The sequence below is a fragment of the Nuphar pumila genome, chromosome 4, assembly GCF_984573655.1.
Source record: "Nuphar pumila chromosome 4, dmNupPumi1.hap1.1, whole genome shotgun sequence".
NCBI lineage: Eukaryota > Viridiplantae > Streptophyta > Magnoliopsida > Nymphaeales > Nymphaeaceae > Nuphar > Nuphar pumila.
In genome coordinates this window covers 51655756-51799934 of record NC_143252.1, presented here as the reverse complement: position 1 = coordinate 51799934, position 144179 = coordinate 51655756, and positions in this window count along the sequence as shown.

Here is a 144179-nt window from a genome sequence, read left to right as displayed (position 1 = left end):
TTGAAATGTGAAATGTTATGTCATTTCAAAAATATCTTTTAGAGAAGTTCGAGAATGCCTTTTTCCATAAGAGTGAAATAGAGGGTACACTAGTCGTTGTATTATTTTAGGTAATACATATTTTATGTAAAAAGTCTATTTCTTACAATAGTACATTAAATGTTGGGTTGTAGTTTTGTCTTTATTCTAATTAATGATTTGAGGTACATTAATACTTCTTTGCTTTAAATGAGTGTAAGTACTATGAGTGTTTTGAGATATTTATTTGTACATAGTCATGTCAAGTGTTTTCTTTATGTTGTGTTTTTCAAAGTCTCCAGAGAAAATAAGGACTAAAAGAAGGTCAACATTCTTTGAGAAGGATATTAACAAGGATTTGTTACAGAAGGCATTTAATGCTTTGTAGAGAGAATGATGACTTCAAGTAAGTCGACATTCTATGGTTATGAAAAAAGGTAACTAGAGTTCTTTCAAAAACATATTTTATTTGTTTTTCTTATGTGTAGCCGATTTATGTTTTTGTCTTCTTCTTGTATTAAGAAACATTTCATTAAAGAAGGTAACTAAAGTCTTTTCAAAAAACATATTTTATTTGTTTTTCTTATGTAGTCGATTTTATGTTTTTGTCTTCTTCTTAAAAAATATTTCTTTAAAGAGGGAAACTAAAGTCTTTTCAAAAACATATTATATTTGTTTTCTCCATGTAGTTGATGTTATGTTTTTGTCTTTTTCCTACATTCCTTTTTTCATGTTGTCTTGTATATAGTATAAGGTACAATTATTATATGACAAAATATCTTTTTCATGAAAGGTTGTAAGAAGGTATAATTATTAGTTTTCAAAAAGGAGCTTTTTGAAACTATCGTATACTTTTATGATATAGTGTTTATGAATGAGTATGTAATATGCAATATGCAAGTTCCTGAAGGTTCTGTTACATATGACTCTAAAGAAGAAAAAAGTCTTCATCTTGAGGTAGCCGATCTCTTCATTTGAACTTTAGGAAAGCATGGCTCATCAAGTTTTTCTTCAAGGAGTATGACTGCACCATAGTTGTACTTGAACAGGAAGTCTCCATCCTTATTGGGTGAGATATCCTTGCATCAAATACTCGTTAGATTTATGGCAAAACATATTCAGTCATAATATAACATTATTTCAAGAGAACATATTATCATATCATATAAAATCAAATGAGACAGTGTAACATATTATGTGACATCAAAACCGAATTTCTCAACAAGAACGGCTCACTGGTTTAGAGGCTCAACGTTAGGCATCCTAACATAATAATGTGATACAACAAATCTATTTTGCAGTAGAATGGCTTCAGATAGATTAAAACAGGTACATTCGACTACTCTCACGAACCAGTATTGGTTCTAAAATCGATCCTCCAGATTGGATATCTGAATCGGATAGCCAATGAATCTTGTGCTTTTCAACATATTTGAGGCTATACAACAGGTTCATCAGCAACTCCACTATGACAAATCGGTTAAGTTAGCCGATTACCCACAACACTGTGAGAGGGATCAATAACTCGATTTCTGCAAAAGAGTTATAACTGTATGCTCATTTCCCATAACTTCTTTAGGTACTTTGATAATGAAACGAGATAATTCTACAATAACTTGAGACAAACCTGCAGTATATGTCTAGATATAAGCAAAAATATGCTGATGTACAGTGAGAGTATAGCTATTGACCAACATATCATAGATGAAAGAACCCAATATAGAAAATGGAACTGTAACAGACTAATGCTAAGCTTAAACAGTGTTGTATATAACAGAATCTGCTGATGTCTGCAGTTAGGAATAAAATGCTGATGAGACAAGGCCCTGGATATGAGTTATTGAAAATAGAGAAGCCTAAAACAAATCATAAAATACCACAATAAACAGATGACAACAACAACTACTGCAATGTATAATAAAAAACATTATAACAAATTAAGATGGAAACTTGTGTCAAATCAGATGTTGCGCTTAGATCAAGGGAACTATTTTTTGTACGATAAATCCATAAGGATATCGCTTGGGGTCATGATATGCATGTGCTTTCTTTTCGAAAACTGTATGGGTGGATAAAAGCCAATGAGATACGGAAGAGTTAATGGTTAATGTCAAAGCCGATAAACCTGCAAAAAACAAAAACGTGGAAAAGTGATAGGATTGCAAAACGATTAGAGTGAATGTGAGATCATTTGGGATCTCATTCACTGAGTTTTGCGTTGACTGAAATATTAATGAACTGGATATCTTCTGTAAAATGACTTTCAATAGCATGGATGAAGTCAATGATACACAGGCGCCATTGTCAGATGCGTATGTACCTATGGAGATACATAAGATGCAGAAAAAGGGGACTTAGCACTATGCAGAACGCCTAAGGAAATGATAGTAGACATATGAAAATGGATGGGCTATCGTCAATGATACAGGAAATTATATTCCCTGTGTTTTACAGAAGATGGGAACAATGATATAAAACAAGGTCTTCCTTTTCTTTTCTTTTTGTAAAAGTGAGTGTCTTTAAACAAGAATGTACTCATCGATGCTCAATATGAGAAAGCCTGAACATGAACATGAAAGGGGAAAAAAATAGTGAGTTGAAGTGGAAACATTATTCCAGAAATTTTCATGATGCTGATAAAAATCTGATAAAATCTTAGGGAAAATAATAATTTGATTAAAACATGCTATTCAAATGAATCGACAACACCATTGCGAGGTGTTATCGATTCCTGATGTATTTAAATAAATAGAAATGCAGATCACATCATTAAATGCAATGGATCTGCGGTGTATGATAGCATGAATATAATGCTTGGTTTCTGTAAAAGTAGATGTAAAGGGGAGAGGAGTCTTTACCTTGATTCGGCAGAGGTTGAGGAGAGCCCTTCTCACAGAAATGGATCGAACCTCCAAAGGTTGAAGGGAAAGAGAAGCTCCCACCACGCTCTTCTTGGTTGCCTTTTGAGTGTTCTGCTGAAGGCTGAAAACCCTGGAGGAAACAAAGGTATTCGGGGATAGGGGAAGACGAAATCCCCAAAATCGCACCCTTCCTGGGTGTTATGCTGAAATCACTCCTTTCCTGAGTATTATGCTGGAGGCCAAAATCATTCCTCCCTTCCAAAGTGTTATGCTGAAGGCTGAGAATAATGGAAGAAACAGAGATCTTTAGAGAGAGATAGAAAGTCGAAATACCCAAAATCCCTCCCCTTTTCTCCCAACGGGGTCCCCTTTTAAAAAAATTTCAGCCGGTTTTACAGAAAAATCGGATGTTTTGAAATCATCCGAACTGAATTTTGAAAGCATCTTCAAACAAAATTTTGAAAATTTTTGAAATTCGCCAATCGTTGAGAAGAGGACGACGTTCTTTTCTGAAGGGAAAATTTTGGGTTCAAGGCTTAGGTAAAGTGAGGGTTTTCATGGTGGCTCCTTTTGGGGTTGAAAAAGGTAAAATGGAAGAGGATGGGTAAAACATGTGTCTTTTTTTTTAAGGTGATGCCACCTCAGCCGGTTTAAGAAAATTCTCTTTGAAATAAAAAAAAATTCTTTTGTTTTGATTTTCTTTGCAGAGAATTTTAGTGAGGCGCCACCTATGTGTGGGCCCACTGATTATTTTATTGAAATAAATAGAATTTAAAGAAAGGTTTTCATAAAGTGGTGCCACCTCAGGGTGGGTCCCATGTCATTTATTTGAAATAAAAGAAAAATTAAATTCTTTTTTAGGATTTTATAATAGTAGGCTAGTTAGAAAACACAAAGTAAAAAATCGGTTTGATTTCAAAAATTTAAAAGAAAAACGGTCCTTTAGGGCGAAATAAAAGATGCAGGGATTTTATAAAGAAGTTCAGGGTCCTTTTACAAAAGTTTGAAATAAAGTCCTCTAGATTTAAAATTGTGTCCCCTTCTTTCCAACTGACGAAATTTTAAAATCAATATAAAAAACTATCCAAATTGTTTTCTTAAGAAAACTTTTGTAATTCGAAGTCCTGGGGGTTAAATGGGAAGAATTGGCAATTTTGAAGACCCAGGGTTTTGAAATCAATTTTGAAAAGGGTTAAAACTCGAATCTGGATTGAGGATTTTGAAATCGAGAGTTCTGGACCCCGAAATGATATGTTATGCAGTGCGGTGATATGAAATGCTCATGCAATAATATACAAAGACATGTCCTATGAAATGCCACTCTGAATCAGGAATTGAAAATTCTAGCTTCTTGTCAAGAATAGGATTTTGAAGATTTGCGGTTTGAATATGTTTCTAAGCCTAAATAGAGAGATTTTGAGACTCGGGAATGAAATTCTAGGCTTTCTGCGAGGTTTAATTTCAGAAAATGACCATTTTGCCTATCAGTGATCTCGAAGAACCAAAATGTGATGATTGAGGGAGATGTCAGGGAGGTGAGTGAAAATTTAGGGTGTTTACAGATGCCCCTCTTTGCTACTATGCCGACTCGTGGCCGAGCTTAGTGGAAAAGAAAAACACACCAAATTTGGGCTATATATAAAATGCCCTAGTTAGAAGGATCTGACTGAGTATGAGGAAATTAGCCCGGGGAAGATGGTAGATGTGGAATGAAGAACGAAGAGGGATAGATTCGCTCTGTGAGAGTGAAGTTCAGGTTTTGCCCTTAACCTGGATGAGACAGAAAATGCTTCGCATGGAACGAAGCTCAAGTTTATCCTTTGGCCTGATTGGGGAATGGAATATCTCATCAAAGTGAGACTCAGGTTTGTACCCTTATCCTGATCGGGCGGTAAATGAAATACCTCATCAAATGAGGCTCAGATTTATACCCTTAACCTGATCGGGTAGTAAATGAAATACCTCATCAAAGGAGGCTCAGGTTTATACCCTTAACCTGATTGGGCGGTAAATGAAATACCTCATCAAATGAGGCTCAGGTTTATACCCTTAACCTGATCGGGCAGAAAATAAAATACCTCATCGAATAGGGCTCGGGTTTGTACCCTTAACCTGATCGGGCGGAAAATGAATGGAATCCTCGAAGGAAGAGACCATGATGGAACCTTCGGATTTTGCACAATAAATCCGACAGGGGTTTTGCAAAAGGAAGGAAAATGGGGTCCCTAAAGCTTGAAAAAGGGTTGATCTTGGGTGTCTTATTGCTGAGACTAAATAGTTTTTGAATTTTACCTTTTGCGAGAAAATGATTGGTGGTTCGACCTTGAACCGAAATTGAACTGTCTATGGTGGGACAGTGGGGACACAAGGAAGTGTGCAAATCTGAGAGCTCACGCTCTTGAATTATAAAAGAAGGGAAGGAATCAAGTCCTTAAGAGGGATTGAAAATGGTGTCTGGATGTATTAAAAACAGACATCAAGCTCTCACTTCACGTCAGGATAGCTAGAAAATATTGTCAAAATATTGAGAATTTTGTTGTTGATTCAAAGTATTTGAAATGGTGCACATTGTTGCAAAAATATTCCTTTTTTTCTACCTAAAGTATTACCTCCAAACGAGATTGACTTCGTAGAATCAAGATTCAGAATTCAAATTGCTTGCGATTGACCTTCTTCAAGGAAGCTATAAATTTCCTTGATATGAACAGGAAAGAGAATTTGATATTATGAAAGCAGTTGATGAAAGGATATTGATAATAGAATTTCACGAATTTAAAGAAAATTCTCGATAGATTTGGCAGTTTGATATCCTGAGAGCTTCTCTCATGATAATCTTTATGCACTCTTTTGGCTCCATTGGGTTTCAGTTACATTCTCCTTCATTTTAGAGATGTCTTGACTTTTCTTTCTTTCTTTTTCCTCTCTCTCTCTCTTTTTGAAAGGGTACGTCACAAACTCCTTCAACATGGAGATGTTTCGATCCTTCTTTGCTCCAGGGTTATCTTGATGATATTGGCTCATGGGTTGGAGATCTCTGGATGATAGCGGAAATTAAATATCTTTTAGGGATTGTCGGGAGGTTCATCACATCTGCCTTCATCTCGACAGTGCTTTGGACTTTCTCTGTAAGGATCCGTCACAAACTCCGTCATCTTGGAGATGTTTCAAATCTTCTTTGGCTCCGGGGGTCTGCTCACTTAATTCGCCTTTATCTTGACGACAATTGAGAGATCCCTTTTGCGGATATTTAATTGCGGCTTAGGTGATCTTGAAGAGACAGGGTTTGGATGAATGCACTCTTTTCTAGCACTCAGGATATTTCCACTGCCTCATCTTTACAAGAATATTCTTTAGAGATGTGCCATTGACTGCGATCAATATCAATCATCTACGGCTTTGCAATAACATTGAGTTTTCTTTGCTGGCCATATCAAGGACTTATCCTTTATCCTTTTGGTTGGCCCATGAAAGAATTTGAATTTTGAATGTCTTTTCGCAAAAGCTTCACTCTTTTAAAAGTAATGTTGAAGGTAAACTGAGGTAAAGATTTGTGTAATAAAATTCTTAAATCAACAGGTAATTGATTGACAAATTGATAAAATGTTCTTGAAATCCTTGATGAAAGAGAGCATTTGAGGTCCGGCTCAACACATCCGTGACGAAAATTCTCCTCTCTTTTTTCCCAAAAAGAGAGACTCAGGCTTAGCCCTTACCTGAATGGGAAATGAAAATTACTCCTCTCTTCCCTGAAGAGGAGGTGTTTACAAAACAAACTTTCGAAGAGAAATTAAGCTTTCATCAAAGCTCCCTAATATTAGGCTTCTCTTATGGAAAGGGGGTCGATAATAGTGAGGTCGTAAAATAGGGTCATGAAGGAACGAGTCCATCACACTCTCCCTAAACAGAAGGTCCTCCATGACGAAAATGGCCTAGTAGGAAAATTGGGGGGCCACAAGAAAAGCGAGTCTCCGTCGAGCCTCTCCCCACAAAAGGGTTCCTTGTGTGAAATTGGAAATTGTTTTGCAAACAGTTCACGAAGACGCGAGTCGCTTGTAAACACCCCAAATTTTCACCCTCATCCAGTACTTACATTTCATGTGTCATTGCAGGTCATTGCATGCATCTGACATGTCATTTCATTGCATTGCATAGTATTGCATGTCATTGCATCTCATTATCGAGATCCAGAACTTCTGTTCTCAAAATATTTAATCCAGATTCGAGTTTTAAAACTTTTCTTTCAAAATCAATTTTAAAACCTGGGTTTTTAATCAACATTCTGTCATTTGCCAACCCCTGGGACCTTATATTTTGAAATGTTTTTCTCAGAAAACAATCTGAATTCGTTTTAAACTCAATTTTCAACTGATTTCAATTCTCAGATGAGACCCATTCAGGTGGTGTCGCTTCCGAATTCCTTCATTTATCAAATTCCTTAAAAAATTTAGAGTCCTAGTTGGACCAGGACTCTGTATTTTCATCTGTTTTTATCATTTGTAAACATTTTCAAAACTCCATTTTGATTTTAAACCAGTTATGATCATGTCCCTTGTTCATTTCCTCCATTTTGGCCAAAATCTTAGAGTCCTAGTTGGATCAGGACTCTTTTTCCAGAGTCCCAGTCGGATCAGAACTCTATTTTTTACTACCTTTTCTACCTGTTTTGGAAAAAAACCTTTCAAAATCTTCCGTTTTGGCAAAAATCTCAGAGTCCTAGTTGGATTTGGACTTTGTTTCAAGAATCTCAGTCGGATTAGGACTCTTTTTCAGAGTTTTAGTTAGATTAGGACTCTGTCTTTTGTCACTATTTTTACCTATTTTTAATCAAATCTTTCCAAATCTTTCAAAATGAGTCAAAAACTCAAAGTTTTAGTCAAAACAGGACTCTGTTCAGAGAGTCCTAGTTGGATAAGGACTCTGATCCTGATTTCAATTTTGAGAGAATCTTTCAAAAATCTTTCCATCTATCAAAACTGTTACACTTTTATCAAAGAATTTCAAAATTCTGAGATTTTATTCCAAAGTCCTGATCAAATCAGGACTCTACCCCAGAGTCCTAATCGGATCAGAACTCTATCTCAAGTTTGTTTTCGCACTCCATTTTTACTGATCTTCAAAATTTCTGTTTAAATTTCAGCATTTGCTTATCAGAAAACCAAAAATCTTAGAGTTCTGATCGAATTAGGAGTCTTTCTCAGAGTCCTAATCAGGTCAGGACTTTGAACCAAAACTTCAATTTTATCCTGTTTTTAACTGTTTTTCAAAATTCTCTCATTTGTTTTATTAGAAAATCCAAAAATCTGAGAGTCCTAGTTCAATTAGGACTCTGTCCCCAGAGTCCCAGTTGAATCAAGACTCTGTTTTATTTCAATATTTGTTATTATTTTCACTATTTTTACAAGTTCTTTCATCTGTTTTTTAGAAAATACCAAAAAAATCTAGAGTTTTAATTCGATCAGGACTCTGTCCCAGAGTCCTAATCCAGTTAGAAGTCTACCCTGAAGTTTGTTTTCACTTCTATTTTCATTTATTTCCATTTGTTTTTGAAAATTAGGTCATTTTGTAGAATCCCAGTTGATTTAGAACTCTATTTCAGAGTTTTGGTTGAATTAGAACTCGAACCTTGACTGCATTTTCTTCCTTATTTTACCATTTTTTTGATAAAATCTTTCAAAAACTCCTTCATTTTGCTTTTAAAATCCAAAATCTCAGAGACCTAAAAATTTAGGACTCTAGCCCAGAGTTCCAGTTCGCTTAGAACTCTATTTTCAAAACTTTGAATTTCAACTGTTGATTTTAACCTTTTTTTAAAGCCATTTTTAGTATTTATTTCAAGTTTTTAAAAACTTCGATGTGAGGCCCCCTCAGTTGGCGCCATATCCAGAGGAGTTCAGACTCAGTCAAGACTCTGTACCATTTCAAACATTTCAATCTCAAAGTCTACTTTTGAATATCTTTTGAAAAACCTCTCATTTTCAAGTTTTAAAATCGTTTTTGAAAATTCAAGTGGAGCCCAATCGGGATGATGCCACATTTGAATAAGTAAAGGTTAGACTAGGGTTAGTCATTGTCCTAGTTAGGCTAGGGGTTTAGAGGAGTCAAAAGCAATTTTGAAAATCCATTTTATTTAAGTTTTAAACCGGTTTTTAAAGGTTTTAAATTCAAGTTTTAAAAACCAAATGTGGGTCCATACTAGGTGGTGCCACATTTGGACTTTCTAGGGTTTAATTAGGGATTAATTAGAGTCCATTTAGGTTAGAATTCTTCAAAAAAATCGTCCTCCCCATGTGGTTTATCAAAAATAATTAAAAAGAGTCAAAAAAATCAAAACTCTTCCTAAACAAATCCATAAAAAAAAATCTATAAATAGGGGACCTAAAGAGGGTCAAAAGGAGCTCTTTTCTCTCTCAAATTTTCGTGGCTTCTCTCTCCTCTTCAGCACCTCCACCTTCTTCTATTTCAGCTGCAGCCCCAAGGTGAGTTATTTAATATTATTTTATTATTTTTATTAGTTTTTTATGATTTTATATTAGATTTCACCATTGGTACCTCCCCTTTCATGGATTCAACCTCAAGAAACTCAAGTTCAATTCAAGAAGATGATCTAACCCTATTTTATGCTGTTTTTCATGATTCTAATCCATTAGAATCATTTATTGTATTATTTTTTATATTCTTAACCAAGAAAACATGAGATTTATCCAATTAAATGGATTAAATCTATGGTTTCAAGGGTAAAAGAAATTCCAACCATGAATTACATGTGTTTTATTTATTTTTTTACTTATTCATGTTTATTATCTGTATTTTAGCATAGAAATTAATTTTGTTTTACTGTTTAAGTATTTTTTTATTGTTCTCATTGATTAAATCATGTTTTATTGAGTTTTATTAAATTTCTGTGTGTTTTAAGTTTAGATCAATAAAGAGCATGTTAGTTCGTATTGAAATACTCACTGTAAATTTTTGATGTTTTTATATGTGATACACGGATATGTCAGTGAACTACTATAAAAAAATCAGGTGTTTTATTATTAAAAACCCTGTCAGAAAAATAAAAGATTAAACCATGATTTTAAATCGTTTAGAATCGTTGTTGAAATTCATAGGTAACTTGCAGTTGTGTAATTTCTCTCATCTGATATTTGATTCAAGATCCGTAAAGTGCAGTGGATTCATGTTGATGTGAGCTATTGACTGTGAAATTTTGATAATTTTTAGCCACTGTTTAGTATTTTTTCTTTGTCAGAGAATCAGATTTAAAATTTAAAACTCGTTAGGGTTTACCAAAACCCTAATCTGACTTGTGTTGATCATAGATCTCAGACTGTAGATCCGATTCATGATATGTAAAAAAAGAGTTTCATTATTTTTCTGTCTACTATTTACTGCTGAAATTTGAGAAATTTTTGATTAAGTTTGATATTTATTTCTGTATTTTCAACCAAAAGTACCTATTTTAACCAATGTTAAATTCGTTATATTTTAGTTCAGATTGCCGGAAGGGTTTCTCCCTAACCGAAGATGATTTTTCCAATCTGTAAACAGGGAAATTTCTGTGTTTCTATCTAGATTACCTCTGTAAAATTTCAGAATTTTTTATGGTGAATTGACCCCTGATTTGGGTCTAACGCTGAAACTGGTCTGTGACTAAGGGTAAAAATAGCTTATTTTAGGGTTTTAATGCAATTTTTGAGTTAAAATAATGTCAAAAATATATTTTTATGATTCCAATCTGGTTTTAGGGTGATAATAAGTGCAGGTGTTGATTTGTATCAAATTTGGAATCCATTTGATGCTTGAATGGATCAAATTGCAAAACAGGGTACCTAAAAGATCCAAAAACACTGCCAAAATTGTGATATTTGTGATATTTCTTGATTTTCGTGTATAAGCTCATAATTTTAGGGTTTTTTTATGTTTAGAATCAAGTTAAGATGTTTCATGTTTGATTTTATGCTTATTTCAATCATAAATCCCAAGTTTTTACCAAAATCTATTTCAGAAAAGCCTGATTTCAAGGCCATGGTCTTGCTATCAGGAGTAATTTGGTCATTTGACCTCAATTTCGAAATTTTAAACCCTAATTTTCATGTTTTTAATCATGTCATATCATATTTGGTTTAATTTATCCTCATTTGAATTTCAAAACTTGCATTTTACAAAATATCTTTGTGAAAACCCTGATTTCAAGGCCATAGTCTTGCTATTAGGGGTATTTTGGTCATTTTGACTCTAATTTCGAATTTTCAAATCCCATTTCTATTATTTATTCAACTTTATTTCATATTTCATCATGTTTATCTCAAGAAATCATGGAAAAAGGCTTATATCTAGCAAAATCCAGTAATTTCTAGATATTACTGGATAAATCTAGAAAAGCCAACATATCTTCACTAACAAGTTTTCTAGTTTTGTAGGGATATTGAAGACTTTAATTTCCTGTATTTAAATTCAATTAGTGATGTAAATTAAATGTAAACTTTGGAATAAGAATTTCAATTCCTGCATAGAATAGGACTGCATTGCATATAGTTTCAACTTTGATATATAATTGCTATGTTTGTCATTCATGCATATATTTACAAATTCACCATGGTCTACATGAATGACACATGCACTAGCTCTTATGGAGTTGACAAACTTGGTGGAATTTGTATTTATGGCCATAGTCAAAATACGAATGAGACCCAGATTTGTGATCTTCGTATTAGCCACATTCAGCCTATACTCTTAGGCTAACTTCAAAATGCACTGCATTTCTTAAAAATACAAAAGGATTTTCTCAATTCCTTAAAATCAAGTCTTTCAAATCCATATTCATTCATTTCATTCATTTGGAAATTCCAATTCCAATTCCAAGAAATCGATTTTCTCAAAAAAATTTAAGTTTAATACAGAAATCGATTTTCTCAAAAACATTGAGTTTTCAAAGGATATTTCAAATATTTCTCAAGTTCAAAATTCGATTTTCTAAGTTACATTTTCAATTTCAAAGTTTGAATTCAAAGAAACCAAGTTTTTCCAAAGTTATTTGAAATTCCTCAGAAATCAATTTTCACAAAACCTCTAGATTCTTTAGAAATCGATTTTCACTTTCTCAGAAACATTCTCTCAGTCATGATTCACGATTTTCAAAGGATTTCTTTTCCAAGAATTCTCCAAGTATTCCAAATCTCAAAGCAAACATCATGTTTTCAAATCTGCATTTTTAGAAAATTCATAGCACATGCCTGATTCTTTGTGCATTTAGGAAATAAAATATGATTTTGACAAGTTGAGCAAAGCTAAGCACACTTTTGATTCTTGGTTCAATTACCCTTAGTAAAGGCGCCAGGAACGGTTGAACCTCGTACCGACAAGCGAGTCCCATTTTTCGGAATTATCCCGCATTTTAAAACGGAGGCGTGTTATTTTCAAAAACTTTTTCAAAGGTCAGTTTGACTTGCAAAAGCAAAAATTTTGCGATGATAACAGGTTTGGCGACCGTGATGGGACCTGTCTTCGCCTGATCAATTATGTGCTTAACTTAGTTCAAATTGTCAAAATCGTGTTTCATGGAATGTCAGCTTTTATTTTATGATATCATGTGAACCTAGGAGCCTAGACTTGAACCCAGTTGACATGGATTGCATATAGACTAGGTATGGTTTGGTAGGACCATATTGAGGAGAATTATTCATGCTCACATAGACTTAGGTCTAATACAATACTCCTCAATCTAAGATTTGTATGAAAACAATGTTTGCTTCTTCAAATATTTCAAAATTCTATCTCTTTAGGACTTAGAACCCTCTATTTTTTTTTTTTGCATGTGATCATGTTTTCAAAAACCACCCCACCTATCTTTACCCGGTATTTATGTTGCTGGGCTTTCTTCCAGAGCCATAGTTCGGGACAAAGCCTCACAACTGGGCCACCTATTTGGGTGAAAACCCCCTGCCACATACCAAGGGCCATAGTCCAACGTATATCGACAGGTGCTCAAGGATGTTGGAAAACTTGAACCTAGAACCAGAGAAATTGATTTTATGCCACATACATCGGGCCTTGGCCTAAGTATATTGGCATAGCATGATTGGACACAGATGATCTGAACCGTAAAGTTAGGATGAAGGTCCTACAGCTATTTCAAAACTGGTGCATCTAGAGTCAACTTTTTGAGAATGTTGTATGTGCATACTTGATTGTACATGATGTGATGGAATGCTAGTTTCTTTCATTACATTTTTTTCCATAAGTTTTTCTAAAAACATTGGATGATTTTCAAGAGTCCCTAATTTCTTTCATCTGTTTCCATATACCATCTAAAAGTTCCTATTTTATTCAAACCCTGAACGATTTTCCAAACTCTTCTTTATTTTCCTCAAAACTCCAGGTGATTTTTCATCCTTTCGTTCTTCTGGATCCTGAATTTTCTGCTTCATTTTTATCCTGCCTGCATCTTTTTCAAAATCCTTATATTTTTCTAAGTCTTATTCCAATTTTCTATGTTTTCCAGTCTGATGGCATCCAGTCAACTTGATTCGGTCTTTTCTGAGGGTCACATCTCCTACGAGGTGCGACAAGGTCTTCCTGAACATCGAGTCCTCATCACCAGATCCTTCCTTCCCCGGTGGTATTATTCATGGCTCAAGAACTTCCCTCGTATGTTTCCGGACCATTTGGACGATTGTGGATTGGAGCTGGCATCCGCAGTGGGAAAGCAGACAGTCAACGGTAATTTGATCCACGCACTCGCACTGCGGTGGAACCCAAGTACTAGTACCTTCTGGTTCCCATGGGGGGAAATGACTTTGTTGATGGACAAATTCTCGAAGATTATGGGATTATCTGAACCAGTTGGTCAGCCTGGAGATCCATTGGAGAAACAGTTCTTAATCAATGTCAAGGGTCTGGATCCCCGAGACGCTTTAGCTTGCATGACAAGACACAAGTCTTGGCCATTGATCAAGGAGAATGGAAACGAGTATGTGAACCTGCTCAAAATCTACAGACAGTATGGAGCATTTGTGGAAGTCAGTTCCTTATCTCGAACAGCTCGAGAAAGAATTCAACATGCGATGATCTTATGCACTGTGGGATTAGCTCTCTTTCCAGATGGACGAAATTACATGGATATCAGGATAGTTCAACTTCTGCGAAGGTGGGGAAGTCGACAGACCAGCCGCCTCTCCATAGCCATGGCTGCGCTTGCTTTTCTATATCGAGGGTTGACCCATTTCACACTCGGAGAATCAATTCTAGTCGAAGGGTGCACTTATGCATTGCAATCTTGGTTCCTCTGACATATGCCAGCCCGAGCCAGTTCATTTAGATACAATGGTGAAAAGCTTCTCCCAGTTGCGCGATACCGGTTCTTGATCGATAACCTTCAGAAGGAAGAGGTCATGTGGGACTACTTTGATCATCAGGAATCACCTCCCAGATATACTTATGCATACGACAAGCGGTTCAGGCTACTTGGCCCATTCTTCTGTACATACTACCATCCAGAGCAGTGTGTCAGGCAATTCTCTCAGAGACAGAAGCGCATAGAAATTCACCCACTATCAGGGATCTCGCCAGAGTTCGATCTCACATCAGATCAGTGGTCTGGAGCATACCATTCTGCCAGACATGGTTGAGATTCTTTTGTTACCCTCACTATTTTTCCTGGTCCTCGAGTGTCCTCTGATTATCAGGAGTGGTGGAAAATTGTTCGACCCGCTCCCCTTTATCAAGTTTATTATTAATAAAATCATGTTTTTCCTTCAATAAAATTCCTTTAAATTTCATCCTATCTTGGTTTGACGACCTCGCCTAGGTAACAAGGCATATTTTTTAGTTATTTATTTTTACAAAGGAATGACAACGCAATTGTCGTAATCCCATCGACGACTCAATCCCTAGTAATGGGATACTCTTTCAATTGTCTACCAAAATTCTCAGTAATATTTTCTTCCAATCAATTTTTTTTCCAAAAGCCTAACCATCAATTCTGCCCTGCAGAGAGCGTTAGCAACCTCAAGAGAGCTTTTGTGACATTCAATGGTTCAGACAAGGTCTGGAAAGAAAACCGCATCAGTCAAAGGCATGGCACACTCAACAGCTTCAGAAGAAGAGATGGGCTCCCTGCATTCCGGCAGAAATCAAGGGCAGTAGGTTGAGGACGACATTGATCCTAAAATGTATGCCATGTTCAAGAAAATGATGACCAAAATGCTGACAGAGCAAGCTGAAGCCAGTGCAGAGCAGATCCAAGTTAAGCAAAAGGCAAAAGGCCGAGCAATGAAGGAGGTCTCGAAGGCAACCAAGAAGTCCATTCAGTATGCTGATTCGACCGATGAAGAAGAATCAATGAAAGATTCATAAGAAGAGTTTGAGACTCATCAGGCATTTCAGAAGTCAACTCAAGGGCAGGGGTCAGCCCATAAATTCAAAGATCAGTCTATCAGTGACTCTGACCAGCCATAATTCAAAGATGTGGTCAGAATAGTTTGAGATCTGCAGGCCCGCGTGTGATCATCGCAAAATTTTTCCTCTCTTGTATCTTTCTCTCTCTTCCTTTCTCTTTTTCCTTTTCTAATCCTTATTTCCTCCTTTTTGAAGGGAGAGAAATAAAAGACAAGAAAAGAAGAGAAAAGAGAAGAGAAAAGAAAGAAGAGAGAAGATAAACTCTTTTGCGGGGTCTCACTTTACCTTAATTTTAAAATATTTAGAAAATTTAACTCGCCTCCATTTTGAAATATATTGCGGGAAAATGGAGAGACGGGATTCACTCGTCGGTATGAGGTTCGACCGTTCCTGGCGCCTTTACCAGGGGTAATCGAATCAAGGATCAAATTTATGCCTTTTGCTTTGCCTAAATATTATCTAAGAATTTATTCTAAATCTAAATGCACAAAGAATCATGCTTGTGCAATGCAGAGATGTATGCTCTTTTTAAAAAATCTCCCAAGTGCTTGATAATGGAGTGAAGAAATGGTTTTTGAATGGTAGAATCTAACTTAGAACTTGAGATAGATCAGAGAAGTTCTAAGTCTTTGAAATGATTAGAGTTGGGAAAATAGATCTTTTGAATTGGAAAAAAATGTTTTGAAGACGAGATAAAAAGGAAAAAGAAAAGAAATTCCAAAGTCAGAAAATAGACTTTGAACTTAGATTTAGGAGAAGAGATAAAACTTGTAATGAAATTTGAATCTAAAATTTGAAATCATGATGGTTTTGAGAAATCCAAATGGTATTTAGAAATAGAAACAAATTTAAGAAATCTAGAGGTGATCTGTAAATGGAACTAGATTTGAAATCTGAAAATGAAATGGAATTGGATTTGAAAATTGGAATTGGGAATGGAATTGGATTCTGGATCCTGAATAGAACTGGATCCAAGATCTGGAATCTAAGATAAAGTTGGACTCTGGACCCTAAGATGGATTTTGGATTTTTAAAATGGGCTTAGGATCTAAAATCTAAGATCCAAAAGAGAGTTGGACTCTAGACTCTAAGATGGATTTTTTGGATCTGAAGTCTGAGATCCAAAGTAGAAGTTGAATTCTTAGATCCTAAGATGGATTTGGATCTGAAGCTTGAGATCCAATAATGGAGTTGGGTTCTGGATCCTAAAATAGATTTGAATATGAAGTCTGAGATCCAAGATGAAATTGGATTCTGGATCCTAAGATAGATTTTGGATCTGAAGTCTGAGATCCAAAGTAGAATTGGGTTCTGGATCCTAAAATGGATCTGGATCTGAAGTCTGAGATCCAAGATGATATTGGATTCTGGATCCTAAAATGGAGTTGGATCTGAAGATGGGTTTAGGATCTGAAATCTGAGATCCAAGATAGAGTTGGACTCTGGATCCTAAGATGGATTTTGGATCTGAAGTCTGAGATCCAAAGTAGAATGGAGTTCTAGATCCTAAAGGTGGAACTGGATCCAAGATCTGGAATCCAATGTGAGATTGGGTCCTAATTTTGGATTTGGAATTTCAAAATTTGATTTGAGAACAAATGGATTTCAAAGTCAAATTGGATTTGAATTTTGAGCTTGAATTTGGAATTTAGAAGATGAATCAAGAATCTCAAAGTTAAATTGAACTTTGAATTTGATTGGAGTTTTGAATATAAGATGAATTTTTGGAATTTCAAAGTCAAATTGAACTTTTGAAATCTGATTTGAATTGGAATTTTTTAATATAAAATGAATTTGAAATCTCAAAGTTAATTTGGACTTTGAGATTTAAAATAAAATAGAATTGAAAATGAAAAGATGAATAGGATTTTTCAAGAATTGTAGATTGATTGAAGAAAACATCACTTGGAATTCTGAAAAAGGAATTTTGAAAATATGATGCAGTTCTATCCTAAGTGATGAATGAATTTGAAGAATTAAAAATTGGATTTTGAAAAGCATATTTCATTCTTTACATGAATTGAAATAAGATTGAAAATATAATACATCCTTGACTACTGTCATTGAATGTATTATATAATAATCTATATTTAAATTCAGGTGAAGAATAAAACATATTTTGGTGCTTCTATAGAGTTTAAAATGAAATTAACTCTCAATATACCCTGACTATGGTCATTGGTATATATATTGAGTTAATTTTAAGTTAAACCCTGATAAAAGAGGAAAACATTTAAAGAAAATATGATGAATTTTGAAAATGATCAAGTGCAGATCCAGTGTTATTTTATAAAAGGTAAAAATCCTAAGTTTTGTTTACATCCTGACTATGGCCATTAATGTAAATCATCAACTTAGGATTAATTACCCCTTACAAAATGGTGCATGTGCCATTCGTGTTTCACCATTGTGAGATTTTGAGAAATAAAGGTAAAAAGCATGAAATTAAGCAATTTATGATATTAACAATGCTCATTCATTCTATCTAAAAAGCTGGAAATGTACAAAAACCTAACTTATTACAACACATGAAAATCGCGTTTACAACCCCAAATAATGACATATTCCCTACAAAATAATGGTTAGTATGAAGAATTATACATATCACCTGGATTTCAAAAGATGCCAATGGTAAGAGAAAATGCTCATATATCAAGACATTTATGATGGGAAGATAGGAAATGATGTATATACCTATATACATACTTATATATACGAATATATATATATATATATATATATATATATATATATATATATATATAGGTGGATGAGAGTGGCGATATTGTAAGCACGATGGTGCTTTTGTGAGCAAGAAATACATGTAAGTGTTGTGAGGTAGGTCACAACTGTGTTATTGAAAATACAAGTATGCTGGGGTATAATACAGGAAGGGAGAAAGAAAAGGTGCGGGGTGCAACTATATGAGAGGGGCTGTAGTAGGTGGTGCTACAGTGTAAATGTGCAATTTTGGTGCACAGTGGATGGTAAGGGTGATCTAATAAAGACTTATTCATCAATGAACCAACTCCCACTAGTGGAAGATGATGCTGATTAGTGGCGGTGGTGACAGCAGGGGTTGCGGTATGGGGTACATGTGCCGCAGTAGTGAGAATGCAGCATAACCTAGATGATATGGTGATTGTATATGTGAAGCCACAACAGGGATGTTGTGCATGATACAGGCTTGGATGCAATGTAATAAAGAAGTTAGTGATGCTTAAATGGACATGTAACAGGTAGTGACACCTAAATGAATGTGTAACGGCTGATGATGTGAGCTAAAACTATAAGGGCTGAGTGAGTAAGGGTAAGTGTAAGTAGAGTGCAGCAAGTATTAACAGATAGACATCCATCAGTGTCTGAACTGCATGTGTAAGCTGATGCCAAATCGACTTTGGCATGCCTAAGTAGATATCTAAAACTCGATCTTACATGGCAAATTCATATTCTATTTATCAAATCAAGTGTTACAAAGATTGGATCAATGAGCAAATGAATCGATGGATTAGGCAAGCAACCAATGGATCCAATAAATGGATTAAGCAAATAAATTATATAAGCAGCAAGCAAAACTAAGCGAATGAACTGCTAAAGACCATAGGTGAATCAGTGAGGATGCTAAGTGATGATGCACAATAGTGCAAGGGGAACACACAGGCACCAACTGTAATGTGGGATGTTAACGGGATGTAGACGAAGGCAAATCAAATTATGAATTCCCTTAACCTAAGATTCCCGAATTAACAACTTCTTGTGAAATAGCACCCTTGACTCGAGAGGGGAAAACACAGGTTTTTAGACAAAGAATAGTAACTGGACCTATCGCCCACAGGTAAACTTAATGACAGATCTTAGGATATTTCTCTATTTGACAGGGTCTCGGGAGTTGTCATTGCACCTTACGCTGGTTGTTGTTCTGACACATCCTGCCAGTTGGATCTGGAAATGAGGTGGAGAGGGATAGCTAATGCTGATATTCAAGGGATGTTACACAATGTTATACATGGATGATGCTACAGCGCAACCTGCAATATGTAGTAGCTTACGCAGAAATGGTTGCTAAACTGTAAATGTGATCCAACTCTACACAATATATGATACAAGAATTGACATAACATAGAAGTAAAATAATAAAGAAAAAAAAATTGAAGGAAGATATGGAGATGTATAGACATGCGTGAGAGGGCGAGACACAATGCAGCATAAGATCAACTGAGAATAGGTGATGCCGCAATGAACAAATGGACGGAATGAGCATATCAAAGTGCACAGGTAAACAAAAAGAAGAATAAGAATACCAGGAAATGAGAAAATGCAGATATTCAAACATATGCAAGTAAAATGAATTCAAAATATTCAAGAATTTTTCCTCAATAAACAGAAATGGCATTACTAATTCAAAAGCTACATGAGAGAATCTTACCTTTTGGATCAGACAGAGTATCCTTACCCGACTTTGATTGAGAGAACAACCTCTTCTACGTATCCTGGTGGTTCAAAAAAAAAAAAAATAGCAGGAGATACAAGTGCAGGATTGCACAAAACTTGGGGACATCTCTAAGGTTGATACACAAATACGATTCTGGATGTTATAACTATGCGGTCAATGGAAACCATCAGGACAACCAAAACTCTTTATATAAGTATCATGCATCTTCACTTTTGTGAGGCTTCAGAGAGGAGAAAAAGAAAATTTTGTTAGTAGCCATAATGCTCTGTTCCGAACGCAGTGACTCTCTTGATATCGCCCTACTTGTAGCAGAGAAAGAAAAATATTATTATTCTTGGGGCAGTTCAGGAAATGAAGCAAGATGTAATATACAAGATGATCTAATTACAAAAGAAAAAAAAACAAAAAGAAAATTTCGCAATTACAAGGATGATCTAGAACATGCATAAGATGGAATGCTCAGGAGATGATGCCTAGATATATACAAATCGTCAATAGAGAAATACATAAAAAAAATGCTGTGTGAATGATACCTTCATCGAGGAATGCTTAAGGCATAAGTGGATGCACAATGACGACGGATTATAAATATGCATTCTATAGGGAAGTTAGGGCATCAACATGTGTAAAAAGGTGAGTAGAAATCGGTAGCAAGGAATCACCATGGCGTGGGACTGAGTGTCTTGAGAGTGAATCAAAAGAAAGAAAAATAACTTATTCTCCCCTTTTTTCTTGGCTAAATGGTAAAACCTTGCAATATGGTTCCCTCTGAGAGAACCTGTACCAAATGAATCGTGACAGCATTATCACTTGAAGTCATTGACAGTGCTGATCTCGCACAGATCTGGAATTTCGGCGCAACCCAGCAGGCTTGGATTGTTGATTTGCAGGTAATAGGGTGCGAGGGATATTTGCTACAGAAAACGAGCCGACTGTAAGAGCATCTGACTTATCAGGGGTGTCAAAACCAATATATCGCCATCGAAGATGCTTATCGAGATGACTCCAGCAAAAATTTCATTGTCATCATCGTTTGAACATTGGTGCTAACAGGCGCTTAGAATTGATAAAATAAAAGCATAAGAGGCAATGGATTATATAACAACAACCATGTTATGTCAATCCTGAATGTTCTACCTATTGAAATAAAATAAGAAGTAAACCGAGTGAAACGAGGGGATTGCACACAAGGTGAGTTAAGCGAAGTCATTTGATGAAACAGATCGTTGTGAAAGATCAAAATAAGCACAGGTAATGAAATTCAATGACATGAGGATCAATATAGAAAGGTAGATTGAAATTCAAACAAACCACATACAATCACTGAATCCGATGACATACAGAGAATGAAAAATAAGTAATCATAAAACAAGATGTTGGAACGCATCCGCTCCTTTCGATGTTGTTGATCTGTAATCCGATTTGCTATATGCAAATCGTGACTTACAAAGAGTGCATTGATGGGGCCAAAATATAAAAGAGTTCAAAGAAAGAAAAGAGAAAAAAAAAAGAAGAAAAAAAGGGGGTATCGGACTTACCAGATGGTCTTGCGTTGCGGAGGTAGGAAGGTAACTGGTAGAAGAACGAGAAAAAGGTGTTGAAGACGATGGCGATGGATTGAAAAATGAATGGTCTTCGGTGGTTGTGTATCCGATTTGTTGGGGGTTCTGGATGATCGGAGTAACTGGAACTAAGTGAACCCTCGTAGCTCTGCAGGTGTTCGGACTACTCGGTATTGCAAGGGTAGTCGGTCGACCTTCCTCAATGGATGGAGAGGGTAGCCGGTGAGGCACGATCGGCTGTAGGGATTTCTTCAGAAAAAGGGAGGATGCAATGCTATCCAAGGGAAAAACCGATGCCCCCCCCTTTTTACCTCCCCCTTGTGCCCCTTTTAAGGAAGAAGAAGAAGAAGAAGCCTCCAGAAAGGGGCTTTCGTTAGAGATGAAGGGTGGAAGGCGATGGAGGGTTCGAAGGATGGGGGAAGGCCTGTGAGGCCGTTGGAGATGGGAAGCCTCCAGAAGGAGGGTTTTGCCAAAGGGAGCGAGAGGGAGAGAGAGTTTTCTGGAAGGAGGGCGATGGAGCCAAAATGGAGAGAGAGAAACCCTATATTCGTAAAACCTTTTCAAAAGAGTGGTCCTTTCCAAAAAAATGGTTTTAGTTAAAAAGGTGTTTTTTTTCAAAAGGAGGTTTTTCAAAAACCGATTTTTGTTTTTTTTCTATTATATATATATATAATATTTTTTTCTTTTCTTTTGTATTTTCCAATTTTTTTGGTAATTTTGAAATAAAACTATGAAGCTAAGAAAATAAGGGATTTTAAAAACCTTTTGTAAAAAAAAAAAAAAATCTTGAGAAATATTTGCAAAAAGAAGGGTTTTCTGAGAAATCGGGGTTATTTTGGGGAAATTTCTTCAGAAAATGGGTTTGGACCCAAATTTTCGAGAAAATGTTCGAGTTTTGAAACTCGAATCAAGAAATACAACATGACGGATCCAAACGGATGCCGGATGAACTGTCCGAGCTATTTAAAAACTATTTTTGGTATTTTCTGTAATTTTAATTTAAATATTGGACAACGAGACTCAGATTTGGACCTGGACAATGAATCCAGATCCGAAATCAAGTCAGACATATAAAATAAATTTAATTTCAGTAAAATTTGAGGAATGAACTGGAATTTAGATTTAAAAGTGACTCAATTGCTCGGGAAATGATATCAGGGGCAAAAAGGGGATATTTAAAAGATTTTGAAAAATTTGGAGTGTTCACACCGCGACAAGGGAAAGAAGGTCTTCACCAGCGAAAACTTCTATGATGGTTTGGAGGGAGACGACAATCTGGATAATCTCCCTAAGAAGTTCATCAAATTCGATGGTTCTGGTGATCCCAAGGCACACCTCGCCATGTTCTTCACTGAATGCTCCAGATTCAAGCGAGACAATCAGGCGCTTTTTCTTTGTTTCCCTCGCAGTCTGGAGGGAACATCAGCTAAATGGTACTCGAAGCATGTTAACCCAATTGAACTAAAAAAATTTGACAAGGTGGTAAACATGTTCATTGAGCGTTTTCTCTTTAATGCTGAGGCGCTTCCCACCCTCAGTCATCTCTGCGGCCTCAAGCAGAGAGAAAATGAAAAGGCTAGAGATTTCATTCATCGTTGGAGGTCAGCTTGCAATAAGATGAGAGACCTCATATCAGAGGGGCATGCTTTGTCCTTGATTCTAAGTAATTTCTCACAACCTCTGAAAGGTCTCATCTCTACCGCACCATCTAGAACATTTATTGATTTAACAGAGCGAGCCAAATGGATCGAGTTAAGTATGAAAAACGGTTTCTACGAAGGCTTCACTTTTGCTAAGAACAACAGTCAGAATGAATAAAAGAAGAAGACTCATTTCACCCACTCTGCCAGAAATGATAAATGGAATCATCGCAAGGGGCAAAATGGAGATTTCTGTTATGGGGCCGGAAGTTCAAACAAGAATGATCAGAAAGGGAAGTCGATCCCGCAATTCAACAATTCACTTCAGTTAGAACAGGAACCGAAACCACGGGAGAAAGTAAAACATAAAGACTGGAGCACTGATCGAAAGTTCACTCCTCTGGACTAGAAGCTCAAGAGTGTTCTAGAAAATTTGATCGCAAAAGGCATGAATCATTTATCAAAAGTCGTCGATCCCTCGACAATCATGGGTAGGTTCAAAGAACAGTTTTGCAAGTTTCATCGTGCAATAGGACACGACACAGAAAATTGTTTTATCCTCAAAAACATTGTCCAGGATTGCGTTGATAAGAATATTTTAGGGGAAAACAAAATAGCAGACCAGCCGGCTATCCTGGCCAAATCCCTTCAATCCTACTCCCAGCAGAAGGCAAACACTCAAAAGAAGCCAAAACATGAAGGTTGGAGATGTGATCGCCAATTCACCCCATTAGATCAGACACTCGAGAGCATGCTCGAGTATATGTTAGCCAAAAATATGGTCAGACTTCCAAAGGATGCCGATCCTACTGTCACTTTGGGGAAATGGAAGAATAAATTCTGCAAATATCACCAAGCATGACATAGAACATTGCTTTGACTTCAAGAACATCGTGCAGGATTGCATCGACAAAGGATTGCTTGTAAGGGCTGAGTCAGAAGATCAATCAACTATCTTATCTGAACACAAAGAAGAATGATAATACTAATGCTCTCATCCTTTCCATCTTACTCTTTTCATTTTGAAAAGAAGATGTAGCCCCAATTCTTCTATCAGTTTATTTTTCTAGTACATCAATAAAACATCAATTTGCCTTGTTTCTCTTGTAAGATATCTCTCACAAGGAATAACCTCTTCAAAGTCCATCCAGAATCAATCAAAAGTCAGAAAGCATTCTTCAAATGTCAATTACTTATCCTTTCATCCAACCTCTCACTCCCCAGTTATACTGGGGCATTATTTTGAAAATTGTCTTCAAAACATCTTGTAGGCAGGCAGAATCAAATAAATCTCTCATTTTGCATGCATGTGCATCTGTTTACATCATTTTGCATTCATTTGCATGCATCTGCATTCATTTGTATTCATTTGCATCAATTTACATCAAATTTATTACCCATTCAGGATAAGGGATAAATCCTGAGACTCGTGGCACTTGTCATAGTGAGGGTGAAGATTGAAAATCTCACATCACAATCATCAAGCACTTTCTAAACACCAATCTTTTTCAAACTCGACCTTCGAGTTGAGTCTTTTATCGAAACCACTTTTACCGGTCAACCTTCGGGTGAAGCCCACTTCCTAAATCCAGTTTTTGCTGGTCAAACTTTCTAAATCCAGTTTTCACTGGTCAAACTTTCTAAATCCGGTTTTACTGGTCGAACTTCCTAAATCTGGTTTTTACTGGTCGAACTTTCTAAATCCATTTCTTATTGGTCAGACCCTCTAAATTCGGTATTCACTGGTCAGACTTTTTCAAAACCCAGTGTTCATGCTGGTACTTTTTAAAGTCTAGTGCTCATACTGGTACTCTTTCAAAATCCGATGCTCGTGCTGTTACTTTTCTAAATCCTGTTTTACTGGTTGAAACTCTTAAATCTGATTTTGTTTTCTTCCTTGTCAATGTTTCCAAACCCAAATTATATGGGTCTAATTTTCTTTCCTTCAAATGTCTTGAATTGCTCTAGAAGATCTGAGTTCCGACTCAAATTTTCTTCCAAATTCAATTCAGAATTGGTCTAGAAAATTCGAGTTCTGACTCCAATTTTCTTTCAAATCCAATTCATCTAGTTTTCTTTTCTTCAAATGTCTTGAATGGGTCTAGAGGATCTGAGTTCCGATTCGAATCTTCTTCCAAATCCAATTCAGAATTGGTCTAGAAAATCTGAGTCCCGACTCAAATTTTCTTCCAAATCCAGTTCATCTAATTTTCTTTCCTCTAGATTCTAGAATTGGTCTAGAAGATCCGAGTTTCGATTCGAAGCTTCTTCCAAATCCAATTCAAAATTGGTCTAGAAAAATCAAAGTTCCGACTTGAATTTTCTTCCAAATCCAATTCACTTAATGTTCCTATAAAGGTTTGGACTTCTACTCAAACTATCCTGTAAATTGGTCTAGAAAATCTGAGTTCCGACCCGAATTCTCTTTCAAAATCCAATTCATCTAGTCTTTCCTTGAAGATTTGAATTCTGATTCGAACCTTCAGACCGAACCCAGTCTTACACTGGTCCGGTTAAATCCAATTTTCAAATTGGTCCCTTTTATGAAATCCAACCTCGCCTTGGTTGCCTTACCAAATCTCGTATTGGTAATCTTTTAAAATCCAGTGCTCGTACTGGTAAATCTTTTGAAATTCAATGCTTGTATTAGTAATCTTTCAAAAATCAGTGCTCGTACTAGTAGTCTTTTAAAGCCCAATGCTCAAATTGATACGTTCTCAGTTGAACCAATGTCGTTCTTAGGCTGAATTCCTATTGAACCCATATTGTTCCCAGTAAACCAATTCTCAATTTCGACCTCCGAGCCATCCAATTACCAATTTCAGCCCTTGGGACATCCAATCACCAATGTCGGCCCTCAGGCCATCCAATTACCAATTCGGCCCTCGGGCCACCCAATTTCCAAATCTCTAATTTCGACCTTCGGGTCACTCAATTTTCAATTTGGACCTTTGGGTCACTCAATTCCCAATTTCGACCATCGGGTCAATCAAGTTCCAAATTTCCAATTTCCAATTTCGACCTCCAGGTCAATCAAGTTTCAAATTTCCAATTTCTAATTTCCAATTTCGACCTCCAGGTCAATCAATTTCCAAATTTCCAATTTCGACCTTTGGGTCAATCAAATTCCAATTTCGACTTTCGGGTCATCCAATTTTCAATTTTCAATTTTCAATTTCCAACTTCAAATTTCCAAATTTCCAATCTCCAATTTCCAATTTCGACCTTTTGGTCACTCAATACCAATTTCAATCATTTCTCTTGCGAAAGACTCTTTTCACAGGGAGAGTTCGAGGGAGCTCGTTCTTTTCGCATGCTATCCTTTGTTCACTTAGCCACTTTTTACGGAGAGTTTGAAGGGACTCATGTCTTTGTGAACCGTTTGCAAAATAAATTTCCATTTTATACAAGAAACCCTTAGTTCAGGGAGAGCTTCGACGGAAGTTCACTTTTCTTGTGACCACAATTTCATACTAGGTCATTTCATCATGAAGGACCCTCTTTTCGGGGAGAGTGTGATGGACTCGTTCCTTCATGACCAATTCACTGACCTCACCATTACCGGCCCCCTTTCCATAAGAGAAGCCTAATGTTAGGAAGTTTTGATGAAAGCTTAATTTCGCTTCGAAAATTCGTTTCGCGAACACCTCCTCTTCAAGGAAGAGAGGAGTAATTTCTTTTCCCATTTCTGAATCTTCTCCTTTGGGGAAAGGAGAAGAAAATTTTTGTCATGGATGCGTTGCGTCGTGCTTCAAAAACTCGCTTTCATGAAGGATTTCAAGAAAATTTTGTCAATTTGTCATTAAATATTTGTTGATTTCAAAATCTTTATTACAAAAAAATTATTACTTCGGAATACCTCCATTATTACTTCCGAAAGGACAAAGCTTTCGCGAAAAAGGATTCTGTTATCATTGCAAAATTTTTTAAACTTTTTGCGAGTCAAACTGACCTTTGAAAAAGTTTTTGAAAATAACTCGCCTCCGTTTTTAAAATGCAGGATAATTCCGTAGAATGGGACTCGCCTGTCGGTACGAGGTTCAACCGTTCCTGCCACCTTTAACAGGGATAATCGAACCAAGGATCAATCTACTTCTTTGCTCTATTCAACTTGTCTAAATCATATTCTAATTTCTAAATGCACAAAGAATCAGGCATGTGCTATGAATTTTTGAAAATGCATACTTGAAAACATGATGTTTGCTTTGAATATTGGAATACTTGGAATATAAACTCTTTGAAAATTGTGAATCAAGGTTGAGATACTGTATTTGAGAAAGTGAAAATCGATTTCTGAAGTATTCAAGAGATTTTTGTGAAAATCGATTTTGAGAAATGTGAAATAACTTTGGAAAAACTTGATTTCTTTGAATTCAAACTTTGAAATTGAAAATATAACTTAGAAAAATCGAATTTGGAACTTGGGAAATACTTGAAATATCATTGGCAAATCAATATTTTGAGAAAATCGATTTTGAATAAGACTTAGAGAATTTTGAGAAAATGATTTCCCTGAATTGAAATTTGAATTGGAATTGGCAAATGCATGAAATGAATGAATATGGATTTGAGGAATTGAGAAATACTTTTTATATTTTTGAGAAATGCAGTGCATTTTGAAGTTAGCCTAAGAGTGTAGGCTGAATGTGGCTAATGTGAAGATCATAAATCTGTGTATCATTTATATTCTGACTATGGCCATAAATACGAATTCCACCAAGTTTATAAACTTGATAAAAGCTAGTGTATGTGCCATTCGTGTATACCATAGTGAATTAATAAAATGTGCATGAATTGGCATACATTCATCAGACATTTAATATTGGCAGAATTAAACTATATGCAATGCATCCTATTCTATGCAGGAAATGTAAATTCTTATTCCAAAGTTAATTTAATTTACATTACTATTGAAATTTAAATACATGAAATTAAAATCTTCAATATACCTTCAAAACTAGAAAACTTTGTTAGTAATGATATGTTGGCTTTTCTAGGTTTATCCAGTAATATCTAGAAATTACTGAATTTTGCTAGACATAAGCCTTTTCCATGATTCCCTTAAATAAAAATTGATAAAATATGAAATAAAATTGAATAAATAACAAAGATAAGATATGAAATTTCAAAATTGGGGTCAAAATGACCAAAATGCCCCTGATAACAAGACTATGGCCTTGAAATTAGGGTTTTCAGAAAGATATTTGGTAAAATGCAAGTTTTGGAATACAAATAATGATAAATCAAACTAAATATGATGTGACATGATTAAAAATATGAAAATTAGGGTTAGGGATTTCGAAATTTAGGTCAAATGACCAAATTGCCCCCGATAGCAAGACTATGGCCTTGAAATCAGGGTTTTCTGAAATAGATTTTGGTAAAAACTTAGGTTTTATGCACTAAATGAAATCAAATGAACATCAAATTTAACCTAAAGTATCATAATATGATTATGAACATGATTAAACCCTAAACATATATGATTATGCAAGAAAATCCAAGAATATCACAAATTTTGTGATTTTTGCAGTGTTTTGGAATTCTTCGGGTGCCCTGTTTTGCAATTCAAGCCATTCAAACATCAAACAGATTCTAAAAATCCTCAAAATTGGTACCTGCACTTGTGATAACCCTAATATCAAATTATAATTATAAAAATATTTTTTTGGCATTAAATTAATCCGAAAATAGCATCAAACCCTAAAAATATGCTATTTTTGACCTAGTTCACCAACCAGTCTCAGTCCAAGACCCGAATCAGAGGTCAAACGTCCATGAAAATCTATGAAATTTTACAGAGAACAAATAGACAAGAAAACAGAACTTTTCCTTTTTACAGATCTGAGAAAGCCTTTAAAACCATGGAGATACCCATCCGACAATCCGGACTTGAATATATTGATTTTAACTTTGGTTCTGACTGATACTTTCAATTGAAAATTCCGGGATAAATAACAGTACTCATTAAAAATATCTTATATTTTAACAGTGAACAGTTGACATAAAAATAATAATACTCATTTTTTACAGATCATGAATCGGATCTGTAGTTTGGGATTTATAAACAACACAAGTCTGATTAGGGTTTTGGTAAATCCTAACGAGTTTTAAATTGAAAATCAGAGTTTCTGACAGAAGAAAAATACTAAACAGTGGTAAAAAATTTTGCAAATTTCACAGTAGATAGATCTAATTAACATGAATCCATAGAAATTTACATATCTAAAATCGAATATAGGATGAGAAAAATACCATCACAGCAAGTTACCCTCTTGATTTTAACAACGATTTTAAAGTATTAAAAACCAGACTTGATGTCTGATTTTTCTGACAAAGTTCCCGAAGTCAAAAATCTTTGATTTTTTTACAGTAGTTCAATCACATATGCATGCATCACATATAAAAAATCAGAAATAAACAACAAGGATTTAAATCCGAAATAACATTATCTTTACTGTTCTAAACCTAAAACACACAGAAATCTAAGAAACTATAAAAACTATGCATTAATTAATGTAAAACAATAAAATAAACCATAAAACAGTAAATAAAAATTATTTCTATGCTATAGAACGTAAAACAAACACTAATAAACTATGAAAATAAAATAAAAACAGGGAATCAACGGCTGGAATTCAATATCACCTTTAAAACATAGATTTAACCCATTAAAAGGGTAAATCATGTATTTTATTGGTTAATAATGTAAAGAATCATATTAAAATTAATTCTAATGGATTAAAATCCCTGTAAAATACACCAAACAAGGTTAGATCACCTTCTTGGACCGTTCTTGCTGGTTCTTGAGGTGAAACCATGGTTGAATCCATGAAATAGGAGGTATTAATGGCTAAATTCATGTTTAAATTAACAAAAGTATTAAATAAACTAAAGAATTTAAAAGAAATAAATACCTTGGAGTTGCAGCAATGGAGGAAGGGCTGGAGAGGAGAGAGAAGCTCCAAGAATCCCAAGGAGAGCAAGTTGGGAAAATCGACCCCCCTTATGCTCATTTTTATAATAAAAAATTAGGTTAAAAATTAAAAGAAATTGAAAAATTTTGGACTCTCTAAAGGGGGGGCAATTTTTGGGTGGAAAGACCTAACTACCCCTAACCTAACTTATCTAAACTAATGCCTAATTAACCCCTAGACTTTCCTAAAAAAATCCCCAAATGTAATGCCACTTTGCATTTTCTACATTTGGTTTTTTTTAAAACACCTTTAAAAACCTTTAAAAACACTAGTTTTAAAAACTAACTTTCAAAATGAGTTTTTCAAAATGGTTTTGACTCTTATAAACCTCTAACATTAACCAAGACATCAACTAACCCTAGTCTAGCCCTGACTGACTTGAATATGGCGCCACCCCGAGTGGGCCCTACTTGAGTTTTTTTCTTTTTTTTCTAAAAAGCGATTTTAAACTTGAAATTGAAGGAGTTTTCAAAAGGATTTTCAAAAGCAAACTTGAAATTCAAAGTTTTGAAATGTCATAGGCTTCTAACTGAGTCAGAACTCCTCTGGATATGGTGCCAACTGAGTGGGCCCACATCGAATTTTGGAAATTTTGAAATAAACACTGAAAATGGCTTTGAAAAAGGGTTAAAATCGACATTTGAAATTCAAGATTTTTGAAAATAGGGTCTCAAGCGAACTGGAACTCCGAGTTAGAGTCCTGAACTCTTAAGACTCTGAGATTTTAAATTTTAGAATTCAAATGAAAGAATTTTCGAAAGATTTTATCGAGAAATGATGAAATAAGTCAGAAAACACAATCAGGGTTAGACTCTTAACTCAACCGAACTCTAAAATAGAGTCCTAAACTAACTGGACTCTGTAAAATGACCTAAATTTTGAAAAAAAATGGAAATAAATGAAAATGGAAGTAAACAGACTTCAAAACAGATTTTTGACTGGATTTGGACTCTGGGACAGAGTCTTGATCGGACTGAAACTTTCAAAAATTTGAGAAATTCGATGAATAGAGAAATTCAGAAGCGACCCCATCTCAATGGGTCTCATCTGAGAATTGAAATCGATTGAAATTTGAATTTAACATGAATCCAGATCGTTTTCTAATAAAGTATTTCAAAATATAAGGTCCCGGGGTTGGAAAATGACAAAATGTTGAATAAAAACCCAGGTTTTAAAAATTGTTTTTGAAAGAAAAGTTTTAAAACTCAAATCTGGATTGAATGTTTTGAAAACTAGAGTGCTGGATCTCAAGAATGAGATGCAATGACATGCAATGCAATGAGATGGTATGCCGAATGCATGCAATGATATGCAATGACACATGAAATGTAAGCACTGGATAAGAGTGAAAATTTGGGGTGTTTACAGATGCCCCTCTTTGCTGCTAAGTCGGTTGAAAGCCGAGCTTAGTGGCAAAGAAAACACACCAAATTTGGATTATAAAAATGCCCCAGTTAGATGAATCTGACTGGGTATGAAAGAATTAATTCAAATGATGATATTAGATATGAAATGGAGAATAAGGAGAAAATTTTACTTCAAAAAGAAATGAGATTCAGGTTTTGCCCTTAACCTGGATGGGACAGAAAATACCTCGTATAGAAACGAAGCTCAGGCTTAACCCTTAACCTGACCGGAAAATGAAATACCTCATCACGTGAGGCTCAGGTTTGTACCCTTGACCTGATTGGGTGGAAATGGAATACCTCATCAAAGGAGGCTCAGGTTTGTACCCTTAACCTGATCGGGCAAAAAATGGACGGAATCCTCGAAAGAAGAGACCGTGATGGAACCTTCGGATTTCCGCACAATGAATCCGATAGGGTTTTTGCAAAAGGAAGGAAATTGGGGTCCCTAAAGTTTAAAAAGGGATTTGATTTTGGGCGCCTCATTGTTGAGACTAATTAACTTTTGAAATTGCCTTTTGCTGGAATTGGTGGCTTAACCTCAAGCCAAAATTGGACTGTCTATGGTGGGACAGTGGGGACACAGGAAAGTGTGCAAATCTGAGAGCCCAGGCGCTCAAATTATACCAAAGAAGGGAAGGAATCTTGAAAACTCCCGTAATCAAGTCCTAAAAAGGGATGGTGTCAGGATGCGCCAAAGATGAACCTCAAGCTCTCGCTTCATGCCAGGATAGCTAGAAAATATTGTCAAAATGTTGAAAATTGTTGTTGATTCAAAATAATTGAAAATGATACACATTGTTTTGAAAGTATTCCCTCTTTTCTACCTGAAGTATTACCTTCGACTGGGCTTAACTCTGTAGAATCAAAATTCGAATTCAAATTGATTGCGATTGACTTTCTTTCAAGGAAGCTATCAATTTCCTTGATATGGACGGGAAAGAAAGTATTCTTGATATTGCGAGAGCTATTGGTGAAAGAATATTGATAAAAGAATTTCACAAAATTAAAGAAGATTCTTAATAGATTCGGTAGTCTGATATCCTGGGATTCTTTTCTCATGATGATCTTTCTGCACTCTTTTTGACAGAATTGGAGCTCTCTTGGATTTTTCGGGAATTACATCATCCTTCATTTTGGAGATGTCCTGACTTTTCTCTCTTTTTGGGAAGGGTACGTCACAAACTCCTTCATCTCGGAGATGTTCTGATCCTTCTTTTCTCTCAGGGATTATCTTGACAATTATTGGCTCATTGGTTGAGATTCTCTTGATGATAGCAGAAATTAAATATCTTTTAGGGTTTGTCGGTAGGTCTATCACACTTGCCTTCATCTCGACAGTGATCTGGACTTTCCCTGGAAGGATCCGTCACAAACTCCGTCATCTTGGAGATGATCCAAATCTTCTTTGGCCCTGGGAGTCGACTCACATAATTCGTCTTCATCTTGACGACAATTGAGAGATCCCTTTTGCAGATAGTTAATTGCAGCTTAGGTGATTGAGGAGATATGAAGGTTGAGTGGATTTTTCTGTATCACCAAGGATATTTCGACTGCTTATTTTCCAAGAATGATCTTTAAAAATATGCCACTGACTGCGATCAATATCAATCACTTCTGGCTTTGCAACAACATTGAATTTTCTTTGCTAGCCATATCGCAGATTTATTCTTCATCCTCTTGGTTGACCAATAGAAAGATTTTGAACTTTGAATCCTTTTTCGCGAAAGCTTTGTCCTTTCGGAAGTAATACTGAAGGTATTTCGAGGTACAATTTTATGCAATAAAGATTTTGAGATCAACAACTATTTTTCATGACAAATTGGCAAAATATTCTTGGAATCCTTTTGTGAAAGTGAGCATTTGAAGCACAACGCAACACATCCATGACAAAAATTCTCTTCTCCTTTCCCCAAAGGAGAAGATTCAGAAATTGGAATTTGGGAATTACTCCTCTCTTCTCTGAAGAGGAGGTGTTTGCAAAACAAACTTTCGAAGAGAAATTAAGCTTTCGTCAAAACTTCCTAATATTAGGCTTCTCTTATGGAAAGGGGCCCGGAATTGGTGAGGTTGGTAAATTGGTCATGAAGGAACGAGTTCATCACACTCTCCCTGAAAAGAGGGTCCTTCATGATGAAATGGCCTAGTCTGAAATTATGGTTATAAGGAAAATGAACTTCCGTCGAAGCTCTCCCTGACCTAAGGGTTCCTTGTATGAAATTGGAATTTTGTTTTGCAAACGGTTCACAAAGACACGAGTCCCTTCAAACTCTCCCTGAAAAGGGGCTAAGTGAACGAATTGGATAGCATGCGAAAAGAGCGAGCTCCCTCAAACTCTCCCTATACAAAGGGTCTCTCGCAAGATAAATATTTTTTTTTTTTTGGAATTGGGTATTGGGTGACCAAAAGGTCGAAATTTGGAATTTTGAATTTTGAATTTTGAATTTTTGAGATTGGAATTTTGATATTTGAAATTAGAAATTGGAAGTTTGGAATTTGATATTCGAAAATTGGAAATTAGAAATTGGGAATTTTGGAATTTGGAAATTGGAAATTAGAAATTAGAAATTTGGAATTTTGGAATTTGGAAATTGATATTTGGAAATTGGAAATTAGAAATTTGGGAATTGGATGAGTGATCAGCACGAAGACTGAACTCAAGAGGTCGACTGACATGACCATTCAGTGGAACACTAACACAAGTGCTCGATTTTGAAAGGATACCGGTATGCATACCGGTTTAAAAATGTACCAGTTTGGATACTGGATTTTAGTTCAGTTCTGGTGATTGTCTTTCAATCTTGAATCGTTAAGAATTGTGATGGGATTGATAGTTGAAATCTCAATACTGACCAGATCGTTATTAATGCAAATGAATGCAAATTGATGCACATGAATGCACAAGTGCGTGAAATGAGAGATTTGTTTATCCTGCCTGTATACAGGATACTTGTAGATAAAAAACAAAATTTTAAAATGCCCCAGTGTAACTGGAAAAAAGAATTTTGATCATTATTGAAGAAAATTTGGAAGAATTACAAAGAATAGGAAATTGTTCAAGTATAGAATTTTTTCAAATGTCGAGCATTGATGGGATCTAGTAATTCTATTCCATCAGCATTGATGAGCCGATATGAATTGCGAGGTAGTGCCTCTTTGACAACATAAGGACCCTCCCAATTTGGCGACCATTTGCCACCCGGGCGGTGCCTGAGATAAGTCGTTGATCTGAGCACTAGATCATTGACCCAAAATTTTCTCTCAATGACAGATTTTGCATATTGTCGGGCTATCCTCTGGCGATAGGATTGAGCATGCTCTGCTGCTCTGAGCCTTCTTTCATCGAGCAAATCAAGTTGTACCAGTCGTTGTTGCTGATACTGATCAAGAGGTAATTCTAGAAGTGATGCAAATTTCAGAGCAGGTTTCTGAACATGTAGAGGTAGTACTACTTCAGTTCCGTAGACAAGTTCTGACGGAGTAGCATTCGTTGGAGTTCGAATGGTGCTTCTGTATGCCCATAATGCATCATGAATTTTTTCATGCCAGTCACGGCCCGTTTCTAAAGTTCGCTCCAGGATTCGAACCAGAATCTTGTTGGTGGCCTCTGCCTGACCATTCCCTTGAGAATAATAAGGAGCGGAAAAATGATGATGAATTTTGAACTTTGAGCAGAATGTCCTCATTCTCTCATTCTTGAAATGACTGCCATTATCCGACACAATATCATGCGGTATACCGAAACGGCAAAGGATATTCTTATGGGTGAAAGAAACTACGTGTCGACCTTCTACTGTGCGTAGAGTGACTGCTTCTACCCATTTAGTAAAATATTCTATTGCGGCAAGAAAATATTTATGACCATTGGAGGCTGAAGGAGTGATGGGGCTTACAACATCGAAAGCCCACATGGAAAATGGCCATGGCGAGACGACAAATTGCAAGTATGTCGCTGGCGCATGAATGGAAGGCGCATGCATCTGACATTGGACGCACTTCTTTACAAAATGATAGCAATCTTGTTGCATACTTCTCCAATAATATCCTGCTCGGATGATTTGTTTGACGAGAGTCTGATAGCCAACATGACCACCGCAAATGCCTTCATGTGCTTCTTGCACAACTTCTTCGGCTTCTTCTTCGTCCAAACATCTGGAATACTCAGAACTGAATCCGCGGCGATAAAGGACGTCGGCAAGAATAAAATATCGAGCAGACATGCGTTGAATTGCTCGCTGCTCTCTCTTTGATAATTCTGGAGGAACTTCGCTAGTTTTAGTGAAATTCTTGATATCATGATACCAAGGCTTCTTCTTCTGCTTAGTCTGGTTTATCTGCTCTACTGGGACGAAAGCGGGTTGATCAAGTCTGCAAATTTCAAATGAGCGACAAGATTCTCCACTTCTGAAAGACATGATGGATCCCAGATTAGCTAAACTGTCTGCAACTTGATTGAAATCTCTCTTGATATGAAAAAGTTGGAATTCTTCGAATTTGTTGGCAAGAGCTGAGACAATCTTCTGGTAAGGAAGTAATTTCTGATCTTTCACTTGCCATTCGGCTAGGACTTGATTGACGACGAGCAAGGAGTCGCCATAACATGCACTCTTTTGACATTGAAGTCCTGTAGAATTTTCAGACCTTGTATCAAAGCTTCATACTCGGCCATATTGTGAGTGCATTGAAAATCCAGTTTAAGAGAAAAGGGAATCATCTCTTTTTCTGGTGTGATTAGCAGAATTTCGATTCCTATGCCTGCCATATTCTTGGAACCGTCGAAGAATAAATTCCAAATTGAGGATTGTTGAATATTGCAGATCCGCTCATCGGGGAAATCATCCTCAGCTTTAACATCCTCTGCTAGAGGAAAATCTGCTAATTGGTCTGCAATTGCTTGGCCTTTGATAGATTGCTGAGAGAGATATTCCAAGTCGTATTACATTAATAGGACTTGCCATTTGGCGATTCGTCCGCCGAGAAATGGTTGTTCAAGAACGTACTTGAGAGGATTTAATTTAAATAGAATCTTGACTTCAGACGCCAATAGATAATGTCTCAATTTCTGACACATCCATACCAGAGCTAAACACGTCTTCTCTATCTGAGAGTATTTCTTCTCGTAATCAATAAAGGTCTTGCTCACATAGTAAATGGCATGTTCTATCAAGCTGCTTTCTTTGTATTGCACCAAGAATCCGCCGCAAGCAACTCGATTAACTGAAATGTATAACAATAGGGGTTTCCCTAATTCTGGCGGATTTAAAACAGGAGGATTGAGAAGATATTTCTTGATGTGTTCGAACGTCTGCTGACACTCTGGTCCCCATTCAAACCTCACTCCTTTTCTGAGCAAATGATTGAAAGGCTCACATCTCATGGCCAAATTAGAAATGAATCACCGAATTGATTGCATGCGTCCTTGAAGGCTACGCAATTCTTTGATATTAGTCGGGGGCGGCATGCCAATGATAACTTTGGCCTTAGCGGGATCCATTTCTATCCCCTTCTTGCTGACCAAGAAGCCTAGCAACTTGCCTGATTCGACTCCAAAGACACATTTTTGTGGATTGAGTCTTAGCTTGTAAAGAATGAGTCGCTTGAAAACTTGATTAAGAGCTTCGATGTGATCTTCCTCTTTTTTGGATTTCACCAGAATATCATCGACATATGCATCCATAGTCTTGTGCATCTGATCATGGAAAATAACGGCCATAGCGCGCTGATAAGTGGCTCCAGCATTCTTGAGCCTAAAAGGCATAACCGTGTAACAGAAAGTGCCCCATGGCGTGGTAAAGGATGTTTTGGATTGGTCACGAGCATCCAACTTGATTTGATTATATCTGGAGTATCCGTTCATAAAGGAAAACATAGAATGCCCGGCTGTGCTATCGACTAGGAGATCAATGTTTGAGAGCGGATAGTCATCCTTCGGAGTGGCTTTATTGAGATCACGGAAGTCGATACAGATTCACACTTTACCATTCTTCTTAGGAACTGCTACGATATTCGCCAACCAATCCGGGTAATCAATTGCTCGAATGAATCCTGCTTTAAGCAGATCCTCAAGTCCTTCCTTGACCTGTTGCTCGATTCGAGGATCCATTTTTCTCAACTTCTGCTTGACTGGTTTCGCCTCAGGCTTCAGAACGATGCGATGTTCTACCAATTTCGGATCTAAACCTGGCATATCCTCATAAGTCCATGCGAATGCTTCTTCATGCTGCTTGAGGAAATTAGTGAGCCTTTCTTTCTCTCCTAGACTCAAACCACTACCAATCTTGAGAATTCTAGGATCGTCTTCTGATCCGATATTGATATCTTCAGTCGGATCTTGAACTAAGGATGATGGCTCATCTTGCTTCTGAACCGATGCAAATTCTGGCAGTTCTTGAAGAGCTGAATCGAACTCTGCGGATTCTTCTGACTGCTTTGCAGTCTGACTACATTCTGTTCTTATTCTGACCTGATGAATTATTGCTGATTTCGAACAGGCTTTTGGATTAAAGACGAGCTTCTTGATAGATCGGGAAGACATTCTGAAAATTGGAGGATAAATTGATTTAGGAAAATTGCTCATCATGAAATAAATTGCTTTTATTGAAAATAATTGGAAAGATAAAAGAGCAAAATGATTTCAATTTTGTGAAGATTTAATATTGAGAAGTAAAGAGACAAATGGCACCAAGATAGACAAGGGAAACTTGCAACTTTATTGAAAGATAGAATTAATCAAAATGACAATGATGAGAATGAAATGGGATATCATCCCGACAAAAGAATAGAAAAGGAAAGACAAATGAATTCTTCTAATGCGTTCCCTTAATGAAAACAGTGCCCTTCCGAGATCTTCGGCCATTAAAGCCCAATCCAGTCCTTTTAGGGCAATGCTGAGGAATCACTGGTTCAAGACGATCATCTTCATTTTTGCCTAGGCCTTGAAAAGGCTGGTAGCCGTGCTTCACTAGTAAATCAAATCCCTTTTTAGCTTTTATAAATTGGGAGAATAGAGGATGACCCTTAAGTGCGCTATAATCAATTCGTCCTCCAATCTTGAAGAACTGTGGGCCTCCCCATCGGGTCGCAGCCACTGTATGCTTGGGTTGCTCTGTCGTCTGTATTATTCCTGAATCCTCTTCGAAGCTGACCTCTTCAATACCCCTAATGCTAGGGATATCAGTAGTGAAAGAGGGCCTGGGAACCATGGGCTGTGCTAGCCTCTGTTCCGGATCTTCGCCTAAGACTGGCGTGATCATACCACCTTTTGACCACTTGATGCACTGATGCAGAGTAGACGATACTGCATTTGTGTTGTGGATCCATGGTCTCCCGAGAAGCAGATTATAAGTGGGCGGCACATTGACCACGTGAAAGAGAATTGAATGGACCGAGTAGTCAATGAAGATCTCCAGGAAGATTTTTCCTTTCGCTGTTTGGCCATGATTGTCGAACCCATAAATGGTGATTGGATCTGGAATGTATTCTTCTTTTTTAATGCCCAAAGCTTTGGCGGTCATTTTTGGACATATATTGAGGCTGCTGCCTCCATCGATCAGCACATGAGGAACTGTCATCCCTCTGGTTCGAACCACAACATACAAGGCATTGTTGTGAAATACATGAGGTTTAGGGAGATCCTCCTCGGAGAAAGTAACTGGAGCATTAGTCATGGCCTGATTGACTATGTGGGCCATGTCTTCCGAAGTTATGCTTGGTTTCACCTTGATTTTCTGCAACAAATTATTTAATACTTGCTGATGTTTAGCGGAAGCTTGGGTTAAGTCCAAAATTAAGACATTGGATAATGCTGTAATAGGCTTTAGAGTGGATGTCCCGCTTTTCTTTAGGGTGGACTTAATGAGATGCTTAGGGAGCCATGGCATACTTCTGGCTACCTCGGGAGATACCCCAGCGGGCTTGTCAGATACTTTCATTTTGCCGAAAGCTGAAATAAGGTCCATCTTCTGGGCCTTGGACTAAGCCTGTTGCAATACCAGGACCTGATGCCGAGCTTGCATATCATTTTCAGAGCACGGCCTGATATGCTCCTGTGGTTGAAACGATTGTTCGGTGATGACTACTGTAGAATGACGATGAAATGGCTCTTTTAGAATATTTATATTTTCATCTTCCGCACCTTCTACCAGAAGATTTTTATCAATAAGGTCCTGAACAATGTTCTTCAGAACGAAGCAATTCTCAGTGTTGTGCCCCACTGTTCGATGAAATTTGCAGAATTGGTCTTTGAATTTTCCCATAGGAGCGGAAGGATCGACCAACCTGGGCAATTTGACCATCTCCTTGGTCAACAGGTACTCGAGCACAGTCTCGAGTGATTGATCTAATGGAGTGAACTTCCTCTCATAGCTCCATCCTTCGTGCTTCACTTTCTCTCGGGGTTTTGGTCCCTGCTCTAGCTGAAGCGGCTTGCTGAATTGTGGGATCGACTTTCCTTTCTGGTCATTTTTGTTTGAACCTCCTGCCCCATAACAGAAGTCTCTATTCTGCCCCTTGCGATGATTCTGTTTATCATTTCTGGCAGAGTGGGCGAAATGAGTCTTCTTTTTTGACTCATTCTGATTGTTGTTCTTAGCAAAAGTGAAGCCTTCATAAAAACCGTTTTCCATGCTTAACTCGAGCCATTCGGCCCGCTCTGTTAACTCAATAAATGATCTGGATGGCACAGTAGAGATGAGGCCTTTTAGAGGCTGCGAAAAATTGCTTAGAATCAAGGACAAAGCATGCCCTTCTGATATGGGGTCTCTCATCTTATTGCAAGCTGACCTCCAGCGGTGGATAAAATCTCGGGCCTTTTCATTTTCTCTCTGTTTCAGGCCACAGAGGTGGCTGAGGGTCGGGAGCGCCTCAGCATTGAACAGAAAGCGCTCAATGAACATATTCACCACCTTATCAAATTCTTTCAGCTCTATGGGGTTGATGTGCTCCGAGTACCAATTAGCTGCCGTTCCCTCCAGACTGCGAGGGAAGCAAAGGAAGAGTGCCCGATTGTCACGCTTGAATCGTGAACATTCAGCGAAAAACATGGCGAGGTGAGCTTTAGGGTCGCCAGAACCATCAAACTTGATAAATTTTCTAGGGAGATTATCCAGATTGTCGTCTCCATCTAAACCATCATAGAAGTCTTCGCTGGTGAAGACTTTCTTGCCCTTGTCGCGAACCTGCAAATCTTTGACCATTCTCATCATATCTTTTAATTGTGACTAGGTAGGGTCGTCAACAAACTGATTTTTGGATTTGTAAGCCGACCCCTGACCCTGAGTCAACCTTTTGAATTCATGTTTATTTTCACATTCCTTGTCAGCATCGTCAGCTGATTCTGACTTATCAGATACTTCCTCATGACGACTCTGCTTTTTGCTGATTTTCGCATTTCTGGCTGCATGACCCTTATCTTTCTGCTTTGTTTGAATTTGCTCAGTACTGACTTCAGTTTGCTCTGCCAGCATCTTGCTCATCATTTTCTTGAACATGACGTACATCTGGGGATCTACGTCGTTCTCAACCTGCTGTCCTTGACTACGGGGCGAGTCCATCTCTTCTTCTGAAGCTACTAAGTACGCGATGCCTTCAACTGATGTGGTTTTCTTTCCGGACCTTGTATGAACCATTGAATGTCACGACAATTCTCTGGAGATTGCTAACGCTCTCTGCAGGGCAGAATTGATGGTTAGGCTTTTGAAGGAAATTTGGTTTGGAGGAAAATATTCATTGAGAATTTTGATAGACAATTGAAAGAGCATCCCATTACTAGGGATTGAGTCATCGCTGGGATTACGACAATTGCGTTGCTATTCTTTGCAAAATAAACAACTGGAAATATGCCTTGTTACCTAGGCGAGGTCGTCAAACCAAAGTGAAATGTAAAATAAAGGAATTTTATTGAGGGGAAAAACATGATTTTATCAATAATACACTTGACAGAGGGGAGGGGGACAGACAATTTTCCACCACTCCCGATAATCAGAGGACACTCGAGGACCAGGAAAAATAGTGAGAGTAACAAAGGAATCCCAGCCATGTCTGGCAGAATGGTATGCTCCAGACCACTGATCTGATGAGAGGTCGAATTCTGGCAGAACTTCTGATAGTGGACGAATCTCTACGCGCTTCTACCTCTGAGAGAACTGCCTACGCACCACTCTGGATGATAGTATGCGCAGAAGAACGGGCCAAGTAGTCTGAACCGCTTGCCGTAAGCGTAAGTATATCTGGGAGGTGATTCCTGACGATCAAAGTAGTCCCATACGACTTCTTCCTCCTGAAGGTTGTCGATCAGGAACAGGTATCAGGCAACTGGAAGAAGCTTCTCTCCATTGTATCTGAATGAACTGGCTCGGGCTGGCACATGCCGGAGGAACCAAGATTGCAACGCGTAGGTGCACCCTTCGACTAGAATCGATTCTCCGAGTGCGAAACGAGTCAACCCTCGGTATAGAAAAGCGAGTGCGGCCATGGCTATTGAGAGGTGGCTGGTCTGTCGACTTCCCCATCTCCTCATAAGCTGAACTATTCTGATATCCATGTAATTCCGTCCATCGGGAAAGAAAGCTAATCCCACCGTGCACAGAACCATCGCGTGCTGAATTCTCTCTCGAGCTGTCCTGGACAACGAGCTGACTTCCACAAATGTCCCATACTGTCTGTAGATTTCGAGCAGACTCACGTATTCATTTTCATCTTCTTCGATCAGTGGCCAAGACTTACGCCCTGTCATGCGAGCTAAAGCGTCTCGGGGGTCCAGACCCTTGACATTAATCAAAAGTTGCTTCTCCAATGGATCTCCAGGCTGATCGGCTGGCTTGGGCAATCCCATGATTTCTGAAAATTCATCTATTAGCACTGTCATCTCGCCCCATAGGAACCAGAAAGTAGAAGTGCTCGGATTTCATCGTTCTGCTAGCGCATGGATCAAATTGCCGTTGACTGTCTGCTTTCCCACTGCGGATGCCAGTTCTAACCCACAATCGTCCAAGTGGTCCGGAAACATACGATAGAAGCTTTTGAGCCATGAATAATACCACCGGGGAAAGAAGGATCCGGTGCTGAGGACTCGATGTTCAGGAAGACTTTGTCGCACCTCGTAGGAGATGTGACCCTCAGGGAAGACTGAATCAAGCTGACTGGATGCCATCAGACTGGAAAACATGGAAAATTGGAATAAGACTTGGGAAAATATAGGAAATTTGAGGAAAATGCAGGCAGGATAAAAATAAAGTAGGAAATTCGAGATCCAGAAGACAAGAAAGATGTGAAATCACCTGGAGTTTTGAGGAAAATGGAGGAATTTTATGAAAATCGCCCAGGGTTTAATGAAATATAAGGAAGTACTTCATAAAATGAAGTGTTTTGAAAATCTTTCAGGATTTAAAACATGGACAGTACATGGACATGGATTGGGAAATTTTGAAAAATCGTCCAGTATTTTTAGAAAATTGGGAAAATATGGAAAATACAATGGAAATGACTATAACATATTCAATCACATCCTGCATAAACAAGCATGCACATACAGCATTCCCTAAAAGCTGACTCTAGATGCACAAATTTTGAAATAGCTGTAGGAACTTAATCCTAACTCTAAGGTTCAGATCAACTGTATCCAATCCAATTATGCCTATATACTCAAGCCAAGGCTCGATGTACATGGCATAAAATCAATTTCTCCGGTTCTAGGTTCAAGTTTTCCAACATCCTTGAGCACCTGCCGATATACGTTGGATTATGGCCCTTGGTACGTGGCAGGGGGGTTTTCACCCAAATAGGTGGCCCAGTTGTGAGGCTCTGTCCCGAACTATGGTTCTGGAAGAGAGCCTAGCAACGTGAAGACCAGGACAATATAGGTGGGGGTGGTTTTTGAAAACATGAGCACATGCAAGAAAACAGAGGGCTCTAAGTCCTAAAGAGATAGAATTTTGAAATATTTGAAGAAGCAAACATTGTTTTCAATCAAACCTAGATTGAGGAGGGTTGTATTAGACCTAAGTCTATGTAAGCATGAATAATTCTCCTCAATATGGTCCTACCAAACCATACCTAGTCTATATGCATTCTATGTCAGCTGGGTTCAAGTCTAGGCTCCTAGGTTCACATGATATCATAAAGCAAAGCTGACATTCCATGGAAATCGACTTTGCAATTTGAACTAAGTAGAGCACTAGATTGATCAGGCAAAGACAGGTCCCATCACGGTCGCCAAACCTGTTATCATCGCAAAATTTTTTAAACTTTTTGCGAGTCAAACTGACCTTTGAAAAAGTTTTTGAAAATAACTCGCCTCCGTTTTTAAAATGCGGGATAATTCCGTAGAATGGGACTCGCCTGTCGGTACGAGGTTCAACCGTTCCTGCCACCTTTAACAGGGATAATCGAACCAAGGATCAATCTACTTCTCTGCTCTATTCAACTTGTCTAAATCATATTCTAATTTCTAAATGCACAAAGAATCAGGCATGTGCTATGAATTTTTGAAAATGCATACTTGAAAACATGATGTTTGCTTTGAATATTGGAATACTTGGAATATAAACTCTAAACTCTTTGAAAATCGTGAATCAAGGTTGAGATACTGTATTTGAGAAAGTGAAAATCGATTTCTGAAGTATTCAAGAGATTTTTGTGAAAATCGATTTTGAGAAATGTGAAATAGCTTTGGAAAACTTGATTTCTTTGAATTCAAACTTTGAAATTGAAAATATAACTTAGAAAAATCGAATTTGGAACTTGGGAAATACTTGAAATATCATTGGCAAATCAATATTTTGAGAAAATCGATTTTGAATAAGACTTAGAGAATTTTGAGAAAATGATTTCCCTGAATTGAAATTTGAATTGGAATTGGCAAATGCATGAAATGAATGAATATGGATTTGAGGAATTGAGAAATACTTTTTGTATTTTTGAGAAATGCAGTGCATTTTGAAGTTAGCCTAAGAGTGTAGGCTGAATGTGGCTAATGTGAAGATCATAAATCTGGGTATCATTCATATTCTGACTATGGCCATAAATATGAATTCCACCAAGTTTATAAACTTCATAAAAGATAGTGTATGTGCCATTCGTGTATACCATAGTGAATTAATAAAATGTGCATGAATTGGCATACATTCATCAGACATTTAATATTGGCAGAATTAAACTATATGCAATGCATCCTATTCTATGAAGGAAATGTAAATTCTTATTCCAAAGTTAATTTAATTTACATCACTATTGAAATTTAAATACATGAAATTAAAATCTTCAATATACCTGCAAAACTAGAAAACTTTGTTAGTAATGATATGTTGGCTTTTCTAGGTTTATCCAGTAATATCTAGAAATTACTGGATTTTGCTAGACATAAGCCTTTTCCATGATTCCCTTAAATCAAAATTGATAAAATATGAAATAAAATTGAATAAATAACAAATATAAGATATGAAATTTCGAAATTGGGGTCAAAATGACCAAAATGCCCCTGATAACAAGACTATGGCCTTGAAATTAGGGTTTTCAGAAAGATATTTGGTAAAATGCAAGTTTTGGAATACAAATAATGATAAATCAAACTAAATATGATGTGACATGATTAAAAATATGAAAATTAGGGTTAGGGATTTCGAAATTTAGGTTAAATGACCAAATTGCCCCCAATAGCAAGACTATGGCCTTGAAATCAGGGTTTTCTGAAATAGATTTTGGTAAAAACTTAGGTTTTATGCACTAAATGAAATCAAATGAACATAAAATTTAACCTAAAGTATCATAATATGATTATGAACATGATTAAACCCTAAAAATATATACTTATGCACGAAAATCCAAGAATATCACAAATTTTGTGATTTTTGCAGTGTTTTGGAATTCTTCGGGTGCCCTGTTTTGCAATTCAAGCCATTCAAACATCAAAAAGATTCTAAAAATCCTCAAAATTGGTACCTGCACTTGTGATAACCCTAATATCAAATTATAATTATAAAAATATTTTTTTGGCATTAAATTAATCCGAAAATAGCATCAAACCCTAAAAATATGCTATTTTTGACCTAGTTCACCAACCAGTCTCCGTCCAAGACCCGAACCAGGGGACAAACGTCCATGAAAATCTATGAAATTTTACAGAGAACAAATAGACAGGAAAACAGAACTTTTCTTTTTTACAGATCTGAAAAATCCTTTAAAACCAGGGAGATACCTATCCGACAATCCGGACTTGAATATATTGATTTTAACTTTGGTCCTGACTGATACTTTCAATTGAAAATTCCGGGATAAATAACAGTACTCATTAAAAATATCTTATATTTTAACAGTGACCATTTGACAGAAAAATAACAATACTCATTTTTTACAGATCATGAATCGGATCTGTAGTTTGGGATTTATAAACAACACAAGTCTGATTAGGGTTTTGGTAAATTCTAACGAGTTTTAAATTGAAAATCAGAGTTTCTGACAGAAGAAAAATACTAAACAGTGGTAAAAAATTCTGAAAATTTCACAGTAGATATATCTAATCAACATGAATCCATATCAATTTACAGATCTAAAATCGGATATAGGATGAGAAAAATATCATCATAGCAAGTTACCCTCTTGATTTTAACAACGATTTTAAAGTTTTAAAGACCCGACTTGATGTCTGATTTTTCTGACAGGGTTTCCGAAGTTCAAAATCTCTGATTTTTTTACAGTAGTTCAATCACATATGCATACATCACATATAAACAAATCAGAAATAAACAACAAGGATTTAAATCCGAAATAACATTATCTTTACTGTTCTAAACCTAAAACACACAGAAATCTAAGAAACTATAAAAACTATGCATTAATTAATGTAAAACAATAAAATAAACCATAAAACAGTAAATAAAAATTATTTCTATGCTATAGAACGTAAAACAAACATGAATAAACCATGAAAATAAAATAAAAACAGGGAATCAATGGCTGGAATTCAATATCACCTTTAAAACATAGATTTAACCCATTAAAAGGGTAAATCATGTATTTTATTGGTTAATAATGTAAAGAATCATATTAAAATTAATTCTAATGGATTAAAATCCCTGTAAAATACACCAAACAAGGTTAGATCACCTTCTTGGACCGTTCTTACTGGTTCTTGATGGTTCTTGAGGTGAAACCATGGTTGAATCCATGAAATAGGAGGTATTAATGGCTAAATTCATGTTTAAATTAACAAAAGTATTAAATAAACTAAAAAATTTAAAAGAAATAAATACCTTGGAGTTGCAGCAATGGAGGAAGGGCTGGAGAGGAGAGAGAAGCTCCAAGAATCCCAAGGAGAGCAAGTTGGGAAAATCGACCCCCCTTATGCTCCTTTTTATAATAAAAAATTAGGTTAAAAATTAAAAGAAATTGAAAATTTTTGGACTCTCTAAAGGGGGGGCGATTTTTGGGTGGAAAGACCTAACTACCCCTAACCTAACTTATCTAAACTAATGCCTAATTAACCCCTAGACTTTCCTAAAAAAATCCCCAAATGTAATGCCACTTTGCATTTTCTACATTTGGTTTTTTTTAAAACACCTTTAAAAACACTAGTTTTAAAAACTAACTTTCAAAATGAGTTTTTCAAAATGGTTTTGACTCTTCTAAACCTCTAACATTAACCAAGACATCAACTAACCCTAGTCTAGCCCTGACTGACTTGAATATGGCGCCACCCCGAGTGGGCCCTACTTGAGTTTTTTTCTTTTTTTTCCAAAAAGCGATTTTAAACTTGAAATTGAAGGAGTTTTCAAAAGGATTTTCAAAAGCAAACTTGGAATTCAAAGTTTTGAAATGTCATAGGGTTCTAACTGAGTCAGAACTCCTCTGGATATGGTGCCAACTGAGTCGGCCCACATCGAATTTTGGAAATTTTGAAATAAACACTGAAAATGGCTTTGAAAAAGGGTTAAAATCGACATTTGAAATTCAAGATCTTTGAAAATAGGGTCTCAAGCGAACTGGAACTCCGAGTTAGAGTCCTGAACTCTTAAGACTCTGAGATTTTAAATTTTAGAATTCAAATGAAAGAATTTTCGAAAGATTTTATCGAGAAATGATGAAATAAGTCAGAAAACACAGTCAGGGTTAGACTCCTAACTCAACCGAACTCTAAAATAGAGTCCTGAACTAACTGGACTCTGTAAAATGACCTAAATTTTGAAAACAAATGGAAATAAATGAAAATGGAAGTAAACAGACTTCAAAACAGATTTTTGACTGGATTTGGACTCTGGGACAGAGTCTTGATCGGACTGAAACTTTCAAAAATTTGAGAAATTCGATGAATAGAGAAATTCAGAAGCGACCCCATCTCAATGGGTCTCATCTGAGAATTGAAATCGATTGAAATTTGAATTTAACATGAATCCAGATCGTTTTCTAAGAAAGTATTTCAAAATATAAGGTCCCGGGGTTGGAAAATGACAAAATGTTGAATAAAAACCCAGGTTTTAAAAATTGTTTTTGAAAGAAAAGTTTTAAAACTCAAATCTGGATTGAATGTTTTGAAAACTGGAGTGCTGGATCTCAAGAATGAGATGCAATGCTATGCAATGCAATGAGATGGTATGCCAAATGCATGCAATGATATGCAATGACACATGAAATGTAAGCACTGGATAAGAGTGAAAATTTAGGGTGTTTACAGATTCAAAATTCAAAAATCTTTCTATTGGCCAACCAAAAGGACACAGAATAAATTCTCGATATGGCCAACAAAGGAAATTCAATGTTGTCGCGAAGCCATAAGTGATCGATATTGATCGCAGTCAATGACACATTTTTAAAGATCATTCTTGGAAAATAAAAGCAGTCGAAATATCCTAGGTGACACAGAAAAATCCATACAATCTCCATATCTCCTCAATCACCTAAGCTGCAATTAAATATCTGCAAAGAGGATCTCTCAATTGTCGTCAAGATAAAGACGAATTATGCGAGCTAGACCTTTAGGGCCAAAGACGATTTGGATCATCTCCAAGATGAAGGAGTTTGTGACGGATCCTTCTAGGGAAAGTTCAGATCACCGCCAAGTTGAAGGCGACTGCAATGAGCCTCCCGACAAACCCTAAAGGATATTTAATTTCTGCTATCACCAAGCGATTCCCAACCAAAGAGCCAATAACCATCAATATAATCCCTGAGAGAAAAGAAGGATTAGAGCATCTCCAAGATAAAGGAGTTTGTGACGTACCCTTCCAAAAAAAAAAGAGAGAAAAGTCAGGACATCTCCAAAAGGAAGGATGATGTAATAAATTTCCCTAAAACCCAAGAGAGCTCCAATTCTGTCAAAAAGAGAGTGTAGAAATATCATCATGAGAAAAGAATCTCAGGATATCAAACTGCCAAATCTACCAAGAATCCTCTTTAAATTTTGTGAAATTATATTATCAATATTCTTTCACCAATTGCTTTCATAATATCAAGAATACTCTCTTTTCTGCTCATATCAAAAAAATTGATAGCTTCTTTGAAAGAAAGTCAATCGCAAGTAATTTGAATTCGAATCTTGATTCTACGGAGTTGAGCCCAATCGAAGGTAATACTTCAGGTAGAAAAGAGGGAATATTTTCAAAACAATGTGCATCATTTTCAATTATTTTGAATCAACAATAATTTTCAACATTTTGATAATATTTTCTAGCTATTCTGGCGTGAAGCGAGAGCTTGAGGTTCATCTTTGGCGCATTCTGACATCAGTTGTTATCCCTTTTATGACTTGGTAACGGGAGTTTTCAAGATTCCTTTCCTTCTTTGGTATAATTTGAGCGCCTGGGCTCTCAAATTCGCACACTTCCCTGTGTCCTCACTGTCCCACCATAGACAGTCTAATTTCGGCTTGAGGTTAAGCCACCAATCATTTTCTCGTAAAAGGTCACCAATTTCAAAAGTTATTTAGTCTCAGCAATGAGACACCCAAGATCAATCCATTTTCAAGCTTTAGGGACCCCATTTTCCTTCCTTTTGCAAAACCCCTGTCGGATTTATTGTGCAAAATCCGAAGGTTCCATCACGGTCTCTTCTTTCGAGGATTTCGTTCATTTTCTGCCCAATCATGTTAAGGGTACAAACCTGAGCCTCCTTTGATGAGGTATTTCATTTTCTGCCCGATCAGGTTAAGGGTTAAACCTGAGCCTCATTTTGATGAGGTATTTCATTTTCTTCCCGATCAGGTTAAGGGTACAAACCTGAGCCTCATTTTGATGAGGTATTTCATTTTCCACCCAATCAAGTTAAGGGTACAAACCTGAGCCTCATTTGATGATGTATTTCATTTTCCAGCCAATCAGGTTAAGGATATAAACCTGGGCCTCATTTTATGATGTATTTCATTCCCCGATCAGGTCAAGGGGTTAAACCTGAGCCTCATTTGATGAGGTATTTCATTTCTCGTCCCATCCATGTTAAGGGCTAAGCCTAAGCCCCATTTCGATGAGGTGAATTTTCTTCTTTATTCTCCATTCTATATATACCACCATCAGCTGAACTAATTCTTTCATACCCGGTCAAATTCTCCTAACTGGGGCATTTTTTTGTATACAATCCAAATTTGGTGTGTTTTTCTTTGCCACTAAGCTCGTCTTTCAACCGGCTTAGTAGCAAAGAGGGGCATCTGTAAACACCCCAAATTTTCACCCTCATCTAGTACTTACATTTCATGTGTCATTGCATGCATCTAACATGTCATTTCATTGCATTGCATAGTATTGCATGTCATTGCATCTCATTATCGAGATCCAGAACTCCTGTTCTCAAAATATTTAATCCAGATTCGAGTTTTAAAACTTTTCTTTCAAAATCAATTTTAAAAACTGAGTTTTTAATCAACATTCTATCATTTGCCAACCCCCAGGACCTTATATTTTGAAATGTTTTTCTCAGAAAACAACCTGGATTCATTTTAAACTCAATTTTCAACTGATTTCAATTCTCAGATGAGACCCATTCAGGTGGTGTCGCTTCCGGATTCCTTCATTTATCAAATTTCTCAAAAATTTTAGAGTCCTAGTTGGATCAGGACTCTGTATTTTCATCTATTTTTATCATTTTAAAACATTTTCAAAACTTCATTTTGATTTTAAACCAGTTATGGTCATGTCCCTTGTCCATTTCCTCCATTTTGGCCAAAATCTTAGAGTCCTACTTGGATCAGGACTCTTTTTCCAGAGTCCCAGTCGGATCAGAACTCTACTTTTTACTACCTTTTCTACCTGTTTTGGAAAAAAACCTTTCAAAATCTTTCGTTTTGGCCAAAATATCAGAGTCCTAGTTGGATTAGGACTCTGTTTCAAGAATCCCAGTCGGATTAGGACTCTTCTTTAGAGTTTCAGTCAGATTAGGACTCTGTCTTTTGTCACTATTTTTACCTATTTTTAATCAAATCTTTCCAAATATTTCAAAATGAGTCAAAAACTTAGAGTTTTAGTCAAAATAGGACTCTGTTTAAAGAGTCCTAGTTGGATCAGGACTCTGATCCTGATTTCAATTTTGAGAGAATCTTTCAAAAATCTTTCCATCTATCAAAACTGTTACATTTTTATCAAAGAATTTCAAAATTATGAGGTTTTATCCCAAAATCCTGATCAAATCAGGACTCTACCCCAGAGTCCTGATCGGATCAGGACTCTATCTCAAGTTTGTTTTCTCACTCCATTTTTACTGATCTTCAAAATTTCTGTTTAAATTTCATCATTTGCTTATCAGAAAACCAAAATTCTTAGAGTTCTGATCGAATCAGAACTCTTTCTCAGAGTCCTAATCAGGTCAGGACTCTGAACCAAAACTTTAATTTTATCCTGTTTTTCAAAATTCTCTCATTTGTTTTCTCAGAAAATCCAAAAATCTGAGAGTCCTAGTTCAATTAGGACTCTGTCCCCAGAGTCCCAGTTGAATCAAGACTCTGTTTTATTTCAATATTTGTCATTATTTTCACTGTTTTTACAAGTTCTTTCATCTATTTTTCAGAAAATACCAAAAAAATCTAGAGTTTTAATCCGATCAGGACTCTGTCCCACAGTCCTAATCCAGTTAGGAGTCTACCCTGAAGTTTGTTTTTACTTTTATTTTCATTCATTTCCATTTGTTTTCGAAAATTAGGTCATTTTGTAGAATCCCAGTTGATTTAGAACTCTATTTCAGAGTTTTGGTTGAATTAGGACTCTAACCTTGACTGCATTTTCTTCCTTATTTTACCATTTTTTTTATAAAATCTTTCAAAAACTCCTTTATTTTGCTTTTAAAATCCAAAATCTCAGAGACCTAAAAATTTAGGACTCTAGCCCAGAGTTTCAGTTTGCTTAGAACTCTATTTTCAAAACTTTGAATTTCAATTGTTGATTTTAACCCTTTTTTAAAGCCATTTTTAGTATTTATTTCAAGTTTTTCAAAACTTCGATTTGAGCCCCCCTCAGTTGGCGCCATATACCGAGGAGTTCTGACTCAGTAAAGACTATGTACCATTTCAAACATTTCAATCTCAAAGTCTACTTTTGAATCTCTTTTGAAAAACCTCTCATTTTCAAGTTTTAAAATCGTTTTTAAAAATTCAAGTGGAGCCCACTCGGGATGGCTTCACATTTGAAGAAGTCAAGGTTAGACTAAAGTTAGTCATTGTCCTAGTTAGGCTAAGGGTTTAGAGGAGTCAAAAGCAATTTTGAAAATCCATTTTATTTAAGTTTTAAAACCATTGGTTTTTAAAGGTTTTAAATTCAAGTTTTAAAAACCAAATGTGGGTCCATACTAGGTGGTGCCGCATTTGGACTTTCTAGGGTTTAATTAAGTGTTAATTAGGGATTAATTAGAGTCCATTTAGGTTAGAATTCTTCAAAAAAATCATCCTCCCCATGTGGTTTATCAAAAATAATTAAAAAGAGTCCAAAAAATCAAAACTCTTCCTAAACAAATCAAAAAAAAAATCTATAAATAGGGGACCTAAAGGGGGTCAAAATGAGCTCTTTTCTCTCTCAAATTTTCGTGGCTTCTCTCTCCTTAACAGCACCTCCACCTTTCTCCATTGCAGCTGCAACCCCAAGGTGAGTTATTTAATATTATTTTATTATTTTTTATTAGTTTTTTATGATTTTATATTAGATTTCACCATTGGTACCTCCCCTTTCATGGATTAAACCATGGATTCAACCTCAATAACCTCAAGTTCAATTAAAGAAGATGATCTAACCCTATTTCATGCTGTTTTTCATGATTCTAATCCAGTAGAATCATTTATTGTATTATTTTTTATATTCTTAACCAAGAAAACATGAGATTTATCCGATTAAATGGATTAAATCTATGGTTTCAAGGGTAAAAGCAATTCCAGCCATGGATTACCTGTGTTTTATTTATTTTTTTACTTATTCATGTTTATTACCTGTATTTCAGCATAGAAATTAATTTGGTTTTACTGTTTAAGTATTTTTTTTATTGTTCTCATTGATTAAAGCATGTTTTATTGAGTTTTATTAAATTTCTGTCTGTTTTAAGTTTAGATCAATAAAGAGCATGTTAGTTCGTATTGAAATACTCATTGTAAATTTTTTATGTTTTTATATGTGATACACGGATATGTCAGTGAACTACTGTAAAAAAATTAGGTGTTTTGGGATTCGGGAACCCTGTCAGAAAAATAAAAGATTAAACCATGATTTTAAATCGTTGTTGAAATTCATAGGTAACTTGCAGTTGTGTTATTTCTCTCATCTGATATTTGATTCGAGATCCGTAAAGTGCAGTGGATTCATGTTGATGTGAGCTATTGACTGTGAAATTTTGATAATTTTTAGCCACTGTTTAGTATTTTTTCTCTGTCAGAGAATCAAATTTAAAATTTAAAACTTGTTAGGGTTTACCAAAACCCTAATCTGACTTGTGTTGATCATAGATCTCAGACCGTAGATCCGATTCATGATATGTAAAAAAGAGTTTCATTATTTTTTGTCTACTATTTACTGCTGAAATTTCAGAAATTTTTTATTAAGTTTGATATTTATTTCTGTATTTTCAACCAAAAGTACATGTTTTAACCAATGTTAGATTCGTTATATTTTAGTTCCGATTATCGAATAGATTTCTCCCTAACCGGAGATGATGTTTCCGATCTGTAAAAAGGGAAGTTTTTATTTTTCTGTTTAGTTTACCTCTGTAAAATTTCAGAAATTTTCATGGTGAATTGACCCCTGATTTGGGTCTAACTCTGAAACTGGTCGGTGACCATGGGTAAAAATAGCTTAATTTAGGGTTTTAATGCAATTTTTGAGTTAAAATAATGTCAAAAATATATTTTTATGATTCCAATCTGGTTTTAGGGTGATAATAAGTGCAGGTGTTGATTTTTATCAAATTTGGAATCCATTTGATGCTTGAATGGATCAAATTGCAAAACAGGGTACCTGAAAGATCTAGAAACATTGCCAAAATTGTGATATTTGTAATATTTCTTGATTTTCGTGTATAAGCTCATAATTTTAGGGTTTGTTTATGTTTAGACTCATGTTAGGATGTTTCATGTTTGATTTTATGCTTATTTCAATCATAAATCCTAAGTTTTTACCAAAATCTATTTCAGAAAAGCTTGATTTCAAGGCCATAGTCTTGCTATCAGGGGTAATTTGGTCATTTGACCTCAATTTCGAAAGTCTAAACCATAATTTTCATGTTTTTAATCATGTCATATCATATTTGGTTTAATTTATCCTCATTTGAATTTCAAAACTTGCATTTTACAAAATATCTTTCTGAAAACCCTGATTTCAAGGCCATAGTCTTGCTATCAGGGTATTTTGGTCATTTTGACCCTAATTTTGAATTTTCAAATCCCATTTTTATTATTTATTCAACTTTATTTAATATTTCATCATGTTTATCTCAGGAAATCATGGAAAAAGGCTTATATCTAGCAAAATCTAGTAATTTCTATATATTACTGTATAAATCTAGAAAAGCCAACATATCTTCACTAACAAGTTTTCTAGTTTTGCAGGGATATTGCAGACTTTAATTTCCTGTATTTAAATTAAATTAGTGATGTAAATTAAATGTAAATTTTGGAATAAGAATTTCAATTCCTGCATAGAATAGGACTGCATTGCATATAGTTTCAACTTTGATATATAATTGCTATGTTTGTCATTCATGCATATATTTACAAATTCACCATGGTCTACACGAATGGCACGTGCATTAGCTCTTATGGAGTTGACAAACTTGGTGGAATTTGTATTTATGTCCATAGTCAGAATACGAATGAGACCCGGATTTGTGATCTTCGTATTAGCCACATTCAGCCTACACTCTTAGGCTAACTTCAAAATGCACTGCATTTCTCAAAAATACAAAAGTATTTTCTCAATTCCTCAAAATCAAGTCTTTCAAATCCATATTCATTCATTTCATTCATTTGCAAATTCCAATTCCAATTCCAAGAAATCGATTTTCTCAAAATTTTCTAAGTTTAATACAGAAATCGATTTTCTCAAAAACATTGAGTTTTTAAAGGATATTTCAAATATTTTTCAAGTTCAAAATTCAATTTTCTAAGTTATATTTTCAATTTCAAAGTTTGAATTCAAAGAAATCTAGTTTTTCCAAAGTTATTTGAAATTCCTCAGAAATCAATTTTCACAAAACCTCTAGATTCTTCAGAATCAATTTTCACTTTCTCAGAAACATTCTCTCAATCATGATTCACGATTTTCAAAGGATTTCTTTTCCAAGAATTCTCCAAGTATTTCAAATCTCAAAGCAAACATCATGTTTTCAAATATGCATTTTCAGAAAATTCATAGCACATGCCTGATTCTTTGTGCATTTAGGAAATAGAACATGTTTTTGATAAGTTGAGCAAAGCTAAGCACACTTTTGATCCTTGGTTTAATTACCCCTGGTAAAGGCGCCAGGAACGGTTGAACCTCGTACCGACAGGCGAGTTCCATTCTTCAAAATTATCCCGCATTTTAAAACAGAGGCGAGTTATTTTTGAAAACTTTTTCAAAGGTCAGTTTGACTTGCAAAAGCAAAAATTTTGTGATGATAAATCCCTTCAAACTCTCCCTGAAAAGGGGCTAAGTGAACGAATTGGATAGCATGCGAAAAGAACGAGCTCCGTCAAACTCTCCCTAAAAGGGTCTTTCGCAAGAGAAAATGATTGAAATTTGGATATTGAGCCAATAGGCGTAATGAATACGATCATGATTGGCGAATGTGACCCGTAGGTCAAAAATGATTGAAATAGACTTGGTAACCCGAGGGTTTGAAATTGGATGACCTAACGGTCGAAATTGAGAATTGGTTGACCCAAAGGTCGAACTTGTGTGACCCGGAGGTCAAAATTGAGAATTGAGTGACCCGAAGGTCGAAATTAGAAATTAAAGTTGGGAAATTGGGTGACTCAGAGGTCAAAATAGAAGAATTGAATGATCCGAAGGTTTGAATTGAAAATTGATGGGCAAAATGTCAAATTTGAGAAATTGACTGACCTTGAGGATCAAAATGACTTGGATCAACATAAGAGCATAAATGGCTCGAGTCAGAGCTTGAATAAGGTAAAGAGACCATGAGTCGGAACCCGGATCAACAAAGGAGAAATAATTTAAAAGAAAACCAGAGTCGAAACTCGAATCTTCGAAGAAAAAATAATTTTGACTGAAAACCTGAGTCGGAACTCGGTTTTTCTAAGGAAAATTAATTTGAATGAAAACCCGAGTCGGAACTTGGTTTTTCAAAGAAAAATAATTTAAAAGAAAACCCGAGTCGGAACTCGGTTTTTCAAAGGAAAAATAATTTGAAGGAAAAATCCGAGTCGGAACTCGGTTTTTCAAAGGAAAATAATTTGAAAGAAAACCCGAGTCGGAACTCAGTTTTTTAAAGGAAAATATAGACCAACTTGAAAATTGGATTTTGAAATGTACCAGTTCGAGCACTGGATTTTGAAATAATACCAGTTTGAGCACTAGATTTTGATTCAATACTAACGATTGTTTTTCAATTTTGAATAACAATTAAGAATTGTGACGGGATTGTTTGTTGAAATCCTCATACTGACCAAATTGATGTTAATGCAATTGGATGCAAATGAACGCAAATTGATGCACATGAATGCACAAGTGTGTAAAATGGGGAATTTGTTTATCCTGCCTGCATACAGAACAATTTTTTTTTAAATGCCCCAGTGTAACTGGGGAAAGAAAGTTTGATCATTATTGAAGAGAAAAGGAAGATTACAAAGGAAGAATAAATGCTTCAAGTATAGAACTTTTTCAAGTGTCGAGCATTAATGGGATCTGGTAATTTTATCCCATCGGTATTGATGAGCCGATATGAGTTGCGGGGTAATGCTTCTTTGACAACATAGAGACCTTCCCAATTTGGCGACCATTTCCCGCCGGGATGATGCTTGAGATAGGCTGTGGATGGAAGTACTAGATCATTGACTTTGAATCTCCTTTCGATGATAGACTTCGCGTACTGCCTGACTATTCTCTAACGATAGGATTGAGCATGTTCTGTTGCTTTTAGCCTTCTCTCGTCGAGCAAGTCTAGCTGTACCAGTCACTGCTGTTGGTATTGATCGAGAGGTAATTCTAGAAGTGATGCAAATTTCAAAGCGGGCTTTTGAACATGTAGCGGCAATACTACTTCTGTTCCATAGACCAACTCTGATGGAGTAGCATTTATGGGAGTGCAAATGGTGGTCCAGTAGGCCCGTAGTGCATCGTGGATCTTCTCATGCAAGTCACGGCCTATTTCTACAGTTCGCTCCAAGATACGAATTAAGATCTTGTTGGTAGCTTCTGCCTGACCATTCCCTTGAGGATAGTAGGGAGCAGAAAAATGATGATGGATTTTGAACTTTGAGCAGAAGGTCTTCATTCTTTCATTCTTGAAGTGGCTGCTATTATCCGGCACGATGTCATGTGGTATGCCGAATCGGCAAAGGATGCTCTTGTGAATAAAAGAGACCACGTGTTGGCCTTCTACTGTGCAGAGAGTGATAGCTTCTACCCACTTGGTGAAATATTTTGTTGCGGCAAGAAAGTATTTGTGGCCATTTGAAGCAGAGAGAGTGATGGGACCTACGACATCAAAGGCCCACATAGAGAACGGCCATGGAGAAACAACAGATTGCAAATATGTTGCTGGAGCATGAATAGAGGGTGCATATATCTGACATTGAACACACTTCTTCACAAAATGGTAACAGTCTTGCTGCATAGTCTTCCAATAGTAACCTGCTCTGATGATCTGCTTGACAAGGGTTTGGTAGCCGACGTGGCCACCACAAATGCCTTCGTGTGCTTCTCGTACCACTTCTTTGGCTTCGTCTTCGTCTAAGCATCTGGAATACTCTGAACTGAATCCACGACGATAAAGAACATTAGCCAGAATGAAATATCGGGTAGACATGCGTTGAATTGCTCGTTGCTCTTTCTTTGAGAGTTCTGGAGGAAATTCATCGGTTTCTATGAAAGTTTTGATATTGTAATACCAAGGCTTCTTCTTTTGCTCAGCCTGGTTTACTTGTTTTGTTGGAAGGAAGGCGGGTTGGTCAAGTATACCGATTTCAAAAGAGCAACAAGATTCTCTGTTCCTGAATGCCATAATGGAACCTAGGCTGGCTAGGCTATCAGCCACCTGATTAAAATCCCTCTTGATATGGAATAGCTGAAATTCTTCAAACTCGCTGACAGTAGCTGAAATGATTTTCTGATAGGGAAATAGCTTTTGATCTTTCACTTGCCATTCGGCTCGGACTTGATTGACAACAAGTAATGAGTCGTCGTAAGCATGCACTCTCTTGACATTGAAGTCTAGTAGAATTTTTAGTCCTTGGATCAGGGCTTCATACTCAACCATGTTGTGGGTGCATTGAAAATCTAACTTGAGAGAAAATGGAATCATCTCCTTCTCAGGAGTGATTAATAAGATCCCAATGCCTATTCCAGCCATGTTCTTGGAACCATCAAAAAATAAATTCCAGATTGGATATTGCTGGATATTGCATATTTGCTCATCAGGGAAGTCATCTTCGGCTTTCACTTCTTCTGCTAAAGCAAAATCTGCCAATTGATCTGCAATTGCTTGACCTTTGATTGATTAATGTTGTGAGACATATTCTAAGTCATACTGCATTAGTAAGACTTGTCATTTAGCGACTCGTCCACTGAAAAAAGGTTGCTCTAAAATATACTTGAGAGGATTGAGTTTAGACAAGATTTTGACTTCAGATGCCAACAGGTAGTGTCTTAGCTTCTGACACATCTACACCAGAGCTAGGCAGGTGTGAACACCCCAAAATTTTTAAAATATTATAAATATTTTCTTTTCGACCCCGACCCCATTTTCTGAGTAATTGAGTCACTTTTAAATCTAAATTCTATTTTATTTCTCAAGTTTTAATGAAATTAAATTCATTTTATATATCTGACTCAATTTTGGATCCGGATCCATATAAAAGATCCAAATCTGAGCTTCGTTGTCCAATTTTTAAATCAAATTCTTAAAATTACCAAAATAACCTTTTTAAAAGGCTCAGACAGTTTGTCCGGTATCCGTTTGGATCCATCGTGTTATATTCCTCGATTTAAGGTTTAAAACTCAAATATTTTCTCAAAACTTGGGTCCAAACCTATTTTTTTGAAGAAATCAAACCCAAATTTTCTTTAAAACCCTCTTTTGTAAATACTTCTCAAAATACAAAAAAAAAATAGTTTTAAATCTTTGTTTTCTCATAAAATTTTAGGATGTTATTCCAAAAATATCAAAAAAATATAGAAAATGAAGAAAAGAACAAAAAACTAAAAAAATAGAAAAAGAAAAAAAAATATAATAACCTCCTTTTTTAAAGAGAAAACATCGTAAAGGAGCCCCCTCTTTGTAAAAACCTGAAAATAAGAAGACCCCTTTTGCAAAACTTTTTTTTGGGTTTCTTTGAAAACCCTTCGTAAGAAAGGGGGTTACAGCGCCTCTTCTCTCTCTCTTTTTACAAACCCTCTCTCCAGAACCTTCTCCCTCTCTCGCCCAATCCTCCATGTCCTCCTCAATCCTTCATCATTGTTATCGTCGCGAAATTTTTCCCGTCTTCCCTTCCTTGCAGAAGAGAGAGGGAAATGCTTTCGCGATTCAAACTTGACCGGATTTTGGAAATTGTTTTGAAATACTCGCCTCCGTTTTGAAAATTGCGGGAAAATCCATGGGATGGGGCTCGACCTGTCGGTACGAGGTTCGACCGTTCCTGCTGCCTTTAACAGGGGTAATCGAACCAAGGACCAAAATTGTGCTTGACTTAGTTAAATCATCAAAATCGTGTTCTATCCTAAATGCACAGAGAATTCAGGCATGTGCTATGAGATTTTGGAAAATGGAAGTAGGAAAAACATGATGTATGCTTGGAAAACATTTGGAGTTGAAAAACATTTCTTAGAAAAAAGGTGAAAGTCAATTTCTCAGGAAACTCAGATGAAAAGGGTTTTGAAATCACGAGAAAGTTCATAAAGATGTGGGAAAATCATGAATAGTTGAAAATCCTTGGAAAATAGAAGTGATTCTTGAGAAAAGGGTGAACATTTGAAAAGGGAAACACTTCTCAGAAAACTCAGACTTTGAGAATTCTCTTAAGAAAATGATGGAAAGATTATAGGAAAACTCATTGGAGAAGAAAAACTGAACTTGGGAAATTGAAATCCTGGGAATCTTACCCTTGAAATACTTGGAAATCGATTTTGATCTTTGAGAAAGGTGAGAGACTTCTTTTGAAAATCTTGAGAAAATAACCTTTTCCATGGAAAACTGTGGAAAAACTTGACTTGGAAAAAACGATTTTGGAAAATCCTCAGAGTTTCATGAGAAATTGATTTCTTGAGAATGAAATTTTCTTAAGAAAATCACGAGAAAACCAATGATTTCATGATGCAAATGATATGAGTGAATGAATGCACTTTGAAAGATTTTCTAAGAAATTTGTTGGAAAAATGTGTATTAAGTCAAAATAAATCCTTCACATATTCTGACTATGGCCATGAATATGTTCAGAGTTTAATTGATTTAATGCACAATACTTTGAAAATATTAGAAATATGATGTGCATTTTAAGATAGCCTAAGAGTGTAGGCTCAATGTGACTAGTAGAAAGATGATGGATCTGGGTCTCGTCCATATTCCGACTAGGGCCGTAAATATGGACTCCACCGAGTTCATCAACTCCCTAAGAGTTGGTGCACGTGCCATTCGTGTACATCCATAGTGCTTTTGAAATAAAATGCATGAATCATATAAACAGGATATTGCATGAATTCAAACTATATGATATGCATCCTAGTCTATGCAGAAAATTAAATCTCTTATTCCAAAATTTACATTATTACATCACTAAATAAATGAAATAAAGGAAATTGCAGACTTCATCTCCTTCTTTTGGATGTCCCTACCAAACTTGAAATGGGGGTTAGCTCAAATATGTGGGTTTTTCTAAGATTTCCAATAATATTCTAAAATTATTAGATTTAATTGGATATAAACCATATTCTCATGCTTCTTTGATATTTGAAATGATGAAAATGCAAGAAATTCAGTAGAAAATAGTTTGAAATTCGAAATTGGGGTCAAAATCACCAAAATACCCCTAATATTAAAGTTATACCTTTAAAGTCAGGGTTTTTGAAGGAAATTTTGATAAAATTGAGATTATGAAATTCAAATTGAAACAAATGATGGTGAAATGCAGTATGAGGCATGATGACATGCTTCTAAACCCATTAAAACTGTAAAACCAGAATTTGACATTTTGCAATTTATCCGAAACAACGAATTTCGCTTGGATTTGGGTCCCGCGGGGCCCTATTTGGATGATATGGCTAAACCGAGCCTCAAATGAATTCCAAATGCTGTCAAATTCGGTATGGAGCATCTACCTACCCTGACAAATAGTCTAGAATGCTAAAAATCACGAAATGATATGATTTGAATGCTAAAATTTAAAGAAAGGCCTAAAACGGATGGATTTCGCCTACGAACCCGAACCAAATGCAATACTTAATATGATAATGCAAATTTTACACCATAAAAACGTCTGATATTTTTCAGACTGCTAAAGGACCTGAAATGGAACACTTTTGGTTTTTACAGCCTCGGGATCTGAACTATGGTGAGTTCGGTAACGGGGATTTGGTTCTGCCGGAAGTAAAATCGACCTAATCTAATATAAAATGCTAAAACAAATAGAAAACAGCCATGGAAATTTCTGATATTTAACTGAGCTACTCACGACACATACAAGAACAAATTTCATGTTTTTGACTTCGGCATTTGGTCAACATAAACACCGATAAAAATACAACTATTCATGCCAAAAGCAACAAAACAGACAAATGTGACAAAACAAAGAACTGACAAGAAAAATCCGAAACAGATCTTAAAACTGTTCTACAAATCAGAAGCTTTCATATGCAAACAGAGGACACCCCGAACATAACATTCACTTTTTACATATTTGGATTTGGAGCAATACCCAAAGAGAACCCATCTCCTTACGTCGATCCAAAATCTCAGAGGCCCAAATCAGGCTCTGACACGTGTCCCGAACTCTCGGATTTTTGTCAGACATAAAAAAAATCATAAAACTTTGAGAAAATCATGTTGAAAACTAGACGTCTTCCCGAGCTCAGAACATCTTTTGGATAGAAAATCATACCTTCCATGAGAGAGATCTTGATTTTACAATTCAGAAGTGAGTTTTTAAAACGCATCTCGAGTAACAAAACGTGACTTACCATTTTGAATGTTTACCACAGTAAACAAATTCAAATCCTTCCTAATTTTTGGCACATTTCTAGGGACACCTAATGGCGCATTCCATGATTTGTTTAGAATTTTTAATGAAAATTAAACACATGAAATAACGTGTGGACTGACTGACAAAAATAGAGAACTACTGAAACTGAGCAGAATTAAAATAAATGCCAAATTAAACCTAATTAACTTATGAAACATGCTAAATTAACGAAATAAAATACAAATTAAATTTAGCTAAATGCATGAATGCTAAAAATCATCAAGGAAGTATAATTGTATTTTTTTTATATATGTCATTTTATGAGAATAGCTCAATCCATCCCTCGGATGAGCTCTTTCTTCAAACGACACGCGAATCATATCATGATATTATGAAATCAAGAGGAAAGGAGGTGCACCTTGCGTTTTATGCAGCTTTGAAACTCTTGAAAGGGACGGCTACCAATGGCCTCATTCGTCCTTCGATCCGGGCTTCAGATGGTTCACAAAGATCGACCCACGCTTAAAATCAATTGGCCACGACACGAGCAAGGTTGATGCTTCACTGTACCTTCTCCACTGAGCTCAAAAGGGGGCGTGAATTCCCAAGTTCAAAATCGTGTTCTGAAGAAAAGCTAGGTTGAATTTCAAAGTCCAAAAGGAGCCCCCTTAGGCTGGGCGTGGGGCCTTGTATTTGTAGCATTCTTTGAGAATTTTGAATTTCAAACAGGCTCAATCTGAGCCCTCCATGTGGCACCATCTCAGAGCCTGCTATTTTGATTTTTTTGAGAAAATAAAATGGGAAATTTGTGGGCGAGACACCTCAGCAGAATTTGAAAATTTTCAAAATTGGAGTTTGCTTGATTTTCTTTGTAGGAGGCTCCCAAATTGCACCACCTCAGGGGGTGCTCTCTTGGAGTTTGAAATTCAAATTCCTATTTTTCTGAAGGTCCTCCTATGGCGCCACCTGAGGGGGCTAATTTTATAAAAAAATAAAATAAATATAAAAAATGGAGCCAAGTGGGGTTCTGGAATGGCGCCACCTCAAAAGAGATTCTGAGGTGTAAAGTTGGAAACAGTAGGAGCATGCCATGTGGCGCCACCTCTGAGGAGCTCTCGACACGTGTCAGAAGGATATGAATGAAAGAAGCAGAATGCGCCACCTCAGAAGAGTTCAAATTTCTGCTTTTTCTGCAGGAAGGGAGAGGCTGACACGTGGCAGTTCAAGATGATTATGCTTTTGACAAGTGTCAGCTTGCTGAAGGAGTCTTCTCAAATGGCGCCACCTCAGAGGGAGATTTGGAATTCAAATGGGGGTTGGCCCTGAAGGAATGGAGAGTGGACATGTGGTGCCACCTCAGGGTGGCTCCTAGAGTGTCATGTGGCAGTTGGGAGGAGCAAAGAACATGTGGCGCCCTCATAGACCAAATGAAAAAGGCAGAACTCAGGATTTGCGCCACCTAGGCCTTGTCTGAAAATTTTTGAATGGTTTGCTTTTTTTGAAGAAGGCCAAGAGTGACATGTGTCTTCTACTTTTTCTGAAGGAAGCTAGAAATGACATGTGTCATCTACCTTTTTGAGAAAAGTAGGGGAAGACATGTGTCATCCTGCTTTTCCTGAAAGAAGCAGAGATTGACACGTAGCAGAGGGAAGAGAAGGAGGTCCAAGTCATGTGGTGCCATCTTAGACAAAATGGAAAAGGTGAAGTTCAGGATTTGCGCCACCTTTGGAAGGATTTGAATGTTTGAATTCTAGCTTTTTCTGAAGAGAGCAGGAAATGACATGTGTCATTTGCTTTTTCTGAGAAGAGCAGAGAACGACACGTGTCACCTGCTGCAGGAGAGAATACCTCAGATGGCGTCACCTCAGAAGGAGACACCTCTACTTTTTCTGGAGGAAGCTAGGAGTGACACGTGTCTCCTACTTTTCTGAGAAAAGTAGGGAGAGACATGTGTCAGTCTCCTTTTCTGAAGGAGGGAGAGGTTGACACATGTCCCCTGCAGGAGACACACTTCAAATGGCGCCACCTTAGAGGAGACAAGCTTTACTTTTTCTGGACAGGACAACACATGACACTTGGCATCTCAGGGTGATCTTTGGAATGACACATGGCGCAGGGTGGAGATGGTGGATACTGACACATGGCATGGAATGAAGAGGATGTCTAATGACATGTGGCGGCTTCTTAAGGTAGCCCCACACTGACACTTGGCAAAGGATGGCAGAAGAGAGAAGGTGACATGTGGCACCTTCTTCTAGGTGAACCCTATGCTGACACATGGCAGGTAAATGGGAGGAGAGAGAAAAGACAAGTGGCACCAATCCAGGGGACAAGGCTCCTATATTTTGGGTTTTTCAAAATTCAGGTTTTTCAAAAGAAAAGCCTATGTAACACCACCTCAGTGTGGGTCCCACATTGCTTCTTTTTTTTGAAATAAGGACAAGACAACAATCTCTTTTTGGAATTTTCATAAAATCTGGACTAATTGGTAAAACAGAAATTTTTGAAAAGAGTTGGCCGTTGTGGGGCGATTTTGTAAAGGAATGATAGTTGAAATAGCTGACAAAAGGGAAAAATCTGAGTTGAAGTGGCTGAAATCCATATTGAAAACTATCCAGATCGTTTTCCTGAGAAAATATTTTGAAATTCAAAGCCCTGGGGGTAAAATGAGAAGAATTGATAATTTTGAAGACCCAGGGTTTTGAAATTGATTTTAAAAAAAGTTGAAATTCAAATTTGGATTGAAAATTTTGAAATCAAGAGTTCTGGACCTTGAAATGACATGCTGTGCAGTGCAGTGATATGAGATGCTCATGCAATGATATGCAATGCCATGTCTTATGCAATATACTCTTGAACCAAGACTTGGAGATTCCTGTCTTCTGTCAGGAATAAAATTTTGAACATCTGAGCTAAAAATAGAGAAATTTTGAGAGTTGCAGATGAAATTTGGACTTCTGTAAGGTTCGGGCTCAGAAAATGACCATTTTGCCCTTCGGCAATTTCAGAGGCTGGATGCTGATGCTTGGTGGATATGTTGGAGAGGTGAATGAAAATTTGGGGTGTTTACAGATGCCTCTCTTTGCTACTAAGTCGGCTTGTGGCCGAGCTTAGTGGCAAAGAAAAACACACCAAATTTGGGCTATATATATAAAAAAATGCCCTAGTTCGAAGGATCTGACTGGGTGTGAGAAAATCGACTCTGATGAAGATGGTAGATATGAATTAGAGAATGAAGAGGAAAGATTCACTCTTTGATAGCGAAGTTCAGGTTTTTGCCCTTAACCTGGATTGGACAGAAAAATGCTTCGTGTGGAATGAAGCTCAGGTTTGACCCTTAACCTGATTGGGGAATGAAATATCTCATTGAAATAAGACTCAAGTTTGTACCCTTAACTTGATCGGGCCGAAGATGAAGTACCTCTTTGATTGAGGCTCAGGTTTGTACCCTTATCCTGATCGGGCAGAAAATGAAATACCTCTTTGAATGAGGCTCAGGTTTGTACCCTTATCCTGATTGGGCAGAAAATGAAATACCTCTTTGAATGAGGCTCAGGTTTGTACCCTTATCCTGATCGGGCGGAAAATGGAATACCTCTTCAAAGGAGGCTCAGGTTTGTGCCCTTATTCTGATCAGGCGGAAAATAGAATACCTCTTTGAATGAGGCTCAGGTTTGTACCCTTATCCTGATCGGGCGGAAAATGGAATACCTCTTCAAAGGAGGCTCAGGTTTGTACCCTTATCCTGATCGGGTGGAAAATGGAATACCTCTTTGATTGAGGCTCAGGTTTGTACCCTTATCCTGATCGGGCGGAAAATGGAATACCTCTTTGATTGAGGCTCAGGTTTGTACCCTTATCCTGATTGGGAAAAAAATGAAATACCTCTTTGATTGATGCTCAGGTTTGTACCCTTATCCTGATTGGGAAAAAAATGAAATACCTCTTTGATTGAGGCTCAGGTTTGTACCCTTATCCTGATCGGGCAAAAAAAATGAAATACCTCTTTGATTGAGACTCAGGTTTATACCCTTATCCTGATCGGGCAGAAAATGAAATACCTCTTTGATTGAGGCTCAGGTTTGTACCCTTATCCTGATCTGGCAGAAAATGGATGGAATCTTCAAAGGAAGAGACCATGATGAAACCTTCGGATTTTGCACAGTAAATCCGACAGGGGTTTTGCAAAAGGAAGGAAAATGGGGTCCCTAAAGCTTGAAAAGGGATTGATTTTGGGCATCTTATTGCTGAGACTAAATAGCTTTTGAAATTGCCCTTTGCGGAAAATGATTGGTGGTTCGACCTCGAACCGAAATGGGACTGTCTATGGTGGGACAGTGGGGACACAGGGAAGTGTGCGAATTTGAGAGTTCACGCTCTCACAGAAGGGAATGAATCAAGTCCTTAAGAGAGATTTTAAAATTGGTGTCAGGATCTATCAAATACGGACGTCAAGCTTTCACTTCACGTCAGGATAGCTAGAAAATATTGTCAAAATGTTGTTGATTCAGAGTTTTTGAAAATGTTGCACATCGTTGCAGAGATATTCTTTCTTTTCTACCCAAAGCATTACCTCAAAACAAGGTTCACTTCGTAGAATCGAGATTGGAAACCCAAATTGCTTGCAATTGACCTTCTTCAAGAAAGCTATCAGTTTCCTTGATATGAACAGGAAAGAGAATTTGATATTATGAAAGCAATTGATGAAAGAATACTGATAATAGAATTTCACAAATTTAAAGAGGATTCTGGATAAATTTGGCAGTTTGATATCCTGAGAGCTTCTCTCATGATAATCTTTCTGCACTCTTTTGGCTCTTTGGTGCTTTGGCTACATTCTCCTTCATTTTGGAGATGTTCTGACTTTTTCTTTTTCCTCTCTTTCTCTCTTTTGGAAGGGTACGCCACAAACTCCTTCAACTTGGAGATGTTTCGATCCTTCTTGAACGATGTTGGCTCATGGGTTTAGAAATCTTTGGATGATAGCTGAAATTAAATATCTTTTGGGGATTGTCGGGAGGTTCATCGCATCTGCCTTCATCTCGACAGTGCTTTGGACTTTCCTTGGAAGGATTCGTCACAAACTCCATCATCTTGGAGATGTTTCAAATCTTCTTTGGCCCCGGGGGTCTACTCGCTTAATTTGCCTTCATCTTGACAAGTGAGAGATCCCTTTTGCGGATATTTAATTGCAGCTTAGGTGATTCTGAGGAGACAGGGTTTGGATGAATGCTCTCTTTTCTAGCACTCAGGATATTTCCACTGCCTCGTCTTTACAAGAATAGTCTTTAAAAGATGTGCCATAACTGCGATCAATATCAATCATCTATGGCTTTTCAATAACATTGAATCTTCTTTTCTAGCCATATCGAGGATTTATCCTTCATCCTTTTGGTTGGCCAATAGAAAGGATTTGAGTTTTGAATCTCTTTTCGCAAAAGCTTTGCTCTTTTGGAAGTAATGCTGAAGGTAAAGATTCATGTGATAAAGATTCTGAAATCAACAAATAATTTGATTGACACATTGACAAAGTTTTCTTGAAATCCTGAGTGAAAGAGAGCGTTTGAAGTCCGGTTCAACACATCCGTGACGAAAATTCTCCTCTCTTTTTCCCCAAAAAAAGAGACTCAGGCTTAGCCCTTACCTGAATGGGAAATGAGAAATACTCCTCTCTTCCCTGAAGAGGAGGGGTTTGCAAAACAAACTTTCGAAGAGAAATTAAGCTTTCGTCAAAGCTCCCTGATATTAGGCTTCTCTTACAGAAAGGGGGCCGATAATAGTGAGGTCTGAAAATTGGGTCATGAAAGGAACGAGTCCATCACACTCTCCCTGCAAAGAGGGTCCTTCATGATGAAAAATGGCCTAGTATGAAATTGGGGGGTCACAAGAAAAGCGAGTCTCCGTCGAGCCTCTCCCTATCAAAGGGTTCCTTGTGTGAAATTGGAAATTGTTTTGCAAACGGTTCACAAAGACGCGAGTCCCTTCAAACTCTCCCTGAAAAGGGGCTAAGTGAACGGATTGGATAGCATGCGAAAAGAACGAGCTCCCTCGAACTCTCCCTAAAAAGGGGTCCCTCGCAAGAGAAAATGATTGAAATTGGATCTTGAGATTGATTGACCGAAAGGTCGAAATTGGAAATTGGAAAATTGGTTGTTGGAAATTGAATGACCCGAAGGTCGAAATTGGATGACTTGACGGTCGAAATTGAGAATTGGTTGACCGAAAGGTCGAAATTGTGTGACTCGAAGGTCGAAATTTGGAAATTGAGTGACCTGAAGGTCAAAATTTGGAAATTGGGTGATCCGAAGGTCGAAAATTAGAAATTGAATGACCCGAAGGTCGAAAATTGGAAATTGAGTGACCTGAAGGTCGAAATTTGGAAATTGGGTGACCCGAAGGTCGAAATTGAGAATTGAGTGACCCGAAGGTTGAGATTGAGAAATTGCATGATTCAAAGATTTAAATTGGAATTTGGAGGGCAAAATATCAAATTTGAGCAATTGATAGACCCTGAGGATCAAAATGACTTGGATCAATCAAAGGGGAATGATGAGTTCGAGTCAAAGCTCGAACAAAATACAGAGATCACGAGTCAGAACCCGGATCAACAAAAGAAAATGAAGAGCTCGAATCTGAGCTCGAATGATGTAGAGAGATCACGAGTCGGAACTCGGATCAACAAAAGAAAATGAAGAGCTTGAATCTGAGCTCGAATGAATAGAGAGATCTCGAGTCGGAACCCGAATCAACAAAAGAAAATGAAGAGCTCGCATCTGAGCTCAAATGAATAAAGAGATCTCGAGTCGGAACCCGGATCAACAAAAGAAAATGAAGAGCTCGAATCTGAGCTCGAATAAGGTAATGAGATCACGAGTCGGAACCCGGATCAACAAAAGAAAATGACAAGCTCGAATCTGAGCTCGAATAAAGAGATCTCGAGTCGGAACCCGGATCAACAAAAGAAAATGGTTTGAATAAAAACTCAAGTCGGAACTCGGTTTTCCGAAAAGTTGGGATTTTGAAAATGTACCAGTTTGAACACTGGATTTTGAAATAATACCAGTTCGAGCGTTGGGTTTTGGTTCAGTATTGGTGATTACCTTTCAATTTTGAATCATTAGGAATTGTAATGGGACTGTTTGTTGAAATCCCAATACTGACCGGATTGTTGTTAATGCAGTTGAATGCAAATTGATGCACATGAATGCACAAGTGCGTGAAATAAGGAATTTGTTTATCCTGCCTGCATATAGAATAAAATTTTAAAAATGCCCCAGTGTAACTGGGAAAAGAAAGTTTGATCATTATTTGAAAGAAAAATTAGGAGGGATTACAGGAGGAGAATAACTGCTTCAAGTATAAAACTTTTTCAAGTGTCGAGCATTAATGGGATCTGGTAATTCTACCCCATCGGCATTGATGAGCCGATATGAGTTGCGGGGTAATGCTTCTTTGACAACATATGGGCCTTCCCAATTTGGCGACCATTTGCCGCCGGGATGATGCTTGAGATAAGTTGTGGATCGAAGTACTAAATCATTGACTTTGAATCTTCTTTCGATGATAGACTTCGCATATTGCCTGGCTACTCTCTGGCGATATAATTGAGCATGCTCTGCTGCTTTTAGCCTTCTCTCGTTGAGTAAGTCTAGCTGCACTAGTCGCTGCTGTTGGTATTGATCAAGAGGTAATTCTAGAAGCGATGCGAATTTCAAAGCGGGCTTTTGGATATGTAGTGGCAATACTACTTCTGTTCCATAGACCAGTTCTGATGGAGTGGCATTTGTTGGAGTGCGAATAGTGGTCCGATAGGCCCATAGTGCATCGTGGATGTTCTCATGCCAGTCACGACCTGTTTCCACAGTTCGCTCCAAGATACAAATTAAAATCTTGTTGGTAGCTTCTGCCTGACCATTCCCTTGAGGATAGTAGGGAGCAGAAAAATGATGATAGATTTTAAATTTTGAGCAGAATGTCTTCATCTTTTCATTCTTGAAATGACTGCCATTATCTGACACGATGTCATGTGGGATGACGAAACGGCAAAGGATGTTCTTGTGAATAAAAGAGACTACGTGTCGGCCTTCTACTGTGCGAAGAGTGATAGCTTCTACCCACTTGGTAAAATATTATGTTGCGGCAAGGAAGTATTTATGGCCATTTGAAGCAGAAGGGGTGATGGGACCTACGACATCGAAGGCCCACATAGAGAACGGCCATGGAGAAACGACGTATTGCAAATAAGTTGCCAGAGCATGAATAGAAGGTGCGTGTATCTGGCATTGAACACAGTTCTTCACATAGTGATAACAGTCTTGTTGCATGGTTTTCCAATAGTAACCTGCTCTGATGATCTGCTTGACAAGGGTTTGGTAGCCAACGTGGCCACCGCAAATGCCTTCGTGTGCTTCTCGCACAACTTCTTTGGCTTCGTCTTTATCTAGACATCTGAAATACTCTGAACTGAATCCACGACGATAAAGGACATTGGCTAGAATGAAATATCGAGTGGACATATGCTGGATCGTTCGCTGCTCTTTCTTTGAGAGTTCTGCAAGAAATTCACCAGTTTCTATGAAAGTTTTGATATTGTAATACCAAGGCTTCTTCCTTTGCTCAGCCTGGTTTACTTGTTCTGTTGGAAGGAAAGAGGTTGGTCAAGTCTACCAATTTCGAAAGAACGACAAGATTCTCCATTCTTGAATGCCATAATGGAGCCTAAGCTGGCTAGACTATCGGCCACTTGATTAAAATCTCTTTTGATGTGGAATAGCTGAAATTCTTCGAACTTGCTGACAAGAGCTGAAACGATCTTCTGATAAGGAAATAACTTTTGATCTTTGACTTGCCATTCGGATCGAACTTGATTGACAACGAGTAATGAGTCGACGTAGGCATGCACTCACTTAACATTGAAGTCTATTAGAATCTTTAGACCTTGAATCAGGGCTTCATATTCAGCCATATTGTGAGTGCACTGAAAGTCTAACTTGAGAGAAAATGGAATCATCTCTTTCTCAGGAGTGATTAATAAGATCCCGATGCCTATTCCAGCCATATTCTTGGAACCGTCGAAAAACAAATTCCAGACCAGGTATTGTTGGATGTTGCATATTTGCTCATCTGGAAAATCATCTTCGGCTTTCACCTCTTCTGTCAGAGGAAAATCTGCCAATTGATCTACTAGATATTAATGAAAACTCTACATTTTCAGTTTTAGATTAGAATGGATGAGCATGTAAATAGCATTTGTTTCATCATTTTCCTTTATTCCTAAAAATTTCACGAATGGGAACACGAATGGCACGTGCACCATTTCGTAAGAGGTAATTAATCCTAAATTGATGATTTACATCAATGGCCATAGTCAAGATGTAAACAAAACTTAGGATTTTTATCTTTTATAAAATAACACTGGATCTACACTGGATCCTTTTCAAAATTCATCATATTTTCTTTAAATACTTTCCTCTTTTATCAGAGTTTAGTCTAAAATTGATTCAGTACATATATCAGTGGCCATAGTCAGGATATATTGAGAATTAATTTCATTTTAAACTCTATAAAAGCACAAAAAAAATGTATTTTCTTCTTCACTTGAATTTAAATGTGGTTATTATATAATACATTCAATGACCATAGTCAGGGATGTATTATATCTTCAATCTCACTCTTAATTCATTTAAAGAATGAAATATGCTTTTCAAAATCCAAATTCAAATTCTTTAAATTCAATCATTTTTTTTAGGATAGAATTGCATCATATTTTCAAAGTTCCCTTTTCAAAATTCCAAGTGATTCTTCTTCTTCATTTTTGAGATCAAATATTATTCATAGATTCAAATTCAGTTCTATCTCATTTCAAGATTCAAAAATTCAATTTCAAAGTCCAATTTGACTTTGAAATTTCAAAATCATTTTGTATTTAAATTTTAATTTCCAAATCAAAATCCAAACTTCAAAGTTCAATTTAACTTTGAAGTCATCTTCTGTTTCAAAATCAAGTTTATTTTTCTCATCTTCAAAATCAAAATCAAAATCAAAGTTTGAGATTGATTCTGAATCTCAAAACTTGACCCTTCTTAAATTTTAAATTCAATCTGGGTTTTCAAAACCCAGATCCATCTTCAAAAGTCTCATTTGGACTTTCAGAATCCAAATCCAAAGTCAGATCCAATCCTCATTTAGGATCCTAGATCCAGAATTCAACTCCATCTTGGATCTCAGACTTCAGATCCAAAATCCATTCTAGGATCCAGAATCCAATTTCATCTTGGATCTCAGACTTCAGATCCAAAATCCATTTTAGGATCCAGAATCCAATTTCATCTTGGATCTCAGACTTCAGATCCAAAATCCATTCTAGGATCCGGAATCCAATTTCATCTTGGACCGCAGACTTCAGATCCAAATTCTAGATCTTGGATCCAATTCCATTCAGAATTCAATTTCATCATTGGATCTCAAATTTCAGATTCAATTCCCATTTAGGATTCTAAATCCAGAATTCAGTTTTATCTTAAAAATCTCAGTTTTATTTAGAACCCAAACTTTGGATTCAAATTCCATCTTGAATTCCAAAATTCAAAATCAAATTCTATTCCCAATTTCAACTTTCAAATCAAATTCCATTCCTAATTCTAAAATTCAAATCCAAATCTATCTTTTCCAGATTTCAAATCCAATTCCAATTTCAGATCTCATCTGAACTTCCTAAATCCATTTCTGTTTTTTTTTAAATACCATTTGGATTTCTCAAATCCATCCTGATTTCAAGCTTTAAATTTAGAATTCAATATCACTTCAAAATTCATCTCCTTCTCTTAAACCAGGTTCAAAATTCAAAGTCAATTTTTGACTTGGAAACTTCATTCCTTTTTCTTTCTCCCAACTTTAAAATCATTCTTTTTCAAATCAAGATTTATTTTCCCAACTCTGATCATTTCAAAGACTTAAAAACTTCAAAATATCCTTCCTAAATTTATCCCAAGTTCTAAGTTAGATTCAACCATTTAGAAAATCATTTCTTCACTCCATTATCAAGTTCATCTCAGAAAACTTAAAAATTTTTAAAACATTTTTTCAAAAGAGCATACATCCTTGCATTGCACAAGCATGATTCTTTATGCATTTAGACTTAGGATAAATTCTTAGATAATATTTACGCAAAGAAAAAGGCATAAATTCGATCCTTGGTTCGATTACCCCTGGTAAAGGTGCTAGGAACGGTCGAACCTCGTACCGACGAGCGAGCCCCGTCTCTCCATTTTCCTGCAAAATATTTCAAAACGGAGGTGAGTTATTTTCCTAAATATTTTCAAATCAAGGTCAAGTGAGACCCTGCAAAAGAGTTCCTCTCTCTCTTCTTTCTTTTCTTTTCTCTTCTCTTTTCTTTCTGTCTTTTCATTTCTCCCCTCAAAAAGGAGAAATAGAAGTCAGAAAAGAAAAAGAGAAGGAAGAGAGAGAAACACCAAGAGAGAATTTTTTTTGCGATGATCACTGTTTTGGCGACCGTGATGGGACCCGTCTCTGTCTGGTCGAATTTTGCTTTTGCTTTGCTTTAATATTTTCTAAGTCTTTATTCTTCTATGTCAGCTTCATTTCCATGCAAACTTTAGGAGCCTAGACTCTGTCCTAAGCTGACATCATTGCATATAGGATCTAAGTATGGTTTGGTAGGACCATATTGAGAAGATTATTCCATGTTCACATTAGACTAAGGTCTGAAATACAACTCTCCTTAATTCTAGGGATTGAATGCAAACAATGTATGCAGGTGTATGCTTTTTTTCATTTAAATCTATCTATTTAGAACTTGCATTAGAACTTTCTGGTTTTATCTACATGTTGAACATGTTTTTGAAAACATCCCTACCTATATTGTCCCAATCTTCATGTTGCTAGGCTGTCTCACTGAACCATAGTTTGGGAGAGAGCCTCACAACTGGGCCACTTATTTGGGTTCGCGCCCCCCTACCACGTACCTAAGGGCCATAGTCCGAGGTATATCGGTAGGCGCTCAAGGATGTTGGGAAGCCTTTACCTTAGAACCAGAGAAATATTTCTATGCCACGTACTTCAAGCTTCGACTTAAGTATATCGGCATACCTTGATTGAAATCATATGATCTAAACCATAGAGTTAGGATTAAGGTTCTACAAGCCATTTCAAATATTGCATTTAGAGTCAGCCTTTTAGGAAGTGTTGTTTGTACATCCTTGTTTGTGCAGCTGTAATTGTGCAATGTTTTCTTGTATTCTCCTATATATATCAAATCTTTTCAAACCCTGGGTATATTATTCAAAATTTTCCCTTATTTTCAAAAACCCCAGGAATATATTTCTTCCTTTACCTACATTCTTTTCTCGTTTGTGTCAAATTTTTCTTTGAAAAACCCTGAAAATCCCTTTTCTAAAATCCCCTAGTCTTTCAAAAACTTCCAGGATTTATGTCTATCCTCTTATTTCATCAAGAGTCTATCTGTAAGTCCTGCATTTTATCTAAATCTCATCTTCTTTGCCTCAGTATCATTCCAATGGCATCCAATTCCCTTGATGATGTCTTTCCTAGAGATCATGTCTTCTGTCAGATAAAGAACGGATCCCCAGATCATCGAGTCATCCAGTCTCATTCCTTCTTCCCGCGGTGGTATTATTATTGGTTCACCACCTTCTCACGTATGTTCCTAGACCACTTGGATGATTGTGGATTGGAGATGGCATTAGCAGTGGGCAAGCAAACCATCAACGACAGTCTTATTCAGGCTATGGCAGAACGGTGGAATCCACATACCTGCACATTTTGGTTTCCATGGGGAGAGATGACTCTGCTAATGGACGAATTTGGTGACATCATGGGACTGCCAGAGCCAGCTGGTCAGCCAGATGATCCGGTCGAGCAGCAGTTCCTGATCAATGTCAAGGGGATAGATGTTCGAGAAGCATTAGGGAGCAGATCTTGGCCTCTCACCGAGATAAATGGGAGTCAGTTCATCGATTTGTTCAGACTCTATCGCAAGTATGGAGCCTACGAGGAAGTTGACACCTTGTTCCGAGCAGCGAAAGAAAGAATCCAGCATGCCATGGTCCTATGCACTGTAGGATTGACATTCTTTCAAGATGATCAGAATTTCATTGATGTCAGAGTCGCCCAACTTTTTCGAAGATGACGAAGCAAGCAGACCCATAAGATTTCAGTATCCATGGCAGCTCTAGTCTTTCTCTATCGAGGCTTAGCTCATTTCACCCTTGGAGAGACCATTCTGGTAGAAGGGTGCACTTATGCCTTGCAGTCTTGGTTCCAGTGACATGTTCCATCGAAGGCCAGTTCCTTCAGGTTCAGCAGCAAGAAGCCGAAGTTTGCCATTCAATATCGAACTTTGATCGAGAGTCTGTATCAGGAAGAGATCCTTTGGGATTACTTTGACAGGCAATAGTCAGTTCCTCGCTACACTTATGCTCGTAGCAAGCGTTACAGACTGCTTGGTCCTTTCTTCTGTGTCGACTACCAGCCAGAGAGATGTCTCAGACAGTTCTCACAGCGGCAGGTCTGCACCAACATTTGTTTCCCGGCAGGCCATATGCCAAAATTCGATCTGCAGTCGGATCAGTGGTCTGGGGTATATCATGTAACCAAATACACTTGGGACTCCGTTCCTTTGTCTGTATTTCCTGGTCCTAATGTATCTTCAGAATATCGAGAATGGTGGCAAACTGTCTGCCCACCTCCTCTTTGTATTTAAATTTTGTCATCAATAAAAATTCAACTTTGCGACCAAAATTTTATTCTTTTATTTTGTTTTATGTGGTCACAATTCCCGTGACGATCTCATCCCTAGTGATGAGACTTTTCCTTATATTCTTCTTCAAAATTATCTTTTATCATGATGGACGACCTCGCCTAGGTAACAAGGCATATTTTTTTCTGTTACCACAAAATGATGACACAATTATCACAAAAATTGTGATGACCCGATCCCTGGTAATGGGATAACCTGTTTAATTGTCTATCAATTCCTCCTTCCTTGTCTTTTTCTCAAAAGGTCGTGTTTTCAAAAATTCTTTCGCACTCTAACCATTCCCTTATCCTGCAGAAATCATTGGCATTGACAAAATGGTTCAGACAAGAGCTGAAAAAGAGACTGTTCTTCAGCACAACGATAGTGAAATTGAAGCAATGAATTCTCCCAAGTCGGTCAGAGGATAGAGTTAGGGCAAAAACGATGATATAGATCCTGCCATGTACAGTCTGTTTCAGAGAATGATGGCCAGAATGATGTCAGAGCAAGCTGAGGCCGGTCAGAAGAAGGCCGCCCCCAAAAGCAAACCGAAAAAGAAAGCTGTGAAAAAGCCAGTCAGGATTGTCAGAAAGAAGGTTTAGCCTGACACCACTTCTGAGGAATCAGAATCAGCCGAAGAAGAATCAGAGGAAGAAGAACAGTTTGTCTACCATCAGAATCCTCCGCAGCAGTTTATGAAGTTCGTTGCAGAACCCGAATCAATAAACAAGCCTATTCCAGCTAATGATCTAATGCACGAGTAGATGAGAGAAATGAATCGGGCCATTAAGAATATCCAGGCCAAAAGCAAAGGCAAGCAGACTTACTTTGGTGAAGATTTTTACAATGGCCTAGATAGGGATGACAATATGAAGAATCTCCCTCGAAAGTTCCTCAAGTTTGATGGAACAGGCAATCCCAAGGCACATTTGGCCACATTCTATGCTGAGTGCGGCTGTTTCAGGAAAGACAATCGGGCGTTATTCATTTGCTTTTCTCGCAGTCTGGAAGGAACAACGGCAGGTGGTATGCAGACCACATCAACCCTATCGAACTAAGAGAGTTCGATAAAGTCGTGAATCTTTTCATTGAGCGCTTCATGTTCAACATGGAGGCCTCACCAACTCTCAACCATCTGTACAATCTAAAGCAGAATGAGAATGAGAGAGCTGGCGAATTCATCTACAGGTGGATAAGCACCTGTAACATAATGAAGGTTCCCATCCCAGAAGAGCACGCCCTGCAAATTATCTTGAACAACTTTGCTCAGCCTCTCAGGAACCTCATTTCTAAATCTCCTGCGAAGTCATTCATCAAACTGATTGAGAGAGACGAGTGGCTCAATACCGGCTCGAACAACGACCTATATAAAGGGTACCCTTTTGTCAGAGGGAATCCTGAGCAGAAGAAGAAAGCACACATGGCTTACTCCATGGATTTTTTCGACAACAACAGTAGTTCTGGCAGCAAGGAAAGCAAGAAAAATTGCAACAAGAATGACAGACACTCCAAGGCCAAAAGAACAAACTCTGCAGCCCAGAAGGGAAAGATTGTTAAGCCACAGCCCGTTCAATCAGCGCCGCAGCCAGAGAAGCCAAAACACGAGGGATGGAGTTATGATCGGGAATTCACCGCTCTAGAGCAGTCCCGCGAAGACATCTTGGAATATATGATGTCGAAAGGAATGATCAAACTCCCCAAAGTGGCAGATCCTCCCGTTGCTATGAGAAAATGGACTGATAAGTTCTGCAAATTCCACCGGATTGTCGGACATGACACTGAGCATTGTTTTGTCCTTAAAAACATCATCTAGGACTGTATTGACAAGAATTTGTTGATCGAGGATGAGGATGAGCAACAGTCGGAAATCTTGTCCAAACCATTTCCTAAGCATTCAACTTCAGTCATCACAGAACAAACATTTTCTCTGCAAGGCAGTATTCAGCCATGTTCCAGTTAGGACATTCAGGATCAACATTAGGTCCTCGTCCTTCGTCAAGCGCAGTCTTCTGCCAAGAGGGTGGATATTATTGTATTTTCTAGTAACAAGAAACCAAACAAGGAGCCAACAAAGGTGACGACAGAGATTGCCAAGCCAGTTCCCAGGATTCTGAAGCACTTCGTCAAGGCAACTTCGAAAAAGGGAGAAACCTCAGGGTCAGTACAGAGGCCAATTACTGCTTTATCAAACATCTCTATCCTGGATCTGTCCCATGCTTCCCCAGAGCACCAGCAAGTGCTAGAAGATCTACTAAGAAAGATCAAAGTCAAACCTAGCACAACACCGCAAGATATGGCTCAAATCGTCAATCAGGCCATGACAAATGCACCAATCACATTTTTTGATGAGGATTTGCCAAAGCCTCATTCTTTTCACAACAATGCCTTATATATAGTGGTGCGAACCAGGGGCATGACTGTCCCACACGTGCTTGTGGATGGAGGCAGCATGCTCAATATCTATCCGGAGATGACCGCGAGGGCTTTGGGCCTCAAGGAAGAAGAATATACCCCAGATCCCATAACAATCTATGGTTTCGAAAACCACGGACAGATAGCCAGGGGAAAGATTTTTCTCAAAATTTTCATCAACTATTCGGTGCATACAGTCTTGTTTCATGTGGTCAATGTGCCGCCCACATACAAACTTTTTGCTTGGGCGCACTTGGATCCACAACGCCAACGTTGTTCCTTCAACCCTTCACCAGTGCATCAAATGGTCGAAGGGAGGCATGATTACCACGGTCCTAGGAGAGGATCCGGAAGAAAGACTCCCGCAACCGATGATTCCCCGTCCCACTTTCACTGCCGACATCCCAAGCATCAGAGAAGTCGATGAAATTAATCTAAGTGAAAGCCTGGACATGCTGAAACTGAAAGAAGTCCAGCCGTCAGAAAATGTCACCGCAGTGGTCCAGTGGCAGAGACCTCGCTTCTTCAAGTTAGGTGGGTGATGATGTATAAATATCATGTTTTATTAATACAATTTCACTGCATAAATGCATCATCTATAAGTTTAAATCATACACTTAGGTGCATAATGATGTTAGGGAGCTCTGGTTCGAATTTCATCAAATTCAGAGTTAAAACGAAGGAATTAATGCATTTACAGTGTAACGGGTCAAATCTCGGAGCCGATTTAGAAGATTTGGATCCAGACACCCATTTGGATCCTGGATTTGGGTCAAAATACATGGATTCAACCCAGCTCCAACCCATTCACGTTTTCATAAAACATTTTCTGAAAACCCTCTGCAGAAAGAGGCGCCCAGCAATTCTTTTGTTTTTAACACTGTTTTTGAAAATAAACCCAAACAAGCAAAATCGTCAAAAGAGGGGGAGACGCCCAGCCATTCCTTGTCTTTGTTTTGGTTTTTGTGCCCTAGGGGCATGATTCTAACTCCAGCCCCCTTCTCATCTTCCACCTCACGCCATCTCCATTAGAGCATGAAGACAAGCTTGAGATTCAAGCTTTTTCTTGCCTTCTTTCACAATCTCTCCATTTCTTTAATCTCCAATGTTGGCTAATCTCCATGTGTGCTGTGTTTTGCAGGTGCAGCAGAGGTGGGAAACATCTTTTCTCGTGTGGAAGTGCGAAACACTCCAACGAGAAGGGCCGACTCTACCTCCATCCGGTCTTCTACGCCCCCCGATCGAGAATCGGTTCACATTTCATCTTCGAAGGATTTCCAACGTGTTGCAGCTGTAGGACATGGTACCATGGTGGATTTCCAGCATCAACGAGGTCCCGAACGGTGTGAAGCCAAGCAAAGTCTGCTCTGCCTTTTCCCCTCAGTCCTCGGATCGCCCTCGAGGTAGGTCTTCTTCTATCTTCTCTTCTAGCTAAAACCTATCATGTGGGTGAGTTATGTGTGTGAGTTTTCTGTATTTTGTCAGCCTTAGAATAGCGTTTTGTCGTGCAAAAGCTAGCACGTAGTGTGTTTAGGTGGGTTGCTTTGTTTAAAATAGATTTTCATTCCATCGATGGCTTTTTGGGTGTGTGCGTGTAATCCAAATATTTTTGCTATGTGTCTGCATGTTCTTCTTGTTATCCCAGTTATAGATAGGTCTTAATATGTTTTGTTAGCAGTAGATGTTATGGATCTTTTCCCATTTGATATTGTTAGTGATTTCCTAGTTGATTGATTGATTTTTGTACATAGCGTGTCATGTAGGTTGTCCTAATTCATTAGTTAAAATTAGTTAGAATATTTTCTGTAGATCAGTAATGTAGATAGATTAAATTGATTTAAGTTGGTTGCTGTGTAGTTTTAAATTCGTTTCTTGTAATGTTTTAGGTTTAGGTTTAGATTAAATTATATTTCGTTTTAGAATGGTCGATTGTAGTGATTGTCTAGAAGTCATTTCCGGTTTTTGATTTTCTGTACAACATAGTAGATTCGTTTCATATGTTTTAGATTTTAGTTTATTGTAGCTTTCATATAGTGTTTGTTCAAGTCATTTTTTTTTTATTTAATTTTCTGTAGGTAGTTTCTTTTTAGATTCATTGTTAACAAATTTTGATTTGTAATTAGTCATAGCTTGATTTCTGTTTTGGTTTCATTTCCAGCATGATTAGTAAGTTTAGTCTACATATTTTTAGTTTAATTGGTTAGTCATAATCGTTTGTTAATTTAATTTAATTTAATTTAAAATTATATTTGTCATTGTGTTATTAGCTTAAAATTAGATTTTCCATTTCTGCGTGTGAGTGTCTTCTTCTTCCCCATAGGTAGGGCGGCCATTAGAGGTCCAGCAAGGTAATAAAGTCCATTTGGTAAGTTATTAATTTTTAGGAAATTTTTATTCATAGGTCTAGGTTCATTGTATGCGTTTTAAGTAATTTAGAAGTAAATTCGATTTTGGTGTAGTGTTTAATTAGGTTGTTTTTGCAAATTCGTGAATTAGGTAGGTATAGTCTTTGCATTAATTGTAAATATGTTATTTCAGCTAAGGGTAGTCTAGTTTAGCTAAGTGATTTAATTTAATTGGTAAATATAAGGGCAATGTGATCTTTATGGTTGGAATACGAATTTGGTATTAAGGCACCTCCTCTAATTTCGTGATTTGCAATTAAGGAAGCTCTATTTCCCAGCTAAGTTTTAAATGACTTACACTTTTTCAATGTGGAAATCCTTTCAACTTCCCTAGACCTTCTAAACATATTTACACGATTTTGGGAAAGAGTTGATATTTATTCTCATTTAAGCCAACCAAAATTGGGTATTGTGTTTTGGGAAATGTTTTCAAAAAGAGATTTAATGCTTTTTATGGCAGCCCTTTGGAATTCCAAAAGTTTTCCTAAAAATGGCTACACGTTTTGGGGAAGTTTTGAAATTCCAAATGCTAAATTAAGGCCAACCCAAAAACGCGTGTAGAGATTTTGGGAAAGAATTTCAAAGGGGATTTAATGTTTTAATGAAGCAATGAAAAAACGTGTGGAGGTTAAGCTGGACGGTTTTTGAAATCAAACCTTTCCCAATGTGCAATTAAGGCTATAAGATGAGGAGTTGGATACTATCAAAATTTGTGTTTCTCCTATTTATTGCTCTCTTGACTACTTGCCTAAGTTGATTTAGTATTAATTAGATATGGGTTAACTTAGTAAGTTTGAAATAAATTAGCTTTTCTAAAATCGTGTAGTCTAGGTTAATTAACTATATTAGATTGTCTTAATTTTAGTATAGATAGTATTTAGTACTTTTCATTAACTAGGATAAATTAGAGTAATTAGTATTTATTATTATTAGCTTTAGTTTGTAGAGGTCGTGTAGGTCTAGTTAGGTAACTAGCTAACTTTAGTTAGAAACTAACCTAGTCAACTAACCTAGATAGTCAATTAATTCCTAACCTTAGGTAGTTAATCATAGTTAGTTAATTAACCCAACCGACCTTAGTTAATTAGCATCTAACCCTAGTTATTCTATTTAACCTTAGTTAATAGTAGTTAATTCTAATTAATTCTAACCGTAGTTAATCTAACCCTAGGTAGTTAGTTATTAACTTGCCTTAGTAACCCCCTATTTAACCTTAGTCGACCCCTACTAACCATATCTAACTCTAGTTAAACCCTCTAAACCCTAACCGACCTTAATTATCCCATCCGATCCTAGCCTTAGTTAAATCCTACTAACCCTAATCAACCCTTGTAAACCCTAGTCAACCTTAGTTATCCTAACCGACCCCTTAACTACCTTAGTAGACCATAGTTAACCGTACCTTAGATAGATAACCCTAGTTACTAGTTAGTTAAATCTAACCCTAGTTAGATTAAACCTTAGTTAGCTAGTTAATGCTAATTTACCCTAAACCGACCCCCTAGACTAACCATAGTTATTAAACTAACCCTAGTTAGTATTTAGTTCTATTTAGAATAATCTTAGTTAATTAGTTCCTAATCTTAGGTAGTTAATGACTCTACTAACATTAACCGACCCTATCTAACTCTAGTTAGGTTTAACCTTAGTTAGTAGTGCTAGTTAGTTAACCCCTAACTCTAGTTAAACCCTACCCTAACCGTACTTGGATGTTTAACCTTAGGTATTTAGTTAACTCTAATCGCCCCTACCTCACCTATAGTTAGTTAACCCTTATCATTAGTTAGCCCTAGTTTAGCCCAAGTAACCAACCTTACCTAACCTTAGTTAACCCTAACTAACTATAGTTAGTCGACTAACCCTAGATAGTTAGTTAACATAGTTAGTGTTTAATTTAGTTAGTGAGTAATCTTAGCTAGTTAGCCTAACCGTAGGTTAGTAGTTGTTTTAGTAGGTTAGAATTAATATTAGAATAGATAGCTAATCTAGTTAGTGATATTAGACATTATACATTATGTTTAATTAGAGTGTATATTCATTTAGATATCTTATTTAGGGTATTAGTGAGTTTAGGTTAGGTTATCTCTTAGATTTTATAATGTAGTTTAATTGTTATTTTTTCTATAGTTTAGCAGTAGCATAGGTTTAGTTCAGACGGTTTTTCCATGTCTTTTAAGGTTTTAATGTCATTTATGGATTCAAAGAGACGAATAGTGCACTGAACCAAAACCCTAATTTTTACCCAATCGTGCACTAGTCATTTCTTGTGAATTTTTCGTGAATTTTCTAAAAATTATTTTTCTATTCACTACATCTATATGTTAACTGTCTGCAGACCAAATTTCAGCTCGATCTGAGTTGATTTGGTCTGGTTTTTAAGCGTATTATAAAAACAGCTTTTTTCGGATTTTGAAATTTCGGGTCCAGCGATTTCGCAAATTATTCTGATTTTGAAACGCTTCGTTCTGGAGATCCAGAACATATTTTTAACTTAGGTAAAATGTGTCAGCTTATTGGATCTGTCTTTTATAGAATAGAAGTAATTTGACGAATTTTGAAATTCGTTTGACCCCTCAAACATTCGTTTTGCGAAAAGCTGTCAGAATCCATTTTTGCCTTCTTTAGGGACAAAACAGTCTTTTACTCATTTGTCTGATTTCGTGTAGTTTTACTGTTTTCTAACATTGTAGTTAGTATATTAACAGTATTTAGAGTAATTAGAGTTGCTTAGCTTAGTTAGTTCACTTAGTTAGTATAACTTTAGTTTTATATATTTAAATTAACTGTAACTTAATGTAGAAATAGTTTAGAATTAGTTATAGATGTAATTTAGATGAATTCTTGATTTAGTTACTGACTTTTTGTTTTTATTATGTAGGTTGTTAAGTTAGAACAGGTTAACAGATGCAATTCAATTGTGATGTGCGACTGCACTTGATGTGAAAAGACAGAAATGCCCCTGGAGACCTGCTGAAGACTTAGCCGCCTATTGTAGTTTATTTTTATAGTTAGAATGTTATTTAATGTAACTTGTAAACATTGACATAGATTGTAAACTTTTTATGTTAATAAAGTGTTATTTTAGAATTAATTCAGAAATATCCCGTTCCTTGTGGATTCGACCCGTACTCGCCACTTCGGTGGAAAGTCGGTTTTTATATCTTTGGTTGACGATTTTCCCATGTTCTTATTGAAAAATATTGTTTAAAAATATCATCTCCAAAAGTGCAACCAGTGGGCGCCTCAATTGCACTTCATTCAAAGATCACCCTCTTTTCTCTCAGTTTGCAAAAACCAAGAAGGGATTCGACCTTCTGATGAAGCATGGATACCAGCCCTTCAGAGGCCTTGGTAAGAATGGAGATGGCATTCTGGAGTCGATCATCCCCGTTCAGCATGCCACTGGTACAGGCTTGGGTTTTACCGGTCAGTCTTCAGGTAGAAAGACCACCTTTGTCAAGGGAGCAGAATGAAGAAGACAATGTCAGTGTTTTCTGCTTTCTTCTCCTTAATGTCATCCTGTAGGGGCAAAAATCCGCCCCAGTTTCTTCCTTTTTTTCAAGTCGTATGTAAATATCAAGAGTATTTCAATCAATGAAATTTTGATTTCCTATTTCTCATTTTGGCGTACACAAATTCTTTGCTTATATCCTTGTCTATGTTGTGATTCTTTGTTTCTGTACAAAAGGCTATTTTCGAACATTTTTACCCTTTTCTCAAAAACCTTCTTTGTGCTTTTAGGATTGCCAGAATCATGGCTCCTAAATCGCTCAAAAGGCTCGTTATCAATACTAACTTTTCTCAAAATAAATCCAAACCAGCCAGAATCTGCAAGGCAAAGGCAGGGGCAGAAGTCAGCAATGTAACAGGGCAGATCGAAGAGTTAGCAGAGTTCGACTCAGCGATTCAAGAATTGCCAGAGTTCGCCAGTATTTAGAAACAAGATGAACCATCGCCATTGGTTCAAGATCCGACAAAGGATGTCAATATTGGTTCAGAAGATGATCCGAAAATCCTCAAAATTGGTTCTAGTTTGAGTCCAGATGAGAAAGAGAGACTCATCCATTTCCTCAAACAACATCAGGAAGCCTTTGCTTGGACTTATGAGGATATGTCAGGTTTAGACCCCAAGTTGGTCGAGCATCGTCTTGTGCTGAAGCCGGATTGCAAACCAATCAAGCAGAAATTAAGGAAAATGGATCCCCGCATGGCACCACAAGTTAAAGAAGGACTTGAGGAGTTATTAAAAGCAGGATTCATCCAGACTATTGAAGATCCAGACTGGTTGGTGAACATCGTGGCAGTTCCTAAAAAGAATGGCAAAGTCTGAATCTGCATTGATTTCAGGGATCTAAACAAGGCCACCCCAAAGAATGATTATCCACTTCCCAACATCGATCTTTTGATCGATAGCACGGCGGGCCATGCCATGTTTTCCTTTATGAATGGATACTCAGGCTACAATCAGATTAAACTGGCCGCTCGTGACCAGTCCAAAACTTTCTTTACTACGCCTTGGGGCACATTTTGCTACACGGTTATTCCGTTTGGACTCAAAAATGCTGGGGCAACCTATCAGAGAGAATGACAGTTATTTTTCATGACCAGATGCATAAGAACATGGATGCCTATGTGGATGACATCCTAGTCAAGTCTAAAGAAGGAGAGGATCATCTTGGTGCTCTCGACCAAGTCTTTGAAAGACTTATTCTCTACAAGTTGAGACTCAATCCGCAGAAATGTGTCTTCGGAGTAGAGTCAGGCAAACTGCTAGGCTATATGATCAACAAGAAAGGCATAGAGGTGGATCCTGCCAAGGCAAAGGCGATCATTAATATAACGCCTCCCACCAATCTTAAAGAGCTGTGAAGCCTTCAAGGTTGCATTCAGTCTATTCGATGCTTCATCTCCAATTTGGCCATGAGATGCGAGCCCTTCAATCACTTATTAAGAAAAGAAGTGAAATTTGAGTGGGGACCAGAATGTCAGCTTTCGTTCGAACGCATCAAGCAGTATCTCCTCAATCCACCAGTTCTGGAGCCACCAGAACTAGGAAAGCCACTTCTCTTATATATTTTCGTCAATCAGAATGCTTGTGGCAGATTTCTTGCGTAGTACAAGCAAGGCAGCCAGATAGAGCACGCCATCTACTACATCAACAAGACCTTCATCGATTATGAGAAAAGATATTCTCAGATGGAAAAGACGTGTCTAGCCTTGGTATGGATGTGTCAGAAGCTGAGACATTATCTGTTGGCCTCAGAAATCAAAATTTTGTCAAGACTCAATCCTCTCAAGTACATCCTTGAGCAGCCTTTCCTTACTAGACGGATTGCAAAATGACAAGTCCTTATGCAATACGACTTGGAGTACGTTTCTCAGAAGTCGGTCAAGGGGCAGTCCATCGCAGATCAATTGGCAGATTTCTCATTGACAGAAGAGATCAAGGCGGAAGATGATTTTTCCGACGATCAAATTTGCAATGTTCAGGAGTCCCCAGTTTGGACCCTTTTCTTTGATGGAGCCAGAAATATGTCTGGTATAGGGATTCAGATATTGTTAATCACTCCCAAAAAGGAGATGATTCCTTATTCCCTCAAGCTCAACTTTCAGTGTACTCACAATATGATCGAGTATGAAGCTATAATACAAGGCCTCAAGATTTTGCAAGGCTTCGATGTCAAAAGAGTACATGCCTTTGGCGATTCGTTACTTGTTGTCAGCCAGGTTAATGCAGAATGGCAAGTGAAGGATCCAAAGTTGATCCCCTATAAGAAGATTACCTTAGCTCTCAGAGGCAATTTTGAAGAATTTCAGCTCAATCATGTCAAAAGGGAATACAACCACATAGCGGATGGCCTAGCCTGTCTGAGTTCCATTTTGTCGTTCAAAGACAGTGAATCCTGTCGTTCCTTCGAGATTGGCAGACTTGATCAACCTGCCTTCATTTCAGTTGAGCAAGTAAACCAAGCCACTCAGAAAGAGAAGCCTTGGCACCAAGACATCAAAAACTTCATCGAAACCGGTGAATTTCCATCAGAAATGCCAAGAAAAGAGCAATGTGTGATCCAATGCATGTTTGCCCGTTATTTCATTCTTGCCAATACTCTTTACCGTCGTGGATTCAGTTCTGAGTACGCTGTTATCGTCGCGAAATTTTTCCCCCGTCTTCCCTTCCTTGCGGAAGAGAGAAAGAGGAAACGCTTTCGCGCTTCAAACTTTGACCGGATTTTGGAAATTGTTTTGAAATACTCGCCTCCGTTTTTGAAAATTGCGGGAAAATCCATGGGATGGGGCTCGACCTGTCGGTACGAGGTTCGACCGTTCCTGCCGCCTTTAACAGGGGTAATCGAACCAAGGACCAAAACTATGCTTGACTTAGCGAAATTATCAAAGTTATGTTCTATCCTAAATGCATAGAGAATTCAGGCATGTGCTATGAGATTTTGGAAAATGCCAGTTGGAAAACATGATGTATGCTTAGAAAAACTTTGGAGTTGGAAAGAATCTCTCAGGAAAAAGGTCAATTTCTCAGGAAACTCAGATAAAAAAAGGGGTTTTTGAAAACATGAGAAAGCTTATAAAGATGTGGAAAAATCAGAAATAGTTGAAAATCTTGGGAAAATGGAAGTGATTCTTGAGAAAAGATGGTCTTTTTGAAAAGGGAAGCACTTCTTAGGAAAACTTGGACTTTGAGAGTTTTCTTAGGAAAATGATGGAAGATTTATAGGAAAGCTCATTGGAGAAGGAAATTCAAAACTTGTGGAATCGAAATCCTGGGAATTTTACCTTTTTAAATACTTGGAAATCGATTTTGGATCTTGAAGAAAGATTGGAAAACTCTTTTGAATATCTTAAGAAAATATCATTTTCCTGGGAAAATTGTGGAAAAACTTGTCTTGGAAAAACCAATTTTGAAAAATCCTTAGAATTTCTTGAGAAATCGATTTCTTGAGAATGAAGTTTTCTTGAGAAAATCTTGAGAAAATCAATGATTTCATGATGCAAATGATATGAGTGGATGAATGCACTTTGAAAAGATTTTCTAAGAGATTTGTTGGAAAAATGTGCATTAAGTCAAGATAAATCCTTCACATATCCTGACTGTGGCCATGAATATGCTCAGAATTTAGTTGATTTGATGCACATGATTTTGAAAACTTTGAAAATATGATGTGCATTTTAAGATAGCCTAAGAGTGTAGGCTCAATGTGACTAGTAGAAAGATGATGGATCTGGGTCTCGTCCATATTCCGACTAGGGCCGTAAATATGGATCCCACCGAGTCCATCAACTCCCTAAGAGTTGGTGTACGTGCCATTCGTGAACATCCATAGTGCTTTTGAAATAAAATGCATGAATCATAGAAACAAGATATTGCATAAAATCAAACTATATGATATGCATCCTAGTCTAAGCAGGAAATTAAATCTCTTATTCCAAAATTTACATTATTACATCACTAAATAAAGGAAATAAAAGAAATTTGCAGACTTCATCTCCTTCTTTGGAATGTCCCTGCCAAGCTTGAAATAAAGTTAGCTCAAATATGTAGGTTTTTCCAAGATTTTCCAATAATATTATGAAATTATTGGATTTAATTGGATATAAACCCTATTCTCATGCTTCCTTGATATTTTGATATAGTGTAAATGCAGGAAATTCAGTGGAAAACAGTTTGAAATTCGGAATTGGGGTCAAAATGACCAAAATACCCCTAAAATTAAAGTTACACCTTTAAAATCAGGGTTTTTTGAAGGAAAACTTAGTAAAATTGGGATTTCGAAATTCAAATTGAATTCAATGATGATGAAATGCAATATGACATGCTTCTAAACACATTAGGACTGTAAAATCAGAATTTGACATTTTGAAATTTAGCCAAAATAACGAATTTCGCTTGTTTTTCACTTGGATCCGGGTCCTGCGGGACCCTGTTTTGGTATTGTGGATAATCCGAACCTCAAATGGATTCCAAATTGCACCAAATTCGGTATGAAGCATCTACTTACTTTGATAAACAGCCTAGAATGCTAAAAATCATGAAATGATATGATTTAAATGCCAAAATTCAAAGAAAGTCCTAAAAATGATGGATTTTGCCTATGGATCCGAACCAAATGCAATGCCTAATATGATAATGCAAGATTTACACCATGGAAACTTCTGATATTTTGCAGACTGCTAAAAGACCCGAAATGGAACATTTTTGGTTTTTACAGCCTCAGGATTTGAGCCATGGTGAGTTCAATAACAGGGATTTAGTTCAGACAGAGGTAAAAATTACACTAATCTGATGTAAAATGCTAAAAAAATATAAAAACTGCCATGGAAATTTATGAAATTAATCATAGCTATGCACGACACCTACATGAACAACTTTCATGTTTATGACTTTGGCATTTGATCAACATAAGCACCGATAAAAATATAACTATTCCTGCCTAAACTAACAGAACAGACAAATGTAGCAAAACAGGGGGCTGACAAGAAAAATCCGAAGCAGGGGTCAACACTGTTCTAAAAATTACAGGCTTTTATATACAAATAGAGGACATCACGGACATAACTTTAACTTTTTACAGTTTCGTATTTGGAGCAACACACAAAGAGAAACCATAGCCCTAAGTCGATCCAAGATCTCAGAGGCCCAAATTAGGCTCTGACACGTGTCCCGAACTCTCGGATTTTTCTCAGACATAAAAAAAATCATAAAAATCCGAAAAAATCATATTAAAAACTAGACATTCTCCCGAGTTCAAAACATTTTTCGTATCGAAAATTGGATCTCCCATGAGGGATATTTCGATTTTACAAGTTGGAAAATGATTTTCAAAACGTATCCCGGGTAACAAAATCCGACTTGCCATTTTGAATGTTTACCGCAGTAAAAAAATTCAAATGCCTCCGAATTTTTGGAAAAATTTCCGGAACACCTAAGGGCGTATTCCGTGATTTTTTTGGGATTTTTAATAAAAAAAAATGCATGAAATGACGTGTGGACTGACTGACAAAAACAGAGACCTACTGAAAATAAGCAAAATTGAAATAAAGGCTAAATTAATCCTAATTAATTCATGAAATGTACTAAATGAATGAAATAAAATGCAAATTAAACCTAGCTAACTATATGAATGTTAAAAATCATCAAGGAAGCATAACAAAACATTTATATATATGTCGTTTTATGAGAATAGTTCAATCCATCCCTCGGATGAGCTCTTTCTTCAAACGACTCCCGATTCGGATTATAGAATCACATCAAGGGGAAAAGAAGTGCACCTTGCTTCGTTATGCAGCGTAGGAGCTCTTGAAAGGGGCAGCTATCACGAGCTTCCTTCGTCCTTCGCTCCGAGCTTCGGATGGTCCACCAAAATCGAGCTCTGTTGGAATCGAATTGGCCACAGCACGAGCTTTACTCCACCTTCTTCAATGCGCCAAAGGGGGCACGATTTCCAAGGTTCAAAATCAGATGTTAGGAAGGCTAGGTCGGATTTTCCAAGTTCACAAGAGCTAAAAAAATGATCCTCCTTTAGGCTGGGCGTGAACCCTTGTTTTTATAACTTTTCTGAAAATTTTTGAAATTCAAACAGGCTAGATCTGAGCCCTCCATGTGGCGCCATCTCAGAGGGTGCCATCTGAGGGGTTTGAAATTCGAATTTGTCTTCTGCAGGGAGCCCTCAGATGGCGCCACCTCAAAAGGCTATTTTGATTTTTTGAGAAAAATAAAAAATGGAAATTTTGTCGGTGAGACACCTCAGCAGGGGGAATTTGGAATTTTTCAAAAGTTTGCTTGATTCTCTCTGCAGGGAACTCCCAGAAGGCGCCACCTCAGAGGGTGCTCTCTTGGAGTTTGAAATTCAAATTCACTTTTCGTAGGGAGTCCTCAGGTGGCGCCACCTCATGGTGGGCTACCTTTATTAAAAATAAAATAAAAAATAAAAATGGAGCCAAGTGGAGTCCTGGAATGGTGCCACCTCAAAAGGTGTTTGACACATGTCAGAAGGTCAGAGCAGTGGGCTCAGAAGGCGCCACCTCAGAGGAATTTGAATTCTACCTTTTCTGGAGAAAGGAGATCTGGACATGTGGCGGACAAGTGTCAGATGTCTGGAGAGGCTTTCTCAAATGGCGCCACCTCAGGGGGAAGTTTGAAATTCAAATGGAGGTTGGCCCTGGAGGAATGGAGGATGGACATGTGGCGCCACCTCAGGGTGGCTCCTACAATGCCATGTGGCAAGAGGGAGGAAAAAGAGGGCAGTGACATGTGTCTCCTACTTTTCTGAAAAAAGTAGGGAGAGAACATGTGTCCTCTACTTTTTCTGAAGGAATGAGAAGGAGACATGTGTCACCTTCTTTTCCTGAAAGAAGTAGAAGATGACACGTGGCAGAGGGATGAGAAGGAGGGAAGGGACATGTGGCGCCCTCATAGGCCATCTGGAAAAATCAGAGCTCCGGATTTTCGCCACCTAATGCCTTGTTTGAATTTTAAATGGTTTGCTTTTTCTGAAGAAGGCCAGGAGTGACATGTGTCTCCTACTTTTCTGAAAGAGGTAGGGAGAAGACATGTGTCCTCTACTTTTTCTGAAAGAAGCAGAGAATGACACGTGGCAGAGGGGAGAGAAGGTGGGCCAAGCCATGTGGCGCCATCTCAGACAGGATGAAAAAGGTAGGAGTTCTTGATTTTCGCCACCTATGGGGATTTTTGAATATTTGAATTCTAGTTTTTCTGAGGAAAGCAGAAAATGACACATGGCACTTGCTTTTTCTGAGGAAATGAGAGCTTGCCATGTGTCCTCTACAGGAGACACTCCAGATGGCGCCACCTCAGAGGAGACAAGCCTACTTTTTCTGTAGGAATTTATGAGTGACACATGTCTCCTACTTTTTTGAGAAAAGTAGGGAGAGACATGTGTCAGGCTACTTTTCTAGAAGGAGGGAGAGGTTGACACGTGTCCCCTGCAGGAGACACACTTCAAGTGGCGCCACCTCAGAGGAGACAAACTCCACTTTTTCTAGACAGGACAACCTATGACACTTGGCATCTCCTGGTAGTCTTTGAAATGACACATGGCGCAGGATGGATAGGGTGACACGTGGCAGATAAATGGAATGACATGTGGCGGCTTCTGAAGGTAGCCCCACACTGACACTTGGCATGGAAATGGGAGGAGAGAGAAATGACAAGTGGCACCAATCCAGGGGACAAGGCTCCTATATTTTTGGGTTTTTCTCAAAATTCAAATTTTTCAAAAGGAAAGCTTGTGTGACACCACCTCAGTGTGGGTCCCACATTGCTTCTTTATTGAAATAAGGATAAAACCACAAAACCTCTTTTTGGAATTTTTATAAAATCTGGACTAATGGGCAAAACAGGAATTTTGGAAAGAGTTGGCCCTTGTAGGGCGATTTTGTAAAAGGAGGATATTTGAAATTGTAAAAAGGGGCAAAATCTGAGGTGAAGTGACTGAAATCCATATTGAAAACTATCCAGATGGTTTTCCTGAAGAAATATTTTGAAATTCAGAGTCCTGGGGGTAAAATGGGAAAAATTGATAATTTTGAAGACCCAGGGTTTTGAAATCAATTTTGAAAAGAGTTAAAATTCTAATCTGGATTGAAGATTTTGAAATCGAGAGTTCTGGACCTCGAAATGACATGCTGTGCCGTGCAGTGATTTGAAATGCTCATGCAATGATATGCAATGTCATGTCTTATGAAATGCAATCTTGAATCAAGACTTTGGAGATGTCTGTCTCCTGTCAGGAGTAAAATCTTGAACATCTGAGATAAAAATAGAGAAAATTTGAGAGTTGCAGATGAAATTTGGACTTTTGCAAGGTCCGAGCTCAGAAAATGACCATTTTGCTCTTCAGCGATTTCAGAGGCTGGATGATGATGTTTGGTGGAGATGTCGGGGAGGTGAGTGAAAATTTGGGGTGTTTACATACGCCAAATGCTTAGATAAGGACGAGGCCATGGAAGTGATCCAAGAGGCACACAAAGGAATTTGTGGTGGTCACGTCGGCTACCAAACGCTCGTCAAGCAAATTATCCGGGCAGGATATTACTGGAAAACCATGCAGCAGGATTGCCATCAATTTGTAAGAAAGTGCGTGAAATGCCAAATGCACGCACCCTCTATTCATGCGCCAGCCACATACTTGCAGTCTGTGGTTTCTCCCTAGCCTTTTTCGATATAGGCCTTCGACGTAGTGGGTCCGATCACTCCTTCAGCTTCTAATGGCCACCGATATTTCCTCGCAGCTACAAAATACTTCACCAAATGGGTCGAGGTCGTGACTCTGCGAACAGTAGAAGGCCGGCATGTGGTTTCATTTATTCATAAGAATCTTCTTTGCCGCTTCGGCGTCCCACATGATATTGTGTCAGACAATGGCAGTCACTTCAAGAATGAGAGGATGAAGACCTTCTGCTCGAAGTTCAGAATTCATCATCATTTCTCAGCTCCTTACTATCTGTAAACACCCCAAATTCTCACTCACCTTCTTGACATTTCCCCCAATCATTACATTCTGGTTCTCCAACATCAATGAAGGGCAAAATGGTCATTTTCTGAGATTGAACCTGGTAGAAAGTCCAAAATTTTAGGCCTAAGTCTAAAAAACTTCTCTATTTAAACTCAGAGACATCTTCAAACTGCAAATTTTCAAAATCTCACGCTTAACTAGAAGTTAGAATTTTCAAATTCAAATTCAGAGTGGCAATTTCGTAGGACATGTCTTTGCATAACATCGCATAAGCATTGCATATCATTTCACTGCACAACATGTCATTTTGAGATCCAGAACTCCTGATTTTCAAAATTGTCAATCTGGATTTGATTTCTAAACTTTTCAAAATTGATTTTCAAAACCCTAGGCCTTCAAAATTACCAATTCTTCCCATTTTACCCCCAGGATCCCGAACTACAAAAGTTTTTCTCAAGAAAACGATTTGGATAGTTTTGGACATTGATTTTCAAGATTTCGTCAGTTGAAAAGAGGGGACACAATTTCAAAATTCATAAGACCTTATTTCAAACTTTTACAAAAAGGCTTCGAATTTCCCTACATCTTTAAAAATTTTGCCCTGAAGAACCATTTTCTTCTAAGTTTTGAAATCAAGCCAAATTTTGCTTCGTGTTTTCCAAAACTAGCCTACTATTATGAAAATTCCAAAAATTCCACTTGGCTTTTATTTCAAATAAGTGACGTGGGACCCGCCTCGAGGTGGTGTCACACTCAAATTTTCAAATATTTCTCTTATTTTCAAAACAGTGCCCATCCGGAAGTGGCACCGATTTATAAAACTCTTTTATTTGATTTAATTTTTAATATAATAATTAGTGGGCCCACGTAGGTGGCACCCCACTAAGACTCTTTTCCAAGAAAAACAATTTTTTTTATATACTTCAAAAAGCTTCCAAATTCAGTTGAGGTGGCACCACCTTAAAAAAAAAAGAGAAAAAGAAAAAGAAAAAGAAAAAGAAAAAGAAAAAGAAAAAGAAAAATTCGTTTTTTTTTTCCTTTTGTTTTACTTTTTCAGCCCCAAAGGGCGCCACCTTAAAACCCCCATTTTACCTAAGTTTTCAAATGTCATCTTAAGAGTAGGAGCCGTCCCCTCTCAAAACGGCGAGTTCCCTTTTTCAAAAAGATTTCAAAAAATTTTAAAAGTCTGTTTTAAGAGTTATCAAGGTCGGCTAAAAGGGAGGAAAAAGGGGGATTCGAAGGGCCGGCTATTAAAGAGAAGAGGAGGGTCCAACAAAGGGGCATCAGAAATCCAGTGGGCTCCTTCCCATCTTCTTCAACCGAGTCGATTGCTTTCACCTTCCTTTCAGCCCATCAGCAGGAGACCAACCATGTCTTCAGCTCAGCAGTAGAGGTAGTCTAGCAACACACTCCAAAGGAAGACAAGCCTCCAATGGCTGATATTCAGGGATTTTCTCATCTACTCCTGGAGGCTCAGCTCACCCTGTAGGAAGTGCTTCTTCAGCCTCTGCCAAATCAAGGTAAAGACCCCCTTTACCTCTACGTTTGTGCGAATTAGGCATCACGTTTATGTCATCTGCAACGCAAACCCGTGATGACATTTGATGTGGCTTGCACCCTGGGTTTTTCAATATGTTTGGAATCGATGATGCCCCTTTAATGGCATTGTCATTTCAGCATGGTCCTCAAATTGTCATGTTTCCTTAAAAGGCTTTGCATAATTCATTTCAGCAGGGTCCTCAAATCGTCATTTTTTTTTAAGCTTTTGCACAATTTGTTCCAGCATCTAAAATGTTTCAAGATAATCTCTTCATTACAATTCGAGACCTGCACACCTGGAGCATTCTGCTATGTATTCGTGACTACACAGTTATGTGAGAAGATCATTTGCAATGGATTTCAGTTTTATCGAACTTTTTTTTTTCGCAATAAACTTCACTTTCAGTTTTAGCTGTAGCAATCTTCTCATCTTTTTGTTTGTTTTCTTAGATGCTTTCCTGATTAACATTGATTTCAAGAGCTCCTACATGTCCTGGGTTTCTGTATTTTCATATGATTTTTGATAATAAGATTTGCATATCATGGGGTAAAACGATGTCCGCAAGGATTGATCGTACATCAAACCAGTGCCATTAACCTATGCACTATATCTAAACTCAGCGTTAATTTCCATTTCGTTTTTTTTTATCTCATCACTGTAATATTCTGTTTCCTGTAAAATTTATCATATTTCTGGTATTCGTGTCATGGTTTATAAATCTGTATTTTTTTTTCTTTCTCTTCGATATCCTTGATGATGGTGTTGTAAGATTGACACTTAAAACATTAGTACAAAGGCCATAGCTGCAGAAAACCCAAGGGGTCGTTTGCCCATGTATTCAACCATCTCAAAGGGGTGAGGATCTTACTGTTGGCATAAGTCTCAGCATGATAGACAGATTGCCAAAGGATCATTTGATTGGCGATTTCAAAGTTGTGATTACTAGCTGGAATATCACCTTCCTTAACATATGTATAGCATATTTCATCTGCTCCTTCCTTTTGTATATTTTGTGCGTTAAGGGTGATCTGGAGTTGGGTTGTTCGGTAAAGGTGTCACCTGCAGTCTTTGCTTCAAGTAACTACGAAGTTTCAAGATGTCAATTGGTATTCCCTCCATGCGTATTCAGCTACTTTTACATATTGTTTAGTGAGGTGTTCGATGGACATTCAGCAAATTTCATAATTGAACATGTTGATTTGCTGTGTAAGTCCAAGCTGCAATCATGCGTGTGGCATGGATACTGTAAATAGCTTGTGATGTGGATATGCATTTGTTGTTTGAAGGCATGACGAGTGTGAAAGAGAGTATACGTTGCACTGTGAGTCTAAGTAAGATCATGAATGGCATAGCATGAAGGCTTTATAGTTATAGCACTGTCAATTATACGATTTGTTATGATTATTGAACAGCTGGTTAATAGTCTATATGCATATCTGTATCTCATCATCTGCATGCTGTCTCATGTACAGTTCTATATACACACCCATCGGTTGCATAGACTCATCAATTTGGTGTGCTTATACTTCATTGTCATGTCCTATTCAACTTTCAATATATATGAGCTTTCTTTTACCAGTTTGCCTCCAAATGAATGATGATCTCTTTCAGTTTTTTTTTTATCATATGCATGTGCTCTAGTCTTTACAAACATCTCTTATCATTCATTCGTAGGAGCACTCGCATCATCATATGTACCCATGCATCACACTCCTTTCACAATGTCCTTGAAACAGCCCTGGTGCTTCCACAGTACATCTCCTGCACATTGTGTATATTATGTATTTTGTCCATCTCTTCTTTTGCAGGTACCCAGTCTTGATAATCGGCTATATTCATGAATGGATTTATCCATATCCATTCATGATCTCTATATCATCTTTGGCATGCTTGGTTATTGATGTATAGGGAAACTCCATACTCGATTTTACTGAGAAATATGTTATAATTTGGGAATTACGGATTTGTGAAATTACCTACAGAAACTACATATACCCTGTATTTTCTGATTTTACCCATTATATATAGAATTCCAATTACTATGTACATTTTCTCATTATATGTATGTATACCTATATATGTATATATCTATGTATATATATATATATACTTATATACATATGTATATCTTCATGTGCACTTGTTTTCACATATAAGTATTTATGTGGATATTTTTCTTTTTCCTTTTCTTTTTGTAAATACATCTTCATTATCACATGCCATTTAGCACAAATTCAAGCATTTAGATATAACCATGTGTATATTTGTTGTATATATTACATATATATATCCATTTCCTTGGGTATCTTGTATTAACTCTCATTTTGCAGGAAAATCTGGAGGATGCTGATTCTTTTATACCACATATTTTTCTTATTTATTTCATTTATTTTGACTCATGTCAGAGATGTATAATCAAACTTAGAATAATATTTACTTTTACTGCTTAGATTAGGAAGCATATCATGTAGTTTAATTTTGTAATATCCTGATTTTGTGATTCACACATTTTATCTCAAAAGCACTATGGATGTACACGAATGGCACGTGCACCAACTCTTAGGGAGTTGATGAACTCGGTGGAATCCATATTTACGGCTCTAGTCGGAATAAGGACGAGACCCAGATCCATCATTTTTCTACCAGTCACATTGAGCCTACACTCTTAGGCTATCTTAAAATGCATATCATATTTCCAATTTTGCAAAACATTGTGAATTAACTCAAATAAACTTTGAACATATTCATGGCCCCAGTCAGAATATGTGAAGGATTTATTTTGATTTAATACACATTTTCCAACAAAATCTCTCAGAAAAATCTTTTCACAGTGCATTCATACATTCAAATCATCTGCATCATGGCATCATTTGCTTTTCTCATGATTTCCTCAAGAAATTTTCACTCCCTGGAAATCGATTTCTTAAGAAACTATGAAGATTTCCGAAGTTGGATTTCCCAAGTCAAAGTTTTCCCATGGTTTTCCCTGAAAATGTTATTTTCTTAAGATTCGTTTTCAAAAGGAATTTCTCATCTTTCTCAGGAATCGAAATCGATTTTCAGATATTTCCAAGACAATATTCTCAAGATTTCAATTTCCTAAGTTTGGAATTTCCATCTCTGTGATCATCGCAAAATTTTTCCTCACTTGTGATTTCTCTCTCTTCCTTCTCTTTTCCTTTTCTAACCTCTATTTTCCTCCTTTTTGAAGGGAGAAGAATAAAAGATAGAAAAAAAAGAGAGAAGAGAAAAGAAAGAAAGAAAGAGAAAGAGAAAGAGAAGAGGAACTATTTTGCGCGGTCTCACTTGACCTTGATTTGAAAAATATTTAGAAATTTAACTCACCTCCGTTTTGAAAATTTGCGGGAAAAATGGAGAGACGGGATTCGCTCGTCGGTACGAGGTTCGACCGTTCCTGGCACCTTTACCAGGGGTAATTGAACCAAGGATCGAATCTATGCCTTTTGCTTTGCCTAAATATAATCTAAGAATTTATTCTAACTCTAAATGCACAAAGAATCATGCTTGTGCAATGCAAGAATGTATGCTCCTTTTGAAAGATGTTTTGAAAATTTCCAAGTATTCTGAGATGAACTTGATAAAGGAGTGAAGAAATGTTTGAATCTAACTTTAGAACTTGAGATAGATCAGAGAAGTTCTAAGTCTTTAGAGTTGAAAGAATAAATCTTGACTTTGGAAAGAGAATAATTTAAAGCTGAGATAAAGGGGAAGGAAAGGAAATTTTCAAGGTTTTTTAGAAGATGGACTTTGAACTTGGATTTAGGAAAAGAGATAAGATTGAAAGTGGAATTGAATTTAAGATTTGAAATTTGGAATGGATCTGGGAAATCCCAATGGTATAGAAATGAATTTAAGAAATCTAGACATGATCTGTAAGTGGATTTAGCTTTGAAATCTGGAAATGAAATGGAATTGGCTTTGAAAGTTTGATTTGAAAATAGAACTTGATTTGAAACATGGATTTCAAGATGGAATTCGAATCAAAAGTCTGGATCTTTGAATCTGAAATCTGAATTGGATTCGAATTTGGAAATAGATTTTGGATCTGAGTTCCAAGATGGAATTGAATTCTGGATCCTAAAATGGATTTGGATCTGAAATCTGAAATCCAAAGTGGAAGTGAATTCTGGATCCTAAAATGGTTTTTGATCTGAAATCTGAGATATAAGGTGAAACTGGATCCTGGATCCTAAAGGAAATTTTGGATCTGAAGATGGGATCCAAAAAGTAGTATTGAATTCTAGATCCTAAAATGGAATTGGATCTGAAGTCTGAGATCCAATGTAGAATTGGATTCTGAACCCTAAGATGGAATTTGGATCGGAAGCCTGAGATCCAAAATATGGTTGGATTCCGGATCCTAAGGAAATTTTGTATCTGAAATCTGAGATCCAAGGTGAAATTTGGATTCTGAATCCTAAAGGAAATTTTGGATCTGAAATCTGAGATCCAAGGTGAAATTTGGATTATGGATCCTAGAATAGATATTGGGTTGTTGAAAGTCCAAATGAGACTTTTGAAAATGGATTTGGGTTTTGAAAACCCAGTTTGAATTTAAAATTCAGGAGGGGTCAAGCTTTTGAGATTCATAATCAATCTCAAACTTTGATTTTGAATTTTAAAAATAAACTTGGTTCTGAATTTGAAGATGAATCAGAAGTTTAAAAGTTAATTTAAACTTTGAAATTTCATTTAGATTTGGAATTCTGGATATACAAGTGAATTTCAAAGTCAATTTGGACTTTGAATTTAGAATTTGAATTTTGGATATAAGCTGATTCTGAAGTTTCAAAGTCAAATGGGACCTTGAAATTGAATTCTTGAATCCTTTTGAGAAATAGAGTTGAATTTGAATTTATGAATAGGATTTGATGTGAGAAATGAAAGAAAGAATCACTTGGATTTATGAAAAAGAATTTTAAAAATATGATGCAATTCTATCCTAAATGATGAATGAATTTAAATTTTTGAAATTGGATTTTGAAAAGCTATTCCATTCTTTAAATGAATTAAAATAAGATTGAAGATATAATACATCCTTGACTATTGTCATTAAATGTATTATATAATAATCTATATTTAAATTCAGGTGAAGAATAAAACATATTTTTGTGCTTTTATAGAGTTTAAAATGGAATTAACTCTCAATATACCCTGACTATGGCCATTGGTATATATTTTGAGCCGATTCTAAGTTAAACTCTAATAAAAGAAGGAAATATTTGAAAATATGATGATTTTTTTTTTTTGAAGAGGATCCAGTGTGGATCCAATGTCATTTTATAAAAGATAACAATCTTAAGTTTTGTTTACATCCTGACTATGGCCATTGATGTAAATCATCAACTTAGGATTAATTACCTATTTATGAAATGATGCACGTGCCATTCGTGTTGCCATTTGTGAGAATTTGAGAAATAAAAGCAAAAATGCATGAAAAACGAGCAATTCATGATATTTACAATGCTCATTCATTCTATCTAAAACAGGAAATGTAAATTCTCATTAAGATCTAACTATTACAATTGAATTGAAATCATACTCCTGAATTAAGAAGGAAAAAGTAATTTTTTATCTAATTCCTGCAAAACAATGTTAGCATAAGATAAATGGAAGATATTATGCCAAATATACATGGGAATGCTTATATACATGGAGGAATAGGATGTATATGACTAAAGGCATGATTTAGACCTAATGAGAAATGCACATGCGTTAATATGACAAGAAGGGAAGATGCGTATAGGATGTGGATGCAATGAGAATTGTCAATTGGAAGACAGTGGCATGTCACACCTGATTCAAAATTTGTAAAATGTAGAGGTAATGAATCAAAGGAACAAGGAGTAAAGCAAAATTTTAATAATGAGGTAGATGCTAGAAGTGGAATGAATGAAAGGGATGATGTAAGAAGTTTTGAAGGAGATTATAGGTATAAGATGGTGTTGGTATGTGTAAAGGAAGATATACATGTATACTGGGTGAAGCTACAGCCAATTTGTAGAAAATATTGCAACAACACATGAGAGGGCTACGCTGTAAAGAGGTAAGTAATAAAAAATGGGTATATAGGCGATATGATGGGATAGGTAGCATGCTAAAGAGTATGATATAGAGGCTATAGTACATGTTGTGAGTATGCATACAGGTAGAAAGATAACGTGGTCTGAGGGGAAATATTTTGAGGGAATTGCAGAATCTTGAGTACAAAGGTATGTAGGTGAGGCAGTGGTAAGGTGGAATGGAAGGGAGCATTTTGAGTTCTGAATTCTGAGCCTGAAGATGGAAGCAAAGACATCCGAACCTCCGATATCCTATGCAAAAAATGAGGATGAGGGACCTGGGTAGGGATCCAACCAGCATTTGGATCAGAATGAGCAGAACTTGAACCGATTCAAATGGTTGAATTTATGTTGGCAGGTACGCTCCCGCTGGAAGTTGGATTGTGAGTGAAATATCTTGTCTCAAGGGGTGATGGAAAATATAATATGCTCAGAGATATTTCTAGGGGAACTCCTTAAGTTTGAATCCTCATGCCAAGTGATTGACCCTTCTCCGGAAATGACATGGGAACAAAATGTACTCAAGATGAATGACCTATGATGAGTCAAATACAATCAAATGCCATAAATCAGGAAAACCAAGGCAAAGCAGTTAATAAGGATACAACAGGAAATAGAGTTTGAGGGACAGTATTACGGAACATGAATTGAAATCGTGATATGCAGGAATGAACAGGTTGTATTAAACGAATTTATAAGAAGAGAAATACCCAAATTACAGTAAGAGAAAAATAATACACTGAATCTATGAAAGCATGTGGTAATGGAGAATATGGCTAGAAAGAGAATTTCATAACAGTATTCTTTGCATTCTTGTTTTCATGATACACACCTGAGATACAGGTAGTGCTAGAGCAAATCGTTATGGATCAAATGGGCTCTGCTTGGTCCATGATGAAGCTTACTGGGGCCAGCCACCAGAGGATGACTTGATCGAAGAGCCCTGAATTATATCCAGGCTCTGCTTTGCTGAGGATTTATTGAGTGGAAGATTGCCAATGATTCCTTGCCCCTGCCTAACTTGAGTTCTTCCTGCTACCATCCTCAAGATTCAATGTTCGGTAGTTGCGGCCGATCCTCTTCAAACACATAGAGGGGAAACACCCGGGGAAGAGAAGAGGAAAAGGGAAACAGAGGAAAGTAGAAAAGAGGAGAAGAACGTGAAGCTTGGTGGGGTGAAGACGGATCCCGATCATTGCAGGGGATTTCTCTTTATATAGGCAACGAGAGGGGGGAGTTCGTTCAGGATGAAGGGAGATCCAGCGGGAGAGGAGGCGATGGAGGGCGCACGGGAGGATGGCCGTTGCCATCTTCTCCAATTTGCAAAGAGGGGGCTCCTTTTCAGAAATTTCCTAAAAAATGGTTTTTGTTTTCAAAAAGAGGTTTTAAGAGAGGGTTTTAACAAAAAGATAAAAAAGGAGGGTAGATTACATAGTTTTATGAAAATTTTGGATTTTTTTATTTTCTTATTTTTTTGTTCTTTTCTTAAACATATATTTTTTTGTACTTTTTGAAGACAAAATTCTAGAAACTAAGGATTTTTGACTACTTTTTTACAAAATTTCAGAAATATTTACAAAAGCAGAGCTTTTCTGAAAAGTCAGGTTTATTTTGGGGAAATTTCTTCAGAAGAATGGGTTTGGACCCAGGTTTTGAGAAAATGTTCGAGTTTTGAGACTCGAATCGAGGAAAATAATGTGATGGATCCAAACGGATACCAGGCGAACCATCCGAGCTATTTAAAACTATTTTTGGTATTTTCTGTAAATTCAATTTAAAATTGGATAACGAGACTCAGATTTTGGATCTGGACAATGGATCCAGATCCGAAATCAATTTAAACATATGGAATGAATTTAATTTCAGTAAAACTTGAGAAATAAACTGGAATTTAGATTTAAAAACGACTCATTTGCTCAAAAAATGAATTTAGGGGCAAGAAGGGAATATTTAAAAGATTTTGAAAATTTTGGGGTGTTCACAGATGCCCCTCTTTGTTACTAAGCCGGTTGAAAGCCGAGCTTAGTGGCAAAGAAAACACTCCAAATTTTGAAAAATGCCCCAGTCAGCAGATCTGAACTGGGTGTGGAAGAATTTGATTTAAAAGACATGGTTTTTCAGGTTTAAAACTTTATTCTTGAATGGCTTTGGGGAGACGAAATCCTCGAAAGTGATATGATTGAGTAGAAAATGAGGAAATCGTGATGGGATTTTGGGTGATGATCCCGAAATAATGAAAGATAGGAGTTTTGATCAAGTCTCAGGGGTGAGGCAAGATCAATCTTTTGAAATGACTCAGGTTTATCCCTTAACCTGGATGGGACAAATATATCTCGAAATAACCTGAATGGGGAAGGGAATATATGAGGACTTTGATGGGACATTTTTGAGAAAAATGCTTTATGAGATGAAGTTCAAGTATGACCCTGTCCTGGATGGATATACAAAGTATGGATTCCTTGATGGGAAGAACCATGAAGGGACTGGAGGAAAACACCTCGTTGAAACGCGACTCAGGTTTAACCAAAACCTGAAAAAAAGAAAAATACCTCGAGGCACGAGGTTCAGGCTTAACCCTTAACCTGAAAGGGACGACCATACGGAATCCTCGAGTGAAGAGACCATGATGGGACCTTCGGAGTTTAGACGAACAAATCCGAAAGGGGTTTGCGAAAGGAGGAAGGAAATGGGGTTCCCTAAAGCTTTGAAAAAGGGATGAACTTGGGCGTCTCATTGTTGAGACTGAATCAGCTTTTGAATTTAATGACCTCTCGCAGGAAGTACAGGTTTTGACCCTTAACCTGAGTGGGAACAACCATACGGATTTCTCGAAACCGTGACGGGACAGGAGAGATACTTCAGCTGAATGAGGCAACTCTTCTGAAGAATGTAAGAGATGAAAATGAGGATATGTGAGACAATTCGATGAATAAGGTGACAGGAGATGAATCTTTCAATGGGGTGAAAGATGAATAAGGCGAACCTTTTATCAAGGAGACGAATCTCTTGATAAGGCAAAAGATGGAAGAGGGCAAATCCTTTGGATAGGAGAAGGTGAAAGCGAAATATAAAGATGACGATGAAGATGGCAATCATTTTAGCAAGGAGAAGGTAAGATGTGAAATATAAAGAAGGCAATCCTTTTGGTAAGGAGAAAGTAAAATATGAAGATATGAAGAAGGCAATCCTTTTGGTAAGGAGAAGGCAAAATGTAAAATATGAAGAAGGCAATCATTTTGGTAAGGAGAAGGCAAAATGTAAAATATGAAAAAGGCAATCCTTTTAACAAGGAGAAGGCAAAATGTGAAATATGAAGAAGGCAATCCTTTTATCAAGGAGAAGGCAAAATGTGAAATATGAAGAAGGCAATCTTTTTATCAAGGAGAAGGCAAAATGTGAAATATGAAGAAGGCAATCCTTTTATCAAGGAGAAGGCAAAATATGAAATATGAAGAAGGCAATCCTTTTGGTCAGGAGAAGGCAAATCTTTTGATCAAGGTAAAAGATGAATAAGGCAATCCTTTTATCAAGGAGAAGGCGAGTCTTTCGATAGAGCGAAAGATGGAGAAGGCAATCCTTTTATCAAGGAGAAGGCGAGTCTTTCGACAAAGCGAAAGACGGAGAAGGCAATCCTTTTATCAAGGAGAAGGCGAGTCTCTCGACAAATAGAAAGACGAGGAAGGCAATCCTTTTATCAAGGAGAAGGCAAGTCTCTCGTCAAAGCGAAAGACGGGGAAGGCAATCCTTTTATCAAGGAGAAGGCGAGTCTCTCGACAAAGTGAAAGACGAGGAAGGCAATCCTTTTATCAAGGAGAAGGCGAGTCTCTCGTCAAAGCGAAAGATGGGGAAAGCAATCCTTTTATCAAGGAGAAGGCGAGTCTCTCGTCAAAGCGAAAGACGGGGAAGGCAATCCTTTTATCAAGTAGAAGGCGAGTCTCTCGACAAAGCGAAAGACGAGGAAGGCAATCCTTTTATCAAGGAGAAGGCGAGTCTCTCAACAAAGTGAAAGACGAGGAAGGCAGTCCTTTTATCAAGGAGAAGGTGAATCTCTCGATAAAGCGAAAGATGAAGAAGGCAATCCTTTAATCAAGGAGAAGGCGAGTCTCTCATCAAAGCGAAAGACGGAGAAGGCAACACCAAGATGTATCAAAACAGATGTCAAGTTATTATTTCTTATCAAGAAAGTTGGAAAATTTTTGCCAAAATGATAAAATTGTAGTTGATTCAAGGTAATTTTAAGGTAAGCACTTTCGAAAGATGTTCCCTCTTCCACCTAGAGTATTACCCCCAACTAGGTTAACTCCATGGAATCGAGGATCAAAGTCAAATTTTGTTGTTGGTTTTTCTTCAAGGATGCTATCAATTTCCTTGATATGAAAGGAGATGAGATATTCTTAGCTTCATAAAAGTAATTAAATGAAAAGATATTGATAGAAGAATTTCACATAGGTAAAGAAGACTCTTTGCAGTTTTGGGCAGTTTGATATCCTGGGCATTTTCCCATGATCTTTTTGCACTCTTTTGAGTCATGGGGCTTTCTTGGGCTTTTACATCATCCTTCATTTTGGAGATGTCCTGACTTTTCTCTCTTTTTCGGAGAAGGGTACGTCACAAACTCCTTCATCTTGGAGATGTTCCGATCCTTTATTTATCTCAGGGATTATATATGATGGCATTGGCTCAAAGGTCTTTAGATGATAGCTGGAATCAAATATCTTTTAGGGTTTGTCGGTAGGTCCATCACATCCGCCTTCATATCGACGGTGATCCGAACTTTCCCTGGAAGGATCCGTCACAAACTCCGTCATCTTGGAGATGTTTCAAATCTTCTTTGGCCCCGGGGGTCTACTCGCTTAATTCGCCTTCATCTTGACGACAATTGAGGGATCCCTTTTGCGAATATTTGATTTGCAGCTTAGCTGACTTGAGGAGACATGAACTGGGTAGGTTCTTTTCTGACTGCCCAAGATATTTCCACTGTCTTACTGCCAAAGAATAATCTTTAAGAATGTGCCATAGCTATTATCAATATCAGCTCATTTATGGCTCTTCAGCATCATTGAATATTTCCTTTACCGGTCATGTCGAAGATTTTTTCTTCATCCTCTTGGTTGACCAACAGAAAATTTGGAATTTGAGCCTTTCTTCACAGAAGCTTCACCCTTTTGGAAGGAATACTTAAGGAGATTTGAGGAAATTCTTTATATAATTTTGGGATTAACAACTATTTTATGGCAAGTTGGCAAGATATTCTTGAAATCCTTGATGACGAAACCTTTGCTTAACATCAAATTTTGACATATCAGTGGGATTCTGGGGAAGAATCCAACATGAGGCTGAATTCTGAAGGTAAATGTGAATTTAAAGTTCTGAAGGTAAGCTTGACATAAAACTGGATTTTGAAGGGAAGTTGGTTTTGAAAAACCAACCGAATTAGGACTCAGGTTTTTACAAAGAAAACAGGAAAATTCGAGTCAAAACTCGAGTCTTCAAAGGGAAACTGAAAGGTTCGAGTCGGGGCTCGAATCTCAAAGAAAAACTTAAAAATTTATTTATTGAAGGCAAGAAAACTCGAGATAAAACTCAAATCTTCGAAGGCAAGCAGGAAAGTTCGAGTCAGAGCTCGAATTTGAAAGGAAAACTTGGAAGTTCAGTTTTTTGAAGGAAAGAATACTTGAGTTAAGACCCAAATCTTCAAGGAAAGCTGAAGAATTTGAGTCAAAGCTCGAATCTCAGGGAAAGAGTTGGAAGTTCGAGTCGAAACTCGAATCTCAAAGGAGAATTGATGAGAAGGGATAGAAATTGATGGAAGATTGATAGAATTTAAGGAAAATTAAGGAAAGATTGTGACCTGAGGGCTAACTGATCGGTCAGCCAGACACTAGCACGAGTGCTAGGTTTACCTGTATGAGTACTGGATTTTTCAAAAAAATGCCCTAGTGTGGGTACTGGGTTTTCTGATGGAGATTTGAAGAAAAAAGGGACACCGACATTTTTTAAGATACTTGAGATTTGAGCAAGAATGATTGTCGGCGTTTTCAAGATTTTCCCTTATCCTGAAGGAGAAATGGAATAGACATTTTGATGAGAATTTAGAAAGGAATGATTCAGGTTTACCCCTTAACCTGAAAGGGGAGAAAATAAAATTTATAAAAATGGAGAAGAAGAAAGGAAAGAAATTTTGAAAATTTATTTTGGAAAAGAATTCTCACAGGTAGCATTGTTGCTCCTATGAGGGGTTTCAGGATTTTCCCTTATCCTGAATGAGAACAAGAATAAAATTTAAGAAAATTTAACGAAGGAAAATTGATATAAATCTAGAAACTCAATAAAGATTGATAAAACTTGTATTTACAAAAGAATCCTCATAGGTAGCGTCATCGCTCCTACAAGGGGTCTCAGGATTTTCCCTTATCCTGAATGGGAGTACCTCGGACAACGAGGGTCAGGTTTATCCCTTAACCTGAGCGGAAAAATAAGAATAAAGGAAATACCTTATGGGAAAGAGGCATCAGGTTTATCCCTTAACTTGAAAGGGTAAAGTTTTGATAAAATTTAATAGGATTGAGGAGAAATTGATAAAACTTGATAAAAACTTTGATAAAATTGATATAAACTTGATAAAATGAATGCAATTGATAAAAATATCAAACTTAACTGAAAATTTATAAGATTTAAGAGAAAAAGGAGTTTTTCTGATCCTGCCTGCATACGGGATCTTGAAAGAAAAATGTTTATTTGAAAGATAGGTGAAAAATCATTTTTGGGAAGAAAATCTACCGTAAGAAGAATGATCAGTGCGAGAACTGATCCTTCAAATCAAACATGAGAGATCATCATGAGGGTCAAATTTTGAAGGCAATGGTTTGAAAATATATTTTTGAAGAAGAAGATCAACAATAGATTTGATTTCTAAAAACAACAGTTCGAGACTGATAATAAGATCAATACAAGGGTTGATCTTTGAAGATAATGTTTAAAAATCAATCTTGGAAGATAAGACCAACACAGGGGTTGGTCTTTGAATATAATGATTTAAAACCCATTTTTGGAAGATAAAATCAATGCAAGGATTGATCTTTGAATATGATGATTTATAACCCATTTTGGAAGATAAGATCAATGCAAGGATTGATCTTTGAATATGACGGTTTGAAAAACCAAACTTGGAAGACAAGACCAGCACAGGGGTTGATCTTTGACTATAATGATTTAAAATCAATTTTTGGAAGATGAGAATAATGCCAGGATTGATCTCTGAATATAACGTTTTGAAAAAACCACTTTTGGAAAATATGATCAACACAAGATTTGAGACCTATTTTGGAAGATAAGACCAACACAAGGGTTGATCCTTCAATGCAATGGTTCAAAAACCTATTTTGGAAAACATGATCAACACAAGGGTTGATTTTTCAATGCAATGGTTCGAAAACCTATTTTTGAAAACATGATCAACACGAGGGTTGATTTTTGAACAAAGCTTGGACCGAAGAATATTTGAACTCTTTGGTCATAACGAAGACTTTTTGAAATTTCATGATTTTTGAAAAGGCCCTCATAGGTAATATCATTTCTCTCATGAATGATGTCAGGATTAGTCCCGCATTCTGAAAAGAACAGGAATTTAAATGTGGTTTTAATAGAAGCCGATGAAGAGATTTTTGAAATATAGATTTTCAAAAGCAAATGCCCCTATGTGGCAGAGGAAGAAAGTATTGTGATATTAGAGATATAAAGGAAAATTGACATTTTATTTGACGAGCAAAACTGATAACAAAGAACTGAAATATTTACAAGTATTTTGACCAAAAGGTCACAAAAGGACTGGACTGACTGGCCCACTACAAGGTGACTTGGCAAAAAGGGAAAAAGTAGGAGAATTCTGACATCTTCAATCTTCTGAGTAGCCGGGGAGAGACTTGGTCATGATGGCTAGGTCATCTTCCTCTTCGTCTTCAACAAAGAGACTCTTGTCGACGCAGTTTTGAACAATATTTTTGAAGACAAAGCAGTGATCGGTGTCATGCCCCACTGCTCGATGGAATTTGCAGAACTGATTTGTGAACCTTCCCATGACCGTGGGAGGATCCGCGACTTTTGGGAGTTTAACCAATCCTTTGGCCAGCATGAATTCAAGGGCTTCTTCGAGCGTTTGCTTCAGAGGAGTGAACTCACGATCATTACTCCAACCTTCGCGCTTTATCTTTTCCTTTTGCGGAAAGTTAGACTGAGACGACTTGTTATTCTGCTTGGAAGACTTTTCCCTTTGACCTGCGTCGTGGTTTTGACCATTCTTGCTGTCATTTCTGTTTCTTCTGCTGCTGTCAAGATCATTGCCAGAGGTATCAGCCACATGGGTGAACTGCGCTTTCTTTTTCTGATCTTGGATATTTTGGTCAGAGGCATGCCCTCGTAAAGCTCACTTTCTATTCCTGCCTCGAGCCATTCGGCTCGTTCAATCAACTTGATAAAGGATTTTGCCGGAGAAGTGGCAATGAGGCTTCTCAGGGGCTGAGAGAAATTGTTGAGGATTATTTGCAGTGCATGTTCCTCTGGAATGGGAACTTTCATCTTGTTGCAGGTGCTTGACCACCTGTGAATGAATTCTCCTGCTCTTTCAGTCTCATTCTGCTTTAGGTTGTAAAGGTGATTGAGCGTAGGGGAAACCTCAGTATTGAATAGGAAGCGCTCAATGAACAAATTTACCACTTTATCGAACTCTCATAGTTCGATAGGATTGATGTGGTCGGCATACCACCTGGCTGCTATACCCTCCAGACTGCGGGGAAAGCAAATAAACAACGCTCTGTTGTCTTTTCTGAAACGGCTGCACTCTGCATAAAATGTGGCTAAGTGGGCTTTAGGGTTGCCAGTCCCGTCAAATTTGAGAAATTTACGAGGAAGATTCTCCAGGTTATCATCCCCATCTAGACCATCGTAAAAATCTTCTCCGGTGTAGGTCTGCTTGCCCTTACCCTTGGCTTGAATGTCTTTAATTGCTCGATTCATCTCTTTCATCTGCTTGCTCATCAGGTCCTCTACTGGAGCCCCAGACTTGGGCTTGTTGATGGATTCAGGCTCTTCTGCAGCTATTTTTACAGACTGCCTTGGAGGATTCTGTTTGTAGACAATCTGCTCTTCTTCTTCTTATTCTTCGTCGACTGATTCTGATTCCTCAGAAGCAGTGTCTGATTGTACCTTCTTTCTAATGATTCTGATTGTCTTTTCACAGGCTTCTTCTTCAGCTTGCTTTTAGGAACTGCCTCTTTCAGCTTGGCCTCGGCTTGTTCCGACATCATCCTCACCATCATCTTTTGGAACATATCGTACATAGCGGGGTCGATGTCATCTTTTATGTTCTGACCCTGTCCTCTGACTGATTTAGGAGAGCTTATCCCTTCTGCCTCACTGTCGCTGTGTTGAGGAACTGTTTCTTTTCCAGCTCTGGTCTGAACCATTTTTTAATATCAGTGCTCTCTGTAGAGAAAAGTGGAGGTTTTTAGACCAAAAGAAACCTTTTTTGACAAGAGGAAGGATTTAGTTTGAAATCTAAAAATTGTATCCCATTACTAGGGATTGAGTCGCCACAAAATTTGTGACAATTGTGTTGTTTACTCTACGAGGGGGAGTAACCAACTAAAAATATGAAAGAAAATACCATTTTGAAAAGAATATCTCTTGACGGAAAGATATTTTTATGAAAATATAAACAAGAATATAAAATCATAAGAAAATAAGAGGAAAAATGGAATTTGAGGATAAATGGTAAAGATTTAAATTTTGAAGAACTTGCAGGCAGGATCAGAAGAATTTTTGAAGAATTTTTAGAAGAAGAAGAAAAGGATAAAGAAAAATACACCTGGGTTTTAAAAACAAAGAGGACATTTTGAAACATATACCCAGGGTTTTGGAAAATATAAGGAAGATATAAAATATCATACAATCACAGATATACAAGCAAGGATGCACAAACAAGCACTCCCTAGAGCTGACTCTACATGCAATATTTGAAATGGCTGGTGTGAACACCCCAAATTTTCCAAAATTTTATAAAAATGACCCTTTTGCCCCTAACCCCATTTTATGAGAAAATCAAGTCATTTCTTCAGATTTTCTGAATTAAATTCCATAAAGCTATATTCAAAATTAATTCTGGATCCGAATCCAGTACTGTAAATCCATATTTCCTCCAAAAATCCTGATCAAAACCCATTTCTGAAGAAATTTTCTCAAAATAGCTTTTAAATTCTCAGAAAAATTCCCTTTTGTAAATATTTTTGCAAAAACACAAAAAAATTAGTTTTAACCTTTGTTTTCTCACAAACTTTAGGATTTTATTCTAAAAATACAAAAAAATTGAAAAATAAAACAAAAACCAAAAAAATGGAAAATTTCAAGAAAAATGAATGAGTTTAAACTTTTTAAAGTCGATTTTGCTAAAAAAATCATTTTTATGAAATTTTTTGTTAAGGGAGCCTCTTTTTGGAAAAACCAAAAAATTTCACAAATAAACCCTTCTAAACCCTCCCCTTTTTCTCTCTCGCCCGATTTCTCTCAGGGTTTTCCCTCAGAAACCCTAATCGCCTACTGATTCCCCTCTTCTCGGATGGCTTCCAGCCGCAACAACCTCCATTTCTCTCTTCACCCTCAATCCTCTCCATTCTCGTCGCCCAGCCGCTCATCTCCAACCGATTTCAATCCTGATTCTTCTTCTCTCTCATTAAAAAGGCACGGAAGGCCTCTTTTCCATCCATCGTCTTCTACCCCACCATCTTCTTCTCCAACATCCGTCATCACCCCTGCACCCCTTCTTTCACGATCGGCCTTCTCCTCCCCTCTTCTTCCTCTGCAGCAGCAGAGGGTTTTTCCACGATATCAAAAGGAGAGCTCTCTCCTTTGGAATCCCGGCAGCAGAAGGTAAGTGGTTCACCTTTCCCCTCTTTTCTCGGTTTTCCCTCTTCCTTTCTTTTATTTCTTTGGGTTTTTTTTTTCTTAATTTTCAAATCTGGCTCCATTGATGCACTTCTGGTGGAGATGAGTTGCTTGGGCAATATCAATCCACCCCCTGTGTGATATTAACGGAATGCTTGCATTCCAACAGTTTTTTTATTATTTTATCTACTATTTTTCATAATTTTGATCTGTGTCTTTCTTCTTTCCATCTCAATAGTAGTCTCCATTTGGATTTTCGTGTTGATTTTCAATTTCTCATGCATTTTTATTTTGTTATTATCCCCTTTTCATTTTCTTTTGATGTTTCCAAGGTGGGATCGACCTGCAAATAGCAGGATCGATCCACCTATTACTGCAATAATGGAACGAGTGGTTCCGACAATTCTTCTGGTATTTATTGAATTTCTCTGGTCTAATATTTGTTTACACTTGATTTTCTATTTTACTTTTTTTTTTCCCTCTTTTCTTCATCATCTGTTTACAGGCGATTTCCTATTTGCGTTTTTTTTATTATTTTCCAAAATTTACTCTGATTTCCAATTTACAATGAATCTTATCCTGTTTCGGTCATTGGTTTGTTTGGAATTACTGCTTTCATCTTCGGTGGCCAGTTGATTTTGATCATTACCACAGGCTTAAGTCCATATCCTACCTGTATTTCTTCTTACTTATGTATAGCCCCCCCCCCTTTTTTTTTTGTTTGAGTTCCTTTGATTTCAGCATAGTTGGATTGTGCTAATTCTCTCATAGTCCACTAATCTTTTCTCATGCATCCCAATCTTTTGTATTTTGCTTATTATCTGGTCTCAAGGTCCTCTTTCAAAATCTTTACATCGATCATTTGATGCAAACTCATGGTAAGGAGATATAAAGTTCTCTTGAGCATTCGATAGTTCAAGTGCCACCTTGTCGGTAATCTGATGGAAAGGGCCATAACCATGCCAAGTAATAAGACACTGGAGATTTTTTTTTTTTTTGTCCTCACGAATCAATGGTCTTGGACTATGATGCTGGACGTCGTAAGTTATGCAAAAGGGGGTTATCGCAATCTAACTTTTCCAGCAGGTGTAATATGCATGCATATATCCAATCTGTGGGGGTGCTCAATGAACGCATCCTGCTTCATGATGTTGCAAAGCTACTATGAAGGCTCGAGTGTCAATAGAAACTTTAAATCTTCAATTTAGCATCTACCTCACTGAGTCCACAGAAAAGATCAGACGTGAAATTTCTCCCCTTTATCAGGTACAAGTCATATCTTTTTCCATACATTGCATATTGTGTGTATTTTCATACAGGGTACATCTGCCTTCATACTTTTTGTAGAAATGTAAAGATGCAGGCTAAGGTAATTTAAGGTGCGAAAGGGAACAAAGCAACAACATCGTACATACTCTTTTGTGCCAATGCACTTGAATGGAAAGTCCAGCTTCTGGGTTCCAACTGGGTTCCAAAATCTCAGAATTTGTAATAGTTTCTTCAAGAAAATAAGTTCATCTCAATGCCTGATTGAACCTTTCGTTGCTACAATTCTCAGTGGGTTATCTTCTGTCTAAAATCATAAGAAGCATATTAGCACTGGGATGTGGTTCCCGTATTAGTGTGCCTTTAATAATTGGCTCATTGATCTTTCAGGATCTCGGAAGACAGAAGTCCAACATCCTGGGATACGATAAACTGGAATTCTGGTAAGCGCCATCTCCATAAACTTTTTGATGAGTTAATTTATGCGTCGGATATGCTTTTGAATTGTATGTTGAAAATTCTGCCAAAAGGCCTATATCCAGAGCATATGTGATGACATACCTGATTAATTATTCTGATATTTGTATAGCCTTTTCTTACCGTTTATATGAGTTTGTCTTGTTGATTGACAACTGGTGCATGCTCACTGCATCCTTAACACTCCCTGCGCCTTCTCATTGAACATACATTACTGTTCACCATTTGTTGTTAGTCCCCCGCATCCTGCTATTGTTGTAGCATTGCCCATGATTGCTCCACATGCAATGCACATTTTCACCAAACAAATCAGGTGCTTTACGTGAGAGGCAGGCGATTTGTGAATATCTCATTAACCATAACAGTAACTTCAGCATTAAGAACAATGTTGAAAGTTAAATGCTATCCATGTCTCTGCTAGAGGAGTGATTGATAGCCTAAGGACGCATTTTGAGCATGGAATTCTGTGAATTTGAAGGACAGTGATGGGAGGACTGCAGTAGACCATGGCCACTTAACTGTTGATGAATTACTTGTGAGTAAGCATGCAAATGTAAATGTCAAGGTGAAAAGCTAATACAGAATAGTTTGGAGTACTTTTATAGGGCTGTGCAATAGCAGGAGTGGCCTTCTTGGCTCCTTCAGGTCCCAGATTTCTTGCTAAAGGATGTTCAGCAACACCTGATTTACACAGCAAGCTTCAGGTTCGTATACCCATATCTTTCATTTGATTGTTTATCTCATTTGTTAAACCCAATTGTTATATATTTCATCGTCTTATCTACCATGTGTTCGTTGCATTACCAATCATGTTGTTGTCTAGTATTATCCCCTTTCCTGCAAAGCAGTTAGCCTTGGTGGTTTATGTTGCAAATGTGAATCATGAGTTTTATTTAGCTTAAAAAAAAAAAACTAAAAAGAAAAGAAAAGAAAGACACCAAGATCTGATATTTTTGTCATTAAGCAACATTGCTATCATTATTGTTCTCTTTTGCCATGGTTTTGATTAGCAATAGTCTCTGTATTGGTTTTGAAAAGCATTGTCACCATTGGTTTCCTGCTACTTAACAAAGCTCTAGTTATCAGCTACAACTCTCATTCTTCCTGCTATATCTTCTTGTTAGATACTCATGAACTCCCAGCTCACTGCCATCTTCATAGCAATACACCTAGCTGCACACTATTATGACTTCACCTACCTTCAGCCCAATATCCATCTGCTAACTAAACTATCTTCATCATCTTTATCCCAGTACATTCTGCTGCATCATCTATAAATTTTCAGCCCAGTTAGGCATCAACATAAACATTTAGTCCAGGCACATTCATTAGCAACCATCTCCAATTAGGACCCGACATAGGCATATGTGTTCTTTCAAACACAAGTATAGCCTTGTACATCCCCATTACATTTCCATTAGATGAAACCTTCCCATATCTATCTAGATCAAGGCATTCGTAACCCAAGTATAACATCTAGATTTTGCTTGATCCTCCATATTTTGCAATGTTGCTCTAAAGTTAACTCTATTTTGCAGGAAAGATATCAAATCCCTTCTTAGATCAAGATCTTGTCAATTTTGAAGATTGTAATAACTTAGATTTGAATGAGAATTTATATTTCCTGCTTTAGATAGAATGAATGAGCATTGTAGAATATCATGAATTGTTTGTTTTCATACATTTTTCTTTATTTCTCAAAAATTCTCACAATGGTGAAACACGAATGGCACGCGCACCATTTCGTAAGAGGTAATTTATACTAAGTTGATGATCCACATCAATGGCCATAGTCAGGGTGTGGACAAAACTTAGCATTTCTATCATTTACAAAATAACACTGGATCCATTTCCCAAAATCCATCATATTTTCCTAAAATATTTTCTTCTTTTATCAGAATTTAACTCAAAATTAACTCAAGATATATACCAATGGCCATAGTCAGGGTATATTGAGGGTTAATTTCATTTTAAATTCTATAAAAGCACCAAAAAGGTATTTTATCCTTCATTTGAATTTAGATATGACTATTATATAATACATTCAATGACCATAGTCAGGAGTGTATTATATCATTAATCTTATTTAAATTTATTTGAAGAATGAAATATGATTTTCAAATCCAATTTCAAACTTATTCAAATTCATTCATCATTTAGGGTAGAATTGCATCATATTTTCAAAATTCCCTTTCAAAAACCCAAGTGATTGTGAATATCCCTTCTTCAAAATTCTATTTCAAATTCCAAATCTACCCCAATTTCAAAGTCCAATTTGACTTTGGAATTTCAAAATCATCTTATATTCAAACTTCAAAATTCCAATTCAATTCAAAATTCAATTTCAAAGTTCCATTTAAACTTTGAAATTCTTGATTCATTCTCAAAATCAAGTTCATCTTCTTATCTTCAAAAATCACAAGTTTGAGATTGATTTTGAATCTTGACTCTTCTTAAATTTTAAATTCAACCTGGGTTTTCAAAACCCAGATCCATCTTCAAAAGTCCCATTTGGACTTTTCAAAACCCAAATCCAAAGTTAGATCAACTTGGATCCAGTTTTCTAAATATAATTCTACTTTTTGGATCTTAGACTTCATATCCAAATTGCATAATGAATTCCAGACCTTAGATTCAAATTCCAATTCTTAGGATTCAGAGCCCAACTCATCTTGGATCTCAGACTTCAGATCCAAATCAATTTTAGGATCCAGAACCCAATCCTACATTGGATCTCAGACTTCAGAATCCAAATCCATTCTAGGATCCAGAATCCAATTCTACATTGGATCTCAGACTCCAGATCCAACTCCATCTTAGGGTCCAGAGTCCAACTCTATCTTGGATCTCAGATTTCAGATCCAAAAACCATCTTGGATTCCAAATCTTGAATCCAATTCCATTTAAAAATTAAGATCCAAATTTCATCTTGGATTCCAAATCTTGAAACCAATTCCATTCAAAATTTCAGATCCAAATTTCATCTTGATTTCAATTCTTAAAATCTAATTCCATTTTCATTTCAGATTTCAAATCCAATTTCTATTTTTAGGTTCTAAATCCAGAATTCGATTTTGAACTTTATTTAGGATTCAAACTTTGGGTTCAAATTCCATCTTGAATTCCAAATCAATCCCATTTCTCAATTCCTTTAGATTTCCCACATTTCCTTCTAATTTCAAAACTTCAAAATTAGAATTCAATTCCATTCCAAATATTCATCCAAGTTCAAACTCCTAAATTCAAAGTCCATTTATGACTTTAAAATTTTTCTTTCTTCTTTTTTTATCTCAAAACTTCAAAAATCATTTTCCAAAATCCAGATTTATTTTCCCAAGCTCTTGATTATTCTAAAAACTTTGAACTTTAATCTTAAGTTCTAAGTTAGAAATCATTTCTTCACTTTATCAGATTCACTTGGAAATTCTTCAAAACATTTTCAAAAAGAGCATACATCTTTGCATTTGCACAAGCATGATTCTTTGTGCATCTAGACTTAGGATAAATTCTTAGATAATTTCTTAGCAAAGCAAAAGGCATTAATTTGACCCTTGGTTCGATTACCCCTAGTAAAGGCGCCAGGAACGGTCGAACCTCGTACCGACGAGCGGATCCCGTCTCCCAGTTTTCCTGCAAATATTTCAAAAACGGAGGCGAGTTATTTCAAGTATTTTCAAAATTAAGGTCAAGTGAGACCCGCAAAAGAGTTCCTCCTCTTCTTTCATTTTCTCTTTCTTTTCTCTTCTCTCTTTCTTTCTGTCTTTTATTTTCTCTCCCTTAAAAGGAGGAAAATAAGAGGTTAGAAAGGAAAAGAGAAGGAAAAGAGATAAATACACTAGAGAGGAAAAATTTTGCGATGATCACAGGTTTGGCGACCGTGATGGGACTCGTCTTCGTCCGGTCGGATCTATGCCTCTGCTTTGCTTTTATATAATCTAAGTCTTTATTCTTCTATGTCAGCTACATTTCCATGCAAACCTTAGGAGCCTAGACTCTGTCCTAAAGCTGACATCATTGCATATAGGATCTAAGTATGGTTTGGTAGGACTATATTGAGGAGATTATTCCATGTTCACATTAGACTTAGGTCTTAAATACGACTCTCCTCAATTCTAGGGATTGAATGCAAACAGTGTATGCAAGTGTATGCTTCCTTTCACTTAAATCTATCTCTTTAGGACTTGCATTAGAGTCTTCTGATTTTATTGCATGTTGATCATATTTTGAAAACATCCCTACCTACATTGTTCTGGTCTTCACGTTGTTGGGCTGTCTCACTGAACCATAGTTCGGGAGAGAGCCTCACAACTGGACCACTTATTTGGGTTCGCGCCCCCCTACCACGTACCTAAGGGCCATAGTCTGAGGTATATCGGTAGGTGCTCAAGGATGTTGGGAAGCCATTACCTTAGAACCAAAGAGATATCTTATATGCCACGTACTTCGAGCTTCGGCTTGAGTATATCGGCGTACCTTGATTGGAAACAGATGATATAAATCTTAGAGTTAGGATTAAGGTCCTATCAGTCATATCAAATATTGCATATAGAGTCAGCTTTAGGGATTGTTGTTTGTGCATCCTTGTTTGTATATCTATGATTGTATGATATTTTATATTCCCTATATTTTCCAAAACCCTGGGTATATTATTATTCAAAATTTCCTCCTTGTTTTAAAACCCAACTGTATTTTCCTTTTTCTTCTCTTAATTTCTTCTAATTCTTTTTTATCCTGCCTGCAATTCTTCAAAAAATTTCTTTTTCTATATTCTATTCCTTACCCTCATTTACAATAAAAAACATTTTTTGTCAGGATATGTTCTTTCAAAATTTATCTTTATTCACATTTTACTTGTCTATCCTTTTTCAGAAAAACAGTGCGGTTGTCGCAAACTTTGGTGACAACGCGATCCCTCGTAATGGGATGTTTTCATTTTCAGATTATGATTTCTTCCTTTATTAAAATTTCTTCCTAGATCTTTTCTAAAAGACCCATTTATACTCTACAGAGAGCATCAACACTATCAGTTGAGTCGGGCAAAGCTCAGAGATTACACTGCTCTAACATCCCAGTTACAAGCAGAGAGTAAGGAATGGATTCTCAAAAATCTGTTAGAAAGGGAGTTCAGGACAGCAGAAGTGAGATCGATCCCGCGATATACCAATTATTCAAAAAGATGATGGTTGAGATATTGTCTGAACAAGATGAAGCCAATTGCGGAAAAGCTCCCACAGAAGGAAAGGCACCTGTCACTTTCCTCATGAGTGAATACGGCAATATCGGTATAGGAAATTCCAAAGCCAGCAGAAGCAGCAACCAAGACAGCCAGGGCAGCAACTTGAGAGAGCATAAAAGCCAGATTGGGAAATATTGTGAAAACCATGATAGACCTCTTCAATACAGTCCTCAACAAAAAGGCAAGAAGCAAGAAGAACCACAGCGCAAGGATTGGAGCAAGGGTCGAGATTTCACTCCTTTGGATGAACCGCTCGACAAAGTCCTCGAATATATGTTGTCTAGCGGATTACTCAGGCTCCCAAGAGCTGCCAGCCCTTCCACAGTCATGGGAAAATATATAGACCAGTTCTGCGGATACCATCGAGTAACAGGGCACGACACTGAGCATTGCTTCATCTTCAAGAATATCGTTCAGGATTGCCTTGATAAAAATCTCTTTGTCCAAAATGAAGGAGAAAAGCATCCGGATCTCCTAAACATGCAAGCTCAGTCTAGTTGCCAGACAAGTGCTCAGCGGAAGCCAAACAAGCCAAAGAAAGCAAAGCATGAAGGTTGGGGTTATGATCGTCAGCTTACTCCTCTAGGTCAGCCGATCGAAGAAGTTCTCCAATACCTGCTCGAGAAAGAAATGATCAAACTCCCAAAGCAGGATGATCCCTCTGTCACCAAAGGGAAATGGAAGAATCGCTTTTGCAAGTTTCATCGAGCGAGGGGGCATGACACGGAGCGTTGCTTCGTCCTCAAAAACATTGTGCAGGACTACATTGATAAAGAGCTTCTGGTACTAGAGGAAGGAGAAGAGCAGACTGCAGTACCGCCCGAACCATTTCTATACTACTCAGAGAATTGAAAATACCAAGAGTTTTTTGCTTTCATCCCTTTCTGTTAGTCGTTTTGTAGGGGCAAGTCAGCCCAGTCTTTGTGACTTCTTTTTAGTTAAAATACTTGTAAATATTTAGTTCTGTTATCAACTTTTGCTTATCAATGAAATGTCGATTTTCTTTTTGTCTTTGATATTCAATACTTCCTTCTTTTTGCTATATTGGGGCATTAAATTCCTTTTTCTTTTTCAAAAATATGGGACAATCCTGACATCATTCATGAGAGAAATGATATTACCTATGAGGGTCTTTTAAAAACCATGAAAATTTTAGTTCAAATATTTTATTACAACCTTTTTCAAAGATCAACCCTTGTGTTGATCATATTTTTCTACAAATTGATTTTGAATCATTGCATTTCAAAGATCAACCCTTGTGTTGATCATATTGATTTCGAATTATTGCATTTCAAAGATCGACCCTTGTGTTGATCATATTTTTCTACAAATTGATTTTGAATCATTGCATTTCAAAGATCAACCCTTGTGTTGATCATATTGATTTCGAATTATTGCATTTCAAAGATTGACCTCTGTGTTGATCATATTTTCTAAAAATTTAGTTTTCAAAACATTACATTTCAAAAGATCAATCTTTATGTTGATCATACTGATTCCGAACCATTGCATTCAAAGATCAATCCCTTGTGTTGATCTCATTTTCCAAAAATTTGATTTCATTACATTCAAACATCAACCCTTGTGTTGATCATATTTTCTAAAAAAATTGATTTCAAATCATTGCATTCAAAGATCAATCCTGGTGTTGATTATGTTTTCTAAAAATTGATTTCAAATCATTGAATTCAAAGATCAACCCTTGCGTTGATCATATTTTCTAAAAAAAAAATGATTTTGAATAATTGCATTCAAATATCAACCCTCGTGTTGATCATATTTTCTACAAATTGATTTTCAAATCATTGCTTCAAAAAATTAACCCTCATGATGATCTCTCATGAATGATCCCCTTTCAAAGATTAGCTCTCATGGTTAATCCTTCTTTCCAAAAATGATTTTCTCATCTTCTTCAATCATTTTAAAGATCCCACATGCAGGCAGGATCAAACTCTTTTTCAAAAATTTTCAAATCTTCTTTCAGTCTTTATCAGTTTTATTTACCTTTATCAAATTTTATTAAAATTTTATTCATCCATTTTTATTTTCTTATCAATTCTTATTTCAAAATATTACCCTTTCAGGTTAAGGGATAAACCTGACACCTCATCCTACGAGGTCCTTCTTTCTTCAGGATAAGGGATAGTCCTGAATGTCTTTTTCTTTTAAAGCTAAATCCTTTTCTTCATTCAATTTTACCAGTTTTATTTCTTAATTAAGTTTTAATCCTTCTAATTCTTTATCAAAGCTTTTTCACCAACTTTTTTTGCCTAAATTTTATTCCTTTCCCATTCAGGATAAGGGATAATCCTGAAACCCCTCATAGGAGCGACAATGCTACCTGTGAGAATTCTTTTACAAAGATGATTCCCATAAAATCTTCTTGATTCTTCTCTTTCGTCAAATCTCCCATCAATTTCTATCTCTTCTCATTTGTTCTTTTCAGATTTTATTTCCTCCCCAGTCAAGATAAGGGGACAATCATATCACATGCAAATAAATTCAGTCCTCTAAATGGTCATTCTCAATCCCAGGTCCGGTCCTCGCACTGGCAAATTTTCAAAACTCAATCTTTTGATTAAAAACTTTCTGTCAAAGACCTGAGTCTCCACTTGGGCTTCTTCCTCTATTCTTTCATTCGAAGTTCTGAGTTCCGACCAGGACTTCCTTTTGAATCCAATCCTCGCAATGGAAATCCTTCATTCCTTTGAAAATCCGAGTTTCAGCTCGGGTTTTCTTCTATTTTCAGTCGAAGTTCTGAGTTCCGACCAGGACTTCCTTTTGAATCCAATCTTCGCATTGGAAATCCTTCATTCCTTTGGAAATCCGAGTTCCAGCTTGGGTTTTTCTTCTATTCTTTTCAGTCGAAGTTCTGAGTTCCGACTAGGACTTCCTTTTGAATCCAATCCTCGCATTGGAAATCCTTCATTCCTTTGGAAATCCGAGTTCCAGCTCGGGTTTTTCTTCTATTATTTTCAGTCGAAGTTCTGAGTTCCGACCAGGACTTCCTTTTGAATCCAATCCTCGCATTGGAAATCCTTCATTCCTTTGGAAATCCGAGTTCCAGCTCGGGTTTTTCTTCTATTATTTTTAGTCGAAGTTCTGAGTTCCGACCAGGACTTCCTTTTGAATCCAATCCTCGCATTGGAAATCCTTCATTCCTTTGAAAATCTGAGTTCCAGCTCGGGTTTTTCTTCTATTATTTTCAGTCGAAGTTCTGAGTTCCGACCAGGACTTCCTTTTGAACCCAATCCTCGCATTGGAAATCCTTCATTCCTTTGGAAATCCGAGTTCCAGCTCGGGTTTTTTTTCTATTATTTTCAGTCAAAGTTCTGAGTTCCGACCAGGACTTCCTTTTGAATCCAATCCTCGCATTGGAAAACCTTCATTCCTTTGGAAATCCGAGTTCCAGCTCGGGTTTTTCTTCTATTATTTTCAGTCGAAGTTCTGAGTTCCGACTAGGACTTCCTTTTGAATTCAACCCTCGCATTGGAAATCCATCATTTCTTCTTCCCCTTCAGGTTAAGGGATAAACCCGATGCCTCCTGATAACGAGGTATTTCTTTCCTTCCTTCTTAGTTCAAGATAAGGAGATAAATCCTGAAAACAGACCGCCACGCAGTTAGGATGTGATGGTCCATTTCATTTAGAATTTCTCATATTTTACTTTCCAAATCTAGCTCATCTTCACAACCCAGTCCTCGCACTGGTTATTTCTCAAATTTATCAATTATATGTTGAGCTCATTTAGAAAACCCGGTTCTCGCACCGGTAACCTTCTAAAAATCAGTGTTCTGATCAAATTCTTTCCTCTTTCAAAATTCAAGTTCTGACTTAAATCATGTGTATTTCCAAAAGATCCAGCATCTCGCTGGTCATGTATTTCCAAAAAGATCCAACACTCGTTGGTCATGTATTTCAAACGTCCCAGCCTTTTGCTGGTCAGGTATTTCAAACGTTTCAGCTTTTGCTGGTCAGGTATTTCAAAAGATCCAACACTTGTTGGTCATGTATTTCAAACGTTCCAGTTTCTCGCTGGTCAGGTAATTCAAATGTTCCAGCTTTTGCTGGTCAGGTATTTAAAAAGATCCAACACTCGTTCGGCATGTATTTCAAACGTCCCAGCCTTTTGCTGGTCAGGTATTTCAAACGTTCCAGCTTTTGCTGGTCAGGAATTTCCAAAAGATCCAACACTCGTTGGTCATGTATTTCAAACGTTCCAGTTTTGCTGGTCAGGTAATTCAAACGTTCCAGTTTCACTGGTCATATATTTCAAACGTTCCAGCTTCTGCTGGTCATGTATTTCAAAGGTTCCATCTTTTGTTGATCATGTATTTCCAAAATCAAAAGATTGCAACTCAAGGTCTCATCAAAATCTATATTGAGCGATTATTTCACAAAGAATTCATGAAAACTTTGCCAATTTGCTAAAAGCGTTTGTTGATTCTAAATATTCTTACTCCACAAAGAGAATTTCCTCAGACTACCTCTAGTATTTATTTCCAAAAGGTAAAACTTTCTGCGAAAGGAGGTAAAATTCAAATCTTTTCCTGATTGATCAACCAAAAGGATGTAAGAAACACCCTCGATATGATCAATAAAAGAAATCTTCAATGATGTTGAAAAGCCAGAAGCAAATTGATATTGATCTTGGCTATGGCGCATGTTTTAAAAATGACTTTCTGACAATCAGGCAGTGGAAATATCCTGAGCTACAAAAGAATCCATTTAATCCATATCTTCTCATTTTCTAAGCTGCAATCAAATATCCGCAAAAGGGATCTCTCAATTGTCGTCGAGATGAAGGCGAATTAAGCGAGTAGACCCCCGGGGCCAAAGAAGATTTGAAACATCTCCAAGATGATGGAGTTTGTGACGGAACCTTCCAGGGAAAGTTTGGATCACCGCCGAGATGAAGGCAGATGTGATGGGCCTACCGACAAACCCTAAAAGATATTTGATTCCAGCTATCATCTAAAGACCTTTTCGAGCCAATATCATATATAATCCCTGAGAAAAAGAAGGATCAGAGCATCTCCAAGATGAAGGAGTTTGTGACGTACCCTTCCCTGAAAAAGAGAAAAGTCAGGACATCCAAATGAAGGATGATGTGAAAAACCGAGAAAGCCCAATGACTCAAAAAGAGTGCAAAAAAAGATCATCGTGGGAAAACACCCAGATATCAAACTGCCAAAGTTGCCAGAAGTCATATTTTTCTCATGCAAAATTCTTGTATCAATATCTCTTCATTTCTCGCTTTTTTGAAATTAAGAACCTTTCTTCTATTCTCATATCAGGGAAATGGATAGCTTCCTTGAAGAAAATCATCAGCGCTAAAAATTTGAATCTGACTCTTAGAACTGAGGAGTTAACCTCATTTGGGGGAAATACTCTAGGTAAAAGAGGGAATATCTTTTGCACATACGTGCACATTTCCAAGTGTTTGAATCAGTTATAATTTTACTTTATTGGCAAAATTTTCTAGCTATTCCAAGAATTAAATAAACATTCAATATTCATTTTTGATGCAACCTAGCGTTGTTTATATTTCCCAAAAAGAGTTGCCTCTGAAGGAAGTATCTCTTCCTGTCCCATCACGATTTTCTCATTGAAGAATTCCGTATGGATTACCCACTCAGGATAAGGGTCAAACCTGAGCCATCTGCGAGAGGTCATTTACTTTAAAAAGCCGTTTTCAGTCTCAACAATGAGACGCCCAATTTCTTCCCCTTTTCAAAGCTTTAGGGAACCCTATATTTTCCTCCTTTCGCAAAAACCCCTCTCGGATTTGTTCGTCCAAATTCCGAAGGTCCCATCATGCTTTCTCCATTTTTGAGAAAACCTGTATGGTAGATCTCCCCCACTCAGGATAAGGGTCAAACCTGAACCATTTGCGAAAGATCATTTGATTTCAAAAGTTATTTCAGTCTCAACAATGAGACGCCAAATTTCTTCTCCCTTTTCAAAAGCTTTAGGGACCCTATATTTCCTCCTTTCGCAAAAACCCCTCTCGGATTTGTTCGTCCAAATTCCGAAGGTCCCATCGTGCTTTCTCCATTTTGAGAAACCTGTATGGTAGATTTCCTCCACTCAGGATAAGGGTCAAACCTGAACCATTTGCGAAAGATCATTTGATTTCAAAAGTTATTTCAGTCTCAGCAATGAGACGCCAAATTTCTTCTCCCTTTTCAAAGCTTTAGGAACCCTATATTTCCTCCTTTCGCTAAAAACCCTCTCGGATTTGTTCATCCAAATTCCGAAGGTCCCATCGTGCTTTCTCCATTTTGAGAAACCTATATGGTAGATTTGCCCCACTCAGGATAAGGGTCAAACCTGAACCATTAGCGAAAGATCATTGATTTCAAAAGCTATTTCAGTCTCAGCAATGAGACGCCAAATTTCTTCTCCCTTTTCAAAGCTTTAGGAACCCTATATTTCCTCCTTTCGCAAAAACCCCTCTCGGATTTGTTCGTCCAAATTCCGAAGGTCCCATCGTGCTTTCTCCATTTTGAGAAACCTGTATGGTAGATTTCCCCCACTCAGGATAAGGGTCAAACCTGAATCATTTGCGAAAGATCATTTGATTTCAAAAGCTATTTCAGTCTCAACAATGAGACGCCAAATTTCTTCTCCCTTTTTAAAAGCTTTAGGGACCCTATATTTCCTCCTTTCGCAAAAACCCCTCTCGGATTTGTTCGTCCAAATTCCGAAGGTCCCATCGTGCTTTCTCCATTTTGAGAAACCTGTATGGTAGATTTCCCCCACTCAGGATAAGGGTCAAACCTGAACCATTTGCGAAAGATCATTTGATTTCAAAAGCTATTTCAGTCTCAGCAATGAGACGCCAAATTTCTTCTCCCTTTTCAAAAGCTTTAGGGACCCTATATTTCCTCCTTTCGCAAAAACCCCTCTCGGATTTGTTCGTCCAAATTCCGAAGGTCCCATCATGCTTTCTCCATTTTGAGAAACTAGTATGGTAGATTTCCCCCACTCAGGATAAGGGTCAAACCTGAACCATTTGCGAAAGATCATTGATTTCAAAAGCTATTTCAGTCTCAGGAATGAGACGCCAAATTTCTTATCCCTTTTCAAAGCTTTAGGAACCCTATATTTCCTCCTTTCGCAAAAACCCCTCTCGGATTTGTTCATCCAAATTCCGAAGGTCCCATCGTGCTTTCTCCATTTTGAGAAACTTGTATGGTAGATTTCCCCCACTCAGGATAAGGGTCAAACCTGAATCATTTACGAAAGATCATTTGATTTCAAAAGCTATTTCAGTCTCAACAATAAGACGCCAAATTTCTTCTCCCTTTTCAAAAGCTTTAGGGACCCTATATTTCCTCCTTTCGCAAAAACCCCTCTCGGATTTGTTCGTCCAAATTCCGAAGGTCCCATCGTGCTTTCTCCATTTTGAGAAACCTGTATGGTAGATTTCCCCCACTCAGGATAAGGGTCAAATCTGAACCATTTGCGAAAGATTATTTGATTTCAAAAGCTATTTCAGTCTCAGCAACGAGACGCCCAATTCCTTCCCCTTTTCGAAGCTTTAAGGAACCCTATATTTCCTCCTTTCGCAAAACCCCCTCTCGGATTTGTTCGTCCAAATTCCGAAGGTCCCATCGTGCTTTCTCCATTTTTGAGAAACCCGTATGGTAGATTTCCTATCCAGATTAAGAGTTAACCCGGAACCTCGCTTCGCGAGGTATCTTCCTTGCAGGTTTGGGTTAAACCTGAGTCACATTCCAATGAGATTCCTCATTTTGACGAGATGTTTTCTTCCAGTCCCATCATGGTTCTTCCCATCAAGGAACCCATGCTTTGTATATCCATCCAGGATAGGATTCCACTTGAGCTTCATTTCACAAGACATTTTCCGAAAATGTCCCATCAAGACCCTCGTGTATTCCTTACCTCATTTCAAATTCATTTTGATATATTTTCGTCCCATCCAGGATAAGGGCTAAACCTGAATCATTCCGATAAGAGTATCTAGTCTCACCCATGAGACCTGATCAAAATTCTCATTTCCCACCATTTCAGAATTTCCATCTAAAGTCCCATCACGATTTCCTCATTTTCTACTCAATCATATCATCTTCGAGGATTTCGTCTCCCCAAAACCATTCAGGATAAGGTTTCAAAGCCTGAAAAGCCATATTTTCAAAATAATTCTTCCACACCCAGTTCAGACCTGTTGACTGGGGCATTTTTAAAATTTGGAGTGTTATCTTTGCCACTAAGCTCGGCTTTCAACCGGCTTAGTAGCAAAGAGGGGCATCTGTGAACACCCCAAATTTTCCAAAATTTTATAAAAATGATGCTTTTGCCCCTAACCCCGTTTTCTGAGAAAATCAAGTCATTTCTTCAGATTTTCTGAATTAAATTCCATAAAGCTATATTCAAAATTAATTCTGGATCCGAATCCAGTACTTTAAATCCATATTTCCTCCAAAAATCTGGATGAAAACCCATTTCTGAAGAAATTTTCTCAAAATAGCTTTTAAATTCTCAGAAAAATCCCCTTTTGTAAATATTTTTGCAAAAACACAAAAAAAATAGTTTTAACCTTTGTTTTCTCACAAACTTTAAGATTTTATTCTAAAAATACAAAAAAATTGAAAAATAAAACAAAAACCAAAAAAATGGAAAATTTCAAGAAAAATGAATGAGTTTAAACTTTTTAAAGTCGATTTTGCTAAAAAAATCGTTTTTAAATCATTTTTATGAAATTTTTTGTTAAGAGAGCCTCTTTTTGGAAAAACCAAAAAATTTCACAAATAAACCCTTCTAAACCCTCCCCTTTTCCTCTCTCGCTCGATTTCTCTCAGGGTTTTCCCTCAGAAACCCTAATCGCCTACTGATTCCCCTCTTCTCGGATGGCTTCCAGCCGCAACAACCTCCATTTCTCTCTTTACCCTCAATCCTCTCCATTCTCGTCGCCCAGCCGCTCATCTCCAACCGATTTCAATCCCGATTCTTCTCTCTCGTTAAAAAGGCACAGAAGGCCTCTTTTCCATCCATCGTCTTCTACCCCACCATCTTCTTCTCCAACATCCGTCATCACCCCTGCACCCCTTCTTTCACGATCGGCCTTCTCCTCCCCTCTTCTTCCTCTGCAGCAGCAGAGGGTTTTTCCACGATATCAAAAGGAGAGATCTCTCTTTTGGAATCCCGGCAGCAGAAGGTAAGTGGTTCACCTTTCCCCTCTTTTCTCGGTTTTCCCTCTTCCTTTCTTTTATTTCTTTGGTTTTTTTTTTTCTTAATTTTCAAATCTGGCTCCATTGATGCACTTCTGGTGGAGATGAGTTGCTTGGGCAATATCAATCCACCCCCTGTGCGATATTAACGGAATGCTTGCATTCCAACAGTTTTTTTATTATTTTATCTACTATTTTTCATAATTTCGATCTATGTCTTTCTTCTTTCCATCTCAATAGTAGTCTCCATTTGGATTTTCCTGTTGATTTTCAATTTCTCATGCTCTTTATTTTGTTATTATCCCCTTTTCATTTTCTTTTGGTGTATCCAAGGTGGGATCGACCTGCATATAGCAGGATCGATCCACCTATTACTGCAATAATGGAACGAGTGGTTCTGACAATTCTTCTGGTATTTATTGAATTTCTCTGGTCGAATATTTGTTTACACTTGATTTTCTGTTTTACTTTTTTTTTCCTCTTTTCTTCATCATCTGTTTACAGGCGATTTCCTATTTGCGTTTTTTTTATTATTTTCCAAAATTTACTCTGATTTCCAATCTACAATGAATCTTATCCTGTTTCGGTCATTGGTTTGTTTGGAATTTCTGCTTTCATCTTCGGTGGCCAGTTGATTTTGATCATTACCACAGGCTTAAGTCCATATCCTACCTGTATTTCTTCTTACTTATGTATAGCCCCCCCCCCCCCCCCCCCCTTTTTTTTTTGTTTGAGTTCCTTTGATTTCAGCATAGTTGGATTGTGCTAATGCTCTCATAGTCCACTAATCTTTTCTCATGCATCCCAATCTTTTGTATTTTGCTTATTATCTGGTCTCAAGGTCCTCTTTCAAAATCTTTACATCGATCATTTGATGCAAACTCATGGTAAGGAGATATAAAGTTCTCTTGAGCATTCGATAGTTCAAGTGCCACCTTGTCGGTAATCTGATGGAAAGGGCCATAACCATGCCAAGTAATAAGACACTGGAGAAATTTTTTTTTTTTGTCCTCACGAATCAATGGTCTTGGACTATGATGCTGGACGTCGTAAGTTATGCAAAAGGGGGTTATCGCAATCTAACTTTTCCAGCAGGTGTAATATGCATGCATATATCCAATCTGTGGGGGTGCTCAATGAACGCATCCTGCTTCATGATGTTGCAAAGCTACTATGAAGGCTCGAGTGTCAATAGAAACTTTAAATCTTCAATTTAGCATCTACCTCATTGAGTCCACAGAAAAGCTCAGACGTGAAATTTCTCCCCTTTATCAGGTACAAGTCATATCTTTTTCCATATATTGCATATTGTGTGTATTTTCATACAGGGTACATCGGCCCCCATACTTTCTGTAGAAATGTAAAGATGCAGGCTAAGGTAATTTAAGGTGCGAAAGGGGACAAAGCAACAACATCGTACATACTCTTTTGTGCCAATGCACTTGAATGAAAAGTTCAGCTTCTGGGTTCCAACTGGGTTCCAAAATCTCAGAATTTGTAATAGTTTCTTCAAGAAAATAAGTTCATCTCAATGCCTGATTGAACCTTTCGTTGCTACAATTCTCAGTGGGTTATCTTCTGTCTAAAATCATAAGAAGCATATTAGCACTGGGATGTGGTTCCCGTATTAGTGTGCCTTTAATAATTGGCTCATTGATCTTTCAGGATCTCGGAAGATAGAAGTCCAACATCCTGGGATACGATAAACTGGAATTCTGGTAAGCGCCATCTCCATAAACTTTTTGATGAGTTAATTTATGCGTCGGATATGCTTTTGAATTGTATGTTGAAAATTCTGCCAAAAGGCCTATATCCAGAGCATATGTGATGACATACCTGATTAATTATTCTGATATTTGTATAGCCTTTTCTTACCATTTATATGAGTTTGTCTTGTTGATTGACAACTGGTGCATGCTCACTTCATCCTTAACACTCCCTGCGCCTTCTCATTGAACATACATTACTGTTCACCATTTGTTGTTAGTCCCCCGCATCCTGCTATTGTTGTAGCATTGCCCATGATTGCTCCACATGCTATGCACATTTTCACCAAACAAATCAGGTGCTTTACGTGAGAGGCAGGCGATTTGTGAATATCTCATTAACCATAACAGTAACTTCAGCATTAAGAACAATGTTGAAAGTTAAATGCTATCCATGTCTCTGCTAGAGGAATGATTGATAGCCTAAGGACGCATTTTGAGCATGGAATTCTGTGAATTTGAAGGACAGTGATGGGAGGACTGCAGTAGACCATGGCGACTTAACTGTTGATGAATTACTTGTGAGTAAGCATGCAGATGTAAATGTCAAGGTGAAAAGCTAATACAGAATAGTTTGGAGTACTTCTATAGGGCTGTGCAATAGCAGGAGTGGCCTTCTTGGCTCCTTCAGGTCCCGGATTTCTTGCTAAAGGATGTTCAACAACACCTGATTTACACAACAAGCTTCAGGTTCGTATACCCATATCTTTCATTTGATTGTTTCTCATTTGTTAAACCCATTTGTTATATATTTCATCGTCTTATCTACCATGTGTTCGTTGCATTACCAATCATGCTGTTGTCTAGTATTATCCCCTTTCCTGCAAAGCCGTTAGCCTTGGTGGTTTATGTTGCAAATGTGAATCATGAGTTTTATTTAGTTTAAAAAAAAAAAACTAAAAAGAAAAGAAAAGAAAAGAAAGACACCAAGATCTGATATTTTTGTCATTAAGCAACATTGCTATCATTATTGTTCTCTTTTGCCATGGTTTTGATTAGCAATAGTCTCTGTATTGGTTTTCAAAAGCATTGTCACCATTGGTTTCCTGCTACTCAACAAAGCTCTAGTTATCAGCTACAACTCTCATTCTTCCTACTATATCTTCTTGTTAGATACTCATGAACTCCCAGCTCACTGCCATCTTCATAGCAATACACCTAGCTGCACACTATTATGACTTCACCTACCTTCAGCCCAATATCCATCTGTTAACTATACTATCTTCATCATCTTTATCCCAGTACATTCTGTTGCATCATCCATAAATTTCCAGCCCAGTTAGGCATCAACATAAACATTTAGTCCAGGCACATTCATTAGCAACCATCTCCAATTAGGACCCGACATAGGCATATGTGTTCTTTCAAACACAAGTATAGCCTTGTACATCCCCATTACATTTCCATTAGATGATACCTTCCCATATCTATCTAGATCAAGGCATTCGTAACCCAAGTATAACATCTAGATTTTGCTTGATCCTCCATATTTTACAATGTTGCTCTAAAGTTAACTCTATTTTGCAGGAAAGATATCAAATCCCTTCTTAGATCAAGATCTTGTCAATTTTGAAGATTGTAATAACTTAGATTTGAATGAGAATTTATATTTCCTGCTTTAGGTAGAATGAATGAGCATTGTAGAATATCATGAATTGTTTGTTTTCATACATTTTTCTTTATTTCTCAAAAATTCTCACAATGGTGAAACACGAATGGCACGCGCACCATTTTGTAAGAGGTAATTGATACTAAGTTGATGATCCACATCAATGGCCATAGTCAGGGTGTGGACAAAACTTAGCATTTCTATCTTTTACAAAATAACACTGGATCCACACTGGATCCATTTCTCAAAATCCATCATATTTTCCTAAAATATTTTCTTCTTTTATAAGAATTTAACTCAAAATTAACTCAAGATATATACCAATGGCCATAGTCAGGGTATATTGAGGGTTAATTTCATTTTAAATTCTATAAAAGCACCAAAAAGGTATTTTATCCTTCATTTGAATTTAGATATGACTATTATATAAAACATTCAATGACCATAGTCAGGAGTGTATTATATCATTAATCTTATTTAAATTCATTTGAAGAATGAAATATGATTTTCAAATCCAATTTCAAACTTATTCAAATTCATTCATCATTTAGGGTAGAATTGCATCATATTTTCAAAATTCCCTTTCAAAAACCCAAGTGATTGTGAATATCCCTTCTTCAAAATTCTATTTCAAATTCCAAATCTACCCCAATTTCAAAGTCCAATTTGACTTTGGAATTTCAAAATCATCTTATATTCAAACTTCAAAATTCCAATTCAATTCAAAATTCAATTTCAAAGTTCCATTTAAACTTTGAAATTCTTGATTCATTCTCAAAATCAAGTTCATCTTCTTATCTTCAAAAATCACAAGTTTGAGATTGATTTTGAATCTTGACTCTTCTTAAATTTTAAATTCAACCTGGGTTTTCAAAACCCAGATCCATCTTCAAAAGTCCCATTTGGACTTTTCAAAACCCAAATCCAAAGTTAGATCAACTTGGATCCAGTTTTCTAAATATAATTCTACTTTTTGGATCTTAGACTTCATATCCAAATTGCATAATGAATTCCAGACCTTAGATTCAAATTCCAATTCTTAGGATTCAGAGCCCAACTCATCTTGGATCTCAGACTTCAGATCCAAATCAATTTTAGGATCCAGAACCCAATCCTACATTGGATCTCAGACTTCAGAATCCAAATCCATTCTAGGATCCAGAATCCAATTCTACATTGGATCTCAGACTCCAGATCCAACTCCATCTTAGGGTCCAGAGTCCAACTCTATCTTGGATCTCAGATTTCAGATCCAAAAACCATCTTGGATTCCAAATCTTGAATCCAATTCCATTCAAAAATTAAGATCCAAATTTCATCTTGGATTCCAAATCTTGAATCCAATTTCATTCAAAATTTCAGATCCAAATTTCATCTTGATTCCAATTCTTAAAATCCAATTCCATTTTCATTTCAGATTTCAAATCCAATTTCTATTTTTAGGTTCTAAATCCAGAATTCGATTTTGAACTTTATTTAGGATTCAAACTTTGGGTTCAAATTCCATCTTGAATTCCAAATCAATCCCATTTCTCAATTCCTTTAGATTTCCCACATTTTTTTCTAATTTCAAAACTTCAAAATTAGAATTCAATTCCATTCCAAATATTCATCCAAGTTCAAACTCCTAAATTCAAAGTCCATTTATGACTTTGAAAATTTCCTTTCTTCTTTTTTTATCTCAAAACTTCAAAATCATTTTCCAAAATCCAGATTTATTTTCCCAAGCTCTTGATTATTCTAAAAACTTAGAACTTTAATCTTAAGTTCTAAGTTAGAAATCATTTCTTCACTTTATCAGATTCACTTGGAAATTCTTCAAAACATTTTCAAAAAGAGCATACATCTTTGCATTTGCACAAGCATGATTCTTTGTGCATCTAGACTTAGGATAAATTCTTAGATAATTTCTTAGCAAAGCAAAAGGCATTAATTCGACCCTTGGTTTGATTACCTCTGTGTTATCATCACAAAATTTTTCCCGTCTTCCCTTCCTTGCGGAAGAGAGAGAGGGAAATGCTTTCGCGCTTCAAACTTGACTGGATTTTGGAAAATGTTTTTGAAATACTCGCCTCCGTTTTGAAAATTTGCGGGAAAATCCATAGGATGGGGCTCGACCTGTCGGTACGAGGTTCGACCGTTCCTGACGCCTTTAACAGGGGTAATCGAACCAAGGACCAAAACTATGCTTGACTTAGTTAAATCATCAAAATCGTGTTCTATCCTAAATGCACAGAGAATTCAGGCATGTGCTATGAGATTTTGGAAAATGTAAGTTGGAAAACATGATGTATGCTCAGAAAATGTTTGGAGTGGGAAAACATTTCTCAGGAAAAAGGTCAATTTCTCAGGAAACTCAGACGAAGAATGTTTGAAATCTCGAGAAAGTTTATAAAGATTTGGAAAACAATGAAGAAATGAGTCTTGGGAAAATCTTGAAAAAAGATGAATATTAGAAAAAGGGAAACACTTCTCAGGAAAACTCTGACTTTGAGAAATTTCTTAGGAAAATGACGGAAAAATTATAGGAAAACTCATTGGAGAAGAAAACTGAACTTGGGAAATTGAAATCCTGAGAATCTTAGCCTTAAAACCCTTGAAAATTTGATTTTTGATTCTTGAGAAAGATCGGAAAACTCTTTTTTAAAAATCTTAAGAAAATAACATTTTCCAAGGAAAATCAAGGGAAAACTTTGATTTTGGAAATCCCATTTAGAAGTTTCTTGAGAGACTAGTTTCCATGGAAAACTGTGAACACTTGACTTGGGAAAACTGATTTTTGGAAAAACTTCAGAGTTTCTTGAGAAATCGATTTCTTGAGAATGCCACTTTCTTAAGAAAATCATGAGAAAACCAATGATTTCATGATGCAAATGATATGAGTGAATGAATGCACTTTGAAAGATTTTCTAAGAAAATTTGTTGGAAAAATGTGTATTAAGTCAAAGTAAATCCTTCACATATTCTGACTGTGGCCATGAATATGTTCAGAGTTTATTTGATTTAATGCACATGATTTTGAAAACTTTGGAAATATGATGTGCATTTTAAGATAGCCTAAGAGTGTAGGCTCAATGTGACTAGTAGAAAGATGATGGATCTAGGTCTCATCCATATTCCGACTAGGGCCGTAAATATGGATTCCACCGAGTTCATCAACTCCCTAAGAGTTGGTGCACGTTCCATTCGTGAACATCCATAGTGCTTTTGAAATAACAATGCATGAATCATATAAGCAGGATATTGCATAAATTCAAACTATATGATATGCATCATAGTCTAAGCAGGAAATTAAAATCTTATTCCAAAATTTATATTATTACATCACTAAGTAAATGAAATAAATAGAAATTTGCAGACTTCAGCTCCTTCTTTTGAATGTCCCTGCCAAACTTGAAATGGGGTTAGCTCAAGTATGTGGGTTTTTCCAAGATTTTTCAATAATATTATGAAATTATTGGATTTAATTGGATCTAAACCCTATTCTCATGCTTCCTTGATATTTGAAATGATGAAAATGCAAGAAATTCAGTAGAAAATAGTTTGAAATTCGGAATTGGGGTTAAAATAACCAAAATACCCCTAAAATCAAAGTTATACCTTTAAAATCAAGGTTTTTGAAGGAAATTTTGATAAAATTGAGATTTTGAAATTCAAATTGAATCAAATGATGATAAAATGAAGTAAGAGACATGATGACATGATGCTAAACACATTAATACTGTAAAATCAGAATTTGACATTTTGCAATTTATCCAAAATAACGAATTTCACTTGTTTTTCGCTTGGATCCGGGTCCTGCGGGACCCTATTTTGGTATTATGGCTAATCCGAACATCAAATGGATTCCAAATTGCTCCAAATTCGGTATGAAGCATCTACCTACTCTGATAAACAGCTTAGAATGCTAAAAATCACGAAATGATATGATTTAAATGCTAAAATTTAAAGAGAATCCTAAAATGGTGGATTTTGCCTATGGATCCGAACCAAATGCAATGCTTAATATGATAATGCAAGATTTACACCATGAAAACTTCTGATATTTTGTAGACTGTTAAAGTACCCGAAATGGAACATTTTTGGTTTTTACAGCCTCGGGATTTGAACCATGGTGAGTTCAATAACAGAGATTTAGTTCTGACAGAGGTAAAAATCACCCTAATCTGATGTAAAATGCTAAAAAAAATATACAACAGCCATGGAAATTTATGAAATTAATCAGAGCTACTAAAGACACCTACATGAACAACTTTCATGTTCATGACTTCGGCATTTGATCAACAGAAACATGGATAAAAATATAACTTTGTGTTCCTAAATTGATAGAACAGACCCATGTGACCAAACAGAGGACTGACAAGAAAAATTCGAAGCAGGTATCAACACTGTTCTAAAAATCACAGGCTTTCAGATGCAAACAGAGGACACCTCGGACATAACTTTCACTTTTTACAGTTTTGGATTTTGAGCAACACACAAAGAGAAACCATAGCCCTAAGTCGATCCAAGATCTCAGAGGCCCAAATCAGGCTCTGACACGTGTCCCGAACTCTCGGATTTTTGTCAGACACAAAAAAAAATCATAAAAATCGGAGAAACTCCTATTAAAAACTAGACATCTCTTGAGTTCATAACATTTTTCGAATAAAAAATAGGATATCCCACGAAGGAGATCTCGATTTTACAAATCGGCAAATGATTTTCAAAATGCATCCCGGGTAACAAAACCCGACTTGCCATTTTGAACTTTTACCGCAGTAAACAAATTCAAATGCCTCTGAATTTTTGAAAAAAATATTAGGGACACCTAAAGGCGCATTCCGTGATGTTTTTGGGATTTTTAAATAAAAATAAATGCATGAAATGACGTGTGGACTGACTGACAAAAACAGAGACCTACTGAAAATGAGCAGACTTGAAATAAATGCTAAATTAATCCTAATTAATTCATGAAATGTGCTAAATGAATGAAATAAAATGCAAATTAAACCTAGCTAAATGCATGAATGTTAAAAATCATCAAGGAAGCATAATTTAATATTTTTATGTATGTCGTTTTATGAGAATAGCTCAATCCATATCTTGGATGAGCTCTTTCTTCAAACGACTCTCGAATCGAATTATGGAATCAAATCAAGGGGAAAAGAAGTGCACCTTGCTTCGTTACGCAGCGTAAGAGCTCTTGAAAGGGGCGGCTATCACGAGCTTCGTTCGTCCTTCGCTCCGGGCTTCGGATGGTTCACCAAAATCGACCCACCATCTTCTTCACTGAGCCAAAGGGGCGTGAACTCCAAAGTGCAAATTTGGATTCTCAAGGGGATGAGTCGAATTTTCAAGTCCAACAAGAGTTCTCAAAGGTGGTCTCCTCTCAAAAAACAAAATGCTCCCCCATGCTGGGCGTGGAGCCTTATTTTTATAGATTTTCTGAAAAATTTTGAATTTCAAACAAGCTCAATCTGAGCCCTCCATGTGGCGCCATCTCAGGGGTGCTATTTTGATTTTTGAGAAAATAAAAAATGAGATTTTTGTGGGTGAGACACCTCAGCAGAATTTGAAAATTTTCAAAATTTGGTTTGCTTGATTTTCTCTGCAAGAAGCTCCAAGATGGCGCCACCTCAGAGAGTGCTCTCTTGGAATTTGAAATTCAAACTCACCTTTTATAGGGAGTCCTCAGGTGGCGCCACCTCATGGTGGGCTACTTTTATTAAAAATAAAACAAAAATAAATTTTTGAAGCCAAGTGGGACTCTATATTGGTGCCACCTCAAAAGGTGTTCTAAGATGTAAAGTTGGAAGCAGTAGGAGCATGCCATGTGGCGCCATATCTGGAGGTGCTTGACATGTGTCAGAGGGATAGGAGTGGAGGAAGCAGACTGTGCCACCTCAGAAGAATTCAAATTCTACTTTTCTGCAAGAAAGGAGAGGCTGACATGTGACATTTTCTCAGAGTGGCTCCTACGATGCCATGTGGTAAGGGGGATAGGCAAGGGACATGTGGCACCCTCTGGAAAAATCAGAGCTCTGGATTTGCGCCACCTAGGAGGAGATTTGAATATTTGAATGGTTTGCTTTTTTTGAAGAAAGCCAGGAGTGACATGTGTTTCCTACTTTTCTGAAAAGAGTAGGGAGAAGACATGTGTCCTCTACTTTTTCTGAAGGAGGTAGAAGGAGACATGTGTCACCTGCTTTTTCTGAAAGAAGCAGAGAATGACACGTGGCAGAGGGGAGAGAAGGAGGGCCAAGCCATATGGCGCCATCTCAGACAACATGGAAAAGGTGAAGTTCAGGATCTGCGCCACCTATGAGGAGACAAGCTTACCTTTTCTGGAAGAATCTAGGAGTGACACGTGTCTCCTACTTTTCTGAGAAAAGTAGGGAGAGACATGTGTGAGGTTACTTTTCTAGAAGGAGGGAGAGGTTGACACGTGTCCCCTGCAGGAGACACACTTCTAGTGGTGCCACCTCAGAGGAGACAAGCTTCACTTTTTCTAGACAGGACAACCTATGACACTTGGCATCTCCTGGTAATCTTGGAATGACACATGGCGCAGGATGGATAGGGTGACACATGGCAGATAAATGGGATGACATGTGGCGGCTTCTTAGGGTAGCCCCACACTGACACTTGGCATGGAAATGGGAGGAGAGAGAAAAGACAAGTGGCACCAATCTAGGGGACAAGGCTCCTATATTTTTGGGTTTTTCAAAAATTCAAATTTTTCAAAAGAAAAGCCTGTGTGACACCACCTCAATGTGGGTCCCACACTGCTTCTTTATTGAAATAAAAACAAGACAGTAACCTCTTTTTGGAATTTTCATAAAATCTAGACTAATTGGTAAAATAAATTTTTTTGGAAAGAGTTGGCCCTTGTGGGGCGATTTTGTAAAAAGAAGATATTTGAAATTGTTGACAAAATGGCAAAGTCTGAGTTGAAATTTATTGAAAATTATCCAGATTGTTTTCCTAAGGAAATATTTTGAAATTCAGAGCCCTAGGGGTAAAATGGGAAGAATTGATAACTTTGAAGACCCAGGGTTTTGAAATCAATTTTGAAAAGAGTTAAAATTCTAATCTGGATTGAAAATTTTGAAATCAAGAGTTTTGGACCTCGAAATGACATGCTGTGCAGTGCAGTGATATGAGATGCTCATGCAATGATATGCAATGCCATGTCTTATGCAATGCAATCTTGAACCAAGACTTGGAGCTGTCTGTCTCCTGTCAGGAATAAATTTTTGAACATCTGAGTTAAAAATAGAGAAATTTTGAGAGTTCCAGATGAAATTTGGACTTTTGCAGGGTTCAGGCTCAGAAAATGACCATTTTGCCCTCTGGCGATCCCAGAGGTTGAATGATGATGCTTGGTGGAACTGTCGGGGAGGTGAGTGAAAATTTGAGGTGTTTACAGATGCCCCTCTTTGCTACTAAGCCGGCTCATGGCCGAGCTTAGTGGCAAAGAAAAACACACCAAATTTGGGCTATACATAAAAAAATGCCCCAGTTAGAAGGATCTGACTGGGTGTAAAGAAATTAGCCCGAGGAAGATGGTAGATATGAAGCGAAGACTGGAGAGGAAAGACTCACTCTGTGAGAGTGAAATTCATGTTTTATGCCCTTACCCTGGATGGGACAGAAATACCTCGTATGGAACGAAGCTCAGGTTTGGCCCTTAACCTGATTGGGGATGGAATATCTCATAACATGAGACTCAGGTTTGTACCCTTAACCTGATCGGGCGGAAAATGAAATACCTCATCAAAGGAGGCTCAGGTTTGTACCCTTATCCTGATCGGGCGGAAAATGGAAATACCTCTTTGAATGAGGCTCAGGTTTGTACCCTTATCCTGATCGGGCGGAAAATGAAATACCTCTTTGAATGAGGCTCAGGTTTGTACCCTTATCCTGATTGGGCGGAAAATGAAATACCTCTTTGAGTGGGGCTCTGGTTTGTACCCTTATCCTGATTGGGCGGAAAATGAAGTACCTCTTTGAATGAGGCTCAGGTTTGTACCCTTATCCTGATCGGGCGGAAAATGAAATACCTCTTTGAATGAGGCTCAGGTTTGTACCCTTATCCTGATCGGGCGGAAAATGAAATATCTCTTTGAATGAGGCTCAGGTTTGTACCCTTATCCTGATCGGGCGGAAAATGAAATACCTCATCAAAGGAGGCTTAGGTTTGTACCCTTATCCTGATTGGGCGAGAAATGAAATACCTCTTTGAATGAGGCTCAGGTTTGTACCCTTATCCTGATCGGGCGGAAAATGAAATACCTCATCAAATGAGGCTCAGGTTTGTACCCTTATCCTGATCGGGCGGAAAATGAAATACCTCATCAAATGAGGCTCAGGTTTGTACCCTTATCCTGATCGGGCGGAAAATGAAATACCTCATCAAAGGAGGCTCAGGTTTGTACCCTTATCCTGATTGGGCGGGAAATGAAATACCTCTTTGATTGAGGCTCAGATTTGTACCCTTATCCTGATCGGGCAGGAAATGAAATACCTCTTTGATTGAGGCTCAGGTTTGTACCCTTATCCTGATCGGGCAGAAAAATGAATGGAATCCTCGAAGGAAGAGACCATGATGGAACCTTCGGATTTTGCACAATAAATCCGACAGGGTTTTTGCAAAAGGAAGGAAAATGGGGTCCCTAAAGCTTGAAAAGGGATTGATCTTGGGCGTCTCATTGCTGAGACTAAAATCAGCTTTGAAATTGCCTTTTGCGAGAAATGATTGGTGGTTCGACCTCGAACCGAAATGGGACTGTCTATGGTGGGACAGTGGGGACACAGGGAAGTGTGCAATTTTGAGAGTTCACGCTCTCAAAGAAGGGAAGGAATCAAGTCCTTAAGAGGGATTTAAAATTGGTGTCTGGATGTATCAAAGACGGATATCAAGCTCTCACTTCACGTCAGGATAGTTAGAAAATATTGTCAAAATGTTGGAAATTTTGCTGTTGATTCAAAATATTTGAAAATGTTGCATATTGTTGCAAAGATATTCCTTCTTTTCTACCCAAAGTATTACCTCCAAACATGGTTCACTTCGTAGAATCGAAATTGGAAACCCAAATTGCTTGCAATTGACCTTCTTCAAGGAAGCTATCAATTTCCTTGATATGAACAGGAAAGAGAATTTGATATTGTGAAAGCGGTTGATGAAAGAGTATTGATAATAGAATTTCACAAATTTAAAGAGGATTCTTGATAAATCTGGCAGTTTGATATCCTGAGGGCTTCTCTCATAATAATCTTTCTGCACTCTTTTGGCTCTCTTGTGTTTTGGCTGCATTCTCCTTCATTTTGGAGATGTTCTGACTTTTCTCTCTTTTCTTTTTCCTCTCTTTCTCTCTTTTTTGGAAGGGTACGTTACAAACTCCTTTAACTTGGAGATGTTTCGATCCTTCTTTGACGATGGGTTTGGAGATCTTTGGATGATAGCTGAAATTAAATACCTTTTAGGGATTGTCGAGAGGTTCATCGCATCTGCCTTCATCTTGACAGTGCTTTGGACCTTCCCTGGAAGGATCCGTCACAAACTCCGTCATCTTGGAGATGTTTTGAATCTTCTTTGGCCCCGGGGGTCTACTCGCCTAATTCGCCTTCATCTTGACGACAGGTGAGAGATCCCTTTTGCGGATACTTAATTGCAGCTTAGGTGATTCTGAGGAGACAGGGCTTGGGTAAATGCTCTCTTTTCTAACACTCAGGATATTTTCACTGCCTCGTCCTTACAAGAATAGTCTTTAAAGATGCGCCATTGACTGCGATCAATATCGATCATCTACGACTTTTCAATAACATTGAATCTTCTTTTCTGGCCATATCGAGGACTTATCCTTCATCCTTTTGGTTGGCCAATAGAAAGAATTTGAAGTTTGAATCTCTTTTCGCAAAAGCTTCACTTTTTCGGAAGTAATGCTGTAGGTAAATAGAGATAAAGATTTATGCAATAAAATTTTGAAGTCAACAGGTAATTGATTGACACATTGACAAAATGTTCTTGAAATCCTTGGTGAAAGAGAGCATTTGAGGTCCGGCTTAACACATCCGTGACGAAAATTGAGTCCTGAAAAGACTCAGTAAAAGATCAATTCGACAGTTGAGTTTTGTTTTGACTTACCAGCTCGAAAGCAGGATTTTATCGAAGTACCAGCTCGAAAGCAGGATTTTATTTGTTTGACCAGCTCGAAAGCAGAATTTTTGGAAGTACCAGCTTAAAAGCAGGATTTTGATAGAAGTATCAGCTTGAAAGCGAGATTTTTGGGAATACCAGCTCGAAAGCAGGATTTTGATTGTTCGACCTGCTCCAAAGTAGGATTTTGATTGAAGTACCAGCTCGAAAGCAGGATTTTTGGGAATACCAGCTCGAAAGCAGGATTTTGATTGTTCGACCAGCTCGAAAGCAGGATTTGTTGACCGACCAGCTCGAAAGCAGGATTTGGGTTGACCGACCAGCTCGAAAGCAGGATTTGGGTTGACCGACCAGCTCGAAAGCAGGATTTTGATTGTTCGACCAGCTCGAAAGCAGGATTTGTTGACCGACCAGCTCGAAAGCAGGATTTGGGTTGACCGACCAGCTCGAAAGCAGGATTTTGATTGTTCGACCAGCTCGAAAGCAGGATTTTGATTGTTCGACCAGCTCGAAAGCAGGATTTGTTGACCGACCAGCTCGAAAGCAGGATTTGGGTTGACCGACCAGCTCGAAAGCAGGATTTTGATTGTTCGACCAGCTCGAAAGCAGGATTTGATTGTTCGACCAGCTCGAAAGCAGGATTTGTTGATCGACCACCTAGAAAGCAAGATTTGGGTTGACCGACCAGCTCGAAAGCAGGATTTGATGACCGACCAGCTCGAAAGCAGGATTTTGATTGTTCGACCAGCTCGAAAGCAGGATTTTGATTGAAGTACCAGCTCGAAAGCAGGATTTTTGGGAATACCAGGTCGAAAGCAGGATTTTGATTGTTCGACCAGCTTGAAAGCAGGATTTGTTGACCGACCAGCACGAAAGCAGGATTTGGGTTGACCAACCAGCTCGAAAGCAGGATTTTGATTGTTCGACTAGCTCGAAAGCAGGATTTTGATTGTTCGACCAGCTCAAAAGCAGGATTTGTTGACCGACCAGCTCGAAAGCAGGATTTGGGTTGACCGACCAGCTCGAAAGCAGGATTTTGATTGTTCGACCAGCTCGAAAGCAGGATTTGATTGTTCGACCAGCTCGAAAGCAGGATTTGTTGACCGACCAGCTAGAAAGCAGGATTTGGGTTGACCGACTAGCTCGAAAGCAAGATTTGTTGACCGACCAGCTAGAAAGCAGGATTTGGGTTGACCGACCAGCTCGAAAGCAAGATTTGATGACCGACCAGCTCGAAAGCAGGATTTGATGACCGACCAGCTCGAAAGCAGGATTTTGATTGAAAATGATTGTCATTGATAGAGATGTGACCCGAAGGTTTGAAAATGATAGATATTTGATGAATTTGTAACCGAAGGCCTGGAAAGTTGGAACCTGCAGGCGGGAAAATGACTGATGTTGGCAAGATTGTAACCCGACGGCTTGAATTGAGAATCTGATAAAGTGGGTGGTCCATAGGTTGAAATGTGAAATTTAGTGACCCGAAGGTCGAATAGAGAATTGGGTAACCCAAAGGTCGAAATTGGAAATTTAGAATTATAAATTATAAATTGAAAATTGAAAATTGAAAATTGAAAATTGAAAATTGGCTGTTAGAAATTTGGAAATTGGGAATCTGGAAATTGAAAATTGGATGTTGGAAATTAGAAATTGGAAATTGGAAATTGGATGTTGAAAATTGGATGTTGGAAATTGGGTGCAGAATAAATGCAAATGCAAATGCACATGACAATACAAATGAAGTGCAAATGAGTGCAAATGGGTGCATATATATGCAAAATGAGAGATTGGTTTATCCTGCCTGCATACAGGATGTTTTGAAGTAAAGATAAATTTTCACAAAAAAATGCCCCAGTGTAACTAGGGAGGAGAATTTTGAAAGAAGGATAATTGGTGAATAAGGCAACAAGCTCCTTGACTGATAGGCGTCCTCAAGATCATTCCTCACAAGAGAGACATTGTGAAAAGGAAGAATAAGCAAATAAGATGGTGCCAAGCTATTGAAAAAAATTCGATGACTTTATTGATGCTTAAAAATCAAGGAAAGAAAATGGGATTACATTATTCTTCTGAAAAGCAAGAGGAGAAATGGAAAAGTGTCGGCATGGTCATCTTCTGGAATGATTGTAAAAAAAATCTTAGTCGGGATGACTAGTCCTCCTTTTCGTCTTCAACGAGGAGCTTCTTGTCAATGCAGTCTTGAACAATGTTCTTAAGGACGAAACAATGCTCGGTATCATGACCCATTGTCCGATGAAACTTGCAGAACTGATCTTTGAACCTTCCCATGGTCACAGAAGGATCTGCTATCTTGGGGAGTCTAACCATCCCTTTGGCGATCATATATTCCAGAACTTGCTCGAGCGGTTGTTCTAAGGGAGTAAAATTACGGTCGTATCCCCAACCATCATGCTTTGGCCTCCCCTGGGGCCTTAATTCTAGTTGGATGCTCGCGGGAGAGCTGTCATTCTGCTTGTTGATTCTGTTTTCTTGTCTTGTATTATCATCTTTGCTGGAATTTAGACTCCCTGACCCGCCAGTGTGGTTCTTTCTGCCACCCCTTTTGCTTTTGCCATTGTTGTTGCCAGGGGCATTCACGGAGAAAGTGAAGTTTGACTTCTTCTTGATATCTGAATTGCTCTTTGAGAGTGTGAGGCTCTTATATACTCCATTTTCTATTCCCATCTCGAGCCATTCAACTCGTTCTATCAATTCAATGAAAGATCGTGCTGGGGAGGTAGAGATCAGGCCTCTCA